Source organism: Pipra filicauda, unplaced genomic scaffold (assembly GCF_003945595.2).
Source record: "Pipra filicauda isolate LSUMZ 115617 unplaced genomic scaffold, ASM394559v2 scaffold26_size5592650_pilon, whole genome shotgun sequence".
Taxonomy (NCBI): domain Eukaryota; kingdom Metazoa; phylum Chordata; class Aves; order Passeriformes; family Pipridae; genus Pipra; species Pipra filicauda.
In genome coordinates this window covers 2,927,872-3,036,565 of record NW_024104387.1, presented here as the reverse complement: position 1 = coordinate 3,036,565, position 108,694 = coordinate 2,927,872, and the positions used below count along the sequence as shown (strand labels likewise).

Below are 108,694 nucleotides of genomic sequence, written 5' to 3'. Positions count from 1 at the left end.
GTCTAAGAAATAAAAATTAAAAAAAAAACAAACTAAACAGACTGACTTTAATTATCTAGCTTATTAATTTTAAGCTTTCTGATTAACAACAGAAGTTCATTTGATCTGAAATAACTTCCTCTCTTTGGCATTGTTTGGTGGGCGCTGAAACAGGATATATAAACGTTTTAAGTGAGCTGAAGAGCTTTCAAGTTTCACTGAGCCCTCAGTAAATATTCCTGCAGTCCGTGCTCAATGCCATTCTGCAATAACTTCCTACAGCAATAAGGGACTCCCTAAAGATCCGTTTACTCCGCCCACAGCCACAGAACAATAGACAGACATTTCCTCTTATTTTGGCAAAACCGTGTTAATTTTGATAGAGCACTAAACCACGCCAAGTGTCGGTATTGTGCTGTATTTATACAGCAAGTAGCGTTAGGAGCCATGATTTTAGTGATAAAAAGGCAGGATCTGTGAAATTTCACAGAGAATATTGGTAATAGCTGCATAACTGAAGAAGTTTTGGAAGCTATATGAACTATTGTGTAGGTTTATTAAATGAAAACTGAAGTATTTTCCAGAGTAATCTTTTCCCCTTTATTACATGCATAGAAAAAAACTCCAACATATTCAAAACCAAACCAACCAGATGTCCATCTATTAAAAATTTATTCTAAAGCAAACGGATTCAGGTCACGTGGCAGCCGGAAGGGTGGCATGGGATGGAGCCCCAGCTGCTCTCCAGTGCTGCAGGCAGCACAACTGTTACTGTATTCCCAAGGCAGCAGCACAAGAGGATGTCAGAGGCAGGAATAATCTCTAGAAAGGGGAAATGCTTACCGTGGAAGGAAGTAATTCACTTCCTTCTGGATGCTCCTGCTTGCCCTTTAGTCTCAGTATGAGACCTCTAAAGGCAGGGCTAAAGCCAGAGGGTTTGAAATGTATTTCTGATCACGTCTCTGTTCGCTGGTGTTAAAGAGCACCCAGCCTATTCCCCATCAATGTATTTGAACCAATATTTAAATACAAAATGACGGAAAGGCAAAATCAACAAGGAAAAATCAAGTAGCTCTTTTTCAGATAACAAAGGCATCAAACCAGAAAGGAAGCATTTTGCGTATATTTTACCCTAATGTGGCAGTTACTGAAGTTAGTGATGTTAGTGGTTTGTCAGTCACCCACAGTTGTAAGAAAATTTGAATGAAGGCCTCAAATGAGAATCTCACTAAAATTTAAGTGATGCATAAGCACTATGTTGACCTCTGCACCTGAGAAAATGTCATCCTTGCTATATTTAATGGTGGTACAGTGGCCAGCAGGAAATGATCTGACAGCTTTGGGCAGCTTCATAGGAGATAAAAAATCCACATGACAAATGGCTACAGGGATACAGGTAGACATGGCAGAAAAAGCAGTGCTGAGTAACCAAGATGGTTAAAATGCCCTTTTCTCCAAGCTATGTTATGAGACACATTGATGAGGCAACGTGGGTCACAACTTCACAATGATTTTGTCACTGCTGTTATCTGATCCATTGCTTAACAACTGCAAAGATATCCCCATTATCCATATCAGAGGTATTAATTTTATAATACTAAAAGCTGCAGAAAAGTGCATCAGATGTTTTCTTTGGTAACAGTCCTAACACCAATCTTAATATGTTCTATAGAGTGTTTGAATTAATAGAAAAAGAAGATTTAAAAAATACAAATTTAATCATAAAGAAAAAAAGTGAATGGTGAACAGCAATCAACATATTTCAACAAGAAATCACAATATAAAAGTCTACAGGAATGAAAAGTAAAACTAAAACTACCCTCACATTTAAATAAACTACTTATAAAACATCTATGTTAGGAGAAAACAGTATTTTCTCACTTTTAGTTTCACAGTTGGCAACCTGATAATCAGGATCACTTCAGAGCAATGAATACACAATTGACAGATGTAGGAAAACATCTTCAGTGTTCCATAATGGCCAGTTTAAATGTTAGGAATGATTAGGAAGGAGAAAAAAAGTGCTATAAATCCATGCTGTATCTGACACCATTCAGACTTGAACACCGGCCGTGACTCATTTCCCACCTTGAAACAATGTGGCAGCACTGAAGGCACTGGGAAAAGCAGAAAGAAGGATTCGAATTATGGAATAGCTTCATATTAAGAATGACAGTAAAGAGTAGAAGTCTTTAGTCTAAATGATAAACAAGGAAAGGTGACGAACACTCGTGAAATCAGAACTGGCACGGGGGTGCTGAGTAGATGTGATGCTTCTCTGTCCTGCAGCACTGGTGTCATTAAAAACGGCAGGTTCAAGCAAAGACAAGGGGGTACTTCTGAGACATATCATACCTGTGCTGTGGAAACCTTTGCACCTGAACACATCATGGTCTTTTGTTCACGTACTAAGAGAGCAACTGGCCAAATTCACTGATAAAACAACTTTCCAAGCCACTAATACTGCTAAAACAATGTTTGAACGGCGTGCAGCGGTGAAAGCAGTTAACCTAAAACATGCACATACAATCTCAAGAGAAACTAATGATACCATTTTTTTCCATGTTATGTTTCCAGCAAAGTTATAAACAGCATCTGACATCTGAGTGATGACAGGCATTGCTCTGCAGAGATTGATGTACAGCAACTGAAAGGAAAGGCCATTATGTCTCCTCTCCTGCTGATTCACTAGAGGAAACAACATTCCATCAAGTCCCCTTTCGGGATGCCACTCACCATCAGCCTACATTAACTGCTGTGTGCTATGCTCCTGCAGTTACGTGGAGTTTTGGTAAAAGATTGGCCACACTGAGGTCATTGGTAGCACTCCCAAGGGCTGCATGTTGTGCTACTTGGGCACAGCAGACTGCAAAAGATGAAGAAAGAAACCTTTTGTGCTAGAGTAAGAGACAGATTAAATGAAGGCAGTGTCTGCGTCCCCTTGGAGAAGGGAAAGGATAGATCCCGGAGAGATCAGGGAGCCACTCCTGTCAGATGGACAAGTGGTTACCCACAAATAGCACTGCTGTCATAATACATTCAGGACTCAACATTTTGACTAAGTTATTCTGAGAATTGTCTTCCTCCCTCGTCAATGTGAACAGTCCATATTTGGATTTAATACAGGTAATAAGTTTACTTCATTAATAAAAAGACTACTTAATTGTAAGCCTTTGCGTATGACACGTCATATTTTATGACATTCTCATCGACTACATTAAGGCTAAGAATAAAAATTTGACAGCTGCTATAAATGCATGTACTTGTCTTTAGAATCATTTAAAGATGATCTCAGAAGCTCTCACAAAGTAAAAAAACCTATCATTTTGTATTTAGTACTGTAAATAGGAAAAAATAACCTCTCTCTCTAAATTATGCCAGATTTCTTTCCTATTCTTTTACTGGTACTTCTGTGGAGGTGCAGACATTTTTTTTCTCCATGACAGCCTTGTATTCAGATTGTCAAAGGCATTTTTTACCATTTTTAAACTACTGATCAATTAAAACCACTGGAATATTTTGTCCAGAAAAATGTTAACTAAGTACATTTTAAAGTCTATTCCTACTTTTTTTTAATCCATAGCTTTTGTGAACTGACGTCATTTGACCTTTTCAGGACAGGCCTATAGGGCAACTAACCTTGCTTGATCATCAGAGCTGGCTGGCAATGCTGAAAGCAGGCTAAAATAATCCCTGTGGAAAGAGAACTGCGGAAAAGGGTCTGGCTCTTTCTGTCCAGCCCTGGAACAAACAAGGGGCACAAAGTTCAACAAAGTAGAGCTGTTGTAGCATATCCTGGTCATGGAAATAGTTTTTAAGTTCTCGTTTGAATAAAACAAAAATATATTTATAGATAAATTTACATGGCTATTATTGCTAGTTATTTCTTGGACCTGAAATTTATTTCTTCACTCGGAGGAAGGGTTTCCATAAAAAATAATTTTACTGTACAAGAAAAATATATTTTGAGCTGTAAATTGCTTGCTAGCCTAGAAGTTATGGTTTAAACAGTGTACATAGTATTGTCTGAGTCATCAAAATATAACTGAAGAACTATTATCATAATTTATGGAGAATTATGAAATATATTACTGCAGTTATAGGAAAATCTGTTAAGCTTTTTATTTCAATGAAAAAGAATGGCAGTTATTAAGTTTCTGAGGACAAAAGATCCATTTTAGTGTACATATAGCTCCATAAGCTCTTTCAAATATATTAATTGCTCTGTTGGTTCATATTGTTGTAATTATTTTTGACTGAGTATAACTGAATTAAAACCAAAGTGTCATCAAACCTTCAGCAGTGGATATGTAACATTTTGAGACAGACAACCATGCATGATGCACAGATTCATGAATAAATACTATATCAGCTATGTTAGCAATGAAATTTTTCAAAATTTCTGCCTATGAAGCAATTAAGTGTAGTTGTCAGCACAGATAGAAAATAACAGAGTGGCACAGAAATAAGGCCTTTGTAAGCCGTGAGACCACTAATGGATCCCATTTCCTTATGACAGATATTATTGTCATATTAAATTAATGGCTAGACAAAGTATTACCTTCTTAGTAATGTATTTATGTTCCATAAATATTTTACAATGACTACTTATACGTACATTACGCAGTAAAATGTTCTCAATGTTTTTGCCAAAAGTTTCTGCTTGAAAAATGGAAATACATTCATATACAGGAACAGATTTGCCAGAGGATATTAAACTAAAAGGGAAAAAAAAAGGAGAGAAAAGGCCCTGGAAATGACTTACTATTCATGGCAAAACATTAAGGATTTACGTGACACTTCTCTTTACAGGCATTTTCAAGTTCTATGGGAGAGTTAAACTTATTGTAATAGTCAATTACTGTTTAGGCAACAGTTCTGGTATTTGTAGACCACACTTTTCAAAAAGTGCCTCAGCCTATTCTTAACATGGATTCAGTTTTTGATTTGGAAAGACTACAATACAGAATTAATAAGCAGGAAAAATAGATGTTTGAGTAGGCTTTAGTCTTAAAAAGTCTTGCTGTCATCAGCTAGTTTTTTTTTTTCCTGTTTGCCAAACTTCTAATTTTGCTACAGGGATTTTAACAGCTTTGCTGTCATGCACATCCTTGTTTTCACAGTACAAATTTTATTTGGCACTGCCATATTTGTTGCATGTATTCCTAAACTAACAACAATGCAAGCAGAAACCTAAGCCTGTCCTGACAAATGTGAGAGAGCTCCTGGCACTGCAGCGTCCATTGTCTGCGATCGTTCTGACGGATCACGGAGCTCAGACACTGCATCATACATGCTTAAATTATGAACAAATTCCATTGATCTAAGGATAATTCTAAATCCAGAGTATTTGGCGCAACCCTTGGCTCCTACGCCTGGTCTAGGAAAAGACGGGCCTGAAGGGCTCTAAATTAATTCCAGACCACCTCGATATAACCCTGCCTTGAATCCAGCTAGTGAGTATCTAAAAACCTCTGCCTTAGTAATTAGCATATCGGTATACGGTCACACATCTGCACATCTGGTTTTGATTTTAAGAAGTATGTATCAAATAGATTTGTGACTACAGATGTCTCGTTCGCGAGAGATTCTGTGGTACCAAAATATTTTAAAGATGTGTTTATCACATCGTTAAATGAATGGGAATAATTCTTCAGACAAAAGTTATTACCAAACGGAAGATTTCATACTTGGAATAGGGAAATTTAAAAGAAAAAAAAAAAAAGAACAGACTGTGAAATCAGAAGATTATTTCTGCATTTGTATAGACCCTTTCAACTGTGTTCTAATATTTAATAAACACAGGATGATATTTTCCAGGTTGGAAACTGAATATGTACCTTAGGATTTTGAAGTGACCAGTGGCAGAGACTGTCCATTTTTGTTGTGCAATTTGAAATGCATTAAGGCAATACAATTACCAGAAAGCTCTGGGTACCTTCTTGTCTCCCAGTGAGCAACGAATATGGATGGATTTGTATTTCTTTTAATATTGTGTAAAATCACATGGCTGAAAGTTACAAAATAAGTTACTCTCAAACAGAATGTTCCTTTTATCAAATTCTGTATTCTCACTATTAACTTTACACAACACTTAGCAAATGTTATCTAGATTAGCTTCAGACAAAAATACTCTTCTTACCACTAAAGCAAAACATTAAGTTAATTTGTTTAGGATCTTATCCAAAAAATCACTTATACAATGTAATTTGAAGTATTCCGTGATGCTGCTTCCCTATCAATAATTACCAAGCCTCACCTGAGTATATGGCTTTCCCTTTCATAGTATAGCTTTTACTAAAGTGGCGTCAGTATATATTTCTAATGCAAATCAGATTCATTAAACATTCCTTCAGAATATATTCAACCTGAGTTTTAAAATCCAGTTTCTGAGTAATAACCTTTACAACATTATGAATGATTTTTTTTTAACTGACTTCGGTGTAGCCTCAGTTTTATTTAGATCTTGAACGTGTAGTGGGTATTGTCAAATTTAAATCAAATTAAGAAGGTGTATAAATTGTATTTGATTTCTGCTTTTATTGAAAGCTGGTGGTTATGTGATCATATCTCCAAATTTCATACCGTAGCATTTGCCTTGTGAATTTTAAGGATTACTCTAGATACTGAATAGCCCCCTCCAGCAACATATTTGTGAATGGTCTTCTGGGTTTTGGCCCGAATTTGGTTAGCCACAAAGAAGAAAAGAAATTTAAAACTATAACAGGAATTGGCAGTGTAACAACGTCATTATGCACTTTTGTATTTTTACAAAGTTTTTAATTATACAACATTTTGCTACAGTAGTTTACAAGTAAAATGACAGCAGTACTTCATGGCAGAGGAGGGATTTACCTCTCCTTTAAGAGACTTTTGAGCGCTGGTATCAAATTGCCCAACTTTCTCTGGTTTCTAGCCATGGATGAACTCATTATACAACCACTTCTGCAAAGTGAAGCGAATGTGAATTTCATAAAATGTATCTCAGTTTTAATGTATATCTAGCTTTGCATGTGTTCTTCCATACCTTTTCTGTCTTAATGTATACTCTTTCCAAGATAACCCTAAGATATGAAGGACCTGTGATAAATGTTCACAAGCACTTCAAAGCTCAGTTACCATTTCTGACCACTCAAAAGTGTTCAGAAACAGAGAAAACAACTATAATATTCAAAACCTACTTGAAAACTGGTAGGTAAAGGTGAAAAAAATATTATCAAACCCTTCAAGATGCAATTACTATAGTATCAAAAAAAACCCAAAGAAGGTACTAACCTGGAAGTACAGTGCTGAAAAAGCAGTCAAATAGGTTGAGCTGTGAGAGGAACCCAATGCCATCCAGGAAATAGAGCAGAAGTCCAGACAATGAAGACAAGGAAAAGAAAATAGGCTTTGCTGTGTGTCACATGGAAAATTAAGTCTACTATTTGTTCTTCTATTAATTAGGGTATTTCTCTGAAGGGGGAAAAAAACTCTCTGGGCAGTAAAAAGAAAAAAAAAAGGACATGAATGCATTTGTCTCCTTTAATGATGATTACAAAAGAGTTTGGAATCCATTCAGTAGTAAAAAGACTGACATTTCCTATTCACATCCACGGGAAGAATGAGACTTGGTTAACCACATTCCTGTAGAAAAGTCTCAAGTACATCGACATGGGCTCCCTGCATGTGATATGGATGCTTGAATGACCTAATCTGTTTTCCAGCTCATTCAAGAACCAGGCAGATTTCAGAAGTGTCTGATACCTGATATATTTACTTCTGGAGTGGACAGCATACCTTCTTCCGATCTCGAGTCACCCAGACACAACTTCTAGCCAAGAAAGCAAACGTCTCTTACAAAGACCTGGGAGAATGGGTAGTTAGAAGAACATTTTAATAACAATGTTGCTCAGGCTCGTCCATGAAAAAGTCCATACTTTAAAAAAAGGGCAAAACTTCACTAAACAACTAGCAGAAGTGTAAGTTATTTCCTACCACTTCTGATTACTTCTGGTATGATGTCCCAGGTCACACCTTTTTGTGGGCCATAAAGCTTCTTTGGAAAGGATGCTAAGGAATCTCTTTCTTTATAATTGCTTTATTCTCCCTGGAAACACTAAAGCCAAGAAAATTACCTAAGAAATAAGAAGGGGTTGAAACCACAGACTGCTGTCCCTGCTGTGTCAAGTGAGGCTTGCAGGATTGTTCTAGATGATATATGACCCTCAATAATTGGAGTGTCAAACTTCTGGCAAAAATCTTTAGACAGTAATCTGATAAAGGTCACCAGATGGTCAAAGACCTTCTGGATACAGTTTGAGAAGCACACAAGGTAGTTCCTAATGTGGAACTGAAACGAGGCTGAAAAGTCTGGTCTTTTATGGAGCACAAGTCAGTCATGAGTTCTCAGAAAAGTAGCCTTGGAAAGTACTTATGATGCAGTGAGCGGAGGTGAATATGTTGACTACAGGGAGATCTTTTCCTAAAGTACATGGTAATATGGCAATAGTTTGTGTCATGGCTCTGGAAAACAGGTAACATGATGCTGCAGGTCTGACAAGCTTCTCCAGCTGCCACAATGGTCATGGAGCTCACCCACTACTAAGGTCTTATTCGGGAATCAGAGTGCCCCAGGTATGGGGTTTTGTCTTTGTCTGGAGTACTGCTCTTTCCCATTCTGACTGAAACAGAATGCCCAAAAGCAATTTTTTAGTTTGTTTGTGGGATAGTAAGCTATTTTGATGATACTTCATCCTTAAGAACCCAAAAGCCTAATTAACAAATGCTCTTGGAGCTGGTGCTAATGATCTCAGTGGGTATGAAGAGAAAGTTGCTCAGGAATACTGGCAATGGGAATGATTGTCTGAGACGATTAAACAATTGCCCAGATCAATACACCTCTCAAAACCCCGAAGAAGAACCTAAACAAAGTAGACTAAAAATGCCAGCAGTAGCTAAACCCGTCTTAGCTGTAAAAAAAATGAAAAAGTTTCAAGGTTGGGAGTCAGAATCCCACAACCCACAGGTGCTGTATGAAACAAGGAAGCATTTTCAGTCAACATTTAAGAACAACTGAGCAGAAAGAGGTCTGTGCTTATTGTCCCATTGTCATTATGCAGGGGGCTGATACTTGTGCACGCTCTGCTGCCATCAATGAGATTATCTGGCTTATAGCACTAGGTACAGATAATGCTCTAAGGGAGAAAGGAAGTATAGATCAGCTGAAAAGAGAATACAGAATCCTTGCCTAATTCAAACAAAGCATGCTTGGCTTACTATTAATCATCAAGGAAGCTTTCTTAGAGTTCCCATAGTCTGGCTCTATGGAAAAACAAGGTGAAAAAGGGAAAAAATGTAGAGAAGGAAGAAAAACAGATGATAGATTTCTTATCAGAAGAAACAACTTTTGATTCTTGGAACATATTGTTTGCATTCCATATCTAAAAATTTTACACTTTCGTTTGTGAACTATGTTAGGTGATTAAGCAATTAACAACACATGGAAAGTACCCCATTCTATTGGTTGTGGTTCACGTAAATTAAACTTCTGAAGGTCATTGTGTCACTTAATACAAACTTTTCAAGTAACTTGAAAATCTTGGCCTGACTTCACAAACGTCTTCTAAAACATCATGTCCATTTATAAAAATAATTTATCTGTGTTTCAGGTTAACGCAAGCAGAAAAAAAATGTACATATTGCCCTGGCAGTCTTGTTACCTTACATATGTAAAATAATCTATTATATACTCATTTTGCTTATGTCCCAATTCAGTATATTCCTGTATCTACAATAAAACCAAAGGGCTTTAGCTAGATGTCTCAGAAGCATGTTTATAGATCATTATTGTCTAAAGCCTTGGTATTAAAAAATATGTGTACTAAAGCAGCCCTCCTGCCTATCCTCTCTAAGGCCTTTTTACTTGGCCAGGCAATGTACAGAACCAGGCCTTTCAACTCAAAACCTGAAAATTACTTAGTTATTTTAATTTACATGCCAGATTAATACAGCAATTCAACGTTTTTCTGCTCAGAAATATGTTAATTCCACCATTAGATTTGGTACAAACGTATTTGTGTAGGAGACATGGCTGGGCAGGTAACTAGATAGGATACATTCCAGGATTTCAATTAATACTACAACTGCCCCATGTACCTTTTAACAATTCCTAAAGTACGATGTGTATAAATTGAGCCTAGAAAATTGTGATCTTTTTCACCCTAATATATCAGAAGGCACTGATAATTTAAGTAAACTTTTCCTTAAAAGTGGAATGCTGTTTTCCTTCTTCCCTCCAGTCCTTTCAGAACTTGCATGAAAAACTCATCACTCATGAGAAGGGGAGACAACAATAAATAAAAGCAAAACTAAATTTATATGTAACAGATATATTCTTCACTTTCAACATTAATGGAAGCAAACATGCCAAGTCTGTAATATTTTAATGATCAGAGCTATTTAAGTAACTTCACAGTAAGAAATCAAGGCCAAAACTGAAGGTCATAAAATCTTGTATAAATCCAGCTTCAACAATACCAACTGACACTGATGTTCACTTTTTAATATAGAAGTGCCTCGGAATTAACAGTCTGAGTACATGATGTAAGTAATTTCAGCTGAAGTGTGTCACTCAGTGTCTTTGGTATCTGGATAACCTCCTGGTATGTAGCTTTTTTGTAATTTTAATACATCAGTTAATGAAAACAGTGTGCAGTGTTTTAAATCCCAAAGGTTGCATGCATCTAGGAGACCAACATTTAGGAAACTACTAGATTACAATAAGCCTTACAATAATTAAGTACTAAAAACTAAAGTGGCCAGGAATCACAAACTTTCAAACCATTACCAAGCACATGTTGGTACTAAACAGTAATTATTATGAATTTTAGAGTCCTTGTAACTAACAGCAGTCACAGAGAAATGGATTACAAACCAGCAGCTTTTACAAATCAGTAAGTAAGTAAACAATAATAAAGGATAATAACAGGTACATGTTCACTTCATTTACTAATTGTACTGTTTGTTCACTCTGCTTTTTCTCTAGCAATATATTGACATAATATACTATTCATATTTAATAAACATGCCAATTCTAGTAAAGATGACATTTGTAATATAGTAATAAAAAATAATCAAGTAAACGTAGCACTGCGGTTTGTTGTAGGTCAGTGCTAGTGAATACCGGATCAGTGAAATTTATTATGCAATGTCTATTGCTCTGGAAAAAATATTTGAATGTAAAGTAAATAAAAACCTCTGTAAGTCAGTTCGTAGTCCGTGTTATGCTAATAGTTATAAGAAAATAAGATACATGTGTTTCATATAACTTGCAATTGATATAAATTTTTTTCCAAATGTAATCAAAATTCCATCAAGGTTGAACTAGATAGATTTCAGGCCACAAAAACCCCTTGAGATTTTTCCCATGCTTTCATAAATTCTTCCATAAGTACAGAATCATTTAGGTTGGAAAAGACCTGTGAGACCACCAAGTCTAACCTTTGACCGATCACCACCTTGTCAACCAGACCATGGCACTAAGTGCCACGTCCAGTCATTTCTTGAACACCTCTGGGGATGGTGACTCCGCCACCTCCCTGGGTAGCCCCTTCCAATGTCTAATCACCTTTTCTGTGAAGAAATTCTTCCTGATGTCCCATCTGAACCTCCCCTGGCACAGCTTGAGGCTACGTCCTCTCATCCTGTCACTGGTTGCCTGGGAGAATAGGCCAACCCAAACCTAGTACAACCTCCTTTCAAGTAGTTGTAGAGGGCAATTAGGTCACCCATAGTTTAAACAATCACAACAGGAAACATTACAGAACGGTATAAATGACATTGCAAATACATGATAAATAATAACTCAGTTAATGACTGAAACACAGTTCTCTGCCGATACAGTGTTTGAGTTTGTTGTATTAAACATTAGTCATTGCCAGCTAGTTATTACTAATTGAGCATAAATGCAAAGATATCATAATGTCAGCTTCTGGGTTTCCCTAATCAGCTTTGTTAAAATCTGTTGCTGCGTCCAGTTTGCTCCCTTTCAAGGTCCTTTCCTCTAAGGCTTTTGTTAATTCAAAAACAAAAACTCCAAAGCAAAAAAAAACCCCTTCTAAATGTGTTGCTTTTGCTATTGTGGGTCAATTATTATTCTTTCATTGCAAGAAAGATCCAACAGGTGCGCATGGCTGATTGTTTCTACGTCATTACTTTGCACACCTTTGTGCTGGGTGCATTTTAGCTATAAATAAGCACATAAAATCTAATCAACTGAAATTGAATACACTTGAATTATCTAGATTCAGAATCTGTAAAATTTCCATAGCGTACCCTCATTTTGGCTTAGGTAGTCAATTCAGACATGTTGTTAACAATAGGGGGATGGGGTTTTTTTATGATAGACTAGTGTTTGCTACTTGGGCAACACCAAAGAGGTTAGCAATATTTTCTAAAATATCCTGTTTATTCTTACTTGTAAAGAATATCACCTGACAAAAATACACATCTTGGAAATGTTTAGATACATTTTCACATCCAACTGTTCCTCCTCTTACTGTAACATCATGCCTCAGGGTAACAAGTGCTAGTTTTGAGCACGAAAATAGCTGAGGTAAATGATCAAGTCACTTACCCGTTACTTGATCTTGTGACACTGCTGTCTGCTTTACCCGAATTTGTTTACCTTTGACAACTAAATACTATCCCTCAATGTTTGTAAATAATCCTGATGTGTCATTGTACCGTACAGAGGAGACAAAAGCAGCAAACCCACCAGAATTACAAACACATTTCACTTCAGTTGGCGTGCGGTTTCTCACATGGTAAATTCAGGCTCTGAGTTGTCTTAATGGGTACTGCTTTCAACAAACTGTGATTCACAGAATCATAGAATACCTTGAGTTGGGAGAGACCCACAAGGATCATCAAAGTCCAACTCCTGGCCCTGCACAGGACAGCCCCAAGAATCACACCATGTGCCTGACAACATTGTCCAAATGCTTCTTGAATTCTGTCAGGCTTGGTGTTGTGACCACTTCCCTGGGGAGCCTGTTCCAGTGCTCAACCACGCTCTGGGTAGAGGACTTTTTTCTAATATCCAACCTAATCCTTGCCCAACACAACTTTGTGAATGAATGGCAAACAGGATCTTCAGCTAACATGCTAAAGACAGGCTGATAAAATACTGCAATTGTACACAGTATTGATTACAAATGCTAAACAGTCCCATTGCACTATATGAGGAACAAAAGTAATTTTTAGCCACGAAAGTAGACTTAAAAAGGAAAGATTATTGAGGTAAGTTGTTTGAAACTGGAACACTTTCACTGCGTGTCATGTCTTCCTGAAAAACATAAACAGCTAAGGTAATGCATGATGAACTTGGTCTCAACAAGCAATAAAAATAAAATTAACCCGAGAAATGCTGGTGCTGTGCTTAGGTTTTAGAGGACAGACATAAACCACATAAATTTATCATATAAAAACCAGACAATTTCTGGCTCCCACCAAAATTTATTCCTGTCTACTTTTCCACTCGGATGAATTCCTTCTGTGGTTAAAATGACAAAACACTTCCACATTAATGAGCTAATCAGCTTAATTGCATAATTTTGCTGTTTTTTAATCTCATGATGAATCTCCAGCAGAAATTGTTACTAAGTCACCAATTACAGGATTATGTTACATTTCTCCTTCTTTGTAGTGAGGGAATTAGATGTTTTGGTCTGGAGATTTGCTTACACAGACTGTCTTATTAGACCACCATTACTTTGAATGATAAAACAAAATTCACATCCAAACATCACAGAAGAGAAGAAGGCTTAAGAGTCCAGATTTCTTTTTTTATTTAGGAGGTAAGATATTTTACGTATTTCCACTATTATTCAGACATCTGCAGCCTGATACTTCAAGTCAAAGTTTTCAGTTTTGTTTAACTATGAAAAGAACAATTACTGACTATGTTTATACTATTTTCTTCAAGGTCCAAGTCTTCCCAACACTTAACATAAGAAAGAATTAAGTATGATGAATTTCTGAATGCATTAAGGCCTATAAGAGCTTCATACACAAAACTGAATGGAATAATACAGCCAAACACAATTGTTGAGATTATACTCAAGCATGTGCTGAAACAGGCCAGACACTGAAGAGGTATAACTCAGCACAATTTCTTTACTGGGTTATTTTATGCCTGCTGACAATATAATGTAATTTTAGCAATTTAACAGAATTTAAATGAATGTTTATTAACAAGGACCTGTCTTAATGATTTAGGGTCAATAAAATGGGTATCTGAAAGATCTGGAAATGAGAGAAGCTGACTAAATGATTCAGCTCATTTTTCTCTCCCCTCTCCTTTCCAATAAATGACTTGACTTGGACTAATTTTGGTCTTTTTTTTTTTTTTTCAGAATATATTTAAGCATCTAATGCTCATGCATTAAGTCAGACTTCTCTGAAAAACCAAACCATGGTTAGATTTAACCTAGTTAGATTTTAATCTTTAGCTCTATTAATAAGCAGAGTCCGTAAAATGCCTCTATTTCAATTCAAGACAGAAATTTCAATTAGCAAGTTAAGGACTGAATTGCCATTGAAATATTAGTATGTATTCTGAAGTTTAATGCTATTTCACTGAAGGTGTAGCTTTTATGATAAAACATGATTCAGCATAAAATAAACTTTTTATAGAGATGCTACATATGAAGAAAGTCTCTTATCTTCTGTTTTATTATTAACCATCAGTTTTGCTTATAATATAGGATGACAAATTGAATAATTAGCTGTGAAAAAACAAAATCTGACAATTAATGAATTACTGCATTTTTATTTTCACCCCCTCCCCCAAACTATACCACTATTCTCCAGATAAGCTCATGTAAAAAAACAAGTATCATATATAATTACACAGTTCTCAAATACCTTAAAGCCAGAACTTTGACACTTATTTGTTGAACTTGATAGCCCATCATCTTTATTTTTATTAGGAAATAAACATCCAAACTCAGGGGAAAAAATAGCTGAAGACATCTTAATTTATTTAAATTTGTAATTTCTGAACAACTTCTCAAACATTTTTAAAATTTATACATAATATATTACATAAAAATGTGTTTTAAAAAGTTATGCAGTCCCATTAAAACTTTCCATAAAGCCAGTATGAAGCATTAGACCATTAATTTTACATGAACGAAAATGCAGATTATACGTGGCCTGACTACTGAAATCACATCCACATCATTAAATTCTGTTTATAAATGATTAAAAATCATTGACAATTTCACCTCTAAAGTAAGCCTGTGTATGATCAAAACACTTTTCAGCTGTAGAGGTCCACATCATTATGTGCTTATCTGGAGATGTAGGTGTTAGTCCATTGCTGAAGAGTCCAAGCTTGTTCAGACAAGGAGGCTGATCTCCTAGATTTAAAAAATACAATAGTAGAAGCATCTAGATACAATACCAGAAGCCAGCAAGCTGCTGCTTCTCTCCATAAAAACAAAATTATGGGCAGAGGAAAACCTTTGTGTCCCTGTCGTTTCTAAACAGAGTTAGTGTTTCATTAGCTTGATACAATATTTCTGCTACTCACTGATAGTTTGTCAAAGATCATTGTAGAAGTATCTTTCTGGGAAATCTCATCTAACTGTGGCCTATCACAGCAGCTCCATCTTTCCAGTGCTATCACCCATGCTTTTTAAACTGACAAGCACTACATCCACTAAAAACACCTTATCATACAAGAAACAAGTTACTTTTCGTTACTCCTTTCCAGTTTTCTTTGCCATGGGCTGGCCTGTTTTTGACAAATTAAAGTAAAAGATAAAACTCGTAGCAACTTGGTCTTCGCTGCCAAACAATGATCAAAATGTTGTGACTTAACATCGCTTTATGTGGAAGGCAACTGGATCTCTCTTTCCCAGCCTTAGACATGACAAATGGATTCACAACACCTCGTTGCAAGTATACTGACGTCATGCATTGTGAATACACTCGCACGAGAAGCCTCTTTCACCTGAGCATTTGTAATTCCCTTAGTAACTGCACCTTGGTATATCCTTCAGTCACTTGTTCCCGTTACATCTGGTTGGCTACAAACCAACACAGGTTTCTCTAGGCCTTCAGCCCTGCAGACATACAAACATCTCAGCAGTTGGTATTCAAAGGAGAGCACATTGCACACAGATAAGCACGGGATGATCCAAGCAGCTCCAGCTGCTGGCTGCAGCACGTGTTTCTACAGAGCAGCCACGGTGTTTGCCCCCACACAAACTTAGAAAGGGAAGGTACAGTGCTGGTGTTTCTCCAAACATTCACTCAAGTTTGGTTAAGACTTTTGATTTCCCTAAGAGGACCACACTTGTATGGGTTTTCTGGAGGCATAATATTTCTCTTGTTTGTTGTTTGGTGTATACATTTCTTCAGGGTGTTTTCGCACACACATACCACTAAATAAAAGCTAGTTAATTAATGATAAATTATGTGAAAACAAATAGTAAGGTGTTAATGCAAAGTTACTGAGGGTAGTAAAGCTAGAGCTGGCTAAAGGAATCTGCTTAAAGCCTCACAATCCTGAGTTCAAAGGCAGGTGAAATTCACTGCAGATAACTGTAATGTAAACACAGAAAAAATCCTAATCTTACCTATAAAATTATCTAGTGGATGTAGATATTAACAATCAGAAAATAGAGCCTGGGACATACATAGTTAACGTTGTGAAAACAGTGTTCAATGTTCAACAGAACAACTTTCAACAATGCCTAGTTTATCTGCTTTCTCACTTTCCTAGCAAAGCAAAACAAATGAGTGACTAGAATTATAAGCAAAGAACTGAATAATGACATGAAAATCATTATTTCAACTGTGCTTGTGTCTTGAATACTGGGTGTAATGCCTGGTCTCCTCTTCTCTAAAAGCATATAGTAGTGCTCAAAAATAAATAGTACTGACATGAAAAAAATCAAGTATATCAAAACTCGTCAGCTTAGGAAATAAATACAAGACTGAGGAAAGATATAAAATAATAAATTGAGGAGAGAAAGTGACTAAAAAGGAACTGTTCATTGTTTCTATCAAAATGAGAAGAATATAAATTAAGATAGATAGGAATTGAGCAAGGATGTTTTTCTTGCACTACTCTGCAGATGTTAAAAACCTATGTGGATTCAAAAGAAAAAACAGCAGGGAAATTTGTGGAATAAAAACCTACTGAGAACTGTTAAGAATAAGACACCACTTCTGATTCAGAAAGTGCTAAAGCCACAGATGGTTGCATTCGTGCTATAAGGGATCATATGACATCCTATCTCTGTAGTCTTCCTTAGGCATTTTCTAGTGCCCACTGTTACAGATATCCCCAAATATGTTTCAATGAAGATTACACCAGCTTACTATTTCTGGAATGTATTTATTTATAGCTAAATTCAAAGGAACTGAAAAATAAAGGATATACATAATAGAAGATACATCTCAGCCATGAAAGCATTTACATAAACACTTGATTGTGGTCCAGTCAAGATCATTAACACACGAATACAAGTAAATGTATGGATATAATCCCCAAAGGAACTTCACATTTTCCCCTTTTCAAAAACTTCTTAGTACCAGTAGAATGGTACAGAATCTGTGTTAATTGTACCAAGTTGGGACAAAACTGTATTCTTTTTTGGGAGTCTAGGAGTATTTCCAACAGAAGGGGTACTGCACTACTCAAATTCCATCAGTTTGATTTGCCTTTTGAAAAATAAATCATTACTTATTTCCATCTTATGTACACAAGTTACTTCGTTTGCCAGTGCATATTGCATTTTCTGCCAGTAATCATGCTCGACTTTCAGGCCCGTGTCCTGCAGCAGTACTTCCTGCCACCCCACAGCTTCCCCAAACCAGCTGCTACTCGGAGGCTGTCCAAAAGAAGCGAATCACAAGCATGACACCAAATCAGTTCGAGTTCCTTGTTTCAATAAACAAGCAAAAAGTGCAGTCACTGATCTACCTGAACTGATTTCTGAACCAATTTCAGTAAAGCAGCACAATATTATGTGGAAACATGACTCAAAAGACGTTTGTTTCAAGTAAAAAGGTAAAGATGAACAGTTATAATAAATTTCCAAAGTGCTAAATAGTTTTTCAGAAACAAGCAGTATGAATGAGCAAAGGCGTTACTCAAAAATGCCATTAGTATTTGCCCTTCCAGCAGTCTAAACACTTCCAAACAGTCTGTTCCAAAATGATTATTTTGATCCATTCCAAAGGGATTAGCTGTACAAATAAACCTGGTCGCGCAACGCGGTCTAATCTGCAACATAACTAACAAAGACTGAAAAAAAAGAGTGCAGACAATTACTCTAATCCATACTTACTTCTCTGGTGCCTAAAAAAAAAAAAAAAAAAAAAAAAAGGGAAAAAGGGATGGTCCTCAGAGGGGAAACACTTCGATACTCTGCGTGTGCCTTACAGTCCGTACGAGCAACTTTTCCTCGACATCTCAAAGCAAAAGGACAAGATAAAACACAAAGTCGCGCCAGCTCAGCGTTACTGCCCCTTCATCGCTTCCCCAGCCGTCCCTTCCCGCTTCCAGGCGGGAGCGCCTGGCGAGGGCGATGCGCGGTGGCCCGGGCTGCCGGGGGCCGGCGGGATAGAGATCGATATATATATGTACATATGTATTTATATTTTAAAAAAGATCGCGGGAAGTGCGGTTCGCAGGGCCCTGGGAAGGGAGGGAGGGAAGGCGGGAGACAGAGAGGGAGGGAAGAAAGGGGGGCGGGCGGCGGGGGCTGTTCCCGCCCCACTCCCACCCCCGCCGGGGCTGCGCCGGCGGCCGCTGCCGCTGCTGAGCGCTGGGAGGCGGCAGCGAGTCCCCGCCGCCGGATCCGCTGGGGGAACGCGGACGGGAGAGCGAGACTTTTACCTTTTCTCTCTATTTTTCTTTTTTTTTTTTTTTCCCCCCGTCCTCACCCACCATGCTGCGGACGCCGCTGCCCGCGGGGGACGAGCGGCGGCTCAGCCCGGCGCCCTCCTCCTGAGAAGGGATGCGGGAGGCGCGGCCGGGACACAGCTAGCGCGACCCGCGCCTCTCCCTCGACCTCCCCCCTCCCGCGTCCCCGACCACCATGAGGGAAGAGAGAGAAACTGCCGCGGCGGCCGCCTCCTCCCACGGCCCCGGCAGAGCCCCGCAGCCCTGCCCGCAGCCGGACGGCGGCGGGGCGGCCCCCGCGGAGAGCCTGCGGAACGGATACGTGAAGAGCTGCGCGACCCCCCTGCGCCAGGACCCCCCGAAGAGCCTCCTCTCCCTACTGCTCTTCCCTACCGCCTCCTCCTCCCGGGCTCGGCTCGCCCTGGGCGTCCTGGCCGCCGCTGTCCTCTCGCTCCTGGCCTTTCCCGGCCAGGGCAGCGTCCGGGAGCGGCAGGACGGGAGCGGCTGGCAGAGCCCGCGGCCGCTGCACGCCTTGCTGTGCCTGTCCCGCTGCCTCAGCCCCCTCTTCAGCATCGCCTGTGCCTTCTTCTTCCTCACCTGCTACCTGGCCGGCGGCCGGCGCGGGGAGCTCGGCGGCGGCACTCCCCGCTGGTGGCTGCTGGCGCTGCCCGTGTGCTGCTACTCGGGGGACTTCGTGGCGCTGCAGTGGCTGCTGCCCGAGGAGGGGCACGAAGAGGAGCCGCAGATGTTCCTAGGAAGGCTCCTGACAGTGCTGGGCTCGGTGACAGCGCTGACCCTGCTGCAGAGCTCTCTGAGGTTGCGCTGGAGCCTTCTCGTCTTGGTCTTCTCCAGCCTGGTGTGGCTGGTGCCGCTCGCTAGCTTCCCCTCGCTCCCCCCAGCCCTCAGACCGCTGCTGGCCGGCACGGCCGGGGTGGCAGGCTGCCTCCTGGCACTCTGTGGCGGGGAGCACGGCATCTTCTCGGCTCACAGCCGAGGAGCGCACCACCAGCATCATCGCCACCCACGGCTCCCCAGCGTGGAGGAAAAAGTGCCTGTGATCAGACCAAGGAGGAGATCTAGCTGCGTGTCCTTAGGGGAAACTTCGGCCAGCTACTACGGCAGCTGCAAAATGTTTAGGAGACCCTCGTTGCCTTGCATTTCCAGAGAGCAGGTAGGTTTCTCCGAAACTTGAGAAACTTTCCGAGGAATGAGCGCCACTCGCTTTTCCTAACCGCTGTGTACGTCTGTGCTGGATGTCTGCTTCCTGGCAAACTCCTGCTAGAGGAATGGAGGGAAACGTTAGTCCCTTAGCGGGTTTCTCTGCTCGGTTCTGTACAATCGATATAGTCCTTTATTTCTGAGTGGGAGCTAAATCATAATAATGTATTTGCTATAGGACAGAAGGCTCGCTCGCTTTTTATGTGATCTTAAATATTAAACAGTAGTTATTGATTAGAACAAAACCTCAAACCAAACATCTTCAGCTAGCAGTTACCTTGTTATTGTGATTATTTCTTTTCGAAAGCCCCCCACCTCCTCCGTTTCTGGCAGATTTTACGAGAGAAAGAAACCACAGCTTTCTAGCTGCTCGGCACTTCTGGTCCTTCCCGCTTTCTACCGACAAAATGATTACCAAGTGCTAAAGAAAGACCAGGTTTTGAGGGATATTATTTATCAAATGTTGGCGTTGGTTGAGCGGCAGCTGTCCTTCTACTTCTCGCTTGTTCCTCTGTCGCTTGTTCCTCTGTCTCCCTCTCACCCTCTCTTCCTCGCTCCACCTCAGTTAACGTTAGTTTTGCGTTGATGGGTTTTAAGAAACCTCTTTTTACAGAAGAGAGAGCTGTTCAGTAGGGTCTGGAGGGATGCCCGAAACGCTCAGTTTTCTTGAATGGAACTCTGTTGGTTTCTACCTCCCGGAAAACTTTTCAATGAGTCTTGTTTTTTGTAGCGTAAACCCCCGTGCGTGGGGGGGAGTTTGTTTTTATTTGGGCACTTGCACGTCAACTGCAGGAACATCGAGTTGTGTTGGAACTGGCCCGAGGCTGCTGCAAGTGGATTATCAGCCCGTTGTAGGAGGCAGAATAAGGGGAGTGTATTCAATAAACGTGCAAGTGAGCAGTTTCTGGGAAGTGACTGTTGCTGCAGAGTCCCCTGTCTATTACTGTCGTGGCTGAAATTCATGGGTGCTAAATGAAATTTTCTAACTTTGCTTTGACATGTATTCTGTAATGCACTTCTTACGATTGATTGTGAATTAGGTCTAAGGAAATACGAGGTGAATCTGAAACGGTGGAGTAGTTTTCGAGCATTTTCCCCCCCGTGTTTGCACAGTAGAATTAATATAGCAGTATTAAAAGGTCAAAACGCAAGTATGCTATAACAGGCTTCAGAAATAACTCATTCAGTAACTTGTAGACTATCTAACGCATACAATGAAAGATACATTAAAATATTGTACTAGCAGTTAAGATATGTAGGGAATATTGTATAACAATTTACTTTTTCTGTTCCCTTCGAGACAGTAAATGTGCCCTTTTTCTGTTACGTTAGTCTGCAGTACAGAAATCTCAGAAAATGTGATTTCATTAACCTTTCTAGATGATAGAAGATATTTGTTCATATGCATGTTACTAAAAGCTTCCTTTGACGTTCAACTCCCTTCTTAAAGGCATGCGCATATTTCAAGTTAGGGCATTCATTATTCTTTAAGTAACATCATAAATGTCAACTGTAACTAAATATGTAGAATTTATTGGCGGTACTTAAATCATACATGTTCATAATAAAATGTAACTGTTTGGTAGACTTCCAGAACTGGATATCTTTGTTATCACTAGATGTGAACAACAAAGAGATACGGAGGTCTTCATTTTCCTAATAGTCTATTATGCTTTACAGTAAATATTTGTACTTTGTTAAGAGCAGCTTAAATGGGATTCACAGATACTTGTTCTGTACCGTATTTTATATGCATTTTTACAAGGATAACACAGGTTAAATCTTCTCTTCTCCTGTCTGAGTTGGAGAGAGATCAGACATTGCAGAGATGATAAAACATCAATTGTTTGAGCAGGAGGAAGGAGAATTAAGCCCATAATGTGTGACTTTATTTGAATAAACAGCACAAGGTTTTTATATTGTTTCCTTGAAACAGAAGGAATGTATGCATTTAGTGCTTTTCAGAGAGAATTTATTGTGAGTTTTCTTTAAGGGCTGATTACATGTTTTGCAAATCTTTATAAAATATTACAATGGTTCTTTTCCAGTATTAATATTTTAAGAGGGAGTTTAATGAGCATTGTTAGGAAGATCAGTACAAGGAACGTGCTGCAAGTCCATCATGACAGGAATACTTTGATGAATGAGTTGTTACTGTGATTCTATTAGATGTATTTTGTGTGATTGTTACAAACCTCTTGTATGTAGAGGTTTAGGTCAAATATAAATAGCAGGTCAGAAGGTGATCCCAAGGATCATCTGGTTCAACCTTTCTTGGCAAAAGCACTGTCTAGACAAGATGGCCCAGCACCCTGTCCAGCTAAATCTTAAAACTGGAGAATCCACCACTTCCCTGGGGAGATTTATCCAATGGCTGATTATTCTCATTGTGAACAAATTTTCTCTTGTGTAGATTTTAATTAATCTTTGAGGAAAACAGGGAGTATTAGTGTTGACCTTAAATTTTCAGTTATGCGTTGATTTGAAATTATGTGGGCTCTCTGTCTAGTTAAATGCACAAGAAAATAATTATATTTAGTTGATTGGGGTTTTTCCCTTTAATAGATTATTTTCTAAGGGGTTTGTGTGCATCGAGTGGGAGGCAGGATGGAATATGAAAACGCAGGTATGTGGAACCAGTCCTGTGTGCACACAGAAACTGGATATAGCTTTTGCTGTTTTCTGGGGCAGAAGTGGAAAGAGGCCCTGTAAGCACGATCCTGTAAAAGTTTGCTAATTTGAGCAGTCCTCATGACAAATATTTAGATTTAGTTGCTGCACTTCAACAGGTGCAGCAACTATAACACTGGAGGGTTGATGAAATTAGTTTACCTTTATTCTTACCTTTTATATGAACACCCATATTAACTTTAGCCATCAAAGTCTGCAGATTCCTGCTGTGTGTAACTTCTCTGCAGTACATATGTCTGGCAATGTAGTTTGAGGTGGGAGAAAAGAAATTTGAATAATTATATCTTTAAATTTTTATGTACATATACTTAAATGCCATTATCAAGTATATAAATACACATAGAAGGAAACAATATGAATCAAATTAAGTCTAAAAGTCAGGCAATTGAAATGTCTTTTCTGAACTCTGCTATATTAACACTTCTGCTCCCAGAAATTCATGTTATTTTAGGAGTAAACAGGCTTTTATATTCTTACTTCAGTGTTCGTCTTGGACCCAGGGAGGAATTGCAGTAAGACTGCAGGACTGATTGGTATTTCAAATTTTGTGTAGGACATATTTTGATTGCATGTGTTAATGGGATGCTAATCTGTTAGCTGTACCTATTGCTACTGATATCAAAGGGTTTATCTTCATTGGCTGTTGCATATTTAGCACTTAATTTCATAATTTCTTTTTTGCCTAAAAGCCAAATCAGAACTGGGAATCTAAAAGGTGATTGTCAGTGTTGCAGATCTTGTAAGTACTGTTCTGAAAAATATGGTAGTAAAACTTTTTTCCTTTAAATTGATGGTGAGCTTGCATGAGAGAGCAAACAACTACGTGTAGGAAATCAAACACAGGAGCTTCTCAGAATCCAGAAAGAATATGTGATTTCTAAAATTCATGTTTTTCCTCCAGTAAAGAATAGGCCTTCCTAATTAAATACACATAAGTGTCCAAAACAGTCTGCAAACAGAGCTGATGTATTTTCTGGTTACCTGATCAGGTTAAAACTCATAGGAAAGCTGTGATATTTCATGGACAAGGACTGCCTTCACGTTACACTCTGATAATTGCAGGAAGAATTGTCTTGTGTTTAGGTTGTTGGATTGGCTGCTACCTCTCCCCAGTTTCTGTTCCAAGCTATCTCGTACCTCTGATGTATTACCCTAGGAAGATAAGGGCTTGATTTCAAGAGTCTAAAATATTTGTGTAACTTGAAATTAATGCAGTTCCTTATTTGCTTAGGAAATTTACATCGGCGTCTGTTTCCTATTTGTGAAACAAATTATACTTTGTCCTTAAATATTCAGGGTATAAACTTCCTAGTGCAGAAGCTGTCAGTTAATGTGTTTTTTAGAGTGTCTTATAATTGTTGAATTCAAATATTGTTTGCAGCCTAAAAACATGTCAGCCTTTACCTGTTAATTGCAGCCAATAACAAAAAATGTCATTCTTTTTGCTATGTATTTGTCAAACTAGCTCTTTGATATTTTAAGTTTCCCCCTCCAGATTACGACGACTGTTACAACAGTTGTACCTGCATGTCAAGATGTGTTTCTGTTATTAACAGAATCTTCATGTCTCTCAGGTTTGTCTTATGGGGAAAAATCAAGGTAGCAATGTGTGTTGAGCTGTGAATGTAATTAGTTTCAATGGGATGCAGCTGAGTGTGAGGAATGTGCAAAGGGAAGGATTACATGGTGAAAGCAACAGACTTGGAAAACTTTCTGCAACCGTATTTTGGATGAGTAGGATTCTATTGTTTCTCTCTGACCTTGACTAAATATTTTGTGCTGGATGAAATGTGAAATGAGAAGACTCTTGGTAAGAGTTACATCCTTTTTTCCTTTTTTTTTTTTTCACTTTTTTATATTGGTTATAGAGTTTTATTCTTAAAGTATTATACCACAAAGAAAGGATGATTTGAGTATGGTTTGCCCATAGAGAGGTCAGAGTTTAAGATGGTATCCTGTGGCGAAGTGATCCCAAGGATTATGCAGTGGCTCACAGAGAATGACAAAAAAAAGTATATTAGGGAAACTGAGTGCAGTTAAGAACTCTGTTAGCCAAGTTTACCTTGAGCTGGCTTTCAGATATCCAAGACTTGGTGGCAGTTCATATTCTGCACAACTAAAAGCAGGGAAGCATGACTGTAAGTTGTCAGTGTAGCAAAGGAGGTTGGCTGTTTCTTCAGGTGTATTTTCCTGGAAAGAAAATGTAAATGCAGAAAGGAAGGAGATCAAAGACAACTGCTGTGCAAATGCTGGAGAAATTTGGTGGAGGAAAGAAATGGAAGAAACTTTGAGAGATGGTTTTAAGAACTGCATGATTGACTGTGTTGAAGAAAACTAGCAGAATAATATTCAGCTTGGACTAATATTCAGCTTGGACCAGGAAGATGTTTTATATTTATGAAACAAACTTGTATAGATGAGGAACAAAAGGTTCCCAGAAGAATCTAGAATGACAAAGCGAACGGCCTCCATGCTGAGGTTTGTAAACAGTATATTTCTGTGAGGTTAAATATGAAAGGGAAGAGAATTGCAAGGAGTTGGGTATATCTTCCTGAGAAAAAGACTCATTTTCTGACACAACGTAAGTCTGAGCATGTATGTGCCTGACAGTACTATCCTAATAGTTGAACTTGACCAACAGAACTGATTGAATACCGAGGCCTTAGAAGTTCCAAATTGCAGCAAGTTTTATGAAAAACAGGTGAGTGAGAAGTGAAGGGACCCTGTGGAAAATGCCCCAACACAGAGCAAGTCTGCAGTGTGAGCTGGACTCTAAGAACCCCATGACAGTGTCTCATGTCATGAGTGAATACCAGAATGGAGGTGGGGTGAGGTGGGGATTCTGGTAAAGCCTGGGCCTTAGGTGACATTTGATAGGAAAGTTATATGTTTTAAAAAAGCCTTTTTCCTCCTGTTTTTCTTTTCCAATACCTAAAAATGAAAACTTCATGTAGCTTTACCACCCTTCAAACAAATCACTGAACAAAGCCAACTGCAACTATCAGATGATACTTATTGCTGAAGATGGGAAAGAGTAAATCTTTTACTTTTATGCAAAGATAAGTATTACAGGTAGGGAAACTGGGAGATGGAGTCTGTTCTATTGTTGATGCAAAAACTTGTTGAGGAAAACAGTTGAGAAACTTCTGCCTGCCAATGAGGAGGGAGGACAGACCACAGGAGGCTGCAGACATAGAATATTTTGCTGGAATCTTACTGATTTTTCCAGGCTAAAACTATGTGGAGAGCAAGCTGAAAGAATAGTTGAAGATGAGAATAAAGGGGAACAAAAGGAAATGTTGAATTTCAACGTGTCCTTTATAATGAGTGAAAACAATGCTTAGAAGATGGAATGACCTGACAGAATAAATTTAAGTGGTGAAAACAAAAAAGGGACTTTCCTGCAACTCAATAGCAGAAATGAAAATTTAAGGTAAAGCTAGAGCTTGGGTTGGTCAGGGCAGACTGTGTAATGTATGATTGATTGTTAGTGAAGCATAAAAAGGACCAATAACTTTAAGGATCCAGTGGCAGTAAACGTGTACTAGAGCCTTCAAAACAGACAGGAGCCATGGATGTTAGTAAATTAGAGTTCACAGGGTTAGGAATAAACTGACAGGTGATGGCATTTGGGGAAGGGAAGTGTAAAAGAAACAGGTCAGAGAGATCTGTGCTTAAGGAAGGCCAGTTAAGTGAATGGCCTTACTGGTGAGTGTGACAAACCAAACTGTTCTAGGAACTAGAGATGGCACAACAACACGTGACTGCTGAAACAAAGTGACAGTTTCTGGAGAAGTTTTATATTTGAAAATGGATCATACAGCTTTGGGAAAGGACATAATTCATATAAACACGGGCAGCTGGTGACCAGGATTAAGATTTGATGTGCTGGGCCATCCTTAGTTTTTCATACATAGCTTTTATACGTAGCACGTTCCTTTGAAACAAAGTGCAAATTTATTGGGAGAGGACAGACTAGGGCACAGATATGCAAGTATATTTTTTATGTGTTTGTTTGTTTGTTCAGTATTTATGAAAAACAGTGCTGTTATGCAGAACATTGATGACCAGCAGTGCTAACCTCGCTCTGTCTGTACCTCTGATAGGTGGTGATACAGCAAGACTGTGTCACACCTGCCTGTTTATATCTATTGTCAGTATGGTTTTATCAGCAAAGTTCATAATACAGAATAAACCTTTCTGAAAGTGTGTGGAAGTTAGAGTCAGCAGAGGGAAGTTTCATCAGTTTTATTGGAATAATGGCTTAACTGTGGCACTATGGGTTACAGTGTCTCTTTAACCTTCATTATTGGTCATGTTACATTTAATTTTTGTTTAATTAACCCCCTTTAAAAGATTGGAGCTAAACTAAAGGCTAAAAAGGACATTCTTACACTAGGCTAAATATCTGCGTCTTTGGCATGACTTTTTTTTTTCAATGTGACCTAAAATTAAAGGCCTGTATTTACATTGAGGGACTTTTTAATTTCCTCAGATTCAGTTGATATTGCAGGTTAAATCATAATATATTTTTAGGGTTTTTAAATTTATTGCTTTTCCTTCTTAAACATTGTTGTGTGACACCTGTTTGCCACTTCAGGAATATCATTTTATTCCTTTTGTCTGGTAGATTCTCTTAGAAAAATGCTAAGTTTCTGGATACTCTAAGTTACTAATACAGGATAAGAAGTAGATGGTTTTTAAAGAACAAGTATAAGTGAGTTTTTCTAATACTTTCTGGCTCTCCAGAACAGTTCCTATCCTTTCACAGAAATTACTGATACATCTACTGTTTTTCAGCATTCGATGACTGCTAAACAGTAATCCTCAGATACCTCCTTATCTTCTGTGTGAGGGCTGTGTGGTGGGAAAGGAGCCTCACACTGCATGTGCTTTGCAGGCAGGGATGGCCTCTTAGCTGGGCTTGCAATTTTGAAAGTGAACTGACTTTTGGTGAGCTTTTTCTGAGGCAAGGTTTGATCTCTGTATTCATAGAACATCGTTAGTAGTTAATAAAACCCTGTGTCATATGTGTAGTTTAATGATGCTAACTTGAAAAAAAAAAGGAATGTTTTTGAGAGAAGTCTTAAGAAGCGATTATTGTTTTGATTAATGTTCACAGTAGCCTTCATTTAGTTTGATTTGCCACCTAGACAGTGTAGTGTGTAAATATATTCACAAACTCTTTGTTACCTGCTCTTGCAATTTCATAGTACCCACTGCATTCTCCCTCCCTTAGAATTATCCTCATTACATAGCATGAAATTAAATTTCATTTAATTTAAACTGTGTTTTATGTAGATACAAGCATTTGTGTTCTTATGTGTGGGTAGTAGGGGAGGGAAATTTGTGTTCAAACCTGACTGTGTGATTAGCAGGCTGAAAAAGTTTAGATCCTGCTGTGCCTGTGAAACACCATCTGCTCTGGCACTGACTGCCCTGAGGGAATTGGCTCAGACTGGAAGAAGTAAAGGCACAGTTTTCCTCTTGGCTAGGTGGATCTTCAAGAAACAGACTTTATTTTGCTCAGGGAAAGATGAATGTTGATCCAAGTTATACTGTTTCCATTGAGGTTGGCCATACAAAAGGGCACTGAAACACAGATGTACCTACTATGTATTCCTGCTTATGGACTGGGGTAATGAAATCATTAATGATGACAGGGACTTGAGTCTTCCTAATATATTAATATAGGATAGAGCAGTATGTTTCATATCTTAACTAAAAAAAACACAAACAAGCTTGTCTTGTCACCCTTTCTGGCCTTGTTCAGCTAACTGCATTTGTAGGGCAGCATAATATCCTTTTGGGGACCACTGAAATATGCTTACCAAGCTGATTTCAGATGAATCTTGCAATGGTAGAATTTCCATAGATTATGCACACGGATGTTTAGGCATCTTCCAGTTTTTCTTTTTTTGTTTAAATAGTAAAGAAGCTGTGGAATGTTACTTAGGATCTTTTCAATGATTAAAAAGCTGTAGTATGTCTCTCTGCAGTTAAAATGAGTTATTACCGTGATGTAAATAACAGCTTTTTGCTGTTATGGTAAAGCACATGTTATGTTATGGTAAAGCACAGTTGGAAGTATTTTGATTATAAATATCTGTTAAATTATTTTTATGTAGTTGTAGAAAGCATTAATTAGAATTTGTATCAGCATTTCTTACTACTTTTTATTCACCATAGCAGAATGTTTCCATGCTCTGGTAATATCGAAAGTCTCGTTTTTCCTTCTATTTGCAGTCTCTGCTTGAACAAGTTTGATTTAGAAAGAAGAGTTTGGAACAGCTTTTGTCATTGCTTTTAATTAATTTATTCTTCATAACTGGCAGCCTGTTCATTAGATGCCAAAGAATTTTAAAGAAGTTTGCAAGTAATAAGTTTGCAAGTGATCTTCTATGATGTTGAGATTAAAATAAAAAAGTGGGAGTAGATGAGCAGAGGCAGATGCTGGCTATTGCTTTTAAGTGTGACTTGTGTTTTTAAATCCTCTGAGACGATGACTGTCATATCTGAGACATCTGCAGAAATGTCTTATGAAATGTCTTATTTCAGTGTATGTGTGAAGGATAAGAATTTTTTATGAAGACTAAAAATCAAAAATAGTTAAAAGACCCATTATTAATATTATTAGGGATAAAATTTCCAGACAAATTGATTTGGAAATTGGTACTGTACATGTAAATATGAAATTGATTCCTTGTTCAGGAAATTGTCTTAAACCTTAGGAAATGTTTGGACTGTGTTTCATGTAATAAAGATGCCATTTCAGGCATCTGCAAAAGATGGACTTATAAAGGTATATTTAGTCTTATGCAATTTTTCTTTTAAGAGACTATTTGCTGTTAAAATCTCATTGCTAAAGATTTGTAAGTCTTCTGTGCTTGCCTTAACACTTATTCTAGTAGGAAGCTCCCTAGAGTCAGTAGAGTACTTAAGCCTTCAAGTGGAAAAGAACACGTGTTTTGCAGTGTTTAAGGACTGAGATTATAGTCCTTACTTGTTTAAAAATTCACAGGGTTTAGTGTAATTTATAACTTTAGCTCTCTAGCAGCAAGTGTTAACAGTCTCAAATACATTGTTAGAGCTATGTTGCTTTCACCTGTCTGGTGATGGAGAGGGTTGGTGTGCCTTTAGAAGGCACATCTTTATTTTTAATTATTTGGGCCTTGAAAGTACAAGGAAAATAATTTCCCAGGAGTTTAATGCTCAATAGTAAATTGTTTATTTACTTGTCCTTTTTGAAATGTCATTTTTCTTTATCTTTCTGTCTTTATCTTTTCTTAATTTTGAGATAATTTTAACACTGGTGTGTTCTTTCTCTTCCTATGTGTTACAAGATCAGTACCGTAACTGGGTCCGAAATTACAAGTGTCTCTTTCAGCAGAGACATAAAAATGTTCTGACTCCAAATATTTTACTTTTTTGGAAACCTAGCAATCAAATTATTTTTTGAAAAAATTTGTAGAAGACGTGGTAACATATGATTTTAACATAACAGAATTAAATATTTATTTGCATTTACAGAATTAAAATATTTCTAGACTATCTTACTTTAGTACATGAACTGTCCATTATTAAAAAATCAGACATGACTAGACTGCATTTAAGAAGGCACATAGATTTATTTTTTACATAGTCATGCAGACCTTATCTTTACCTTGATAGTATAGGATACGGTAAAGTTATTTGTGTTTTTCATTTTGTTCTTTTAGTTCTGCAGGTTAGATGCAAGGTGCTCATTCGTCTGCTTCATTCTCTGTAAACATAATTGCAAGTTTATATGTGAGATATGAGCTCTTAACATGTGGGTTTTTCTTTGCTGCCCAAAGAGAATCTGTATGTCTTCGGTAGTTTCAAAGCTGAAAACAATCCAATGTTTGTTTGTTTCCTGGATGGAGGGGACAAAGGTTTTCTAGGTTGGTTTGGGGTTTGTTTTGTGTGGGTTTTTTTCTTTTTCTTTCAGAAGACTAAACCTTTAGCCATCTCGTTTATGTTTTGCCTGGCTCTCTCCTGTCATAAGCAAGTGAGAAGGGAGAAATAGGAGTGGTATTGACTCCAGTGCTGTAGTTTTAGCAAGAGTAGCTGACTGACTAATGATAATAGCTGGGCCTCAAAAAATAAATACTGAACAATTGAGGGAATCCCTTCACAATTGAGGGAAAAAATTAGAGGATTTGTATTTGTTGATGTACCTTCCTGCAATGTTTTAGGGATATAAGAAATCTTTGCTTGGTCTTTGTAATACTGACGTTGAATTCAGTTGAGGTATTTCATTCTGATTACAGCTTGGGTTGTAACAGGGTCAGTAGAAGAAGAGCAATATTTTCTGTCCTGATGCCTTGAACTTGTTTACATCCACAAGGCAAGCACATTTAACTGGACTTCTGCAGAACTTTATTTTCTTTTCAAGGAAATTTTGAACTTAATTTCTAATTTCTGAGTAATACTTTGGTTCAGCGTGTCTGTTAGATTCCCAGCTGTGTCCCAGGTCTGCTTTTCTTCCCGTTAGCTCTGATTCACTCTCTGACATGTTCTGCAGTGATACCCCAGCAGATTTCAGTAAGAGGGGTAAGCCAAGAAAAGCCAAAGTTAAAAAGAACAGCGAGTTCCCCACACCTGTCTCAACATGTGCATCGTTTGGGAGGTTATTCAGCTTGGTGGACAGAGCTGTATTTTAATTCTTGTGTCCCAGAGTATAGCAGGAGACAGAGCTGGAAAAAACTATATTGTGATGGTAGGTTCCATAGTCTGTGGATTGTTATAAGGCAGATAACAATTCTGAATACTGCAAAAGTACTATATCATTAATATTTGGATAGATTCCCGACCCTTCTAGAGGCTCACCTTCTATGCAAAATGGTCTTGTTTTGTAACAGTTATGTAACTTAATTGGTTAAGTCCTTTGGTGCTTTTGTTCATATTTAGATATAAATATTTTTTAGCCCTCTGACAGATCTCATATGTGGATGTTCTTCCACTGGGTTCTCAACCAGGCATTTAAAAACTCATTTTGTCAAAGTTGTCCTCAGCAACCATTTTATGTTTTTGTTTTGGAAAACTTGTCTGAAACTTGAATCCCATAACCTAAAGCTATCATGTGGCTCATGACTTTTCTCAGGACTCCCTAATCCATTGGTGAATAGAGTTAGGGTGGGAATCTTTGATATCCCAGCATAACCCTGTAGCAATAGTCTTGCTAGTCTGTGCTGGTTTGCTTCCCTCCCCTACAGGGATATTTGGGTTCTTCAACATGCCTTTTGTCATCCCAGGTTTTCTACCTATTCATCCCTGAAAATTCTTGATTTCTTTATGGAATTTCCATAACACATAGCAGACTACTTCCTTTACTCTTTTTTTTTCTTGTCTGACTTTCCATTCATTTGAGGAAAATGAGTCTATGGGTGAAGAAAGCATTTCTTGCTTCTTTTCTTCTGCCTTCTCACATATTATGTGGGTACTGCAACATCAGAACAAAGAGGAATGCAGGTGCATGGGAAGAAACTAAGAAGTGGTGCAGAGAAAAACTATATTAATAGAGTAGAAAAGCCTACTGATGGAAACGTCTGTATTTTGAGAGCAATGTCTCTGAGACGCTAACAAATAGTTAATTGTTGATTAAGCCAGAGCATTGATTATGTAGTGTAAACTTTTTGGTTTCTTATTTTCTACATAAGTATAGTTGCCAGTGCATACTTGTATACTGTTCTTTGGAGTTTTATTTCAGGCTGTCTGTACCCCTGGGCTTTTTGGCCTAAAACTTGATATTTTATTTTTTTGGAATATGGTTAAATTACGATACTAGATTTGACCATGAAAACTTCCCAAGAAACTGGAGAAACCACAATGTATTTGAAAGAATGAGGCTGCCAGTTACTGGAAAAATCGGGAGGTCTTAGATTTCCTCGTAGAGCAGTTGTGGTGTGATGGGAACCTGGTCTCCTGAGCAAGTAAAGCTTTTGAGAAAGGAATACTGAAAAGTCCCTAACATTGCCTGCTCCATGCACCCTCACGTTCTCTTTAGTGGTCAGGAAGCTGCTGTGACAGGTTGTTCTGGCTGGCTGTCATCTGTCTGCTTCAGAATGCTCGAGGGGGATTTCCCATTTAAAAGTGCACTGGGTAGATCAGTCTGTGAAAGTGGGTGACTTTTTCAGCAGTGAATTTCATGTGCATTTTGTCCTGGTGAAGCTTTGCCCAGAACTTTTTACCAAAAAAAATATAAAAAAATTACTTTTATCTTGCCTTCTTGCTTTCTTTGTGGCCCACAACTATTCCAAGAGCACAGAAAAGCAGTTATGGTTTTTGCACCGGATAAGCACCGATGTCAGCACATAAAAGCTCTGTGCTGAAAATAGTTTGTTTCATGTTTATTCATGTCACGAAATGACCAAATTCAAATTCACATTTGAAAATAAACTGTAAAATAATCCATCTATTGTGTGTGTGCAATATATGACCAGATAGGTCAGCATTTGTTTTTATTAATTTTTTTTCTCTAAAATCTGCAATTTCCCTGCAAGATAACTCACTGATGAGACTCATGATCTCTGCAGGGTTTTTTAGATCAAAATGTGGTTTTTGTATTCCTTAGTGTATACAGTAACTGTTTAATGATATATTTTGAAAACACATTTCTTACTTATATATACTTCTGTGTGAGTATACATTTGTTTGAATGCAATGTGAAGTAGTTTAAGAGTTACTCTTGATGCTTTTATCTAATTTACTTTGAGTATAGTTTAAATCAGGAAGATTCTGTGTTTATAAATTCGAGATCTGAGTTAAATATAATTTAATGTTTTATGTAAAATCTGTAGGCGACTAATTTTTTAAATTTGTGGCAGAAACTTTCAGTAGTGCAAATGAAAATTAAAAGATACGTTACATATTTTTTTTTATTTCATTTTAAATTGTTTTCCTTCTCATGCCTTCCTTCTCAATTAAAAATAGGAAAAGCAGCGCACACAGCTGCTGCAGAGGTGCGTGAAAATGAAAATGCCAGCCCAGAGCTTCGCTGTAAAAGTCAGTTTGAGATGAGCCGGGCTGACTGTAAAGATGTTACTCAAGGGTTAAGCTCAGTGTGTTTCTCTGGCTGCTGAGTGAAACAGGATGCAGTGACTACATTGTCAGACTGCTGGTGTGAGTGCAAACAGATGAGGAAATGCTGGATCAGGCACTTCAGCAACTTGGGCTGTTACCTAGGAAACCGCTTGCGTCATACTTGCCAGCAATTAGCTTACAGTTCTTTTATTTTTGATAGTGTTGCAAGCTGAACTCGCCTGTTACAAAGGAAAGGACTGGCTTAGTCTCAAACCGTTTGGTTGCGACTGCGGCTACGGCGCTCGTGAGGATTTGTGAAGCGAATAAATTGGAAAATTATTTAAACTTTCCAAGCCTGCTTCTCTCAAGAACATTGTAGCTGGGGTTGATTCTCAAAGAGGTACAATCAAATTTTGGTGATCTGTGCGAAAATGATCTTCCCCAGTTGCCAAAATTAAGTACACATAAGTTTGACCAGCGGTTTGGATATCACCACCTTTTCAGGCAAATAACCTGACGTGTTTTTTGGTGCCACGTATTAAAACACAGTTTTCAAAATTAATGTTACCTGAGGCTTAACACTCAAAGAAAGGCACTCTAAATTCTGTGTTGTTCTAATATTTTTTTTTTCTGTTGTGACTAAAATTCAGTAACTTCTAATAGTTACCTAGTGGCTACCTAGCCACTAATGTAAACCAGCTAGTGTTGAAAGCAGTGTGTGTTTTATCTCAGAAATTCATCATATCTTCTGCATTTCACTTCGAAACTGTAAACAACTTTACAGTAACTGCTTTAATATTGATGTATGTTCTTAATATGGGTATTGCTTTATGGCTAGCTATGGCTGGAGTTTTTTGGGGGAAAAGCACATGGTGACCAACAGCTTAAACCAAAAATGTTTGTGTTTTTATTTTTCTATTTTTTTTTTAATAGGCAAACACATGAATAAACTTAGATTTTAACAAACTAGAATTATAGCATGCAGGCCAGACTTGTTAAAATGTCAGGGTTAATTCAGAATAGATGTATTCCTGTGTTTGTATGAAGCTTAAAACCTCTATATATTTTAAATGTTTGAATAGTAGGATTTTCAAATTATTTTGGAAGAATGCCTCCATAAAACCCACTGCATTTTTTTCTGTGTTAAAAGAATAAAGAAAAAAAAAGACAGCAACCAAATCAACAAACCTTCCCACCCCATTGAAAGAAAACCACTCCAAACAAGGAACACCACTGAAAACAAAAAAACCCAACCACCACCACCCAACCTCAACCCCAAATTTCCCCTCCCCCCAACCCCAAACCCTTGAATATAAGGCTTAGAAAGAGTGAGTATCTTAATTTCTGCATATTTTTGATAAATTAGGTTGGCTGCAAGAGTCTGGCAGCCCATATTTTTAGGGTGTTTTTTGGACCGTATGCCAGTTGATCACCGGGGCTGCATTCCAAACAGTGATCATTGTCTATATGGCCCGGAATCTTTGCACAGGTTTCTCTTCAACTGTATTTTACATAAGTAAAAAGAAATAAAAATGAAAATTGTATGAAGGTGGCTAAAGCACTGGAATGCCATTTATAATGGAGGTGTAACCTGTTTTGCTGATAGTTGAGAGTAGTTTGTCTGACCTGTCCAGCCTCACTCAGACGTTGCACGTGGCCTCTGCTTAGTTTGTGCTGTGTTTGGTGCCTGCTCGTATCAGCTCAACTGCAAGTTATGAAGTGCTACTCTTGGAATCAATGAGTATTAGGACTTAAATCTGCATGACCAATAAACAGCTAATGTAGATATTTGCAAAGAAAGATCTGGAGATCACAATTTTGTCCTTAATCTTCTTTAGCCCTTGGATTCTGGACTGTAAAATGGAGGCTAAGGTGTCGTCAGGTCACTGGTGGGTTCCACGAGTGTATGTCCGGTAATTTTGCCATTTATTTAGGGAAATTCCTGCAGGTTATGCAATACATGAGACATATCAAATATTTTGGTTTATCCTTGTTTAGTATTTTGGCCCTGTAAGCCTTGTTAGTTTCCTTCAATGAAGGAAAAGGGAGTTACATGATCATGTACTACATTTTTTTCCTATGTAAATTTTAATATTGTTTAATTGTCTGAATTTAGTCTTTATTCTGCCACTTTTTAGCTATTTTCAAGGTGTTTTTATGAGCTGACAACATTCAGTTATTGTTTTCTGAACTCTCAGCCAGACTGTTTGGTGCACATGCGTGTTTCAAAAGATAAGACTAATAACAGATAGAACTGGATACTACTTGGCTATTCCATCTTTCAGGCATTACAGTAAGGGACTGCAATTTTTTTTTTTCAGCAGAGTTGGTGATATTTTGCCCAGTTCCTGTGGAAACATTTGCTTTATATTTTTTTTAATCTTATAGCTTCATAAGTCAACTTCTCTAATATTGTTTATTCTGTATCTTCTAGAATCAGTCACATGGGTGGGTGCTATGAAAAAGAACACGGATTAAGGTGTCTTCCATGTTTTTTTGATTGTGATTTTTACTGTGGAAAGCAAACCAGTAAAATGTTTTTGCGACTCTTACGCTATGAAGTCTTTTGTAGAAAATGCCACTGAAGACATGAAGGAAGTGACTGAGAATCCATTGGTTTTTTTATATATATAGCTAAAAGGGCCAACAGTCAGATCACCTTGCGTGGAAAGTTTTGTGCATTGGGAAGGTTTCCATGCTTTTCTGAGCAGCACAAAGGGATGTTTTCTTTGTTTCGTGGCTTCATCATATGGTTATGTTCCTATATGATCATTAGAATTCCCTAAGATAGGCAGCCTTTTAAAAAATATTATTATTCCAATTGTCTAATTTGAGTAACTTTCTTCCAGGTCTTTTTATTTTCTAACTATCTTTGTTAGTAAGGGTTTTTTTTTGTTTGTTTCTATGTAATCCTTAAGTCCAACAGAGGAAATTATGTAGACTTAGTTCTGTTCAACAGCCCCCTTTCTCCTGATATTAAAGTCTTCCTCTTTCCTAGGAATAGGAAGTTTCTTTACATTTCCACTCTAGGAGATCACAACTTCAGCCTGCGGTAAACCTGTCATTGGACTTCTTTGTTTGTTTTAGATTTTCAGAGAACAAGAGCTAGGGGGAATAACAGAGAGAAATGCCACAACCATTTCTAAATTTTCCTGGCATGTCATGAGTTTCCCTTTACTATTTTGTGATTTTCACAGTTTATTTATTTTCTATGTCCAAGTGACTGACTTGTTTCCAATTTCTTCAGTGTCAGGCTTTTTATGTGTTTGGTGTCCACATAGAATTTGAGTCCTTAACTAATCAATAAAATGCAACAGTTTGCTAAAATCTTGTGGAATGAAGAGCTCATTTCTCCTTTTCTTTGCCTTAGGTTACAGTTGCAGACGATTTTTCTCAGTCTTTATGTCTCACTACAGTTCTCTTCTGCAATAGCAATTTTATAAACATTTTTGACTTAAAATGTTATCCTCTGTATACTGTGCCTATTTAGAGGAAAGTTTTTTGCTAAGATGCATGTTGGAGGTCAAGATTTCAATGGCTTTTAAAATCAAGTAATATAGTGCTATCAGTAACCTTTCTATACCTCCTTCTTTCTTTTTTTTCTCCTTTATTTATTTTTTTAAAAAATTGGAATGCTGACCTCTTGGATTTGTCTCTGCTATATTCTACTTTTCCCCCCAAGTCTTCCTCATTGTTCCTTCATGTATTATTAGTGTGTTGTTTTTTGGTTTTGTTTTTTCTTTAGGGTTTTTTTTTGCCTCTTTTTTTCTCATAATACCAGCAGCAGAACTGAGTAAAATATGTGGTGCAACAGCAGGTTTTGTAGGCTGGGAGGTCCAGTTGCAGTGCAAGTGGTGGTGATCAAAATTATGAGTTCTGAGGTCAGAGCATAAAAAATTTTTGATGCTAAGAACCATGGCCAATTTAGATTAATTTTTATGTAGTCACAAAAGGGGAATTTTTTTTTTTACCTTTGGACATATCGTTTCTAATCTGAACAGCTCTGCTCAAATGTTTCAATTCCCTGAGTGCTTTATGGCACTGACACTGAAAGGAGTGGTCCTTCCCAGCCCTTTCTGCTCATTCCTGCCCTAACACCATCCCCCATTGTGCTGACACAAGCATTCATGAGACTACACAGTGAACTAAATTGGGGAACTAATCCATGTTAAAAGTAATCAGTTCTTTTTGTAGCTCCTTGCCACGTGTCTGCATGAATGCTTTTGCTGTGTAAGGGAGGGAGAGACCCAGGGATGGGAATGAGCAGCTGAGAGAGGGCAGGACTGATGCTTTTTTGTGGCAATGCCAAGTTGTGCTGATTTAAGAGAACTAATGGCACTGCCGTGTAAAGAATGGATGGGTTAGAACTTCCCAATAAATCAGTCAAAATATCATCCCCTCATGCCCAAAAACCTCTATATTTTTTCTATGTCTTGAGTGAACCGTATATTCTGCACTGTCTACTTGAAGTAAAGGAAAAAAATGCTTCACATTGGATAGATGATATGTGGCAAACAGGGACCTAAGAGGTAAGATATTAAACAATTGCAGTCAGGTGTGGTACCAGGCTTACAACATATAACGTTTTCTGCAAAGTTTTTACAAAGACCTTGAGTGGAAAGGTGCAATTTAAATATTTAAGTGAGACTTGCACAGAAACGAGGCAGAGGGTTCATTTGAAAAACACTTTAAAATCATGTGGTAGAGACAGAATTATCTTGCATTCATAGTGAGAACAGGATGAACTGGTAAAGAGCACATGAGAATCAGATTCTTCCAAATAGTGGAGTATTTCACACTCCCTTAAAACAGTGTTTTAGTACTCTACTGTTTATGTGAAAATTCCTCATAATTTTTGGAGTGAAGTAAAATGAAAACATAAGGCTGTAACAACACTTCTGTGAGTCACCTTATGAGTCTTGGACTCTCATCAATTCACCATGCTTCCATCTGCAAAACTAAATATGTAATGTGGTAGTGAAGAAAAGCTATGACCTGGAACTGCAGAAGTGGAAGTCCTCTCATACTGGGTCAGGAATTATGTCTGTTCCTCTTTGATGCTTCTATGTGATGATTTTTTTGACTTTTGTGTGCACCTGAAATTTCAGATAAAATAGGTTGCTACGGTAAGGAAGCTTCTATCCAGCTCTTGGCAGTGAATCTCCTTGGCTCTGAATTTTCATGTTGCCAAAAATTCACATATGTGACAGCAAGAAATAGGAAAATGTGATCAAAATGTCAGTTTCTCACAGTTCAAGCCCAGACTGAACTTCATGGGACAAACAGGTCCCATGACTTTGTTCCTTCCAGTTTACCATTTTCAATAATGTCGAATTGTGCTATTCAATAATGTATCACTTATTCCTTTCATAATGGCTCTTAGTCCATGGTATGTTCATTTTATAGAGTTATCTGTTTATACATTCTGTCCATCACCCCAGCAGAACCACCAGTGTAAAAGGCATTAGCCACTGTGATAACTTTTTACAGGAGAGGTTGAGAATGGAGAAATGGAAGCAGGCACACCACACTTCAGATTTTGAATAAATTCAGCTGCTGGGGAGTACACACAAATCACTTTAGGTATCTGTTTCTCCTGTGAACTTTTTTGTGTTTTCTTCCTCCATCTGTTGGAGGTTTGTGATCAAAGAGGAGATCGTCTGCAGACCTGCTGTTTTGAGTTGTTAGCTCTACTCCTTTATGAAACCTGAAATGTTAAATCTTGCACTGTGCAACTAATGATGCTCTCCTAACAAAAGGACAGTTTCTCATTACCTCGTTATTATGATTATTTTCTCTTAAAATAATGTTCAGGAAGATAGAGAGGAAATTTGCTTTTGATTAAGTTCACATTTTTTTTAACCAAAACGTTAACAAAAATGTTGATTACATAGATGCTTTGCAAACATCAAACTCAAACCTGGGAGAAGTGAGAGGGAAATGAAAAATAAATTGGAGAGAAAGCTTTAATCACAAAGAAGAAACTTTAGAGGCCTAAAGTTTATAAGTAAAGCCTGATGTCAAACCGAATTTGCTTGATAATTTTTTATCTTCACACATCAATTACTCCTAGCCAGAAGGTGGAGTTAGAACACTTTATTTTTATTATAACAAATAAGAATTTTTTAGGACTTTATTTGTTTGCTAGTGATTGTACAAGAAAATGCAGTGTGAAGTATGAAGGATGTGCAGGGTCCTCTGTCACTGGACATTCCCAGAATATCATAGAATCATAGAATGGTTTGGGTTGGAAGGGACATTAAAGATCATCTTATTCCCACCCTGCTGTGTGGGCAGGGATACCTTTCACTAGATCAGGTTACTCAGAGCTCCATGTGTTCTGTAACATCTTTGGTAAGTATGGCTAGTGAAAACATTATTAGAAATGTATTATAAGAAATAGTTGAGGAGAATTATTTATTGACTGAGACAGCTCGGCAAGAACTTTTGAAGAGTGTGGATCTTAGCAGTCATCCATTACAGTGACCCTACAACATTTTGAGAAAAGGGGCACAGTGACTGTGATGCCCCTAAAACAACTGCATCTAATGCTGCTAATGGCACAGTTGAGACAATTTGCAGCATACTGTGAAATCTCCTCAGGAAATTGGGTGAACATGGGTGGATATTTTGTGTTGAATTCCTTTCTGCCATTAATCTTTTTGATAAATTGAACATTTTGAAAAGTAGCCCACAAGACTTAAATATTTTGCCAAGACCCCTTGTTGTGGCTGATGAACTGTCAAGAGTTGAATGCTTTGTGAATTTAACCAATGTCTCCTGCTAAAATGGTCAAAGCCTTCAGGGACATAACCCAAGGCCAGAGCAGGCAATTCTAATCCGATTTCCCTGCTTTATTTTCTAAACCACAATGTCTGGGGACCTCCAGACAAAAACCTGTCTTTTTTTGTAAGTTACAGGCTTTGTTCTCAATGCAAATGTCCTGTGTGCAGATTTTAATTAATTAATTAGCTTGGTTACAGTCCTGCATGAGTTGAGGAAAATTAAAGATTACCCTTTTATCTATTGATCAGAAACATGCATCAAACAGAAGCCATTTCAGAATCTCTTAAGTGTTTGCTTTGGTATTTAACATATAGCTTGATTCACAATAAGATTGCAGGTTTTTTTCTATGTGAAAATGCTAAAGAAAGCTATAATATATTTGTATTTGTTAGGTTTCATTATATAAAAGAGAGCTTTAGTCTCTTTTTTCTTGGAACACTTATAAAGTAAAGGATTCTTATTTTTCCAAAATGCTTAAAGATAGTATTTTTGGAACACAATATTTTGTCACAAAATTTAAACTGAGTATTCAAAATGTTTCAAATTTTCAATATGAAAATTAGGAATATTGAGATTATAATTAAGACCGTTCATTCCACAGCTTCTTGTAAGTGCTTTGTCTAGCTCTATTGGTTTTATTTGATTGAAGAATTGCTGCATTCTGCTGTGCTGGTTACTTAGAAATGATTGTTAGAACATTTACTTTGAAGTTGAAAAGAAAAACTATCCGTATGCCCCAGAATTCCAAAATTTTATAAAAAAGAAAACTAGAATGCCTGACATTCACAGAACATATGTGCTTTTCCCACCCTATTTTCAGATCTGTGTGTTTAAAGACTGAACTGTTATGATGTGTTTAAATATTGTAAAATGCCCTGTATTTTCACACTGAAATCTTGTGTCTTCAAAGCAGCTACACAACTTCTTTTATATGAGTAAAATTATTGTCAATACCAAAAATATAATCAAAAATAATTGAAGTTAAATGACAGCTTTTGCATTTTGACATTTGAAACATAAAACTGCTTAGTATTCTGACTAGTTTGATAACCTATATGAACTGCACAGTATGTTTTTGTTTAAGCGGTTGTAGTCATTTTTATGCACTGAGAAACCGCATTTTCTAGTTTGCAAAGCAGTAGTTCATTTTCTGTGTCCTGAGGCAATTAATTAAAACTGTTTAAGTGTGATAGTGAGACTTAACATCATGTAGTGTGACTCAGTCTTATGGTGTTTGTAAGTCTGAAGTTTCCACATCAGTCTTTTTAAGGACCAATATGATTTTTTTTAATTGAAAAGTAAATCAATTAAACTGTTCAATTCTGCGAATGAATCAGCATTTCTCTTATAAGTAGCCTTTTCTAGTCTTAACCAACTAATTTTTGTGATCTCCCAAGCTGAGTTTCCTTTAAACATCTTTCATTGTTTAGTGCGGAACTGCACAGATTCTTGAAATCATGGTCCTTACAAGAAACTAAAGCACCTTTTTAGCTATGTAAATGTATCCCTAAATTTTATAATACAAGACAAAAAGTCTTGAAGAAATAACTTCCTTTTTCCTATTTTATTTTCCTGTTAAACGCTAATAAAATACACTGTCGTGTTGGGTCACAACCCCATGCAGTGCTCCAGGCTTTGGGAAGAGTGGCTGGAAAAGTGTCTGGCGGAAAAGACCCTGGGGGGTGCTGGTTGACAGCAGCTGAACATGAGCCAGTATGTGCCCAGGTGGCCAAGAAGGCCAATGACATCCTGGCCTGTATCAGAAATTGTGTGGCCAGCAGGACTAGGAAAGTGAGTGTTCCCCTGTACCCGGCACACCTCAAATTTGGGGCCACACCTCAAATCCTCTGTTCAGTTCTGGGCCCCTCAGTTCAAGAAGGTTGTGACATTGAGGTGCTGGAGTGAGTCCAGAGAAAGGAGCTGGGGAAGGATCTGGAGCACAAGTCGGATGAGTGGCTTAGGGAGCTCGGCTTGTTTAACCTGGAGAAAAGGAGGCTCAGGGGAGACCTTATTGCTCTCTACAATTACCTAAAAGGAGGATGTAGCCAGGTGAGAGGTGGTCTCTTCTCCCAGGTAACAAGTGATGGAATGAGAGGAAATGGCCTCAGGTTGCACCAGAGGAGTTTTAGATTGGATGTTAGGAAAAGTATTTTCATGGAAAGGGTTGTAAAGCATTGGAACAGGCTGCCCAGGGAAGTGATGGAGTCATCATCCCTGGAATTGTTCAAAAAACATGTGGTTAGGGCACTTGAGGACATGACTTAATGGTGAACATGCTGGTAGTTCTGGCTTGACGGTTGGACTTGATGACCTTAAAGGTCTTTTCCTGTCTTAACGATTCTGTGATTCTATGATTGTATCTGGACTTGGTAAAGAATTTTTGTTCCCTTACCACAGATACCTGTTTTCAAGGTTGTCTCTGCAGTGGCTATTATGACCTTCTTTTTGGATGTACATCTATGGAGTAATTTATTTGGTGGATAACCCTGTATTGAATTATGACCTTCACATTCCGTTAATACAAGCAAATTTATGTGGGTGCCTGTAGTGTACATGTGCACACGTCATAGCTTAATTCAATAACCTTTCTTGTCATGCAGTCTTTCATAGAATCATAGAATGGTTTGGGTTGAAAGGGACCTTAAAGATACTCTAGTTTCACCCCCCCTGCCATGGCAGGGACACCTTCCGCTAGATCAGATTGCTCAGGGCCCCATCCACCCTGCCCTTGAACACTTCCAGGGATGGGACATCCACAACTTCTCTGGGCAAATCGTTCCAGTGCCTCACTATCCTCACAGTAAAGAATTTCTTCCTAACATCTAATATAAACCTACTCTCTTTCAGTTTGAAGCCATTCTCCCTCATCCTGTCTCTACAGTCACTCTCTGGATTCATTGTAGGCCCCCTTCAGATACTGGATGGCTGCTACGAGGTGTCTGTGCAACCTTCTCTTTTCTAGGCTGAACAACCACGACTTTGTCGGCTTGAAGTGTTCATCCCCAATATCTTTTAATTCAGTGAAATTTGACAGGGGATAAAAGTCTCACTCCAAGTTGCCAGGTAATCTGGTAATGAAACAAAAGTTCCAAGGATTTCATCATCTGTGCTCCTCGCAGAGTTACTTACCCCTTTTCCTGAAAAAGTGTGTTTGTTGTTCTGATATTCCTTGTTGTGATGTTCATTCGAGTTTTGGGAAGGTGGTCTTCTATGCAGTGAAACATGACAGTTTATTTCCTATCATGTTGTAGGACTTGATTTATTGTTCTTCTGTCTTTACCAGTTACACAAACAAGCTGTCTAGTAATGACAGCTCTGAGATAAATGAAATGATGACTTATTGTCTAATTTATTTATGCTCTGAGCCTTTCTCATAGAGACTATCACTTCTTTTTCATTGTAGCAGCCTACTAGATAGGAGTGGTGATGGCCATTTTTTGGAGGAGGTGCTCGAAGAAGTTTTGACTTGGCAAGAGGCCTGATTCACTGCTGTTGCTGGATGTGAAAGCAAGCTGTGTCACTGATATTTTGTGTTATGCCTATTGAGAAGTAAAAGGACAGGTCACAGACTATTCTTGTGGAGCCCTGAATAGTAAAATGGACAGCAGATAACAGGATGAAGCAAAGAAGCTTGCTTTTCAAGGAAAAGATGAGTTTTCATAGAATTTCTTTTCTCAAAATGACTTTAGAGAGCCTGAAGTTTTGTTAATGTTGATTCCCACTCATTTTCCTCAGTCTTTTCTGATGCTCAGAGTTATTTCCCCCCTCTAAGAAATGGAATATATGTGAGGTAATTTTCTTGCTAGCTTTAAAATTAACTAGCTAACATTTGTGAAGGAGAGGGTGAAGAAGGAAAAATACTTACTTAAAACTTGGCTGTTTTCAAGACCAGTTGTTAGAACAACAAAATTAATCTCCCAGTAAGTCTTACCTCTTTATGGGACACAAAGCTGGCATTGTAGGAGCATAATTCTAACTAGAATTCTGTGAAGGTTGTGCTTAGTGCATAGACTGCATTTCTGATAACAACCGGACATTTGTTTCTGACTCTTTACTTCCTATCCCAAGTCATATTTAAAAGATTATCCAGGTGGACGTCTCTGTTTGAGAGGTTTACCAGGAGTGAGACTTGAGACAACAGAGTCTCCTGCTGGTGCTGTCCATTGAAGCATGGTTGAACTGTGTTCTAGCCCCTCAAAAATTCTCAAAGTACAGCAGTAGTTTGAAGAGCCAGTTGTTCCCTTCAGCACCTTGATTGTTTCCAGATACAGCAGTAGAAAAGTGATGCTGTTTCCCAAGGGTATTAGAAGACTGGAAACTTGCTTTTCGGCTGTCATGATGAGAGGTGTGATGGGAAGTAAATTTAGAATACTGGAAAAGTTGACTTAGAGGCCAAGTACAGGCATATAAATCAGAAAGCAAGCTGAAGCAATTTCTGAACTCTGCCTGAATCAATGAGTAAGGCTTTGCTGCATTTAGTCGAACTATTTTTTCTTCAGATCTCTCTGCTTGACTTCAGATAAACTACTTAGACCATTGGATGGTCTAGGAACGTTTCAGTTTGGGATCATATAGCTATTCTGGGCCCAAATTACATCTGGACTTTGTCCAGAGACAATATTCTTTAGGGGTGCCTTGGAATCACAGAAACAGCTTTCTCCCAATCCTCATAGCAGACCAAAAAATAGTGAGATGAATGGAACCACAGATTGTCTGCTTCAGATAAGTTGGTTTTACCTGCTCCTTTTCCTTGTCTTCATTTCAGACATTTGGTAAAACTGTTTGCATGTCAGGAATTCAGTATTTAAAGAAAAAAAAAAGAGGATTACCCCTGTTGTCTTTTATATAGTTTTTCCACTTTGCATATGGGTGGTGGGTTTCTTTTGGTGGAGTGAAGGGGGAATGTTCCTGATTTTGATGACTTCCATTTGATATATATTCCAGTTAGCCTTCCTGAATTAAGCTTACATTATATATTAAGTTAATAAGTTAAGCTTATATTAGCTTAATGGGAGAAGCAGGCTGTGTTCTCTTCCCATGCATTTTTTTTGATTGGAGATGTGTGCAGCAAAAAACTGTGATAAATGCATGCACAGCCTCTCAGGTCTGAGTAACTAATTACTGTTGAGGGGTTGAGAGTGACTGTTGAATGTGAGGTTTTATATTGGAAATATGTCAAAAGAATGTGAAAATAAGCACTCTGTTTTTTGTAATATTGACCCATATTTTTCAGTGTCCTTCTCTGCAGTGTCCTTTTTCTGGCCAGTCTAGTTTTAGCTTCTTCCTTCATGTTTTCTCAGAGCCAGCAGGAGGAATGTGAGCACACAAGGTACAGACTCCCTCTGTTATGATGTCCAGTATTACAGTGCATTCCTATTAGGCCCAGCTCTGATGAGAGAACTGCTTCATTTTCATAGACTTAAGCTGGAGAATGCCTACTAGAGGTCTAATATATATATATATTTTAAATAACATTTTTTAAACTTGTGTAAACAATGCAAATTTTTTTTCTTATTCAGTAGATTTCCAAAAGTGTAACAAGTGGTTAGAAACTTTATCATATGTTGTCAAAAATGGAAAGTATCAGGGTACTCAGAATTTGGGCTTTACTTGTAAAATAAGCCTGTTCTTAGAGATTTCACACACATTCTTTCTAAATTAAAATTCTGTAATTGTAAAATTAAGTTTATTTGGGAAGCTGTAGCAAACAGCTTTGCATCTGTACAGTTTTACATTGTTTATTTTTCAGGGTCTTCTAAATAATTTTTGCACTGAGTTATTTAAAGTAGAGTACTTCTAAGTTCCTTAGATACTAGACTTTCTGAACATTTGACTACTTAGAAAATAGTGATGGGATGATTATTTCTAGTGGTGCAGGTTGTTTTGTGAGATCTTTTGTTTTCTTGCTGTGGGAACAACAGGGCTTTGTCCCTCTAAACAGTTACCCAATAAAGTTGTTACTGGATTTGAATTTTCATTTACAGATTAAACAGAAATGAAAGAAGCTCAAAGCTTACATTCCAAAACTGACGAAACCGATGACTACTTCTTTCTTTCCCCCCACCCCCCTTTTTTTTTTTTTTTCTGGGAAGATTGAACTGTTGAACATAAAACCAAAACAAATCTATTACTCTTTGTATTCACCGGAAGATATTTAAGCAGATAAACATTCCCTGAAAGTCCCACGAATTTTTAGAAAAGATCTTTTGTAGTTTACATTTATAAATTTGTATCTCTTTTTCCTGAAGCTATGGCGAGCTCTGCATACTTCATTCTTTTTCAATTGTAAACATAGTTTCGGTACTACCACTTTTGCACCAAACGCTGTTCCTAAGCGACTGCTGACGTCAGTTGGTGCAGCACAAGAAGGTTTGTGTGTTTATCTGCTGTGGGCAGACTCTTAGAAAAGACGAAAGTATGTAACTAGATTAGGCCAAAGAGATTGCTGCTTTAAATAAGCATACATGCTGTTTGCAATGCCTTACTCTTTTTTTTTTTTTTTTTTAAATGTATTTTATTTTGATTAACAGCTGTATCTTCTGTTGCATATGCCACAGTATCTCGTTTGCAGGGCACGATAAGGAGGGGTATACATTCTCTTTGCTGTTGCTTTAAAGGGGCAGCCGTTTTACTTCTTTCCTACAGCATAGTTAGAATGAGAATTTAAACTCTCATTCTATGTGCCATAACATAAAACTTTCACATACCTGATCTCAAGGTTAGAAGTGAAAGCAGGTTTACAATTTCCAGTTTAAGTGAAACATATTTACTTAGAGATTTTTGGCCAGAACCTATAAATTTGGAAAAACTGGAATGATACTCTTGGAATATTTTACTGCATGCCTTTGTGTCAAATGGAGTTGGAGTGGAACTGGCTTACTGACCTTTGTGAATTTTTTTTGTCCTTGATTATACTTGCAGCACACCCACAATGAATAAAAATTACCTGTAGCAAAAACTTTTTACATGAAAATCTTTTTATGAAAGTAAAGGAGATAGTAGTGGGACTGCAGTCATGGTAGGCCAAAAAGTGAAGCTAAGAAGTTTATAGGAGGTAGTAGTATTTAATGGCATAATAAGATAGGAAGAAAAATGACCAGAATCTCTTCTTCAGGTTGAAGAATAGAAGCAGCGACTTTCAGAACTAAATAAAAACTGAGAAAAATTGCTCCAAATTAACTTAAATCAGATTAACGTTAAAGTCAATGCCTGTGGGACATAGGAGAATATTAGCAATCATAAAGGTGAAAAGGTCAAGTTAAATAAGGTCCACTTTGAATATGGCCATGGCGAATACTAGTCCTGAAGTCCTATCAATCTTGACATCACCTGTACTGTTATATTGTGCTATCCAGTCTTGCCTTCAGAACCTTCATGGATGGAGGCTGCACAGCTTCTCTGGGCATTTTGCTTTACTTTATCTCACTGCCTGTGTGTCCTCATAGTGAGACATTTTTTTCCTTGCACCTAGTCTGAACTTCTTGTTTCAGCATTGCCACTCATCTTCCCACTATGCACCACTGGGTGCTGGTGGTGTTGTCTTGGTGACCTGCTCTGTTGCAGGGGACTCTTCTTTCCCAGATGCAGGGATTTGTGTATGTCACTGCTGAATTTCACAAGACTCCTGTTCACTCATTCCTCCAGCTTGTCCAGGTCCCTCTGGATGGCAGCCCAGCCCCTCTCATGTGTGAGCATGTCTTGTAAGCCTCCACTGTGCAGAACGATATGATGGAGTTTAATTCAGGTTGAAAAAAGTTAAGTAGCTGCAGGTTCTGCTGCTCATTTGCCCTTACTGCTTCTTCTTCTGGGTCTTTATTGAATTTTCATTCCCTTTTACCATATTTTCTTACTATAAGATTTTTTATTTTAACTTCTAATAGGAAAGGTAGAGTTAGGAGATGACATTTAATTCAGCAAACTGCTCTTAAACAAATGGTGAAGTTATTTGTGAGTTTCATTAATATAAAAGCATAAAAATGGCTCAGATTAAGAGTTCATTCAGTTTATTCTGTCTCTAATCTGTGATTTTTGTCTAAGGTCAAGTTTAACATCTGTTAGTAATAGTTAAATATCTTTTACATCTTTGACTTGAAGATATCATATTAAACAGACTTTTAGGGCCAAAAGATGGGTTGGAACTCTTTTTGCCCATCCTATGCATCTGCCTGTTGTTGCAGTGTCTTTAGAAGCAGTACACCAGGGGAAAAATCAATAAAAACTGTAATCACAAGTTGCTGCTTATCATCTTCCCGTCCATCGCAGGGCCTAATGTGCAATCAAATGCATTTAAGGTCATGGGGGAAAAGAAAGTAGCCATAATCAGAAGCTGATGGAAGGATAAAAATATGATAACATATGATACTCTTCTTTCTTTTTTCCCATACCACCTTCCTACACTCTCCCAACTTCCACCTGTTTTCATCTCAGGGGACTTTCTAACGTGGTTTAGCTATTTAGTTAAAAGTGCAGTTCAGTCCCTTTTCAACCTATGAACGTTTCTCCCTTTGCCCAGTTTTCGTTTGAACTTATTTAAACTTCTTGCATGTCTTTGATAAAGCAGGTTACTACCTATTAGGGAAGAACTATCTCTTTCTGGTTTGGACTGGTTGTTCCTGGTCCATTCTAATGGCTTCTGGTTATTGTAAAAAAGTAACCTAATGTGTTTAACTTTCTGTTGACCAGTTCCTTGGGCAGAATTTCTAACTATCAGGAGTTCTGTGTGGCAATGTGCATGGCAGCTAGCAATGACAATAACTAATTTGTTTAAAAATTATTTTTAGGTGATTTAGAAACCACCCTGATGCATCAAACTTCACGAGTTTGTGTATTCTCAGGCTGAATACATTGCAGTAATGCGTAGTTTTTCTGTTTCCTGGAGGTTAATAACTACCTGCCATTAGGACTTTTTTGTCTCAGGTTGATGCTGCTCAAAGCTTGTGCAAAACACCTGGAGACAGATGAAAAGCAGAAAAATACACTCACTGAGATGTCACACTGCGCTATTACACGGGTTTCCTTTTGCAGGGGAAAGCTGTTGATTGGGTGTTGTGAGATCAGTTGAAATTATTTTAACTGTCTTTACACACTTACAGAGAAATGGGTGCACCTTGGACACACAGTTTGGGTTTTTACCAATATTTGTTTTGCAGGTTCTGCTCTTGTTTTCAGAGAGCAAACTTGGTATGTTTTTGTGAATAAATGGGTTATTCCTAAACTTAATTCTTTGATTGTCACTGACTTCAAAAGGCGGCCACCACAGAACCCAAAATACGCGTTTATAGCCAGAAAAGGTCACTGTTTCCTTGTTAAGTCATGTGTTAACAGTAAAAATTATAATTAAATATTTTTAGAAGTAACTCATTGTTTATAACTTGTGAACTTTTAACAGTCCTATTTCAAAATGCTGCTCTGGGATACTATACAAAATAAATTTAATTTCTATAATGATTTTTTTTAAATGAAGCTCTTTAATACGTTAAACAGTTTAAACAGTTACTATAACCTCTTATTAAATTAAGGGTGTAAAATATTGTTTTTGAAATTTTCGACAACACTTGAGTTAACCATAATTATTTTAAATTGAGACAAAGCAACAGGCATTTATTATGTTTCTTAATTGCAGTACAACCTATAGAAATAATTTATGTCTCAGGTTTCTTAGTTACTGTCCTTTATGTTCTATTAGTTCGTGAAACTGTAACTGGGTTCTGGTCCAAAACCTTTTCTCTGTAGATTTACAATAGACAAACTGAGAAACATTTGTCTCTAGACTTGCAAGAAATACCCATGCTGGTTCTTTATAACTTTTCGATTAGTTATTTGCTGGATGCTTTCAATAAGGAAGTGGAATAGATTTGGAATATGTGTGATGTTAGTATGAAATGCTAGAAATGGAGTAATCTTTCACTGATAATTGGCTAACAGTGAGATTTTGTTGTTTTGTTTATACAAAGATTATGAAAATATCCATTTGGTCTTTGATCATGTAACTGTCTTCTTCCTGCTTTCCATATGACTTTTGCTTTTTTCCCAGATATATAGTGGAACGAATATAAAGCTGGTGTCTTCAGAAAGGCTAGGAGACTTCAGCAGATACACATTGGTTTTGGTTAGCATGTGTTAGACAGCAATTAATAGGAAAGTTGGCTAATAGGGTGCATTTAGAAAGTTACAAATCAAATATATTTGTACATAAGTGCTGAAGATGCTTTTTGTGTCTGTAGCCAAGAATAAACACTTCTAAGAGGGATAGTTCACATATGGCTGCCAAAAAAAGAGAGAGGTTTGTATGTAGGCTGGGCATGGTATCTGAAAGAATTAGCTTCAACTTGGTGTATTAATGCCTAGTGTGGTCCTTGGAGGCAATCTGAACATATGGGCTTTATTTCAAGATTTCCTTTTGAGTTATTCTTTTCTTGGATGCAATCAGTTTAACATGGTTTGCGTAGAGCGGATTCATAGTATATTTTGTGAAATATTAGTTATTCTCTTTCTGCTCTTGGTAGTTTTGCCTCATTGCCTTATTTTAGAAACTGACTTGCCAAAGTGTTGATTCTCTTACACGTTGTACAGCAGTTGTCCCCAAACTACCTGGGGCGACCAGTGGTTGCCATCCTACTTTGGGTTACAGAAGCTGCAAAGGAAATTCTGTTGGTAGTGCAAATCTTCATTGCTTATTAATACTTGGAGTTCTAACCCTGGTACAAATGAGGCTTGAAATGGAATTTATCACAATAGGGGAAATAAAATTGGCAACTACTCCTTTTGGTATAAAGGTGAGATGGGGATACAGAATAACATTTATTCTTTCATAGAAAACATCTACTATTGACTTATTATGACTCTGTGACCCCTTGAGGTTCCTTTCAAATGGAATTATCCTAGAAGACTATGTACCTGTTGGTGTGAAATTCTGTGTAGACATAGCTAACTAGTGCAGGTACTGCTGAGGGCATGTTTGCAGTAGCACATAATTCTTCTCAGGCTGTGAATCCTGGGAAAGGAGCTGAGCAAATATTTAAGTATTGAGTCAATGTTGAACTCCAGCCACTGTGGCTACTGAGCTAGTACAGCCTATGCTTTTTAGCTTGTAGTTCTCTGGTTTTCTTACATCTTGTTAGTTTGTATGAATGAACTAGGAACATCTCAGTACTCTTGATTACTCATAACTCTTTTGTCATTGTAGAAATAGGCCATACAACTGTATATACCCCATCTTTCTGCTCACTGGATTAAACTTGCAAAAAAACTAGAGATTCTTATTACTTTAACCAGTACCTCAAACAGTCTGTTAGCTTACTGTGTTAGTGTAAACTTATCAACATGTATTAAATTTACGTTTCAGAAGGTGGTAGGAGCAGACTAAATGTTTAGTGTTTTCAAACAGCATTTTAGATGCCTTTAATATATTCTCTCTCTATAGCACAGCAGTCATAGTAACTGTGTGTTCAAATCACGTTGTGCCTTCAAATATCACTGAAACCTGAAAACTTCTGCTAACACAACAGAAACTCCTAGTTGCTCTGATGTTTAACTTAGCATTTTGATTACATCTTGTGAATTCTGAAGGAAAATGTTCATATGCTTTACCTCTGTGTTACAATGCCCTCTGACTGCTGCATTGGTTGCCCTTAATGTCAGTGACTAAACTCTTAAAAAATTAAATCTCTTGTTGATATTTTTAATTTAGTTCTCTTATCCCCACCTGGTATGAAACTTTTATTGATTTTGGATGTTGATTTGAGGCTGCTGAAGTAATTCATAATAGAATGAGCTTTGAAGTATATTTTTTTTAACAGTATAAGTCTGTGTCTTCCTTTAAAGGAGTATAGGAGAACTCTCAGAAACTTGCACATCTTAAACTGGGGAAAGAAGTGATACCATCTGATTCTTGTCCTTCACTACACACAAAGTATGTAATAGAGAATGAACAAGCTGCATACATGAGTCACATTAGAATTTTTAAATGGTTTTACTCTGTAAGTGCAAAATCTATTTTAAAATTCTCAGTTTGTGAATCATATAAAATTTTGTTCTCTTTCATAAAGGATTACAGGTAGATTTCCAGTTTACCCAAGTACTTGAGCTAAAGAAATATTTCCGAATTTCCTCCATAGACCTGTTCTGAAGAAAGGTTTGATGCATTTACCTAATTAATTAGTGCAACTTAAGGGCTTTTGTGAGTGAAAAATGATGCAGCAGAGGAACTCCAGAGTAGGAAAGGTGCTCAATCAGAGAGCAAGCTGAGATTTCAGTACTTGAACAGGTTGGCATCTGATAGGGCTGTGGTGGGTTGACCTTGGCTGGATCCTAGTTGCTCATCAAGTTGCTCCTCAGCTGGACAGGAGCTTGTGGCTTGAGATAAGGACAGGGAGAGATCACTCATCAATTATACTACCATGGGCAAAATAGGCTTGACTTGGGGAAATTAATTTATTATAGTCAAATCAGGGTAGTATAATGAGAGGTAAACCCAAATCTTAAAAACACCTTCTCCTTCCCCTCCCTTCTTCCTGGGCTTAACTTTATTCCCAGTTCTCTGCCTCGTTCCCCAAGCAGTGTAGGTGAACAGGGAATGGAGGCTGTGATCAATTCATCACGTTGTTTCTGCCGCTGCCTCCGAAGGGAGGACTCCTTCCCCTGCACCAGCATGGGGTCCCTCCCATGGGAGACAGTCCTCCATGAACTCCGACGTGAGTCCTTACTACAGGCTGCAGTTGTTCATGAACTGCTCTAGGTGGGTCCCTTCCACAGGGTGCAGTCCTTCAGGAACAGGCTGCTCCAACATGGGTCCCCCACAGGGTCACAAGTCCCAACAGCAAACCTGCTCCAGCATGGGCTCCTCTCTCCACGCGTCCACAGGTCCTGCCAGAAACCTGCTCCAGCATGGGCTTACCATGGGGTCACTGCCTCCTTTGGGTATCCACCTGTTTTGGCATGGGATATTCTCCATGGGCTGAAGGTGGATATCTGCATCCATGGACTTCTGTGGGCTGCAGAGGCACAGCTGCCTCACCCTGGTCTGCACCAGGGGCTGCAGGGGAACCTCAGCTCCAGTGCCCGCAGCACCTCCTCCCCCTCCTTCTACACTGATCTCAGTGTCTACAGGGCTGCTCCTCTCGCATATTCTCACTCCTCTCTTCTCTGGCTGCAATTGCTGCCATGCCATAAGTTTTATTCTCTCTTAAATATGTTATCCCAGAGGCACTACCACCATCTCTGACTGGCTCAGCCTTGACCAGCGGCAGGTCAGTCTTGGAGCCATCTGGCATTGGCTCCAGCAAACACAGGGAAAGCTTCCAGCAGCCTCTCACCCCAGTAGCCACCCCCTGCCCCCCCACTACCAAAACCTTGCCCCACAAACAAAGGTCCTGCTAGATGTCATTCTCCTCCATTGATTGAGGCAATACCATCTCTTTTGGGACTTGAATTTTCTGATGCTTCTTAATAGCTTCATTATTATATGGGTTGAAGCAGCCGTTAGATGGACTGGACCGCTAAGGATTCAATACTAAACATCCTGTAATGGAAAGCTGTACTTCTAAAGTCTGTGGTAATTCCCCATTTCATCAGCAGTGCACTGGATTTGTGTTACAAGACTTAAAAAATTAAATAATCCCTTACACCAGGCTTTATCAAGAAACTTAGAAATTAATAAAGGTGTCATGGGTAGACATAAAACAGCAGAATAGTTTGCGAAAGCTGTCTTAAAAATTGGTCTGAACAAAACAAAGAACACTCCTGCCATTTTTTACAAGTTGACTTCCATGTTTAATTAGAATAGTGAAAAATCTCACTAGTGTAAAGAATCCAGATAATTGTAAATTGTTGGAGATTGAGTGAGTTGGAGGTAATATCAATATTAATTTTAACTGAAGATTTTTTCTCCGTTCAAAGGTCTTGCATTTTTTGGCACCTTACTAATTTTAAAACTACATGAATTAAATATATCTTTATGTAGATTGTTCAGATTTTGCGTGAGGGTGGGGTGCTCAGATTAAATCTCAGATACCATCAATGATTGTTTATTGGAGCAGCCAATCAGAAAAGGAAAAATAACTGTTAATTGCTTCCTGAGGAATATTTAGGATCTCCTTCAAAATAGCAATGAGAGAGCATTTCTATAGTAGTGATTGCAGTGTCAATGTTCATTCAGAATTCATATTGGAGCAATGGAAAGCAAAAGATGTGTTAAACTTGTGCTCAGAAAAACTGTTAAAAGGGAAAAGAAAAATGAAGTAAAATCCCTGCAGAAAGCATAGAGAGTGTTCCAGGACATTGCGCTGGAAACTTGAGACAAATGCATGCTATTTTTCAGAATAAGATCTAAAGATAAAAATATGTATGCCATGATTAAACAAGATGCTAAAAAATGCTCATAGGTAAAAGTAAGCATTCTTAAAAAAATTGTATCTAAACCAGACAGATAAAATATAATGGTCCAAGGCAGATCAAAAATAACCTGAAGAGCAACTTGTAGAATATATATTAAAAAATTAATAATATTTTTACAAATGCATTAGAAGCTTGAAGCCTCACAGAATGCCTATAGGACTACTAAGCTCTCAGAAATAGAAAGAGCATCCATACGAAAGTAGATCACAGTAAGAAATATTCTTTTTGGTAGCATTTGTTGTCGTAGAACCTGGAGAAAATGCCTGTGCTGGAAATTTACAGGTAATGTTTCAGAGACTTTAAGTCAAATTTAAGTGTTGTAAAATACATTTGTTACTAGAAAACCAGCAGATTCTCAGGACCAGATAATGCATGCCCAAGGTTCTCAAGAAACTTGAGGAACAAGAAACCCAATTGCTTTTTACTTAAATTTAATTAGGTCCCCATTGACTGCAAGTTGGCCCATGTCATGCCATTTAATGAAAGTTTCCAAGAAAGCTCTAAAGAACTTTTGGCTAATAATCACAATTTTCATGGCAGGCAAATTGGTAGAAATCATAACAAACATTGAATGACTCACTTCAGAGAAAAACGTTTTGGGGAAGAGTCAACTTTGCTTTTGTGAGTGAGTCTTGCATCAAACAAGCTTGTGAGAATTTTTTGAAGGAACTAGCAAGCTTGTAGATAATAAAGATTCATCTGTTACAGTCTGCTTGGATTTCTTAAAGTTTGTGCACCTTTCACTTTGTCACCTGAATTGCCAGTTCTTAGGAATTTGAGCAATTGGAAGAATCTGGTTTGGTTGGAATACCAAAGACAGGAGAAGCTGGTGTAGGTGACAGCAGGTCTTGATAGAGGAGTTGCTTTTATTTGATGTATTTTACTAGTATGAATGTGTGGAGTCGCTCTCGAGGAACTCAAAATATGAGTACATAAAGCTCATTTTTACATAATGCTACAGATCATGAAAATGTAAAACCTGGACTGAATATGGACATATTTGAGTAGATATTTGTATGGTTTATTTTTTAGCTCTGCACATAGGAGGTGAACATTTATTAGGTTAGAAACATGGTTCTGAAGTGAAGTCAAGCTTCTTTTTAGCCTGTCTAGCCAAAACTGATTAGTAAATTGATTTCTAAATTATAATCTAACTTATCTCCTCCTCTATTTTCCAAACTGAAAGCTACTAAGTTGACATATAGATTAAACCTACCTTATTATTTCTTTCTATTTCTCTCATTGAATGTTGTCTCAAAGTCCTTTGTTGTTGGCCAACTCTGAAAGTTAAAGAGAAATGGCCTTAATGGCAAGGATCTTTGTGATGTTGTCTTCCTAAAATTCTGCCCTTGGACTAGCTATATTTTTATAGTACAGTGTCTGAAGATTTCATCACAATATGTACAATCTGATCTGAAGTGGACTTGGCCTATAGTTTCATCTCTGAGTTTGGGCTGTGCCCCAGAACTGAACAGGAGAATGGTTTCCTCTGTGCTTTGTTTCTCCCTTGCCTTGTCTTGCCTGATTGCAGTAGGGATAAGAACTGGATATGGGTGTGGAGAAGAAAATAAGTCCAATGTTTTGGTAAGCAGAAGGGAAGAAGTTGGGATTGAAGGAAAGGAGGTTCAAACGGTGGTTTGAGCTTGAATGAGAATGGGATAATTTTATGTCTGGAGTAATGAGATTGACATGCTAGACAAGGAGGTTATGGTGAGAAGCTTGGGAAGTAAACATAGCTGGAGATACCTGAAGAGTGAAACTGGAATAAGGAGTTATGGGTTGGGTCTGGATTAATGCTGAATAGACAGGGCTGTAAATCTTGTATTTGAGAGAACAAGCAGAAATTTGTGCCTGCTGAGGAATGTGGCAGTCCGGAGCCGGAGTGACACCATCTCCCTCTGCTGCAAACAAGCACTTGAAAAAAGCTCTTGAGTGCTTTCTAATTGTCACCTGAATAAGAGATACTAATCTGACTTCTGCTGTTGCTTGCTCCAGTGGGACAGGTCTTCTGGTGGCTTGTCACTCGATCAATGTGATGACATATGATGTAATTGGAGAGTTTTGGTTTGCCTTGAGAGCAATTAGGTAGTAGAAATAAAAAGCTGAAGTGGCCTGTGTTTCTGGAGGATTAAAAAAAAATAAAAGTGTCTGTGATTTTGCCAGTTCTAATTATACAATTCCATACACCTTTGCCCTCCAAATCCTGAAATCTGTGGTTCGACACAGTGAGCAATGAGAGATGTTTTGTTTTCTCGCTGTAGTTCCCAGTTCTCTGTGACCCTAAGTAAGTGTAAAGATTGAGTTGGAGGTCAGAAAAAAAGAAGAGGTTGATTTAGGCTGCAGACAGTTGAACATTACATTGGAGAACTGAGTTTTATTCTGCCTTTGTCAATGAAAATTCTTTGTGTGTGTGAGATCCTTGGTGAGCCGCTAAAATCTGATTTTTCTCAAGTGGTTCTTTAGTTGCATGTGGGTACTTTGTTTTTGTTATTTGATTTAGGTTTGTGTTTTGTGACTATGGATCTGATTTGCAGTAATGGTAACCACTCCTTGATGCAACCAAGGGCTATCAAATGTACTTTGAGTAACTTAAAGTCTATGTTGTGGTGAAAGAAACTGAACATTCAACCAGACATTCAAATTTAGCAAGATTATTTTTAATTATTTTTTTAAAATCTGAGTTACTGATCAGTAAAGTACTCCAATATTTTACAAGCATTTAATTACTAATTTTATAAGAATATTCAGGTGCTATCATGGGAGGCACTGTACCAAAGACAGAGGATGTGAAAAATAGTGTTTTGAACTTCATTCAGCAATTACTGGGCTGTGCACAGGACAATAAAGCAGCTGAGTACTGGGCTCTGTCTGTGGACCTAATCCATTGTTTTTCAACTGTGTCAACTCTCACTTGCTACACTCCTTGTTGACAGGCAAAATTTCTACTTCATTTGCTCATCCCTTGAAACTAAGTCTACTTAGCATATTGACACTGACTGCCTTGGCTTCTTTTTCTTTTTAGAGGCACAATAGCATGATGTTTTCTAAACATCATTATTGCATCAAACTTGAGGCTACCTTATGAGGCTGAGAATTTCAGAGACACGTTTTCTACACGGAATTTTGAGAAATGCTTTCCATTTGCTTGAATGAGTGATGACGAACTACTTACACGCATCACCAGAAAGGAATGTGACAGCTAATTAATTGTTCTGCTGCAATAGAGCAAGTTCTTTCAGTCATGAATTGAAATCTTTGTTTCTAGTACATCAGCACGTGGCAGTGGTACTGTGATTCTAAAACATTAACCACAATATTTTTAATGTCTAGGACACTGTGAGTGTTGATTATATACTATACAACTTTATTACAAATATATATATGAATTTTATACCATGTATGTTATACTGTACTGCATAGTGTATTTTTATATATTTCAGTTCAAATATTGCAGTTTTATGTGCAGTAAAGCATGTGATGCATTTAAGAAACTTGCATTTATGCTTTACAGTTTTACCTGAAATGTTACCATACTTATAGCCCTCAATTCTCTTCCACTGCACAGGATTACAATAAAACCTTTCCTGTTCCAGCAATCCTTTATCTCTTTTCCAGGTGTAAGCTGGATGTGTTCAGAGAAAATAATCGGTGTTAATAATTGAAGATATGAAATAAATTCTGTAGTTGATGAGACAAAACTATGCCTTGTTTTGTTTCAAGGTTGCAAGTAAGATAAGAAAGTATCATTTTTTGATTGTAAAAGCTCAATGATAAAAAAATCTTTTTCTGATAAAGCATTGTTATGCTGATAAACAGTCTGTTTCAATTGTCTTTCTGTCTTTAAAATATTTATCATAATGCTTTCATCTGTCTTAGAGAAGATTTTTTTTTAATATCATTATAGAAAACTCATTAGAAAATTAATTTGTATTCTCTTACCAGTTTGGAAGGTGTACAGTAAAGAACATACGAGGTCACACTAAATGTGTGGAATAGAAAGAAACACTAAATTGTTTCCTTACTCTAAAATGGTCCAAGTTAACCTTTTATCCCGTGATCATTAAGCTGTGTGGGTGGATATGTTGCTATGGCTTGGCTAGTTTATGGTACATCAGCTGTTCTGCAGTAATTGCCGATGGATTTGCTTTTATTTCCAGTGTAGTAATACGTTCCCTGTGTGTTTTCTCTGAGGGGTGATAACGTGAAGTATTTTGATTTTTAAAGAGTGAGAGGCTTCAGATGGAGCAGCTGAAAAACAGCAGCTCTCACTACACTAATTGCTTAATGGATATGTCTGAGAGGCTCTAATGCTGAGAAAAATGTCCCAGAGAGGTGGGGTAGAGTCACCTCCAGAGGAAACTGCAGCAATCCTCATATTTGAGTCATTCACTGTCAACCTGTTTCTACCACTTGAGAAACCAGGTAATTGACATTTCCTGGAATTAAGATGGATATATATTGAGAGGTTTTGATTTATCATGTTGCTTCAAAAGTTTATTATAATTTTAGTGTTTTTATTACTTTCTCCATAACTTCTGAGAGTTTACTTTGCACATTCTTTACAATACCCCAAAGAAATTTGGGCTACCACTTGCACAGCACATATAAGAATGTTAAATGGGTTAATTTAGTTTATTGCAACGCTAATGTTAGGAATCTCAGCATTTCGCTTTGGTTTGAGCACAGGTTCAGTTAACAATTTCTATTTGATCCAATAGTTTCACAGCTCACTGGCAGTTTTAAACTGATGGCAAAACTCTCTTGAGATGTTCTAAATTAATTAATTTATAATTAACTATTTTACACGTATTCTGAAGGTTTAGGTTAAAATTGCTGAAGTCTAGAGAACGTCTAGTTGAAAACCTGTCTCTACGTCTGTGGCAGGCAATTTCTGTCATCTACTCCATTGGCCTCTGAGTTTTTTTAAACTGTGAGTGAAGAACTGTCTCTCAGCCTTTCCCGCCTCCGTCGGTGTAAAGGTGCTCTTCAGAATGACAGATTGTCTCCGATCACTATGTAATATTCTGATTTCTCAGCAGCTTAACTTCTTTTCCTTTCTACAAGCCCGTAGCAATTTGGCTCAACATTTGCGCGCTAATAGTATAAAAAAAGTCAAATTTGCATCTTTTACCACAAGTAATGGTTTTGTATACAGACTGATGATGCAGTAATGAACCAGTTCTGAGAGGGCAACTCATGAATATAAATAGTCCCATTTTACAAGTAATTTGCCAAGGTCAGTGGGAGAGAGGAGGGAGGTCAGAAGTAGCTCCTTAGTCACAATCACATCTGGAGCTGAAAGAAACTGTTTCTTTGTCTGCAGAAATTTGGCAGTATTTTAGGGTTGCCAGAGTTTAGATGTGAAAATCTGGGACAATGACAGAGAACTAAACTGTACATACATAGATTGACTGTGCATGGAAAGTACAATTTATCTGCACAACAACTGCTTTTCTGAATGCCCCGTAGCCTTGATTTCTGCGTGTTTGGAAAAACAACTGTTACTACAGAAATACAGGAAAAGCCATACTGTAAATGCTTTTCATAAGGCTTTGAATTTGACCACTAGAACACAACATCTTAATTGCACTGGACATCTGGCAATCCTATGAGGTTCAGTCTGCATTTTCCCTTCATCACAGAAGAAATATTAATGCAGCAGCAGAAGTATTCTGTGCATACAGTGATTATTGTTCAAGATAGCACTACTGGCACTTGGTTTTGACCTCTAAACTTGTTTCTGCTTGGCAGTGGCTTTCGGTATTGTCCAAGTACAGACTGCTGTCTTCTCAAAGAAAAAATATTTTGGTTTTCTCTTATCTGTCAATCTGTCCACTTAAGTGGTCTCTGTTGTCATAATATTATAAAATGTGACTAACAAGTTTTCTGGGAAAAAAAAAGCGTGTCTACAAGTTCTAAAAAGGGTGGTGCTTATGTGGTTCTTTTTGCAGTTTCTCAGTTTAATAATGGAATTAAGGAAACTATTTTGGGAATATAAAATCTTCAGGGAAAGAGGGCACTGGTTGTCTTAAAAAAAAAAATTAAATTAACAACTCGAGAGGACCAAAAGTTTATATTATTGCCACAAAAACCATCATAGACAAGGGAGCTGGTGCTTGGTAGAAAGTATATTCCAACCAAAATAGTGTCCTTTTTAAAAATTTTTTTCCATAACGTATCAAACCTGATGGAATACATAAAATTTTTCTGTAGTTACTGACTGATCTTGTAGTTTCACTGAACAAATATTTTCTATTTGACAGTCATTGTACATAATCAGCCTGGAATGATTCCATAAAGAGGAATCACTGAATATATGCTTGAGGAGAGAGATCATCAGCCCCGAGGTATCAGCTGATGAATAATCCAAGCATTGTGTTCTCAGGCCCCCTGAAACATTCCCACAGGTTTGAAGTTCTGTTTGGATACGGGACTTACTGCTTTCCAAATTCAAGGTCTTTTATGTTACAATTCAGTATAAAAGTGTAGTGCCATGTAGATTTGGGAAACCTAAAGTACTTTTAAATTACCTAATGGCCATGATGATATATGTCTGAAATGACAGAGTTGTGGTAAAAGGTTTTAAATGCGTTTAGTTCTTTCTGCTGCAGCAGATGAGGAGTGGTTCACAATCTGCTGTTACCTGAGCTGATTGATGGCAGGAGCAGCCTTAGCTTCCTGTGGGCATCATCTGCCCAATGCCTTAGCACCTTTCTGATGAGTTCAGAGAGAGCATTAAGCCTCCTGAGTTACTTAATTTCAGGATCTCAGATAGTTTGTCAGAATGGTAGCTTGAAAATAGGCTGCTTCCTTAGACCTTTCGAAGTTTCAAATAACCCTCTTCGATTTTAGTGTTCAGTAGTTGAATTCAGTAGTGCTCAGTATAAAATTGTGACCAGCATGGATATTGCAGTGTGGTATGATCCTTAGTAATATCTGACAATTTTGAATGTAAGAAAGTTTTTCAGGAGCATCATCGGGAAGGGCATTGTTATTCTCCTTCTGGAAAGGTTCATTCAAGGATAAGAAAGCTGTAGTGTGACACATGCAGATCTAATAACTATAAGCCATCAAGTAAATTTTTAAAAATCTATTTTGGATCAATGCAATAAAAGTGGAAGAGGAATGGTAGAAGGTGGCATTGGAATTTTTAATTAAAATTAAGAAATCGATTGAAAAACCAGCCTGTAGGCTTTTTCTGTATATTTTCATACCACTGGAAATAACTATTGGTTGTATTTGTTTTGTGTTTTAATAGTGAGTAATTATATACTCTCTTTTTTGTTTCAAGATGTAATACCTAGTATAGAAAAGCAAATAAGACAGAGAGCTCCTATTGAAATATATACATTTATATATGTATCAGTGGTGTGACCTCTGAAGTGATATGGCACTATCTCCCCAAAGGATCATATTTAAGAAATCAACTTCTATCCAAAGTCTAAAGTTATTCAATATATCCAGATGAGGACATACAATCAAATTATTATAAGTTTTTCACAAAATGATATGATGAAGAGAAAAAATATTGGAAAATGCTCAAAATTTCAAAAATCTGTTTGATCTCATTTGGAACTATAGACTTGCTGTGTGCCAATCCTACTGGTGCAGTTCATAGAATGACGCAGTGGTTGAGGTCTGTAGATTTTAAAAAACTTTATGGGCTGTTACATTGTAACTGGTAAAATTTATTCAACTGGTTTTTGTTGAAATATGATAGTGAGGCTTAAAATGTGTCATTGTGGAATAAAGTTCAGTCCTGATGTAATACTTTTGACCTTCCTCAGTTTGTAGCACTTTGCTTTTCCTGCAAATGTCTTTGTTTCAATTTCTTTAAACACACAAGTACTCATGGGAGAGGAGGTCGGTAAAAATAATAAAAATAAATATGTGTATAAGGAAAAAGAGCTTGGCGTTATTATAGATAAAAAATTTTAGAAAATAATTCTTCAGTCATTTTATACACTTAAATTTTATTGCTACATGTGAACTGTAACTTTCATCTCACTTTCCAAGTTAAACTTGATCCTTGCACAAATGGACTTCATTACAAAAACTGAAATCTTGCTTTTTTTACAAATTGTACCAACCACATTTATATTGCATAAATATGAATTTTCTTTTCTTCAGTTATTATACAAAATGATGACTTATGGGCTTAAACTGCATGTAAAATCAAAAGTATTGTGAAGCAAAATGTAAAATTTCATAAGTGTGCCCTGGTATGGCTGGCTAGAGATGTTCATAATGCCCTTCAAGCACTCGCAGGATGTCAGTGTCTGACAGATGGCTGCTTGTTTGTTAGAGGCTCTAAAGTGGTCACTCCTCAACTGACACTTCATGCCATGATCGAAGTAAATGACAGGCCTCAACACAGGCACTTCTGTCCTGTCAGGTTTCCTTGCCATTCCTGGCCAGTGTATACACTGTTTGTATGAGTAACAGGAGGTTTTTTAAAGCCAGATGTTAGGTGGGCAAATCTTGCGCCATGAAAGTTTGTAGAGTTACTATCTATTTAAATATTTTGTAAAGTTTTTGATTGTTTTTGTTTCATTACTTAAATGCGACGAATGCATTTGCAAGTACTGACAGTGCACTTTGTATTATGGCTTACCAAGCTAAATTTAGGGTGGTACAAGTAACCAAACTGTACTATGGCTGAGGTCAGAGATAGCTGCTGACCTCATCTGAGACTGAGAGGTAATTGCATGGCCTCAGTGTTTCTGTGTGATATGGGAATAGAAAGATGGTGCAGTGGTGGGAGATAGATTACAGCTCCTTTACATCCCTTAAATATTCTGGGGAGGTTCCCTGACACTTTATCACGTCATTCACAATTTTGTCATTCTAGGTTCATGCAACAGGTGGATTTAAACTGTTATACTTAATTTTTTAGAAGTTAGTAGAGCAGAAAGAACAATTCCTGTAGAGGAAGAAGTATGTTTATTCAGTAAATAGTATTGGGGATATAATATATATTTTAGCTGAGTTTCCAAAGGAAGTGAAGCTTATATGATTCTGCCTTGCAGGCAGAAAGGTGCAGGAGAGTGTTTGTGCTCTCTGTATTTGCCTGTACATCTGTCCCCTCTTGCTTGCTAGCTTTTGAACTTGTTGCATCATTTTAAAAAACTGATAAAGGTGTAGTTATTTTACTGATGATCCAGTTGCTATGAGTTTTGGAATTGTAGGTGTTAATGATTTCATTGCAAATTTCTATGTGTGCTCTGCCAGAGAGCACTTACTGTGGGAGAAAGATCTCAGAAGCATTATAAGTGCATGGCAATCTTAGTTTCAATTTAAAATTTTGGTGTATTGTTTTTGACTGTTCCCTTTTGCTCTTTTACCATACAATATTTCATTATATGAATTTTGAGACATTGCTATTGAATTTTTGTTTCTTAACTTTCTCACCTTAAATGAACCCTTTCCAAAAGATTTGCTAAAATTATGAGGAACAGAGTTCCTTCTAGTAAATCTTTAACTACGTTGCAGGTACCAGGTAACCAAGCAGGAGTTTCCCTGTTGCCTTGCTATCCTGAGGTTTCTAAAGATGTGAAGTTCTTTACGGTTCTGTCTTCCTCCTGCTGCTCCCTGTCTATTCTAAACATGTCTTGTTGAATCAAGTAGCTTGTTTGAGTAAGTATATGACCGTTATGTGGCTCTTTAAAGATGTTTACACTTTTGGAATTAAAATTTGCCAAACTAATTTTGATCTTATGATTTCTAATGTACTACTTTATTGAACATAATGATGGATATTTTTCAATTTTTTCACAGGTGCAAACAAATTGCGATGTTTTATGAATAATTTTGTCAATTTTGAGGGGGGAGAGAGAAAGTAAAAAGTAGGGAGTTGACTGATTTAGGCATCTTAGCTTTTCTACATTTGAAACTAAAGTATGCCTTTTAAACACTTATTTGTGGAAGTAATGTTGGGATAAAACTTGCAATAGAGGTATAGTTGTGTTCTTCATTTTAGACTATCTCCTACTGCAATGATGGTTGCCAAGTAGTGATACTGTAATAATATTTTGAAAAACAAACTATTCTTGCCTATGTTAAGAAACAAAACAGAGAACTGCTACCAAATAGGGCATATTTACATGTTTAGTAATTTTTCTGTTTTGATTTTTACATTATGCATGTGGATCGGTGTGTATTCTTTTTAATAAACCTGGAGATAGTCTCCTAATGCACAGGTCCTCCAGTTAATCTGAAAAAAACACAAGTGTGGACTAATCTTTTTAGTGTTAACATAGTCTGACTGTTTCCTGATGAGAAGAAGGCCCCCAGAGACTGAAACATGTGTGGACCTTAATTTTCATATATTTTGACAATTAGTCAAACTTGCTGTGAACAAAAGAGAGTGGAAAAATTAATTTGATATGATACAACTGTCAAAACTTACTCAGATGTGCTCATCTTGAATCTTGCATTCTACCTGCCAAAAAATGTATCCCTGGCTGCATTTCTGTTCATGGTTGACGGGGATCAATTTATTGCATTTAAAATTATTAATTAAGAACAAAATATATGAAACTCAGGTAGTAATGTTTGAAAGAAGACAATAGAAATAATGTTTGTTCTAATTCCTTCACATAGGTAGGATTGGCAAAATAATATGACTTGTGTAAATAATTATTGACTCTCTTCTCTTGAATAAGTCCCCTGTGCTTGTTGAATGAAAGGTAGCATTATGTGAGTCTCAGGGCCTAAGCAATTATTTAAGATATTTTCCTGCAATTTAAATATTGGCATCTGGGTTCGTGTTTTTGAAGACACTTGCTAAGAAGGAAAGACTGGATGGTGCTGCAGCATCCATATGTTGTAGTTGAATGCTGAGAGTTCCTTCAGGCGGTCTCATGCTCTCTCTCAGCCCTGTTCTGAGCCCCAAGATTCAAAAATGCTTGCATAATTGGGTACTGTTTTGTGACTTATTAATTGCTCTCTTGGGTATATAGTTGCATGTGAGTCAGATTGGCCACTTTCCCAGCTTGCATCACTGGCAGCTGTTTTCCTTGAGGCAGATGGCTTGTAAGAGAAGCACCCATAAATTAGGGCACAGCTACTTTTTTCAAACCATTCTATGAGAGTGAATCTGATGAGATGATGTTTCAAAGTGGTTCTTATACACCCTGATAAATTTCTTTCTAAGTGTCTAAATAGCACATTTTACAGTCATTTCTATTTTTTAAAAAGAGTTTTAGGACGGTGCAGACACTACAGTGTAATCAGCATGAAAATGTTAAATTATATTAAGGACCATTGGTGATGCTTCCTATAAGAAAGAAGGTTGTGAAAAAAAATCATATCAGAAAGAGGAAAGAACCTTAATTTCCTCTATATAATGAGAGTAAGAGCATTTTTAAGGGCAGTAGCGAGAGAGGAAATGGAATAGCATATGATAGAAGACCTTCAAGGGGCTACTCAAATGTTTGAGACATATTTGTTTATAACATTTTTCTTCTGGACTTCATGCTCACAGTTCCCATGTTGAAGTTTAATAGCTAGAATTATAGAAAACTACTTCTAAGGGGTAGTATGAGACTTGTGCAATTTCCTTCTAGTTAAGAATTCTGTTATCGCGCTTCTTCATCCGTATGGTCAATACATAGGTGAACACACAACACTGTCTTGGAGACTAGAAAATTTCTTGCATGAGCAGGACCCATGGACACACACAAACCTTGCCTTTCTGTGTGTCTTCTCACTGGCATAAACCAAAAGTCTAATCCCAGATTTACCACTTCTTAAAACTACACAACAGTTTTAAACCAGAGCAGCTTTCTTCTTTTTGTGTCTGTTTATTCTTTTGTTCCCATACTGTTGTGGTTTTTTTTAAGTAAATTACTTTTAGTCTTTTCTGGTTTGTACCACAGAGGTTCTTATCTACTGTTGACCACATCTGTAATCCTCCAGTGGATTTTAAGAATCATCTTTACTATAGAGGCTACCTGGGAGTTTCATGTCTCTGTATAGACTTTTGCAATAAGGCATGTATTTCAGAAATGTGATATTTGAGCTGGACTCATACTCCACGCAATAAAGGATAATTAGGAGAAGCATTAATAATTTCTTCAGTGCAGTCCTAAGCTTTCATGCTCTGGTGACAAACTGGGAAGGTTTCTAAATCTAACTCAGGTTCAGTTAGGGTGTGCTGTAAATGAGGGGAAGACAGGATCTGAAAAAGAGTTGGTCTCTAATGAAATTTAGCTGGGAGAAAATAGTTTTTGCTTCTTCCCTGGGGAGACAATTCTCTTAAGTTGAGCTGTGTTAGAGCTTTTGATCTGTAATACTGGTCCAAGCTGCCTTTGTACATGGACTGCTGTTAATTCTCTCTTTCATTGCTTTCTTGCCTTACTGTGAAGCACTTGGGAGCAGCTCTGCTTACAAACTGGCCAGAGAACCAAAGTCTGTCTGTCTCTAGCATACTACTATACATAAAGTAATTTTTAGGTGTTAAAATGTTTAAATAGTTTAGCTTTTATGGTTATGACATATCTGTTGATCCTCCTACCCACAATATTTTTAATGTTCTTGAAATGCAAGATTTGTTCACTTTACTCCTGGCGGAAAATGCTGAGGTGTGACAGTGGCCTTCCTGCTCTGATAAACTGATTACAGAACTCCTCTTTGTATGTGCAAAAGATACTGTAGGGAATTGGAATATGAAGACAGATTTCTTGCTGTACGTGTTCAAGTCAGAATTAGTTTTTAAAATAACATTAATATTTGGAAGATGGGTTTTCTGTGCTCTGTATAGATGAGGTGATTTAGCACAACCCTGACTATGCTGCATATGACATGAGCTAGAGCAAATATTTAAAATATTCATTCACACATACCCTCTTTCAGCTAAAATTAACTTTTGTGATAAGACCCAGACATTATCATTAAAAATAGGTTCCAGAGTAAACCAGTTGGTAGTTATGGGACGGGTGCAGAAATTATGATCTCTTCTGTTCTATGTAATTAAAGAACAAAATGAATCCCTTTGGGCCTAATATTTCATAAGTGTGTTGTGTGTATCCTATTTTATCATCTGCTGTTAAACCTTAATATGGCTGCTCATACTTCTTAAGTGTTAAAACATACTTTCAGCAGTTGGTGGCATAATTGAAGCACAGGGAACAGAGGCAATTGCCATCACAGATCTCCCAAGGAAGAAGAGTTTAAAGACCTCTTACTATTCCAGGTTAAATTGGTGAGCTTTACCATTTCTGACTGATAACTGCATAACAGCCTAGGGGAGACTGAGAGCAGACTTCGTTGCAGTTACAGTTTCCCTACAAGGGGAAGTGGAGGGGCAGGCACTGATATCTTCTCTCTGGTGAGCAGAGGGAATGACCTGAAGCTGAGCCAAGGGTTGTTCAGGTTGGATATTAGGAAAAGGTTCTTCACCCAAAGGATGGTTGGGCACTGGAACAGTCTCCCCAGGGAAGTGGTCACAGCACCAAGCCTGACAGAGTTCAAGAAGCATTTGGATAAAACTCTCAGGCACATGGTGTGATTCTTGGGGCTGTCCTGTGCAGGCCCAAGAGTTGAACTTCAATGATCCTTGTGAGTCCCTTCCAGCTCTGGATATTCTGTGATTCTAGGATAACTGTCTTCACAGGCTGAGAAAGTACTGCACACGTAGACCTGGAAGGATTTGAATCATAATGCTCTGGTGAAGAGAGGCAGTTGAAATAGAGGCAGACTGTTCTGTGTTCAGGTTTTTTTTCTCGAAAAAATATGAAAGCAAGGAAAAAAGAAGCAGCAAAGGCAGTGGGCAATTTTCAGGTGATTTTTTTTATTTTTTTTTATTTTTTTTTTTTAAAGTAAGATCTGTCTTCTTCAAAATTTGAGAGATTTTTTGGTCATTTGGTTTGTTTTTTTTTTTTTAATTTTTCCCCGCCATCCACTTCCTCTTGACCGATCTCTAGGAAAAAATCGCTGGCAATATGCATGGCAATTATGTGATGTCTTGCTGATCTAATCAAGGCCAACTGACTGTCCTTGGCAGAAACAGATACAAAAAAGTTAGTCAGTATAAGCAGGTGGATTGAAAAGAGGGAATTAAAAAAAAAAAAGAGAGGTGAAAAAAGTACTGTAGAAGAAATCGTTTTCTGCTTGTCTGAAACTTTTCATTTGTTGTGTCTTTCTTTTCAGTGGTATCCGTGACATATAAACTTATATGTCAGTGATTTTTTTGTGATTTTTTTTTTCTAATTTCATTAGCATAAATAGAACTTTTTCTATATACTGTTTTTTATTTTTCTCTTCTTTCTTACAGATTATTTGCTAGAATATACTTGGAGTGAAGAGACAAATATTTGCTATCTACTTACCACTACTTTTCAGGGGATAAGATATTGGTTATGTTGGTTATCCTTTCTTCAAAAATTTCCTGCTTGAATATGAGGATTAAAGCAGTTTAACCTTACATTATGCTATTTGCAGCTGGATAAGGAAAATGTTAGTGATAGGCATGAGTAAATCCAGCATGGTTCAAAAGAATAAATACCTTTCACTTGAAGATTTACTGTTCTCCACCTTCCCTATCATATGATCATCTTTGCTTAAGAGGACATGTAAACTTATGTTTCAAAACTGTTCTTTCAGGTTATCTGATTCAGTGCAGTAGAATGCATTCATGTGATCATCAGCTGTCACTGTCAAATTTAAAAATAAGCACTTATGTAGATAGAACGGGTCATAGAATTTTATATGACAATCTGAGGAGTCTGGAAAATGCATTTAAAATATTAAGTAATCCTTTTGAAAGAAAATAAGTTAAGGACCGGTAATTTAGAATCTTGCCAGAATATTACTCTTTCCTTATTTCTCCTTTCTCTTCCCTCAAGATGCTGCTCATCTAATTTCTTTCCAAGCAGTAATATTAAAAATTACTGGAGGATAAAGAATGGGGAAATAACTGAACTTGTTTTCACTTAGAAGTGCAATTAGTAATAAACACATTTAAATTTTAAATGCAGCTTCTGAAAGTCTCTAGCTAGTTTTAAGGGAAGTGCTAATCTCTGCAAGAATTCTTACACATCTTTTATGAATTTGGGTTCTTTTAAGCTATTGGGTCATATAATGTTTGGTTTAGAGACATACACCTTGTGCCTTTCACAGCAGGTATAGTTATGATTGTGACAGTGCCTGTCATCTTCAGATTAGACTTGCAGTTTACTCTGATCTTAAAAAGTAGGTTCTAGCTGGCAGTGCTAATAACGGATCCATCATGTGTTTGATTAGTTAAGTGTAATTGTAAGCAAGTTCTCAGCTCTATTGGCTTCAGTTTCGTGTTTATTGTACTATTTTATGTTGCATTCTCTTACTTGGAGATCTGTGCTAATTGAAGCGCTGCTCTTCCCCTTATTTGTCTCTGTTGAACCTTTCTGATCATTTTTAGTTGCCAGCCAGATGCTTCCATTTTGAAAGTGTAAGAGAAATAAAATTGAGATGCATTGCATGAAAAAGCAAAGGTTCTGTAACTTGCTTTTCCAATGGATTTTCTAAGCATTATGGAAGATGATGTTTTAGTATGTTTCTTCATTTATTTTATTGTGTTACTTAGTTTGCTGATGCTCAAGTATGACAGAGGTGATAATATTTTTAATAGAATGATATGTTTTTAAAAGCTTTTATAATGTCATTGGATACTTTATATACCCTTTTCTGTAGAATTTGTGTGTATACACATTATATATATACGCATGTATATGCATACATATGCATGCACATACCTGTATATAAAAATATAGACAGTCTGAAAAGGAAATGTAATCAAGGTTTTCCAAGCTAAAACACAAGAAGTTCCACCTCAACCTAAGAAAGAACTTCTTTATGTTGCTTTGGCAGGGAAGTTGGACTAGAAGATCTGCAGAGGTCCCTTCCAACCCTAACAATTCTGTGGGATTTAAAGAAAGAATCTGGGGGCCTGTAGTTCAGAGATGGGTGAGAGGAGCAATTCTATAAGCAGGCCTCAGTAGGAAACTTCCCGAGGATATGAAAGGATAGTATGGTTTGATGCAACTAGGAAGATTGCTAAGATGGGCCCATTTTTATAATTACTTGTTTTACCTTAATATGGAGATGATATCAAACTGGTCCACGCAGCCCAGGTTTTTTATCTTTAATAATAGTAGTAGCATTTGTTTCAGAAGTGGGTTCTTTCCCGCCTGGGGTTCTCTACCATGTTTTGTCATATTATGGATTGGACCATCCTTAGGAAGAGGGTATGTCTGGGCCGTGGTGAGCAGCCATGGACTGATCAGTCTCTGTGAAGTTCTTTAACATCTATGGTTACTTTCAGTTTCTGTAAAAACCTGCGGTAATGACTGAAATAATTTAATTATGTAGGATGTGAGAAATACCTCCTTTGGCTTGTTTTAAGCCTGCTGCCAAACGGTCTAATTACATGGCCCCCATTCATGTGCTTTTGAACAGCACAGACTAACCATTCCATAACACTGGTAACTATAGAGCACTGTAATAATCCCTCTGTTTTCCTCATGCTGGAGGGATCCTAGTCTGTGTAGCTCCTCAAAGCAGAGGCTGTTCCATATCTTTGATTTCACTTATTAGCCGATCCTTTTTTATTTCTTCAATACTTCTATATCTCTATGCAGCTCAGGCTGTGGGTGTTGCATGGATATAGGCAGTGACACTGTTCTGTCTGTATTGTTTGATGTTCCTTTTATAGTATTTAATTTAACCTCTTTGAGAATTGGGCTGATGCAAAGGACTTCAACTTTTCTGGTTGCTATTGATGTAATATTAGCCCAGCTTTCTATATAAATAGTTAAAAATTTATTTTTGCTCTCAGCATTTACTCGTTAGTGCTGAATTTCAGTGATGTCCTATTTCTATTTATTCTCACTATATTAAGATCTATTGATGCTTTTTTCACGATCAACTCTATTTCAGAATATCCGCAGGACTTTTGTATCATCAGTGCATGTTAACACTTCAGATGGCTGTTGCCATTTCAATTAATTTTGAGTGGGCTGATTAAGATCTTTGAGGAAACATCTACTGGCAATTTTTTTCTTTTTGTGAACTTTCTACTCTTATTCTTTACTTCTATGTTTTAAGAAATTGCTAATTCAGAGAAGAGCCATCCATTTCTTCCTATGTAAATGTGATTTCTTCAGGACCGTTGAGGGGAGGCCATATCAGATTTTTGTTGTGGGTTGATTTGTTTGTTTGATTTTTTAGTCAAAGTACACTGGTTGACTGGTTCGCTTTTATTGGTGTGTGCAGTCTGTTAGAAAAAGACCAGTAGATTTGTCTGTCATGGTATTGGTGTAGGAAAACCCTACCAATTTTTGTCAATATTTCATTTAAATGGTGCAACTATTAATTAATTTTGTAGGGTCCCATCCCCATCCCATCTTCACCAGTTTCTGTCCATTTTCTCTGATAGTTTCCCCATGTTCTTCTGGATCCCTTTAAAAGCTGATGTTACAGCTGCTAGTTTCTGGTTCCATGGTACAAGATGCAGCTTGTCATTGGTTATAACACGGAGTACAGATTTTACTCCTTTGAAGGTTACTAGAATAACACCTTTTCTTTCATATATTGGATCAAACAATTAAATACTGGATTATTTATTTTGTCCAGTCTATCTCCTACTTTAATTTTATGTGCTTTACAAGGGTATTTGATTAATATATACATTTTGAATGTTGTAAGTTAACTGATATGTTAAAAATACTCAGATGGATAAAAAAATTGAAATTACTACATTTCAGTGTAAAGATTGTAATTAAATGCTGTAGGAGATGTTTGTTATTTGTTTTGATTTTAGAATGCCATCTATAATTTCCGTAATGGAAAAAAATGTTTGTTTTTAATCATAAGTTGCATAGCTTTCAGTTAAAAAACCCTAAGCTGTGCCTTTTTAATAAAGATTGATGTTTCTTTTTTTAAAATGGAATAGCCAATTACAGTGGTCTGACAGGTGTTATCAAAGCTTTTCTGCTTGTCTCATTGGGACAGTATTTTTCTAGGCAGATATTACTGGGAGTCTCATCATCCTGTTGTTTTTCTATGGTTAAAATTCTTGGCATTTTCCCTTTTTCTGCTTTAGAAAAAAAACCCAAAACATATGCAAGTTCTAGGAGATGCTAGTTCAGAGTTGAATTTGTTGATAAGAACATAGAATTAGTCACAGATGAGTGTAGACTTGTTTTTTTAGGTTCATCTTGTTAGCAGCTATTTTAAAAACACAGTCTGAAAGAGACTTCATAGGAAACACATTAAAGACTGTAAGAAAAAGGCCGAGAAATGAAAAAATTAGTATTGTTCCCCAAGGAAAAGTTACTTTGCTGCATTTGTAATATTTGATGGATTTATGGGGCATGCTACACTGCAACTTTATTGTAAGTAATACTTGTCCCAAATGGCAAATGATATTCTCACTGCCAATGTTGTTCTCTGCAGACATTTATGTAACTTTCACTATTGTAATAATTTTGCCATAAATGTCTTGCAGTTTAAAAGAACATCCCAATGCTTTTCTGCTTGTATAGGAAAGACTGGCAAGTTATTGTCTTATGATCACTGGAAGACACTTGACCCATCTTGACCTCCTTTCGTATTAGTTTCTCCATCTGACTCATGCTACCAAAATGAAAGAAAAAAAGTTGTGTTGTCTGGGTGTTTTTAAGATCAACTCAACCTGATATATCATAAGTTTTGATTTTTTTTTTTTGGGGGGAGAGGGTGTTTGGATAACAATTTCACACATCAAAATCATAAGAAACTCTGTTCTAGAAAAAAAGTGTGTTTTTTTTTTTTTGAAAGAGGGGTTGGATGATGATTTCACTCATCAAAATTGTAGGAAAACTCATTATAAACAAAAATTGGTAGGTTACTTTTACTAGGGATCAAGTCAGCCTCACTAATTTTCACAATCCTCTTTTGCACTAGAATTTTGTCTGACAGTATTCAGAAACCTTTGCAATAAGAATGATGTAGGCAATTGTAACTTCTGCTCTACAAATAGAGTAGCGAAGCAGCTTAGAGAGTAAAGCAAAACAGGGTAGTGAAAACAGGCTTTTGCATACAATTTACCTTTGTGTGTAGTGGGTTGTACAGTTATGTCTCCAAGTGTGGAAGAGTCCTGTGATAGTTTGAACAGCAGAATGGAACATAATATACAAAAAGACCAATGAAGAAAAGAACCTCTAGTTTAGGAGATATTGATTGTGGTACAGAGATGATTTTTCTTTCCTTTAAGTACACCTTTAGTTACCATATTAGCAGAGTGTGAAATTCAGCTTACATCTGCACAAAGTGAATCACATCCAGGAGGATGTGCTATTAAACCTCATTGAGCCCTTAGCATTTCACTAGAGCTTCTGGAGTTTTCAGGTATTTGGGGTTCTTTTTCCATCTTTTAAATGAAATCTGAGTTTATTCATCCCTCAGTCTTTTCATAGAGAACTCTTTCACCAGATTAGTGAGCGGTAGCCAGGGCCAGAGGTGTCTGACTGCATGTTTTCTCCCTAGATGAGTGAATTTATGAGGCAAGGTGGCCCTGTCTGTGCTGCTAGTGGTGGTAATCAAAAGTGATCTTTTGTTCAGTTGGAACATGCAAGATAAGCATGACATAAACATATGAAAGACTTGTCATTTTGGGGACAAGTGGATCTCCCCAAGTAGTTTTATCTAATTTAGTCATCGCCTAATGCTACAACAAGTGGGAAAGCATCATTGTTCTTTCTTTTTCATTTAGAACAGCATCAAAGTGTTACTACATGGAAAAAAAAAATTCTACTTTCTTTCAAATCTGCTGCATTTGAGTATTTTCTCAGCTGCTTATGAAGCTGCCAAATAAAGTACTACTTATCATGAATACATGAGAGAAAAGTAAATTGGCACTTTCTGTAGAATGCAGCAATTTGCATCCCCCTCTGTTCCTGGGAGCAATCTGTATTACATTCTTCAGAGCTTCAATATTTTTCCCCCCTAAGAGATCTCATCTTGTATTTCCTGGCACTTCAACCAGAAACTTGTCCATTAAAACATTTTTCTTAATACTGATTTAACTTTCACTAACACAATTGCTCCTGTAATCAGACTCATAATTATACTTTCACCTGTTTTTAAATTATTGCTTATAATTCTTTAGCTTGAGCAGCTGAGAATGTGGCCAGTTCACTCCCCATGTATAACTTTCAACCAGAGCACTGCAGCAATATTTGCTACCTCTTATAACATAACATCTTTAGTATCTTGACCATCTTCTATCAGCTTACTTCTCTTAACTTCAGTCCCTGTAACATTTCTTTTTGGATCACCATCAAGTTATTGAAAGAAAACAACACTCATTTGTGTAAAGCTTTTACCCTGTGGCAATATTGTAAATAAAAAAATCCTTAAGATGACAGTGCAATCAAATGAAAAAGTGTTGCTATTCAGAGGGTTTTTTACTCTGAAGGTGCTGTGCCTCTGAACTGTACTGAGGGATATGAAAATGCAACCTCATAGTCTGAAAAAATTTCTCTGGTGCCTGAAGTCAGATGGAGAACAACCGTGAACTTTAGCAAAAACAACTTGTTCAGTGGGTGAACTGCACGAAAGTATTGCTGATTGCTTCCTCACTGCACAACTTCAACATCAACAGAGTGGAAGGGAACTTTGCAAAATCTGTATTGAACTTGTGAAATGCCTTTGTGTGTGGTATTGGGTCGTGAATTGTGGAATTTTGTGTCGGTTCTGGGAAAGGTGATCAGAGAAATGCGAGGGTGAAAAACCTATTGACTTTTGTAATATACAAAGGCATATATGACATATGGCTCCTTGGGCTGTGTTGTTAAGGCTGAAAAAATAATCTGAGAATTAGCACTGCTTACTTAAGAATATCCTTATCTTGAGGTGGCTGCTCTTGCCATCGACAAGACACTGGATTAGTTGATCATTTGGTCTAATTAATTTGATACTAACCATTTTCATGTTAATTTTTGACTGAGAAAGTTGTACAGTTTAATTTTGTGCTGCTTGTTCTAAAGGGGTACTAAGGGAGAGAGGAAAATATAAGTACTTCTATGAGATTTTAAAGTGAAATTTGTGAGAAAACTATTTGAGAAAAATTCAGTAACTCCATTTTTTTTAGCTTAGTGCTGAAAAAAAAAACAGACTTGTGGTCATATGAAATAGTTTCTCTTTGCTGGAAAGAAAAAGATCTGAGATTCATTCCTATATCTCCAGTGTAATAGGTGGAAAAACACCAGTTAATTGAAAAATTTTAAGTCACTAGAGGGAGAAATTGGTTCATCTCTATTAAGTGTTTTTAATTTCTGCATTAAGAATACATCAGCATACAGTAAATTATTTCGGCATAAGATGTGCATAAGCACATCCTTCTATTACAGAAAGAGAAAATTTAAGGTTGCTCTCTCTGTCTGTTCCAACAGTGTGTCAACACAGCAGTAAAGGCTTTTACTGTGTATAATTGTAAAATAATGCCAATAGGTAAATGCAAAAAGGATGTTTTGGGAGGACTTTTGCTTTTTGTAAAATAAACACAACTTTAAAAAAAATAAAAAGGCTCTAGGTTTTGGATGACACTAAAAGTTCGTACAGAATGCCAGAACACGGAAGCAACTGTACCGGCCCAGAGCAGTAATCCACCTAGCACTACTGCTTTTCTTTGATGGTGATTAGAGCCACATGCTCCAAAGAAAAATGCTTATAATGGGCAATTAAAGGATCTGCACATAGCAGGCCTTTTTTTTTTTTTTCCCCTCTGCCCTCCCTCCCCCAGTTGCCATAAATTGCTGGTTGGCCTTTACTCTGACGTGCAAGTCTGACAAAACCTAGAAGGAACAGGAAATGACCTAAGTGTGGTTTTAGACAGTTTTTTTCTCATTCTCCACATAATAAGAAAAAAAAAAACACCTCTACTTTCCCTTGATAGACAAAACACCTTTTAGAACCTTTTGGAAACAATTAAAGATCTTAAAAAAATATAAAACACATCAGATCAAATATCAAGCAATAAGAAAACTGTACAGCAGACAAAGTAGAAGCTGACCTGCTGATACTCCTGGGTACAACAGCAGAAGTAACATGTCTTTTTAAAAGTAAGCAAATGAAACAAACATATAAAAAAAGAAACAAAACCCCAACCAAACAAAAACCAAAATCTTTTCTCCTTTCAGGGAGTAGTGTTAGCTTTAAGAATAGGCCTGACGAAGGCCTATTTGAAACTTCAGCATACAGCAGAGCATTTTTGCTCTGTTTTTATATCTGTGCTGAGGGCAAAGTTACTGAAAATAGTAACTAAACATATGAAGACTCTAAAGTCACTTGTTAAAGTTTACTTAGGTGCAGCTCTTGTGAAAGATTTGTATTTACAGGGAAGATCAGAATGCTGCGGGGTTTGGTGAAAACATTATAGTGGCCAGACACCTGCGTGTTCCAGTGTTGTTCTTATGTGTCCAGCCAAATATACTGCAGGTACTGTTTAATATAGAGAATAGTATTAACTAAAGCAATTAAGTAGAAGCAAATCTCTTTTCGTTGAAGGAAGATTTTAGACTTCTTAAAAAAGCAAAAGCAATGCCATTCATAACATAGTGCAGTAGAGTCCACAGCTGAGTCGTTGGACAGGGGATGTGACTGTTTCCGTCAGTACGTGTATCCAAACCTCAGAAGCAGGAAAGCACACACAGTTTCTATTCAAAGATTGTGGCTATCTGCAGACTTCACAACCTACTGGCCATTTTGCAACCTTGGATAAATAAATTGTATATAGAGTCAGGAAGTGATAAGTATTAGGATTCCAAAAATATCCTAGTTTTTTTCCTGTCCCATTTATTTTCGTGGGAAGGTTTAGTGAGTGGAGAAATACCATCATGATTCTAAATGCCTGGAGTATCATAGTGAGTGCTGTATTTTGTCTTTATTACAATAATCCACTCAAGTGGCTGCTGTTTTGGCCTGCAAGATTTCACAACAGAATGTTGTCTGTGTTATCTGAATAATGCTGCCTCTACTTTGAGAGTCATTCTTTGGTTGCATCACCTTTAGTTCGCACCGAATACAACTTAACTACTTAACAACATACTGTTTTTCAACATCTACCTTTCCTACAGAGAGAGGGGAAAAAACCCTAATAAATTAATAAAACCCCTAAGAATCTAGGTTGTATAGTGCAGTGTTTGGTTTTTGGGGTCATTAAATTACATGGATTAAAAACGCTAATTGCTTGTAAGCTGTTACACAAGACTAATCTAGAAATAAAAGCAATGAATCGAGCATTAGTCTTGTTTGAAAGGCAGTCATGAAAAGAAATGGATATGTAATGTAACCTTTTTCATACTTTACAATAAATTAATTTCTCATCTAGTTGTAGAATTTTGCTTTTGAATGAGGTGAATTTGCACAGAGTTGATTTCTGAATCAAGTTGCTATGGTGTTGGTTTCATTGTTTAGTTAATTCTATGCTTGGTTGCTATGGAAATACTTATTTACGGAGCTAATGCCTAATGGTGTCAAACAGATGCTACTAGCAACTAGGAATCCTTTATATTTGATCAATGAAAGACTCAGTCAGAAGTAGAAACTCAATTTTGTGCTCATTTTTCTCCATTAAAGTTTTGGAGCATGGAATGTAATGGGTATTCTCAAATAGGACAAGTTTTATTTCCTTAACAAGCATTAAAGCACAAATTGAATCTCCTGAAAAGTATCATCAGTGAAACTAAATCCTGGTTTAGGTTTAGGTAATCATACAGCAATGCAACAAATCTTAATATTGTGTGTAGCCTTAGACAGTGTGCGTGTGTTATATTTGACTTTTAAGATTGATTTTTAGATTTTTTAAGCTCTGAAACATCTTTTTTGTAGCTGTGTATTTTAAATCTCTGTGTAAGCGTGAGCATTGTCCTTAGTATAAGTTTGCACAACACAAATATTTCTTGAGTAACTAAGCTGATATTATTTTGTATTTTATAAGTTAAAATATCCTGAAAACATATTTCCACAGTTATCTAGCCAAACACAGTTTGAGTTCAGCATTAAAATTTAAAAAAAAAAAGTTTAAAAATGCCTAGTGCACTTTTCTAGTAATTTTAGTGGGTTTTAATTTGAGAAAAGTGAAATCCACACTCTTTTATCATGCTTAAGCCTTTAGAAGTTGAAAATATTCCTAAGGCTTGTCTTTAGCCAAATGGAGTCATGGTATTCATATAAAGAAGATCTGAAAGAACTCCACCCTCCATGGTATCAACTCTTTTCTGAAAGACACTTCTATTGCAGGCCCTGGAAACAATGGCTGTGCTGTGATAGGAAAGATAACTTTTTCTATAGAAAAATAATTAAAAACAAAACAAAAACCTCTGAAGCCCTGCTGGTTTTCATTGACTGTCTTCTTTCATTTCTCATCTGTTTTTAGTTTACTTAGACTATAAACTTCTCAGAGGAGCACTTATTCCCTTTTTCTTTGTAAAAATTAACGTGTCTTTGTTCCTGTTAGAGCTATGAGCTGTATTAGGGAAGGCCTCTATTACTGTTACCTTGTGTACTTTTTCAACATGTTTCTGATGTTGCTAACATGTGCTTTGCAAAAGTGCCATCCTTAAGCTTTGGTAAGGGTTTGGTTGATATTCTTGTGTTCAAATAACATGGCAATTCATCTGCAATATTTGGAAAAGTTGTTTTTATTGTTTGAGAAAACATAAGCCAAGGGCAGTATCTGATGCCTACTGTCAATTTTCCTGCAAATATCCACTTCGGGATACATATTTAAAACTCCTGAGATTTGACTAAACACCTATAGCACTGAATACAGTGTTCATTCTTTGGAACAGCAACTTTGTGGAGGATTTGCTGAGCTTTAGCAACTTTTTTAGCCTTTAAAAAAACGAGTTTTCAGTGATGCAAATTCCTTCTGTTGACACTCTTGGCCTGTCTTGAGTGACATGTTTCATTTTGACATTGATGGCTGATGGCAGCCAGATCGGAAAAGGTCACTTGTACTTTGTGAGCTGGCTTGTCTTCATTAAGCCATGTTGAAATTTATTTCAGATGTTAAATAGATGCAATTATTATAATTGACCAAGGCACGTGTGGTTTTTTTGGTTTGGTTTTTTTATTAGCTATTCTTCGAAATCCTTATCAGCTTGACAGGCAAGTGTATAAAACCAGGGAAGTGTGTTCATTGCTCTTCGGATGAAAGGGAAAGACTCTGGGTTTAGAGTCAGGCTGATATGAGAACTCCTCCAAGATGACTGGTAATTTGGCATAGATGGTTCGGGGAGGGGGAGGGCTATACATTTCTCACCTTTCAGTTCATCTGCACTATCAGAGCCCAGAGCAGTTTCATTTTCAGAGGAGCTCCCAAACATTCAGTTGCTGTGATGTGATCCAGTGACAATGGACGCTGAAAGCCGAAGTGTGTGAGTTACTAAGCAGAGGTATAAGTTGCAGCTTGGAAGTTTTGTGACTCAAGTCAGTCCTAGATAAGGTGTTTCTTGATGGAGGAGGTGAGGAAGAACGTTATGTGCAATGGATTACAAAATCTTAGTATTACAGAGTACAGATCTTTCTGCAACAAGTCTCATGTTGCAAAATCAGAAATTGCTGAGGCTCTGCCTAAGACCTAATTTAAGGTCTCTTGGTCTGTTCACATTAAGTCAAAATAAACGATATAATTTTTACTTCTATTGTAAGATCAACGCAACACTGGGAATACTTTGTAACTTTTGATGATCCACAGTGATTAAAGCTTTGACTGTCTAACTCTCAATAAAAAATAATGCCAGAAATGCTACTTGTTTAGTATTCCAAATTTAACTTGCAAGGCATGGAGTTAGGCTAATTAAACTAAGGTAGGTGGGTAGTGAGAGACGAACCACAGTTCTTTTAGTGGTAAGGAGTAAATTCTTTAAACAGAGAATTTTTTTTTTTGCCCAGAAGTAGAATTTATCAGCTATTAACCTTTAAAACTTTCACTCTCCTTGTCCTTCTAACCACGTCAGTTCTGCAGAAGGTCTGTTAAGGAATATGCTGCTGATTTCTGTTCCTTTCTTCCCAAATTGTTTTTGTGGGGGAGGCTTTCTGGATTTGAGTGCCATCTTGTGGAGCATTGTGAACACCTAAGGAAAGGTAACACCCCTTTCACTAGTAACCTATAAGGGTTTGCTTGGTGTAGAGATGTACCAAGTTGCAATTACCCTGGAAAAATATTCCTTGTTTGGCAATCTGCATTTTTTTCCCTCTGTGCTTAGTGGAAAAGATTGCTACTTTTTGCCTCAAATTTTCGTCAACTCATTTTAATTACTTTGATATGTGGCACGTGGAATGAACCCTGAAAATTTGACAGACTGTGGCAGCCTGCTAGCTGTGTTAATATACTACACCTGTCTTCTCTCAGAAGATATGAATTCTAATTAATGGTGGTGTATATTGAATTAAAGAAAAAGTTGTGAGGAAAGTACAGGTAAACTTATGTTTACTTCAAAATTGTTTTGCTGCCTTCGCTATAAAATTGGTATCAGTGGCAAAGCTTAAATCTTCTGGTTTAATTGACAACAAAAAATTTTCAGTGATGAATCCAAGCGGTGAAATTTTTCATCTAAATAAACTTGTGAATAAAATGGTGCCCTGCCATCTAAAATATCAAACCATTTTTTGCATTGGAAGCAGATTGGAAGATTATTTTGCCTTGTGTATACTGTGTGAGCATGGGACACAAGATAGAGCAGTAATGCTTTCCACTGACTAAGTTCTGCTTCTGTGACTTTGAGGCTATTTCTTTATATAACAGGTCTAAAGTCAAAAGGAAGGTTTTGAACCTTTTTAGTCAAGAAGATTGACCCTTGCAATTATAGCTTATGTGAGCATGTGTGTGTAGGCATACCTGTACACAAAAGCTCCCAGTGGCTTAAAGGGTGAATAAAGGAGTAAAAAGTAGTTGCAGCTAAAGTTTTGGTACAGAAATGTCCTGGATTTATAAAAAGAGGGGCTCTTTTTATTAAGAGCTCATTTACAATAAATTAATAAAATTAGCTAACACACCGTACATTTAAAAGAAAAATAAAATATTAGAAGAGGGAAACCTGTGTTCTGTCCCCTAAAGGAGGTTGCAAGATCGCGGGCAAGCTGACGCAACTTTGTGGACCATTAGTATCAAAGGTTACTAATATAACTAACAAAACTCATGTGGACAGCTGATCTTTGTTGCTGATTGAGTCAAAAGTTAATGAAGCAGATTAATACAGTCTCTGCGTGCGAGCTTAGGAGAGCAGAATGAAAGCAAAAGATTTACTGATGTCCAATGCACTAAATAAATGTCAATCTAGAAAGAGAAAACTCAGAAGATGTTGCTAAAACCAAATGTGTCATGGGAAAATGGGCATTGCCAGATAATGTTGGTTATTACCTTAATGCTTGTCAGTGACAGACTAACAGTCGTCTCATAAAAAAAAGAAAAAAAAGAGACACGGGAGCTGGATTAATCACTTAAACACTTCAAATACTTAAATTCTTAATTCTTATTTTGATCTGCTTGCTTTAACCAACATGAATTTCTAATAGAGCATAACTTACTCCCAGTTCAAGCACATGCTTAATGATAGATCCCTTCAGTTTTCATAGCAAGTGGATGTCATAACTATTGACTTTAAACACGGTTTAGTGGTATCTCAGTGAAGATAACCAAAGAGAAAAAGGGCCTTTAAGTGCCGCCCTTGCCCGGGCAATGCTGACACGTCCACCTGTGTTTTTTCAATTGACACTTTCTGCGCCTTCTGCTGGACAAGTGCCAGACTGGAACATTGTGTTTTCTCCATGAAAGAGCTATTAGTCTCAGAAGAACAAGAACATACATAGTTCTCACCTATAAAAAACAAAGGCAGAAAAGTATCCAGGACTGCAGAATATGAACTGCCAAGTGGGGTATTGGCATTTTATTTGTGCTCTGTAACTATGAAAAAAAAGGACAAAAAGGGTTATCTTTGTATTTGTTTAATTTGTGAATGCATGTTGTGCAAACAGGTTAATTCATCAGAGAATAATTAGAACCTGTCAAGAAGTCATGAAGGCTGAAACCTTTTGAAACAAAACAGACATCTGACTTTCATTTCTTGTATGTTGTTTTCATTTTTTGTCAGTATAGAAGACAAATTAAGTGAGTGCTGTTGACGTACTTGAAGCTGATAGTATCTTCAGATCGTGTTGCTGACGTTCTTTTGCGGGTTTGGTGGGTTTTGTGAGGTTATTCAGAACACAGAGCTTAGTAACCATGTTCAAGCAAAACCTAACGAAACCTCCTGCAAGAAAATGCTTTTGAAATTACCAGTTTTTAACCTGAGGTACTGGGGAGCTTTTTGCCTTTTTAAAAAGTGAATGATTTGATGTAATACTTTCTGCACGGTATTTACAAAAATTGCTACTGTTCGAATGGTTCTGGAAAGAAAAAATATATTGCAGGTTTTAGGCTAGATTTGATTTTGTAGACTGAGGTGAATAGATGTAGGAAAGTACTGTCATCACCTAATTTAGTGTACATGTTAAAAGATTTAGAAACAATCCAGAAATATTAAAATAAGGCCATATAATTACTCTGTCATCAAGATATCTCTGTTGCATGCAATTTCTTCAGACTCTTCTATAAGGCTTTTGCTGGGTGACATTAGCTAAGAAAATGGCCCAAGTTACATACAAAAACATGAAGGGAGAAACATTTTTCATTACATCACATAATCAAGTTGTGTCATTGCTATTTTTCAATATTAGCATATCACCTATTACTCTTTTTTTTTTTTTTATCTTTGCAGATGATACTTTGGGATTGGGATTTGAAGCAATGGTACAAGCCCTATTACCAGGTCAGTATATTATGCATTTAATTAATAATATGGCATTGTTTTTTTTTCAATTTATTTTTTAAAATTTACAATGAATAAGAGACTTATTTAAAACAGAGAATACCGTGAAAAGTTTTGACATGTTAATAATTTGCAACATTTCCCTCTATTCCAGAATGCTGGCAGTGGAAATGGAGTTGATCTTTCAGTGCTAAATGAGGCTCGGAACATGCTGACAGACCTCCTGGCTGATCCATCTCTTCCACCACATGTGATTTCTTCCCTTCGAAGCATTAATAGTCTGATTGGTGCTTTCTCAGGCACATGCAGGCCAAAGGCTAGTCCATTCACACCATTTCCTGGTTTCTTCCCCTGTCCTGAAATAGAGGATCCTGCTGAAAAAGATCGAAAGCTGCTCAAGGTCAAATGATTTTAATTTTTATTCATGTGTGTGTTGCAATTAAAAAAAAAAAAAAGGGAAAATTCATCAGGAAAGAATGCTCCTGTTTGCATAGTAGTTTCTTTACAGAGTACCTGTGGTACCTTAAGGTCAAAAGAGAGCAGCTGTGAAAACACATTGAATGTAATGTGACAGGTACCAAAATGCAAATTCAAGTGGTTGCTGGACAGAGATAAAAAAAGCACTGGTGTGCACCCTGAACACATAATTCCTCAAAATAACAGCAAATACAAACTGAAGATGTTATATTCTCATGATAAGGAACAAACAGGGCTGTTCTTGATTCTCCCAGATTCTTTACCTGACAATTACTGTCACTGCAGCTTTTTCACTGACCTTTTTACCCCAAGAAATTTACTCTCATGGACAGCAAACTAGCCATTAGACAGAAGCAAATCAGCCATGTAAAAGGAAAAACATTGCTTCTTTCTGTGCAGCAAATCACATTATGAGACCAGTGTTTAAATGTGCTGTCACTTCTCCATTATCTAGGGTAAATAAGTGAAAGCAAGAATGTAGTTACTATACGATGTGTTAAAGAATGTGGTGGAAAAACGTTAAAATATAGGAACTCAGCTGCAGGGCACCAGAGCTAATAATTCTAGGGTAGCCCTGTATTGGCAGCTTGAGGCTGTTTATTGTGGAGGCTGGTCTGGGACATCCTTGCCCTGGATTTATATTTCCAGGAAGTGGGCAGCTGGGCCCAAATTGATCAATTTGTTGGCTTAGTACTTTGGAACCAGACAAACTGCCTTGAGCCAGATTCAGCCTGCCTGTGAAATGTCTGTTGGGATCCATATTTCTGGGAGGGGAAAACTCACTGTCTACGGGTTGTTCTTTGGAAGATCCTGCAGAACCATTGCAGTAAGAAATTCCTTGGAATGTCACATGGATATCTGCAGAAATCAGCTGGGTAGGGATCAAAGTCATTCATCATGTTTTTTCTCGTGGATTTCTTTAAAAACTACTAAGGATTAGTATTAGTAAGTATTAGTATTAGATCTTTTAATTTTTTATTATTAATTTTTATTTTTTTATTATATGTTTTAATTTTTAAGATTTCTATGCAGCTAGTCAGAATTGTTTGAAATGAAAACTAGTCCTTGCTGAAGAGTGGTTATGAAGAGTATGTGAAATTGGAAGACTCTGGTTTTTCACAGCTACTTTCTTTTTCTCCTTCCTAAAAGTAACTTTTCCTTTAAGTTTGGGGAGGTTTCTGTACAGAAATTTACATGATGGATAAAGCAGTGCTTACCACTGTTTTAATGATTGTTTGACTTAAGGGTAAGCCAAAAGATCTCCCCCTATGTATATTACTGTAAGAACAAGATTTCTCTTTCTTTCAAAAACCAAGTAAGTGAGCACAAACTCCAGATTATGACACACCAAAGAAAATAATGAGAGAGTATTTCTTCGAAATGGTACCTTTCAGATTATGTTGAGAGGTTCCCATTCTCTTTTTCCAATTTGGAATATAGAAGGTCTCTTCCAGATTTCAAATGAGTTGTTTTTTTGCTGAGGATTATGTACATTTTTATTTCTCTTCCCTGATTGGCTTCCAAAGTGCATTCAGTTATAATAACAACCCTACTGAAGTTGTGGATGCCCCCTCCCTGGGAGTGTTCAAAGCCAGGCTGGATGGGGCTCTGAGCACCCTGGTCTAGTGAAAGACGTCTCTGTCCATGGGGATTGGAACTAAATGATCTTCAAGGTCCCTTCCGAATCAAAGTCATTCTATGATTCTATGGTTCTTGTTGTTGCTGGTAACCAAAAGTCCTTTCATAATAACTTTGATTTCTAGTATGGTGTAAGTTTTATTTCCAGAGCAACTTTTTCCCTTTGTATAGTGATTACCAGTGACTTTCCTAGGATAGAGGGATCTGGAATTCCTTAGTCCTTTGCTACCCGTGTTTTGTTTATTCTGTGCTTCTGTAACTAGTAGGGGAAGTTCTGGATGTTTGCCATATCCCCAGTGTTCCTTCATTCTCAGAGTAGCCAGGAAGAGGAAAAAGTAAGCACAGGTGCTGTGGCCTTCTTTCCATATTGTGCTAACATGTGCACTTGGGAGTGGACCTTTCTCCTCCAGTGTTGGGGATTTTCATCTGTGCTCTCCAAATAGCATAGAGCACACAGGTTGGATTGTGGTCCACTGGCAGAGAGATCCATTCCAACCTGAGAGCACTTTCCTGTGTGATGGCAAGCTCCTCTGGTTCCCTTTCTGGTGGGGCTGGTTAAGCACTGCTGCAGGTTTCTGTGGATGATGTGGTGGTCCTATTCTGCCTGTGCATTTCCACCTTTCTGGCTCTGACTGCACTTTTGCAGCAAAGCAAACAGAGTCAAGGTATATCCTGTATCAAGGACTCAGAGCAGTCTGATTTTTCAGGGTAAGAAACTGTACTACTTTGTTTTGACACGGTTTCACCTTTTTTTTTTAATTTAAATATGCAATAACTTTGTGAGTCACATATGATCTCTGATGAAGGTTAAAATTGCAAAGTCATTATTTCTGACAGACTTCGAAGTGTTTCTATGCAAGGTTCACCTATCCTCACACAAACCTGCTGACCTTGCTCAACACTGCAAATATTGCCTTGGATTTTTGTTTTAAACAATTTTTTCCTGACATATTTTTTACTATGCAGGATCTAATTACACACATCATTATTATGCAGAAGAATCTCTCCTCTGCCCATCCTTCTCTCCCCTGCCCGTCCTTCCCTCCCTCTGCTTAATGGTTAGATCTAGGCATGAGTTATCAAGTGGATTGTAGACTTAATGCAGTGAGATATATACATATATTTTTAAATTTTTTTTTTAACATAGTGTATAGGCTCTCTGTGCAATGGATGCAGGCATGCCATTCCTCATTTCCAATTTCAGTTCAGAGATCCTATCCTTTCTATTAGTTAGGTTCTACTAGTTGCTATTTAAACACAGATATACTTTTCAGGGGTATTTCAGTAAGGCAGAGGTAATAAGTCCTGAGCTATTTCCACACAGGACTGTTTGAGTGCCACTGCCCCTCTTTGCAGAGGGCTTTTTGTTCAAGTAAAATGGTGATGCCCAGTGTTTGAGCTGCAGCGTGGCTAAACTAATGCAGCTTCCAGGCTGGGAGTGGTGAGGTGCCTTGGAACCTTCCCGAATGCTATGAGACTGCTATGGAAGTAGAGAGGGATCCTTGATGAATCAGAACTGACCCTGTGAATTCTACATCACCCTTTCCACAAGTTCCACGGTACTTGCACTATTCAATATTCAGCATCTGAGTTATCAAAATCTCAGACTACCCTGAGAGCTGGAGAGCTTTGTGGTTGTAGAAAAAGAATCCGTAATCCTACAGCAAATTACTATCACTACCTATATTGATTTGGGGAAAGAAAAAAGAGATATGAAAAATAATTATTCTTAATAAAATAATTAGATGGCCTCTTTTCTATTTTCTTAAGCAGTAAGAGTGAATGTAAGATACCATATTTACTGTTTCACTGTAAAAAGTAACAATAAATAGCCCTTACAAACCGTAAATAAAATTTTAACATCTGTTTTTAGTTACATAGATTTTAACTGTGGTTAAATTACTCAACAGGGATTAAATAGCAGGAGTAGCCTGCCAACCCCACAGCTGAGACGAACTTCAGGAGTTTCTGGTGTGTCACCTATAGAATCAGCATCTTCGAGATGGGAACGAAGTAACAGCAAGAGATCTCATCAGGAATATAGCACATCAAGGTAGGCACTGAATGACATTTTAAGGGCAGTAATAATGTTGGAACTTGGCAGCAGAAGTATTTGGTGTAAAATCTTGTTAATTAAGGCTCCAAATTCTGCCAGTATAAACTTGAAAAGTTAATTATATACTGCGCTTTGTAGCTCTGATCTTGAGTAGAAATCAGGTCATTCTGAGGTTAAATGGCGTGCTCTGTCATTACAAATAGGCCTGCATAACAGTTTAAGTAGGAAACAAAAAAAAAAAGCCGAACATACATGATTGCAAAACAAACTGGTTTAGTCTCTAAACTTCTACTGACTTCCTCCTTCTTTTTATTTAAAATATGTGTCACTCTCCAACTTCCATATACCCGTATATAATTAAAAAGGTGATACAACTTTCTTGTGTTTCGTAGTCACTGTTCTGTGTGTTGCAACATTTATTATTCCTGCAGCCATCAAGCAAGTGGTAAGGTAAATTAAGGTAGTCATCTCTTCTCTGCTTGTCAGTTAATACAGTGTAAATAAAATTTTATTTTCAGAATTAAGATAACATTTTGAATTAGGATTAAAATAAATGCTTTTTTTCTTTTTGTTTAATACTGTATATGAGTGAAAATTCACACATTTTATTTAAATGTGTAAATGGGTGTGCCTTTGCTCCTGAAATCTGTAAAAATACGTGTAGTTTTGCTTTTTTTGTTTGGTTGTTTTTTAGTTTGTTTGGGTTTTTTTCTTTGGTCATAAGTAAAGTATAATAGATGCATTTTTAAAAAAGAAAACATAAGTTATGCTGATAATTGATAATTATTAATGGTGGATGAAAGTTTAGATACATGCATCCAAGAGTATTATATTTAATTTTGAAGTGAACCATTTAAATAATTTGGCCTTTGCAATGTCTTTTTCCGCTTTAATAAAATATGCTTAAGCCCACCTGATTCAAAGTAGCAATATGGAAAACACCCTCACCTAGAAGACATGTTCACTGTTTTGTGGCTGGTGTCCTGCCCTCCAGAGTTCTTGCCAGCACTTGCTCTGTCCCTGTCTCTGCACCTTCCAACAATTGTTCTTACAGGTTCCCTTTAACTTCTAACACATAATCATCTCCCAAACCCCCATGGGTGTTTACTTTCTTGATAAGGTTAGATGAAATAGATGCATTGGCATAGCTGTTCCTGCTGCCAAGAGGCAGTCCTGCCATTCCTGCATTCCTGGAGCACTTTGTGCCATTGACTCAGATGCTTAAATTGTCAGAAAAATAACAGCTGACTGCTTTGAACTGAATTCTTGCTGAATTGAAAAAGATATTACATAGTGGTACTATAAATTGATATTGCTGCAAAATTTGATTTAAAGTTTCCCAATTTTTTCTACCCATCCAGACAGTACTTAAAAGCAAATCTTGATATCTACTGTTTTATTTGTATGTAAATTCTTGATTTGGTTTCTCATTCAAACACTAGCTCAAGATGAACTAACCTTCCCTAATATGTAGTCTTCCTACACTAAATACTCTTGCAGCATTTTTATGTGCTTTAAAGTAATACATGTGAGCTGTGATAGCTATACAATGTACAAACAGTGAAATGATCAATCTATCCTAGTTTTCAACCCAAACATTTCTGAAATCTGACCAACGTGTCAAGCATCAGATTTGTTAAGGTTGGAAGGGACCTCTGGAGATCATCCAGTCCAACCCCGCTGCCAAGGTAGGCTCACCTAGAGCAGGTGACACAGGAACGTGTCCAGATGGTTTTGGAATGTTTACAGGGAGGGAGACTCCAAAACCTCCCTGGGCAGCCTGTTCCAGTGCTCTGCCACTCTGAATGTAAAGAAGTTCTTCTTTATGTTGAGGTGGAACTTCTTGTGTTTTAGTTTATGGCCATTGCTCCTCATCCTGTCCCTGGGCACCACTGAAAAGAGTCTGGCACCATCCTCTTGGCACCCACCTTTGAGATATTTATGTCTGTTGATGAGAAGCCCTCTCAGTCTTCTCTTCTCCACATAAGAGAGGTGTTCCAGACCCCTCATCATCTTTGTGACCCTCTGCTGGACCCTCTCCAGTAGTTGGATATATTCAGAAATAAATCTATGTTTATTCTTTAACTCATTTTTTGTATTCATATATTTAAACAAATGATGGGAGATTAAGAATTTTTTCTGTGTTTGACTTTTGTTTGCAATCTGATTAAGCAAGATTAAATCTGCTTCAGTAAACACTGTTTTCCCCCACTGAAGAGAAAGAGTTAGTTTTACATTAAATGTTCTCACTTTGAGTACACATATACAGTTATTTTTAATTGCATATTACATTTTTGTTTGCTAAAGGAATAAATTTGAATTTTGGGGTGAAATTTCATGCCTAGAACAGCAGATGGCAGGATTCAACTATTGAGTTGAACGATTCAGCTCCTGAAGCACAATCTGACTTGATGTCAAAACCAGCTTTAGTTCTAAGTTTGTAATAAATCAAATAATTAAGCATTCAAAATTCATTTGAAAATCATTGTAGCTGTGCAAGGTTTTGATGGTATTTCCAAAGTAATCAATCCTCTAAATGTTCTCAGATCTGTTAGAAAATAGCCTGCTTTGTTCAAATGTTTGAGAAAAGTAGCATGTTAGAAGTAAAACCTATTGCACTTGGTCTGAGTATATTTATCGTGTCATTTTAGGACTGTATAAAATTGTCTGTTGCTTTCACCCAGTACCCAGTAGTTTTTATTCCCTATAATTGACATATATTGTCTAGCTGATGTTTCTAATACTCTGTCTTTCTTGAATGGTAGCGGATCTGTGACAGGACAAAATAGTTATTTTTAAAGCATTTTATTTAATAAAAATGGAAGAAAAACTAGGAAAGTAAAAAAATAATTCTTACTGTTTTCTTTTCAGCCAAGGATCTCATTCAAGTGGGTCTTTTGGTGCAAACTTGCTGACAATACCAAAGCAAAGATCATCTTCTATGACATTGACTCATTATATGGGTCCCAGACGAGCAGGTAAGATCATGCAATTTATGCAGCTTAGTGACATGGCACAAGACAGTAGTTAGTACATCATGTATTACAGCTGGGTTTTTTTTCATGTAAAGGTAGTCCTAAAATAATATCAGCGTGTTCATGTTGTTTAAATCTAGTCTTTGTAAACAGACGTTTTTACTGTGACCTGAACCCCACGTAATGTTTGTTTTGGAAGGTGCTTCGCCTGGTCTGAGTCCTGTGGGTTCACCCAGTCATGGATCTGTCTCCAGCGGGGCTTTCAGCAACTGGTCACCTGTAGAATTTCCTGATACTGCTGATTTCCTTACAAAACCAAGCATTAATATACATAAGCCTCCAGGATACACATCTAGCTCTCCAGATTTTCAGCAGCCAGTTAAAACACCTGTAGGTTATATGTGTAGCAGGTACTGTAAACTCTGTTACATACTTGGTAACTTCATGTGTGTTGAAAAGAATAGAGTTAAAATGAAAAAATATAGCAACACCTATGCATCTGCTGGGCTTGAAAAAAGGGCACATGATCTCATAATAATCTGTGACTGTATTATCCAGGGGTAACTAAAGAATGGTCTGTGTATGTCATTGATTTGAAATGGCCCATCCCTCGTAACAGCTGTTATTTTAGAGTAATATTCTATGGATTTTTAGAAAAGAAGGACTTCTTACTTGGGAATTGAATTCTGTATTTCTGTATACTTTCTAAGTAATGAGCTCTACTTTATTAATGCATGCAGGTGAGTCCGGGGGAGGTGATGGTTGATTATTTAGCACAGACTAAATCTTTGTGTGCCAAATTTAGGAAAAAATACTAAGGTCACTTGGAGGAACCTTCAAAAGCCTTTTTAAGAAAAGTAGTCTGCAGATATTTTTCAGTAGAAGACATCAGTAGCAAAAGAAGAAAATTACTGAATGTTGTAAATATTTTTCATGTATTCTGTAAGCTGTGGACGTCAGATACTCAAGCCTGTTCCAACACCAGAACCAGAATCTGCAGAACACAGCGACAGAAAATCAGGTGGGATTTCAAAATAGACAAATATTTGATATCAACTTGCTCCTTTTTTTTTTCTAGGCCAGTTAACTTAAAATTTTTATATTTCTATGTAAAATTTTTCCTATATTTTAACTCATATGCATATATTTTACTTTATTTTGTGATTTAGAATGATCAAGATAACATAAAATATTGCCTGCTTCATAGTAAGGATTTTTAAAACAGGCTTCCACTCATACCTTTATAATTCTGTACTCCATATATCACACAAGTTCTCTGCCAACTCAGCTAAACTAATCACTGAACCAATTTTTGCAAATAAAAAGTTAGTTTTAGCTTTTCTCAATCTTCAGATAAGTTTTGTCTAATCCATTTTGCCCGTTACAACTTTTTTGTTGTATAATTCTTAAATAAAATGGCTTAGGAACAAGCTGTTACTTATATTTCTGTGAATAATCTGTATGATCAGTTGAAAAACTATTAGACAGTAGTAATTCACAAAACAATTATTGATATAGTATTTATGTGTTTTCTTTCAGGTGAAATTGGAAGTGCTAATGTTTCAAAAGAATCTTTCCACCATACAGACAAGAAAAAAGATGAAAGGAAGGAAATGATCGATCAAACACAAAATAATCTGCTTGTAAGCATGTAATTGCAAAAAAAGCTTGCAATAACTTTTATCAATACAGTATTCCTTTATAATTTCTAACTTGTTGTGAAGAGGTCTTTGCATTGCTAAAATTGTAATTTCTAAAGGGAAATGATGCATTGTTGGAATTCAAATTCTTATTTAACAATTATTTGTTTCTAGCTTGCATAAATTTTACTAGCAAATGACAAGAAAGCTGGTCATTGTATGAAGTTTTTACTGATCAAAATTGATTTGTGCATATTTAATGTTGAGAGTATTCTCAAACAGTGATCAACTAGTATTTTCTCTCAGAAGTTCCAGTAAGACTTACAAATGAACGTTGATACAATGCAGTTGATTGGAAAAACAGGGATACAAATGGTTTATTCTTTAGTAAAATTTTGGATTTATATATCAGGTCTCTTAAAACTTGTTCAAATAATGAACTGGTAAAACTCAGTAAATATCTGGTTAGCCTATGCATATTTTTGCTTTGTTTTATTAACTTATCTTGTTTAAAAAGAAGTAAGAAGGAAAATTTAACACAGTCTCAGAAAACGCTGGAATCTGCTGCCCCAATATGGGAAAAGTCAAGCCCTTAACTGTGCTATTTGTACTATTGATTTATGATTTTATCATGGCTGTAGTTACGGCACCATTCAATAAGTTCACTAAAGTTTTATCATTTTCCTGGCTTTTTTTTGCCAGCTCAACTGATAAATTAGTTTTCATTGTTATTTTAGGGACGATAAAGTATCTTAATCTCATACAGGTGGAGCAGAGTTATACATTAGAAACAATGTTATTAGACCATGATTCACTAATGGAGAAGATGAGCAACTGGAATTTCCAAATTTTTGACCTTGTAAAAGAAATGGGAGATCAGTCCGGAAGGATCCTTAGCCAGGTTTGTTGTCTTATTATATGAGGGAGAGTTTGTAAAGCTGTTGTGTTTATATATTTTATTTAAACCATGAAGATGTTTTGCAGTCAACATATATATGAATGCTATCTTGACAAGTAGAAGTATGATTTCTTGTGTGCTCCATCTTGTAAACCATAAAAAGTGTTTTGTCTATAGACAACTTGTTCCAAATTTTCTGAATTTTGTTCTCAATGTAAAAGTAGGTTAGACTCACAGTGACTAGGTTTTGTCATAATATGCCATTTCATGTGAAAAATTGTCTCCTGCTTTCAGAATTACTACCTTGTTTGTCAACCATTTCTTTTTTCTTTATTTCAGTAAAATATTTCTGCCAGTGCTACACCTGTGGGGGAAGAGAAGTGATCTTTTAGGCAGTCTTTTGCCTCTTGATCCTACAAACAATGGGATTTTTTTTCCATGCTACTTTCTGCATGTAGTATCCCTTTTATCTCTTTCTGACTTACTACTAAGCTCTTTCGTGCAGTTTCATGTTGTGCTGAAGCCAATCTACTGGCAAAGTATGATCCTGTTTGCTCTTTCCCAGCTTCTCTCATTTATCAGTGTCACCTGGAAGCTTCTCTCTCTTTCTTTATAGTGGATTAGCAACCATGGAGCTATAGTAGAGCTGGATTTACTTCTGATCTGCCTACAAAATATTTCCATTGACAGTATCTTAGTTTTCTACCCTGGAGTAGAATGCATGTAATTTTTGTTCAAGATCAGTGTTAGGAATAAGCAGCTGGAAGGAAACAAGTTAGAGACACTTTGGTACAGTTGGAACCACAAGCCTGCACCTGTGCTGAAGTCAGGAAAAAACAATGGGGATAATTTCATTTTTGTCATTAGACACTGTATTTTCTTTCATAGCGCACAATATTCTGGGTATTGTTTTGAATCTTCAGTTAGCCTTGTTTGATCAAATGTTTTCAGGTCCTTTGTCACCTGACTTAGTTCAAGTGTTAAGGTGCAGACTAGAATGCCACAATCCACTTTTGAGTGGTGGTTTTACAGCAGGATGCTAGTACTCTGTGATCCCCATTGGCTTGCATTCCATTTTTGTGCAGTCTAGGGGATAGTTGAAACCTCTAAGTACTTTAGTGTACAGGTTTTGACTCTACCAGGATCTGTGTATCACTTCTCCTTGATATTGTGTGTATGTGTATGATTTCTCCTCCTCCCTCTCCCATCCTAGTCCTTTTGCCTGTTGTGCTGCAAGCATCTGAGGCAAGTCTTACTTAACAGACAATTAAAAACTGAATTTTACCATCTACTTTAAGGTTCTGAGATTGGGTCTGTGAAAGGGGAATGGTTGGAACTGGTGGAAGGAGTGATGTCCCCTCATTTTGCTCTCCCGTTCCTTTGAGCACCTCCCACACTTCGGAACCTCTGTTTGTCTCGTGTGTCTGGGACAAAAGTTGTAAAAATGAGCAGCAGTCACTTGTTTTAAAATGTTTTCTTAATATTTGCAGCCTTGTGGGGAGATCAGGTGGTTCGCTAAGTTCTATATGTAAACCATAATATATGGTTTATATACATATATGGATGTTCTTAGTACGTTTTTGAAATATTTTTTCTTTTACCAACTACTTTTGTTAAAAACATCCAGAAGTGTCAAAACCAAACACAATGTTGAGATGTGGTTTTGTTGATTTGTTTGTTTGTTTGTTTTGGGTTTTTTAAGAGTGATGACTGCTGCCACAGTTAAGTAATTTGAATTTTTGAATAATAAGTCAGAAAATAGATTTCTTCGTTTTAGGTCAGTAACGGAAAAAAGCATGAGTTACTTACCTGACAAAAAAATTTGAGAAATATTAAAAATAATCAGTTGTGCATAAATTTATCAGTTAGGAAATAAAAGCTTTTATTATTATTCTGTATTGAGAGGATAATAAAAATCCACATTTTTGTGCTAAAAAAATAATTAAATATATCTTTATGACAGTAGCATTCCAATAATCTGTAGTGGAATTTCAGTCATTTCCATCTCTGTTGGCAAGAAAAATTTTAAAACATTAATATTTTTAAAGTTAAAAAAGCAGAATATGCATAGGTATGTTTTTCAGACTAAACTTAATTTTAATATGTATTTAGGTAACTTATACCTTGTTTCAAGACACTGGCTTGTTTGAAATTTTCAAAATTCCATCTCAAGAATTCATGAATTACTTCCGTGCACTAGAAAATGGCTACAGAGATATTCCCTGTAAGTACTATCCAACTACATTTGGGTTTTGTATATATCAGTGTATTTCCTTTACTGTGTGTATTTGTTTAATGTTTAATACAGAAGTAGTCAGTGTCTGAGCTTAGTACATTTTTAATGAATACACTTGACAGAATTTAGAACTGATTGAATGAACTGCAGGACAAAATGGGTGGACTCTAAAACTGAATTTGTTAATATGATGGTTGAAAATAATCTTAAAGAATCTGACTGAGTAGTTGAATCAAACACACTGAATTTACTGGGAGAATATTTGTTGATTTAACAGAAATTTGGGTTAATTCCTTAGTAAAATAATAAGAAAATAGAGAATTTTGATGGTAATTATCCATCTTGCTGTCTAGGGCAGCCAAATTTATTGGAAAACAAAGCAAAAAACACACTTGCCCTGCACACCCTCCCACTCCCTCATGTCGTGGATGTTTGTCCAGCTCAGGTGCTTGTAGGTATCAGCTTGTCAGCCACTCCAGTGACTTACCACATTGATTTAAAAGGTCACTTAATCCCTTCCTGACTCCTAGGTAGGATAAGGTGTGCATAGACAATGTTTGATGTTTATCTAACTCGCTTCCTAAAATTGTTTGGTGATACATAGAGCCTCTACTAACGATTTCAATTCAAATTTTCCTTTATATTTAATTTATATTAAAATCTCACATGCATTTGGTACATTAGATTTTTTTTCTTCCTTTTGATTATATTTCACATAATGTTTTTATTATATCTTGATAATTTTCAGATCACAACCGTATACATGCCACGGATGTTCTCCATGCAGTGTGGTATCTGACAACACGGCCCATTCCTGGATTTCAGCAAATTCACAATGAGCATATAATGGAAAATGAAATGGGTATGTATTCACCTAGGTTATTTTTCTGTTTTGCTGGAGAATGTTTCAGTGAAACTATAATAGGTAAACCAAATTACTCTGGAAGAAAATAATTATTCTTATCACTAATTTTTTTTTTTGTATTTTAATATAAGGCTGTAGAAAAATCACAAAGTTAGCACACACCGTTCAGAAATATCATGCAGTTGACTTTCAGAAAAATTATTAGATGAATAATGGTTAGTTTGTTAGCCAAGAGTACTGGTTCACTTAATAAATTTTCTGTGTTGAATGAAACCTCTGTACTCTGCCACAGTTAGGGTATTTTTAGCATTTGAAATATATCAGACTAATATTTCTTAACTTTATTGGAAAGTTAAATAGACCAAAGAAAAGATACCAAAGTATTTAACTTAATTGAAGTTCTCCTTAATGGCTTTATTGTAAAAATGACTATTTTTGAATTCTGTATTAGGTATCACATGCAGACTTTCAGGCATTACATGGCTATCCTAACAATAACTGCATAAAAGCATCCTTGAAAGAGAAATAAAGACTCCAAATTCAGATCTTGTGTGAAGTTACTTCCAATGAACCTTGCTTTTGTGTTGTCTCTGACTTCATGGAACTAACTTTTAAATATAAATTTGTAGCTTTTACTGAAATGTATCCTGTAAGTAAACTATTTTAAACATAGACTTTAATAGTAAATGGTTTCTATTTCAGAAAAATGAAATGAGGAAATCAGGCACACTCTGTTTTATATGTGCAGTAAAAAGAGACAAGATGCAAGTCACGGCTTTTAAAGGGCTGGAATTTTAAGAAGTAAATTGTGAACTGTACAGAATATGTTATTTCTCCCTTACTAATTAGCCCTTCTGCAGTCACCTTTCTTTTTTCCCAGGTTGTCCATATCCACTGATTGCACCCTATTGCCTTTTCTAAGTGTTAAATGTGTTGGGACTGGACATTTGACTGGAAGAAAGTAAAGTGGCAAAAATCCTTTTGCTCTCTTTTACAAAAAAAGTAAAATTAGAATAAGAAATTATAGTCTTATTGCTTTGAAACTCTTCCAGTCTAATTGTTACTAGGATTTTTAATCCTTGCTTATTCTATTAATGCAAAAGTGTTCCCTTTTTATTTTGTGCTGATGAAATAAGAGCTACTGGATTTTTTCTTTTTTTCTTTCTTTTTTTTTTTAAAGTAGTGACTTTGTAAATGAGAAACTTTGAATCTCTTATTGTGCAAATATTTTTAGCTTAATGCCCTTAGTTCCTTTTGCAGTAGTTTTTGCTGTCCCCCAAGCTTTTCCTGTAGGCCTGCAAGTTCAAGATATGGGCAAATTATAGAAATACTAAGGGAGATGCTGTTTGATGTTTCCTTGGTTGGAGGCAAACTGTAGAATGCTCTGTTAGTGCTGTCATTTTAAGGAGGCAATGAAATTCCAGGTGTGCCTGACAGCTGGAGCTCTTTAGCAGCAAAACAATAAGGGGAAGGTATGACCCTGACAGTAATGTGTAACCATAGGTACCCATGTGGATTTTCCAGTATCTGTAGTTTGGACTTTGCGATGTACACTTCTGCTAGTTTTTACACCTTCTCTTCTTTCCCTTCCATGGAACAAGTACCTACAAGTGCATTTGAATAATGAAAGTCTTGGATTGTTATTGTTGTTTTCTAATCTAAATGACAACTGTACTGCAGTCAAGAGACATGGCCTAGAGGACCAGTGTCCCTTGTTCCACTAGATTGCCTTTTGTGCTTGCTGGAACATTTCTCTGAAACAGCTTTTTCTGCAGCACAAGTGTAGCTGAAAAAGAAGTGGCTTCCTCTCATGACTTCTATGGCACTGCACAGTTTTGAGGACCAAGGCAAATCTCTTGCAACTTTTCTTCAAAAGTGTTGGTTTATCTATAAACAATAGTAAAACTTTTTCTTTTTTAAAGTATGAGTCTTTCTCTGCCAATTATTCAGCTCCTTAATTACAAGGATAACCATACTATGTTCGCAAAAGTGTCTGGTTGAGTAATTTAAAATGTATTACAAATGAAATACTGTTCTAAAAAATATTTTATTTTTGTACTTTCAATTTTTTTTAGAGGAAACCAGTGGTATTGCCCCTGCTCAAGTCAGCTATATTTCTTCAAAAAGTTGTCCTATTGCTGATGACAGTTATGGTTGTTTGGCATCAAACATTCCTGCTTTGGAATTGATGGCTTTATATGTAGCAGCTGCCATGCACGATTATGATCATCCTGGTCGTACAAATGCTTTTCTAGTGGCCACAAATGCACCTCAGGTAAGACATTCTTTAACCAGAAAATTATTTGACTGTGTCTGAAATGAGAATAAAGAAAATTTTTCTCTTCTATATGCCTACTGTAGCCTGTTTAGGATCATTTGCCCAGTTCAAGAAATTGAGAAATTAATTTGAACTGTACTTGTGTAATGTTTTTATTTTTCTTCCCTGATAAATTCTGATGTGTTTTGTACCTATTGGTTGTGTATGCATGTAAAAACAATTTCCAATTTACTAAATTGAAAATAATGACATAAATCAATGCAGGTTTGAGTAGGGGATTATTTCATAGAGAGCTGGCCCTAGCACTGTCTCAGCAGCTAATTCATGGATATTGTACATTTTGGGAGTCCTCTGAAATCTAATGTTACCTGCAATTACTGTGAAAACTTAGGTTCCTCTAATAATCCAATTAACTGCAGCACCTAATAAGAGAATTGGGATTTTTCAGCCTAGAGAAGAGAAGGCTCTGGGGTGACCTAATTGTGGCCTTCCAGTACCTGAAGGGGCCTACAAGAAAGATGGAGAAGGATTATTTAAAAGAGCATGTAGTGGCAGGACAAGGGGGAATGGCTTCAAACTGACATTGGGTTTAGACTTGATACTGGGAGGAAGTTCTTCACTGTGAGAGTGGTGAGGCATTGGAACAGGTTGTGCCATCCCTGGCAGTGTTCAAGGCCAGGTTGGATGGGACTCTGAGCAACCTGAGGAAGGAGATGCTATGCACTTCAGGGTCTAAAAGGCAAAGACAAGAAGAGCTAAAGGAGAATAAAGCTGAATGAAACAGCAAATAGAAAATCGGGGTAGGGCAGGGAAGAATTGGAACGAAGAGCACTGAGAAAAAGATGCCTAAGCTGCATGGTGACATATTTTTATCTTAAGGGTGGAATATTTAAGGGTCTAACCACAACATCAACAACACTAAATCAGAAACTGATATGACTTGTCAGCAGATAGAGACTTTAAAATGTAATTTTCAGTAAGTTTTTAGTAATTTCTTATGCAAAAAGAGTTTAGGATATTGGTAGTTAAGTATTTCTGCAGAAAACAGTATACAACGAAGAACAAAAATAAACAACACAGACATTCATCTTCAGTTTTCAAAGATATAAACATTCATTTTGTTCATGCTTTCTGAAGTTTTTCAAAGACTTTTTTAGGTTCTATCTAATTTATATTCAACTAATTAATTTCTAGGCTGTTTCATATAAACATGGAAGTTGTGAGTAAAATCTATTACTGTTTTAATATTTTAGTTAACTCATTTACAGTTAAAATGTATGCATCAGTATTAAACATAGCACTTTGAAAACTAGTGATAACCATTTCCGATTAACAACAGTTCTTATATGCTTTGGAGTTCTTTTTTTTTGTTTGGTTGTTTGTTAGCTTTTGTGGTTTGGGGTTTTTTTTGGGTTTTTTTTGAAAGAAGACTGGAATTAAGAGCAATTAAAGGGATATGCTTAGATCTTTCTTTGGTCCCCATACGCACATTCCAAAGTCTACATTTTAAGTGGTTTGTATATGCGTGCCTACAGTCTGAATGTAGCTGGCACCAAGATATTGTTGAGGGCTTGTAAAGAAGGAAAAAACTTTGGTAACTGTTTGGTTTGATTTTTTTCCCTCATCTGCCAGTTTTGTGTTACTTTAACCCTAAAATTAGAAGGTAAAACGTAATTTCCAATTTTTTTTTGTTTTGTTTTACCTAAGACATGTTTCTAACTAGCCCTTAAACTTCAAAATATTTAATTATAACTTTAAAACTTGACTTTGTCATTTACGATCCTCTGGTTTTTTTGTTTGTTTGTTTGTTTTTCTGTAGGCTGTTCTCTACAATGACAGATCAGTCTTAGAAAATCACCACGCTGCTTCTGCCTGGAATCTTTTCTTATCACGACCAGAATACAACTTTTTATCAAATCTTGATCATGTAGAATTCAAGCGTTTTCGATTCTTAGTGATTGAAGCAATCCTTGCCACAGATCTAAAGAAGCATTTTGATTTCCTTGCAGAATTTAATGCCAAGGTTTGTTACATTTTAGCATCTGCACTGATCTGGTCCTGATATACTCATGTTATCATTGCTTCTTGGTAGTTGTTAGCTTTAATAACTTGCATTTAAGTTATATAATATTTGAATTTAAGTTATTAAAATGCAAATAGAGTATTTCCTTTGTACAAGTCAATTGTAGATTGTTTGTAGATTGCCTAATAAACCTAGCAGGTGTGACATAGGGGCTTGCAGGAGACCTCAATCATGTCTCACACTTCCATCTTCTGAGAGATAATAAAGAACCTTTTTTTTCTTTTCCTATATAAGACAAAAAGTGATACAGAAAAACTATTGAAAGTCTCTGTTGTACAAAACCTGAAAGAAACCAAAACCAAACCCACTGATGAATAGTTTTAATTTAATTTTTAAAAATGTATGTGCTTAATCCAGGTCAATGATCTCAACAGTAATGGTATAGAATGGAGCAATGAAAACGATCGACTACTGGCCTGTCAAATATGCATCAAACTGGCAGATATTAATGGCCCAGCCAAAATTAGAGAGCTGCATCTGAAGTGGACAGAAGGCATCGTTAATGAATTTTATGAACAGGTGGGTGTGGAAAGGGTAATCCACTCTAATGATTCTTTGCTTTACCAATGGTTTAACTAAATTAAGCATAATTTCTTGTGTTAAATCTTCAGGTAAGATATTTCCATCTTCTCATTCGGAATAGTAAAAATTTTATTTTTCATAGGTAGCTTACGTACATAATCTTTCAGTTTCTATTAACTGTGTTACAAAGCAAGTTCCTGGCCAATGTCGTCCCTTTTTCAGATATTAGGGGTTGCTTTGGAGGGGAGGGGTTCTTTCCATAGCATAATGCTGATAGACCAAAATTAATTCTTCCTCTGTGGGAAGTAAAATTCACAGATACGTTTCCAGGTCAGAGAATATGTACAAAATGCACAAGACTGGAAATGTATATTCAACTAACTCTTAATGCAAAGACAGAGGATATTTCAAAACTTTGAAAATGAAATATTAAGAATATACATGAGTAACTAGCAGTATTAAAATGTGTATAACAATTTTAAAAAGGAACTTTGATAAGTAATCCTATCAAGATTAAGTGGAAAAAGTCTGAAAATTTGCTGCCTATTTTTATATTAACAACTTCTATAAGTCCCTCAAAATATATTCTACATTCTCTGTTATTTTTCTCTAGTCACCTTCCTGAGGAGCTAACTATTTATGAGGCAACAATCAGGGACTGAAAAATATTTTTTCAAACTAGGAAGATAAAAGTAAACAAAAAAGTCCTTTGGAAATTTAGGTAATAGCAATAATAATCTGAAGTGTTTACACTTACTGTAAGAGTTTAGTATTCTAAGTTGCTCGTTTATGAAACAAACTTTTTCTTATAAAACTATCAGGTCCATGGAAGTGCTGAAATAGATGATTATAACTCAGATTTTTCTATGAACAACTGTTCAATTTTTTTTCTTCTCCAGTTTATAAAACGGGAAGAAAGCTGCCCTGTAAATGCAGAGGAATAACAGGCACAAGGATATCTCACAGCAAAGAAATATTACGGACTATGCAAATCTCAGCCATAATATGTCTTTATTTTAAATTGACCTAATTACATTTTTATTCACTTAGTCTGTACTGTTATTTCCTCCAGTAAAAAGATACAATCCATGTTCAGGGGTTCAGGGAATTGTAGAATATCCTGAGTTGGAAGGGACCACAAGGATCACCAAGTCCAATTCCTGGCCCTGCACAGGATCATCCCCAAGAATCACATCATGTGCCTGAGAGTATCATCCAAATGCTTTTTGAATTCTGTCAGGCTTGGTGCTGTGACCACTTCTCTGGGGAGCCTGTTTCAGTGTCCAAACAGCCCCCGGGTGAAGAAACTTTTTCTAATATCCAACCTAAACCTCCCCTGACTCCACGCTGTTTCCTCAGATCCCATCACTGGCCACCAGAGAGAAGAGATCAGTGCCTGCCCTCCTCTTCCCCTTATAAGGAAGCTGTAGACTGTAGTTCCTTGGTTCCTTAAAAGTAATTTTTAAAACAAAAATTTAAAGTTAATTTTGTGAGAAATTCTGATAATTTTTTTCACTTCTTTTTCAGGGTGATGAGGAAGCAAGTCTTGGATTACCTATAAGCCCCTTCATGGATCGTTCTTCTCCACAGCTTGCTAAACTGCAAGAATCTTTCATCACTCACATAGTTGGTCCCCTTTGTAACTCCTACAATGCAGCAGGGTTGCTTCCAGGGCAGTGGGTTGATGAAGAGGAGGAGGATGCAGAAAGTACTGAAGATGATGATGGTGCACAGTTAGAGAGCGATGATGAAGAAATGGAAGATGATCTTATTTTAAGTAAGTTTCTGTATTTCAATTCGTGCATAGTTGTCATTTAATAGATTCAGATCAGCAATGACAGTTGAAACTGAGTAGTGCAAATTTTGTAGGTTTTTTCTATTATGCTGCTTCATAAATTTTACTCTTTCAATAAAATTTTTGTTACTACCAGAAGACTTGCAACTTGAAACAGAAACTCATTGATGTCCTTTGCCATGCCACTATTTAAATACTCATAATAAGCATTCATATGTCTTGTTCAAACTTACATCTCTTCTGCAATGTGCCTTTGGTTTTCTATGTGTAAAATACAATTGCTTTGAATGTCAAACAATCAAATATGCTTATAATTTTGCAGAAGTTCAAAGAAAAAAAGGTAGACGAATATTTTGCCAGCTAATACACCATCTCAGTGAAAATCACAAAATATGGAAGAAAGTCATTGAAGAGGAAGAAAAAACCAAAACCGAAGGAGCTAAACTGCTGACTGAAATCTCATCTTTACCTCAAGCAGACGAAATTCAGGTTATTGAGGAAGCTGATGAAGATGATGAACGACAACTAGGAGAAGACAAGACGTGCTAAGAAAACTCCAGTGGTGTCCAGTATGATGACAGCCTACATTTTTTTCCACTGTGCTGACTTTAGCCTGACACAGTTTGCATAAAATTGAAAGGCCTTAATACTGTGAGAGGATTCTTTTTACTCTAGTGGAATCCCACTCCTATGCACTTTCGCCACACAGAATATGAAACTTTATTCAGAGATTGAATATTGTATACCCTGATGCAAAGTTCTTTATGCCTTAGTTGGTATAAAATATCCTGATATAATGCTGCCTTGCTGAATATGGAACTCTTCTTTTCCCTGAGGTACCTGCAGTTTTTAAAAACATTCAGTGACTTCAATTACCAAAGTGGCAAGAACTTTTCGCTAACCAGGAAACGCAGGATGAATCGTAATATTGTCTTGAGTTGCTTATTTCATGTTGTTTTTGAACATGAATGAGAAAAGGTCTGTGCCTATATGAAAACTATGTTACTGTTGCAGTGCAAGCCTGTTGTGGGGTGTCTACTTAGTGCAGTAGTGTGCTTAATGTAGTCATCTCAGAGCAACTGTTCAAGGACTGTGACATAAATGCTGAATTCTGATATTTGTGGTTTAAAATAAGAAAAGAAGATCCAGGTGCATCTATTTCTGATGCTTTTTATTATTGTGCATAATCTGATGTTTTATTTTTGCAGAAAATATTCAGGTTTGCAGTGGATGTTCATGATAATTCATTGAATACAAGGCCATTATCATCTGTTGCCTTGCTGTTTTGTGGTAGAACATTAAAAACCTGTTCCGCTACTTAAATTATGAAGGAATTTTATTCTTTTAGTCAGAAGTCATGTTATTTTTCCTGCCCTTACTCAGGTTCACGTTTAAAAACAAGTCAACTACATCATAGATTTTTATCTTGCACCGATTTCCAATATTAAATTTTAAGGAAATAAGATCGTATCTCATTTATTCTTTGTATGTAAAGCTTTAGGAGAATTAAAGAGGGTTTTTAAAAAAAAAAAAAAGACATTAACTACTGTTTCAAAATGGCTATTTTAATTTGCCCCACATCTTTTCTTCCATCACAGACACAGCTTATATCCCCTTCAAATTTGATGTACATCCTGAAATACACATATGGAAACCAGAATGTGAAAATTTTGTGTAAAGTTTTGAAAACAACTCGGTACTGTTTTACATTTTAGATTGTTGAGTTTTAAAATAGGAAACTTAGACATTCCACACAAATGTATTATTAGGAACACTACCATTGTAGGTCTAATTTGAAAACAAACAAACAAAAGAAGGCATAAATTTAGGCTATAAGTAAGTAAGCAAGCCACAAATAAACCTAGTTTTAAAAGTGCACCTTTTAGTACTAAACATTTATATGCTGTGTAGTTGAATTCAATAAAAATCAAATGCACGTGTGTGCCATTGCTAAATGTATCTTAGCAATTTGTGTTTACATTTACATCAGTTGACTTGAAAAAAAAAGGTAACATTTCTAAGATAACCTTGAGTACATTGTATTACACTATTTTACACAAATTTTTATTCTGCTCTTTGATTGGCCAGTTTAAATCAATGAAAGGTTTTTTTTTCATTTTTCACTAATAAGCTTTTTGTTGATCCACTTAAAAGACCACTGAAACATGCTTTGCTATTTTATATCTTCAGTGCAAAATCCCCCTTTACTGCCATTATTACTATCACTGCATTTTTTTTTTTTTGTAACATGAGCAGTGTTAAAAACAGATATTTCTGTCATTAATAAAATATTGCACTATTGAAGCTGGCACTTATTGATCATACAGTTGTATGTCTCTTGGTCATATATTTTCCTAACAGATAATGTGAAGACTACAGAAACTCTACTTCTTTCAGTATGCTGTATTCTCAGCATTTTGCTTTTAGCCTGTGTGCTTGTAGATATAAAATATCATTTTAATACCATCTAGTGGTAAAAATATCTAGTGGTATTAAAATATCATTTTAATACCATTTAGTATCATCTTGTTTTACCTAAAAACATGATACAAATTAGTTTGTCTAAAGTCACTATTCTATTATTTGACATGATAGGTTTCCAGTTTTAGTTTCCCTTTAAAAATTATTATTAAAAAAATAACAAAATAATAAGAAGGTAAACATAACACTTTATTTTTTACTAAAGCACTGGTAGCATTTGTATCTTGTGAAACCTTTCCCAGCAACTTTATCTCAGATTTCCCCTAAATTCTGTAGAAATACTGAAGCAATTTTAAAATTCAGTAAGAAGTAGCAAACCTCAGTGCTTTTCCAATTAGATATTTTCAAGTTACATAAGCTTGATTCAAAGATATTTTTAATTATGAATGTATCCAAAATTCACCTTAAAATGTCTGTTATTTATGTGTGCATAGTGTGGGACTAATTATTACTCTAAGAGGAAGGGGAAAAGAATGTACAAATGTCAGCAAAGGTTGGTTCAGGGCATGTTTGCAGAAGTGGACGTAACTTTAACTAAAGGTGTCTTAATCTTTCGAAAATGGTAATCGAAGGGTGTTTGAATGTTGACTGAGCTGTCGTCGAAAAGAACATCTCCATGTAAGTTCCTACTCTTATTCTGGTAGGAACCCACTGAGAAATTGCAACCAAATGAAATCTGTGATCACACTTCAATTCACGGTAACGAAGAACACACTGAAGAACACACTTTAAACACTTACTAATGAAACATTGCTTTTTCTTTGTTCAAGAAGTGGACCAAATTAGCCTACACTGAAGTTATGTTGATGCAGCAGATACACGTTTTATGCATAATATTTTCAGGTTTAAGTTGAGTCTCCCATCTCCCCATTGCTTTCTTTTACAATGTATGTCAGATTACTTGCTCCCATGCATACAGTGCATACAGAACTAGACTACAAAGTTTTCGATAAGGACAAAATTCTCCTTGTGTTTCTGGAGACCTCTGGATATTATGGAGGTACTAAACCATCAAAATGAATTACCTGGATCCTCTTCCCATGAGTTCTTCCTCCATGACAAAGTTAAACGGTGAGTCTAAGGTTCAAAATGAAAGGAATTGTGTAACATTACTTAAGGTAAGTTCAAACTAACCAAGTTTGTGTAACACCTGCTTTGCTTTGCGCATAGAACTGTTTCTTTGTACTTCTTGCATTCAGTTTTAACCACAACCGTGGCAGGTGAATCAGCAAAAGGAGTCAGCAGAATTCAAGAACTTGCTTTTAGCTTTCGTGCTTCCTCCTAGGCAGGTGTAGTCGAGGCTGGGCTTCTGGATCCTCTGAAAGCAGGCACAGAATTTGAGGTAATCCAGTGCGTGTTATTGCTCAGAGAGGTTGGAGTCTCCCTCACTGGAGAATTGAATCCTCATCTGGATTCAGTCCTGTGCCATGTGCTCTAGGATGACCCTGCTTGAGCAAGGAGGTTGGACCAGATGACTCACTGTGGTCCCTTCCAACCTGACCCAGTCTGTGATTCTGTGTGGGGCTAACATTCACATGGCAGAACTTTCCCATTTGTCCAAAATACTTTTGAGAAGTGTTTCATACGCTGCTGAGTGTGAGATTAGGAATCTCAGTCTCAGAGGCATGTTTTGGAGCAAAAGGATGGAATTTGCTTAGAGCATGAGAAGAAGAGGATGTAAGGATGATATAGACACACAAATATACAAAAGAAATTGTGATGAGAGATGCTATTTATTGTCTCAAGCCAGTTCATATTCAAAATAGTATGGAAACAGGATATCCTTGGCAAGTTAGAATACTTGGATTGTTAAAAATTAAATGAAAATAGTAATGAGAACAATGATAGAATTATCAGAACTTAAGTAGTGGTGCAAGTTTTAGAAAATTGATTTTTCTGTGGCCAATAAAGACTAGATGAGAGAAAATAAATGTAGGAAGTTGATTAAATGAGGTACAAAAAGTATGATCAAGACAGTATTTATTTTGCTTTTTTTCCTCCAGTTTTCTTCAGAATTGTGTTCTGCACAACATGCTGCTTCGTTCATGTCAATGTTAAGGTAAATGAGGTAATGAGTTGCTTTCATTTTTGCAATGAAGAACTTTCCTTTTAATATCTTCTGAAGTAAGCTTTTAACTTGCTATAAAAAATATACTGTAGATTCTCAGAGATAAAACTGTCAAAAGAACACAACTGTTAACTGCTCCCTATCTGGTCTTAATTTAATAAGGCCATAAGCAGTGAGTGTATTTGCCCTCTGCTAAATGCAAATGAATAACATCTTTCAGAGGAAAGAAAGCTGATGGACTAAGCTGCTATAGGATAAACATTCCATTGCACTTGAGTTTCTAGTTGGCAGTGACTCTCCTGGCATAGTGTACATCCCCTGTATCCTTATGAATCCAACTAATAGATACAGAACTCTTAAATTAAGAATCTCAATGATTTTGTTGTCCATTTGTTACTGTCATTTCTCAAAGACATTTCTGGCTTAGACTTGGTTAGTCTCATTTCCGATATCTTCAATATTCTAAAACCCTACAAAAAAAACAGAGTAACCAGCAGTTGCTCATTTTGTTAATAGCATTAAGCTGTAGAAGGTGGTTCCAGTAAAGAAGAAACTGTTTTCCTTTGATTCTGAAACATCTGTCCAGAAATAATCTGAATTTAAATGCTACTGTGATACACTCAGAACAATGAATGCTTGAAGTATGCGAGCGATTAATGCTTACTTGGTTCTGTGTGACACTACAGACACCCTTTAAAAAGGACACAACATGAATAGAAATGTTGGACCGGAAGGGGTTTTTTTTTTGAATCTGCAGGCCGTGAGTCATCTTTTGATTTCTGTGCTTCAAGGGATCACAGGTGATAGCAACTGGTGTCTGTGGTAGGTTCTGCTG

At 36.8% G+C, this 108,694-nt stretch overlaps 1 protein-coding gene and 1 non-coding gene across 2 annotated transcripts; both read left to right on the top strand.

Moving 5' to 3' along the window:
* The first annotated feature begins 18,954 nt into the window (after positions 1 to 18,954).
* PDE3B (phosphodiesterase 3B) lies at positions 18,955 to 104,633 on the top strand. Its single transcript, XM_027737652.2, has 16 exons — positions 18,955 to 20,054; positions 83,797 to 83,847; positions 84,002 to 84,247; positions 87,873 to 88,015; positions 90,890 to 90,996; positions 91,193 to 91,403; positions 91,941 to 92,014; positions 92,533 to 92,636; positions 93,400 to 93,534; positions 95,644 to 95,755; positions 96,516 to 96,629; positions 98,708 to 98,907; positions 100,730 to 100,933; positions 101,351 to 101,512; positions 103,043 to 103,292; positions 103,633 to 104,633. Exons 1-16 carry the CDS (start codon positions 19,080 to 19,082, stop codon positions 103,857 to 103,859), a joined length of 3,315 nt encoding a protein of 1,104 aa, XP_027593453.1. The 5' UTR covers positions 18,955 to 19,079; the 3' UTR covers positions 103,860 to 104,633.
* On the top strand, positions 48,634 to 48,823 carry LOC113996709. The gene has a single exon (XR_003543864.1). It is a non-coding gene; the product is annotated as a U2 spliceosomal RNA (small nuclear RNA).
* Positions 104,634 to 108,694: the final 4,061 nt, after the last annotated feature.

Bases quoted from the DNA above. Each gene is read 5' to 3' on its own strand.
- PDE3B (XM_027737652.2), top strand. From the start codon at position 19,080: ATGAGGGAAGAGAGAGAAACTGCCGCGGCGGCCGCCTCCTCCCACGGC. The intron at 84,248-87,872 runs GTCAAATGATTT...ATTACTCAACAG, and splicing joins AAGATCGAAAGCTGCTCAAG to GGATTAAATAGCAGGAGTAG. The intron at 101,513-103,042 runs GTGGGTGTGGAA...CTTCTTTTTCAG, and splicing joins TTAATGAATTTTATGAACAG to GGTGATGAGGAAGCAAGTCT.